Source organism: Cyrtonyx montezumae, unplaced genomic scaffold (assembly GCF_038088225.1).
Source record: "Cyrtonyx montezumae isolate F1298 unplaced genomic scaffold, pur_monq_1.0 scaffold_24, whole genome shotgun sequence".
In the NCBI taxonomy this organism is placed as follows: domain Eukaryota; kingdom Metazoa; phylum Chordata; class Aves; order Galliformes; family Odontophoridae; genus Cyrtonyx; species Cyrtonyx montezumae.
The window spans coordinates 9,502,196-9,646,374 of record NW_027071981.1 but is presented as its reverse complement, the minus strand read 5'-3'; the positions used below and the strand labels follow the sequence as shown (position 1 = coordinate 9,646,374).

At 39.4% G+C, this 144,179-nt stretch overlaps 1 protein-coding gene across 1 annotated transcript; it reads left to right on the top strand.

Moving 5' to 3' along the window:
* The first annotated feature begins 41,597 nt into the window (after positions 1-41,597).
* FSHR (follicle stimulating hormone receptor) lies at positions 41,598-116,251 on the top strand. The gene is made up of 10 exons (XM_065739411.1): positions 41,598-41,782; positions 69,884-69,955; positions 91,534-91,608; positions 92,002-92,076; positions 98,388-98,459; positions 100,593-100,670; positions 103,464-103,532; positions 103,646-103,720; positions 108,441-108,626; positions 115,024-116,251. The coding sequence occupies exons 1-10, from the start codon at positions 41,598-41,600 to the stop codon at positions 116,249-116,251; spliced, it is 2,115 nt and encodes a 704-aa protein (XP_065595483.1).
* The last annotated feature ends 27,928 nt before the right edge of the window (positions 116,252-144,179 follow it).

Here is a 144,179-nt window from a genome sequence, read left to right as displayed (position 1 = left end):
AAGTTGCCATCCATACCTTAATAAAGCATAACTCACCAAACATACAGGATGTTTATGGCTCATGTGATCATATATCTGTAGAAGAATTTTACTTATCTACAGAAAAGCACAAGATTAAAGTGAAAGGTATATTAGATGGCTTCTATTCCACTTCTTCTCTAAATTGTCTTGTTTATCACTTGGCCAAATTAGAGTTGTCCTGACTTCCATCACATTCCACCAAGTGAGGATCTGGCATGTTATACATAATTCTCAGTGAATTTCTTGAAGAAATTAATTTTCTATAAAACTAAAATGCAAAAAACATCATGAGGAAAATGTGTGAAATCAGGCAAATTCATCTCACCAAAATGAGAGACTCATTTGGAACTCAGCGGTGACAAGAAACATGGATAATAATTTGTTCTTGTTGTTTTATACTTGGACCTGAAGAAATGTTATAGTGGAGAAAAATTGCCTGTTCTGAAGATCAGGAAATAGCTGCATTACTGTGAAATGCTAAGCAAGGTAAATATTTAGGAACTTGAGCGCCTCTGTTGGTCTTAATATTCTGTCCTTTTTTTTTTTTTTTTGGTGCATGATAGGAAATCCTTGTTGACCTCGTAGTGGACTTCAAAGTGGTCACTTGTGACTAAAGTTTGTCTAAGTCAAATTGGATGGTGATAGGAGGATGGTTGGACTGATCTTGTAGGTCATTTCCAACCTAATGTACCTATGAACCTATGGATTCTGTTCACTTTTGGCTGTGGGCTCTGGCTGCCAGCCAGGCTGCTTTGCCTAATTTGAGGTTTCAGAACAAAGTTCTTACCAACTAGTTCAGTCTAATTAGCACTTCCTAAAAGCCTAATTGAGACACGGCAGGTTTATAGATTCATAGATTCATAGATGCATTAGGTTGGAAAGGACCTACAAGATCATCTAGTCCAACCATCCTCCTATCACTATCCCTACCCAGCTACTAAATCAAATCCCTTAGCACCTCATCTAAACGCTTCTTGAACAGCGCTAGGGATGGTGCCTCAACCACCTCCCTAGGCAGGCCATTCCAGTGCCTGACCACTCTTTCAGAAAAGAAATGTTTCCTCAGGTCTAATCTAAATCTTCCCCGGCGCAACTTGTGGCCATTCCCTCTCGTCCTGTCATTATTTATCAGGGAGAAGAAGCCCACCCCCTCCTCACCACAACCCCCCTTCAGGAAGTGGTAGAGTGCAATAAGGTCTCCTCTGAGCCTCCTTTTCTCCAGACTAAACAATCCCAGCTCCCTCAGCCGCTCCTCATAAGACTTGTGCTCCAGACCCCTCACCAGTTTTGTTGCCCTTCTCTGAACACGCTCCAGGGCCTCAATGTCCTTCTTGTAGTGAGGGGCCCAAAACTGAACACAGTACTCGAGGTGCGGCCGTACCAGAGCTGAGTACAGGGGGATGATCACCTCCCTGCTCCTGCTGGCTACACTATTTCTAATACAGGCCAGGATGCTGTTGGCCTTCTTTGCCCCCTGGGCACACTGCCGGCTCATGTTGAGCCGAGCATCAACCAACACTCCCAGGTCCTTTTCCTCTCTACATTCTTCAAGCCATTCTGCCCCAAGCCTATAGCATTGCATGGGGTTATTGTGGCCAAAGTGCAGGACCCGGCACTTGGTCTTATTGAACCTCATCCCATTGAGCTCAGCCCAGCTGTTCAGCCTATCCAGATCCCTCTGAAGGGCCTCCCTACCCTCAGGCAGTTTGACACATCCTCCCAACTTGGTGTCATCTGCAAACTTACTGAGAGTACACTCAATTCCCTCATCTAGGTCATCAATAAAGATATTAAACAAGATGGGCCCCAGTACTGACCTTTGGGGGACACCACTCGTAACAGGACGCCAGCTGGACATTAATCACTACCCTCTGGGCACGGCCCTCTAGCCAATTCTTCACCCAGAGAAGAGTGAACCTGTCCTTTGAGTATGTGTCAAACTAGGTGATTTAAATCCTTCTAAGGACAATATAGTCATCATCAACCAACTCTTCTACATGGTAAAATTATACATTTTCCTTAGTGAAAGCAAAACTTTCTAGTAGAGATCCATGCTAACATCTCTCTTCAGGTCATCTTTGCTGCCTGGACTGTGATTATTTTAGGGTGTGGGAAAAGTGATGTAGCTGATGTCTTTCCTTATCCACTGCCAACTTATGGAGAGAACTAGTCACTGCTGTTTTTACTAGGAAACATCTTGATGAGACACCTCGTACACTTCATCTTTCAGCCCCGGATATGACCCACAAGGTATTCCATTACCACCGAGATGTCACAGAGGTTGAGCTAAGAAGTGCATATGCTGGGAAGAGTAAGCTCTCTCTCTTCAAGTAAAACCTAAGACATCACTGTGCCTCTTTGCTGAGGAAGGATTACATGCAGCTTAGCCCTGCCCCTCAGACCTGGTCTCTCATATCCAAGAGCTGCTCCCTTTTTCCAAGTAAGGTAGTGCTGCTGGCCTGAAATGCCATCATGGAGGGGTATGAAGCTGCTTATGTTTTACGCAGTTATGTGCTTCTCCCAAGGGGAAGGAGAAGCAGCACAGTGCTCGTACTTCTGCATGGTCTCTCAGTTCTCAGGTTCTTTGCCTTCATAGTATTTGAGTCCCGCTCTGCCTCTGACAGCAAGCTGAGACTCAAAGGAAAGGTATGTCTGATACACTGGTTGCAACTTAAACTGCTATGCATGTTCCTCTGTAGGAGCAAGACAGAGTTATTGAAATGATTACAGACCTCTGTCTGGAGTTGTTCATCTTTCTCTTCAAGAGCATCTGACTCATTCTGAGAACAGGTTGGACTGAATTTGCAGTAGAGAAGAGTTGCCCATGGATCAAGTTTGTTCCTGTTTCTTCTGTTTCTCAGCTACTTCACTGAATTTCCTTTCAGGATTAGCACACTACCTGTGGTCTGTGCATGTCCATCTTTTGAAATATCTATAATTCTTTTTAAGCAATTCAGCCTAACCTTTTCTGACATTTCCTCAGTTCCTTGCTGAGTTGGTATTTTTTAAAAGATCTTCTAGCCCCACCAACATGCTGGCTGATTCAGCCACCATATTAAGCAAGCTACCAACTTCCAGCCACTTCCACCTGCTGGGCCCTCCAGAGAGCCAGAGCTCTTCTGAAGATATAGCAAGACACAGATTTTCTTTGTTCTTTTGACTGGCAGCCTCCTCTCACTGTGTTTGCTAAAACTCAGGAATGGTGATACCTAATATAGGAGGATGGGTTTGTACTGTGAGTGTAAAGATATGTGTATGCTGTTGTACAGTTAGGGAAACAATTTACACCAATATTGTTGAAATGTTTCACATGTGGATAGAAAGCAATAATATGTTTTCTACAACAGGTCTCCCCAAGAGCACATCAGTGCTCGTCCAAAAGGTGAATCTGATCCCTCAAAACAAAGTCCAGGGAAGGATGCTTCTTCTGCTAGGTTTTGTGACAATACTACAGTATGTCCACCAAATGAACGACAATTTTCCATACATGATACTATTCTGATGCCTTGAACCAGTATGAGTATTGATTCCTATGCACCCGTATTCTTTGGCCAAAGGCTCCTGCACAGTTGTACTACATCAACTCAATATGTTTTCAAAAGTTTTGGCTTTTTCTGCTGAGGTCTCTATCAAGTGGTACAGATCAGCTATGCACTGTTTCTCCTACCAAGCAAAGCTGAATAAATGTGAAAATATTTGCATCCTAAATAAGTAGCCCGTTTTAATTTTTTCCTTTAGGGCATAATCTTCTTCGTGCCCGACAGGTTCTCTCACTCCATCAGGATCAACCTGGCCTACTTTATATGTAAACTTTCATTTGTCTATCTAGTTGCAAATATATTTTTATTTTGAAGCAAAATTAGAAAACTGTGAATGTCTAGGCAGACTGCATATAGCAGAGTCTGATTCTCCTCTTCCCTTCTATGTGCTTACTTGATCCTGTATGAAGCACACACAATGAGCAGATTAACAGCCAGAAATGCAATAGATCACACAACTGTAGGCAATTCAAGCTGTCTTTTTGCAAAGAAATTACCACTGTGCTTTAATTCCCATAGTGTTCCCTTTTCCCCCAAGTGTGACTAGTGCTTAGCAAATCCACACTCTCTTAATTACAAGTGCAGGTATTATTGTGCTCTGCATCGTGTATATATATTTACTTTTTGGTTGCTTGTACTTGTGAAAATAAACTGGGTCCCACGCAGTTGCTCCTGGTTTAGTTGTGAATTCCTATCATCTTTGCCTCTCCTGTCTATGGAAGGAGTAGCTCAAAAAACAAAGACCCAACAAAAAATCTGTACTTTTTTTTTTTTTTATATAACCAAATTTCACATTTTAGGTACTATTCTTCTGTAAAATGATATTATAAAAAGTGATCAAAGAAGTGGTGCAATATTCTTTCATTGACTCAAGGATTAACCTAGCAGAGCTTTAGTGAGCCACTGCAGTGGCTACGTGTATATCACTTTTATTGTAAGCAGTTTAGTGATTACCAATTACTATTCAATCAGAGATATTTATGAGAAATATCCCACAAACCTTAAAACGGTTGCTGAATTGAAATGAACACTAATAGGATATCATCTGATTATTTTCATTGGGTTCATTGATAAAAGGGTGGAAAGAGGAAACAAGATCAACTGATGGCGTAATCTCAGAATGGGAATTTAGATTTACAGTGAAGATGATCAGGTGCAGGTGGGATGAGATGTATTCTGCAATTCTTCAGCACTAGAAGGAATTAGAAAAGAAAGTCTCCTTTGAGAAAAATGCACCGTTATTTGTTCAAAGTGACCTTGCAATCCATCAGCCATTAATTTGATAGTAAAGAACATGATCGCCACCCTGTGGTTGCAGGTAGAATTAGGCTAATGTAATGTCACTAATTAAAAAGTAATTAATCCTTCCTGCTGTCTTCAGTAAAGGTTCTTGGTTGTGCTTTTTGGATGCAGCTGGGGAGTTCATAGAGGATGCATAAATACTTGGGAATGGAGGAGGTAGGACTGGGGGCTGAGGCTCCAGTATGACTAGGGAAAGAGGATTTATTTGGGAGACATTTAGCTTCCAGAAATGAAACCTTTATCTCCACGTATAAGCCGTATTTTACAGATTCCTGAGTTGTCCGAAGTTGACTTGGTTTTCACAGGATGATGACAGACAGATTCCAGACAAAAGTGATATGGAAGAAACACTCTGTGCAATAATTAGTCCAAACATTTTTCTTGAAATTTCCCATTAAGAAAGGAAGCCACAAAAAAGAATGCCTAGAGGGGACTACTGATAACATTGCAGAATTTATGAATCACAGAATTTTAGGGGTTGGAAGGGACCACTGGAGATAATTGACTCCAAGCCCCTGCTACAGTCGCTCCTATAGCAGGTTGTGCAGGTAGGAGTCCAGGCGGGTTTTTAATATCTCCATAAAAGGGGACTCCACAACCTCTCTGGGCATCTTGTTCCAATGCTCCATCATGTCTACAGTGAAGAAGATTTTTCTCATGTTCAGATGGAACTTCCATATTCTATCTATGACATCTGTCCTCGTTCAGTAAGAAAATAGGCTTACACTTCTTAGCATTTTTCTGAGGGAAAGTCCTGACTCCCGAGGACGATTTTCTTTATTAAGTCTGTCTGTATGTAGGCTGCCTTGGCTGAGAAGTCACTGTCCTTTTCCAGGGAAGACTGGGAAGATTAAGCCATTCTATGTGAGCATCTTCTTAGCTTAAAACTACCAGTGCAAGATGATGTTTTTAAGAAGCATGGTGCTAATACTATCTTTATTTTTTGTGAATGCTCAGTGTTCATGAAAGGTGACCAAACACACACCTTCCCCAGCACAGCAGTGCTTTGTTTTTGGCACAAGTAGCAGAGTTCCTTCTGGGATGGTTGGGCTGTCTGAGAATGAGGACTTTCTCCATATCTTGCAGCCCTTAAGAGCAGATAATGTAGATGTCTTCTGCAGCATGGAGCACATCTTCCATGAGGCAGAAGATTTTGCAGAGCATATAGCAACATCTTGATGTCTTTCATTTGGTTTTCCTGTATCTTTGTAGTGGACAATTCATCCCTCTTTGAAGAGAGGATCTTGAGCTGATCTGCTTTCAGTATCATACTGTTTCTAGGCATTCAGAGAAGAGATCCAAGGGTGACTTGTGGAAATTTTAGTCACCTGTAATTTAATTTCATTTAAAACTTAAAGCCCTGAAAAATTAAGTGACTGCATTTAACCCAAAGCATACTTAACCTTTAACACAAACTGACTACTATGGATTGTCCACCTTACGGTGGGAACTTAGGCTAACATTTTTCTTCTACCAAGTACTTTTCCATCACACTGAGATCCTGTAAAGGTGGGGAATAAATATAACCAGTCACCTCAAAATTGAGATTGGAGGTGAAGAAATATAACTGCAGTGCAGTGTTACCATAGTAACAAAAGCTCTAAAGTGATCTAATCTACTGTTAAATTCCAGCTCAGAGATGAACGAAATCAACATAACAGAATAAATGTTACATTAAAAGGAGTAAAATGATATTTTGAAAGTGCTATTATGTTTGTGCCCACAAATAGAGCATAAAAGCCACATTTGAAAGGAGAGGGAATTGGAATTGCACATTTATCATATTTGTTTCTAGTTTGGTCTCTAATTAATATCCTGTGAGAATAGCTGTCAGGTGACTGTTTAATGTATAGCCTGAGTTTACTCACACAGATGTACGGCTTTTCATAATATTCCCCTCCTATTGTTCTGTTTGTGCAGATGGAGAATGGTGGACCATCCTCTGTGCATCCCAGATTTTTCAAACCATTAAAGCCTCACACCTCTCACTGTTGCTGGATCTAAAGGAGTCAGAATGGTGAATCCCTTCTAAAAACTGTGTTGGACCATGAGGGGCCTACAATGGGACTTGCACTGGTAGGCAAAGTTGTCTTCAATTTTTTTATTGTCTTAGTGAAAGTTGAAATGTCAATGACTATTTTCGTTCTATTTCAAAAGAGCAAGCAAGTCTGAAAAGCTTCCCATGAAATTAATTAAAAAATATATGTAGTTTTGAGAAAGATTAGTGAAAGTCCTTGAAAAGGAAGTTTTATCACATCACGTCATGGCATAACATTCTCAAGTATTAACCACACTGATTACATGAACAGGCAGAGAGTAACAGGTTTGGGGTTTTTTTGGTTTTATTCTATTACCATTAAGATTGTTGGAGTTTCAGCTATCACTGAAGATTAGCTGTGATTTTGGTTTGTGGGACTGGAGGTTGGGTTATTTTTACTTTAAGCAGTCAGTGCTTGTGCTGTAAGTTTGAAATTTTAATAGCTGTTATTTGAGCACATCTAAACTGCCTACAATAGGAATTTCATTTTAGCAGTCTAGGTGAGTTCCATATAATTTTGACATATGCATAATAATGTAAAAATAAAAAGCAAATAGCTAAACTAACAGCAGTACATTTTAAATAATTTCCCCCCCAAAATTGACTAAGCATTATAAAGTGTTCAATATAAAGAAAACTTATTTCAGGACAGAGTTTGACCAAAAACAAACAAAAAAACCAAAAAAAAACAGTCTCTCTTAATCTAAGCAACTGACAAATATTTCACAATAGGATATGCCTTCATGATCAAAGACACTCAAGAATTTCTCTCTGGCTCATACCAAGGAATAAATTAGGTTTGTGTTTTAAAAGTAGGTCTTCAGCTGTATTTCATCAGCAAGGAACAGGTGAAAATAGAATTTACAGAGCATGTCTTCTGGTTTGTCTTAATAGCCCATAAACAGCTTGTGAACAGCATGCTTTAGAGTTACATTTTCCTTTTCCAATGGGAGAAGATGAGCTCTTTGAAAATGACAACTCATCTGCATGCAATTTACACACCACATTTTTGTAGGAATACATCTGATGTTTTTTGCACTTTTTTTTTCTGGTAGTAGCATTTCATTTTCTCAGTGCAGCATAGAAGTTCTAAGTTCAGGTTTTGAAAGGTAGATCCTACATTCTTTGCAGATGTAGACTTACGAGTGATATTTGGAAAAATAACAGGACGGCCCTCTTTCTAGTTCTTTCTTGGGCAATATGTAAAATCTAACATTTTTTATTTTTATTTTTTCTGATATCAAATCATGCCTGAGTGTCTTTGTCCTTTATATCATGCTGATCACTCTGCAAAGTTCTTGCTTCATTATTGAAAGGCAAGGAAAGCAAGCTATTTCTGAGGCAATAATCTTTGCTTTTATAGTCTATTCTCGTTCACATTGATTGCTTGAATTTAAAACCCTCATGACATTCTGAAGGTAATAAAAAACTGGAAGAATTTGTTTCTTTTTTGTCAACGTGTTCCTATAAAGTCAAGCAGAGCTGCTTACAAGCATGGTGCAGTTGCTGTTGACAAATTCAGGTAAAAGAGGAACGAGACTAATTCCATGAAGGTTGAAGCTGGAGCTTCCTTTGGCTGTTCTACAGGTATTCTGTTCTTTTCCAACTCAGTCTTCATTCCATTTGAGACTTCACTGAACTTGAATGGATGAAGTTCTCTGGGGAGGAAAGAAATACCATCATTTTCTTCTCTCAAACTATGCACTCAAAAAAATATTCTGAAGTGCAGTGTAGTTTCCAAAGAGGCTGGGCTAACTCAAAAGTCTCTACCCCTATATACATTAAAATGTACTATACTGGAACAGACTCTCTCATCTGCTCTATTTTTGAGTTCGATGCGATTCCTTACTTCAGTTTAGCAAATTAAAAAGTGCAAGATGTCAGGTATTGATATAGAGTAACGAAGTCTTATCACTGAATTTTCAAGTGCACCTACTCTATAGGGTAAGATATTTTTTCTAGTGTGTGCAAGTATGTTAACAAGTGTTTATTCCTATTCTTTTCATACTTTATATAGATATTTATATGCAACTCCAGGTAAACACAGTAACATGCAGATAATCCTGTAAGTGAATATCACTTCTAAATTTTCTTTTTGCCAGACCTGAATTAATATTTTAGTTACATTTTAGAGAATCCATTTTGAGCTTCAATCCCTGTACATATGACACTGTGCAAACATTTTAAATCTAACTTTTAATGTAGTCTTCGATAATGGAGAAAGTGAAGGTCTAGTTGAGAGTCATTGATTTAGGTTTGAAAAAGCAGGTAGAATATGGTGACATGATAGAATGGGAGTATGAGTGGCAGTGATTCATGTAGACTTCTGAGCAGATATCTATGAAAATAATGTATAATTGGAGCAAGTACACGGTTAGACTTTTCCCAGCATTTTACCTAATTCTGGTAGTCTGTGGCTATTGACATACTGACCAAGTTTGTTGTATTGGCCACATTTTTCTGGCATTTATTGGTTGTTTTTCCACAGATTTTGACATTTTAGTTATAAACTGTGGTCAAAGAGAGAAACCTCCTTACTTTTCCTAGTCTTAAACCTGCTGCCTGATAATACAGAAATGGAGAAGTATCAAATCAAATTCAGGCATAATGAATAAGCACTTGGTTGCCTTTACAAACTTTCATCTGCTGCTGTATCCATTTACAGGTGGCTTGCCTAAAAAGGCATGCAGCATTCAAGTTGCGGGAACACCATGAGTTTATAAGGTGGCATAATGCTGATTTTGCTTTTGTTTTTCATCTCTTCTTAATGATTCCTACCAGTCTATTTTCCCTTCTTGATGCCTCTGAGCCATAAGCTGACATTTTCAAAGAACTATCCTTAATGACTCCAAGATCTTCCCTGAATCTTGAGAGATAATTTAGAGTATACTAATATATACATATTTAGACTAGTTTTTCCCCAAATGCTTTACTTTAAAATTCATCTGACATTGATTGATTGTCTCGTCACACAGTATTGTGAGATCATTCTGCTACTTGTCACAGTTTTCATTTTTAGTACTCTGAATAATTTTGAATCATGAAGAAACTTTGCCATCTTACTATTCATTTCTTTCTTGAGCTTTTAATATGTTGAAGAAGACTCATACAGGCCCACTGTTTTGACGTGTTATGAAAAATGACTATTCTTATGCTTCACATTCTACCTTTTAATAAGTCATTAATCCTGTAAAGGACAGTGCTTGTAGTTCTATACAATTCAATTTTTTTGTCAAAATCTTATTGGAAATCTAAGTAGAGCAGATCAATCAAAATGGTCTCATTCCCATTTATCAACTCTTTCAGTGAACCTGAATACCCTTACGAGACATGACTTTGTGTCATGGTTCTTCTATGTTGCATTTATTTGTGTATCTGCTACTTCTTCCTTTATTATAGTTTTTATCAATTCACTTGATATAAAATTCAGATTTACTGATCTGAACTTTACTGAGTTTTCCATTAATCTTTTAAAGTAAAGCTTGGCTCACAAATCTGTGTATCTATACTCAAGCTTGTTTAAGCAAGGAGTGCTTTCATATGTGATTTGTTTTCAGGCTCTTACAGGAATATTAGTATCTATTCTTTCCTAATCTTAAACCTTCCTATGTTACACTTTAGTTTGAGGCAGTCACTCTGACTTTTCCCCTGGAAAGAAATGATCCAGTGTGCCATTTCTCTTGCTTCCTATCAAACACTGAAATAATGGGTTTCAGAGCTCTGATAAATAGTGACCATTTGCAGCTTCTAGAAACTGTTTGGCAGACATGCTACTACTGATACATTCTTTTGGAAAACTATCTTTCCTTTTTGCAATTTGACTCTTAAAATTCTCTTCTGTCTGTATATACAATGATTTTTAGTTTTGATTGCCTAATATGTGCTTTTCCATTTTCTTCATCTGGATGCAGTTTCCCATGCTTGATATCTTGGGTTTGTTGGAAGTGTGAATGTAGTTTCCAATGTGATTTGTTGTCTGCAATCCCTTCCTTCACAAGTAAAATTAAATGGTTAACAATATTGATGAGTGAATTATCTCTGCAAGGCACTCAAATCAATCCTGTGCTGAGGGATTTTGACTCTCCCCTGTCTGTGGAAACTCAGTGAAGCCTACCAGCACAACACTCAGTATGTTTCTAATGCACTGCAGCTGGAAGTCAACACTGCTGTATCTTCAGAGCTAGTACTACATGAGCTGCATAGGTTGAACCTCAATACAGTGTATTTTGCAGTCTCCTGTTCTACCAAGTGTCCAAGAGATTCTGTGTCAGATGGGCATTCGTTTCCAAGCCAAACGTGGTACTAATAGTTCATTTCATGTGTGTGTTGCAGCCTTCACATTTCCTTTGAGATGCTCCTGGATATTCTGAAATCAGTGTGACATAAAAGCATGTTCACAAAAACACTTGTTATTAAAGTGCCTCATTTATTTTGCTATTAACATGCCCAGTGCTGCTACTGACATCAGTAAAACATCTTCTAAACGAAATGTCTGTTCCAAAGTTGACTTTGCATGTTAGCTCAGTAGCTTGGAAATAATGGGAAGGAGAGTTGCAGGGCACATGCTGTCTGACTGCATAGGTGGCTTCTTAAATTTTGAGAAGGTGAGACTTTAAGAAAATCTTTTTCAGGGAGTACAAGCATAATGATTGATGGCTGAAGGGGGGAAAGGCATTGTTTTTATAACAGAAGGTTTGCCTGGCAGGAGGCAAACTTGAGACTGGACCAACAGCCAGCTAATTAAAAGAAATTTAAATAAAAAACCCACACCAAACCAGGTTTCATTAACAAAATACTTAAAGATAGACTAAATATTGAGCTTCTTTGAATGGGATACTCTCAGTGCATTTTTTTAAGGATTGCTTTGTTCGTCATTGGTGCTAGCAGCTACCTCTTAGATAGGATGCTCTGCAAGGTGTCCTAACACTGTTCTGATGGGGTACCCTGGTGCCTGCTAAGTCTGTGCAAGCCTGGACCATCTGAGGCAGGTTCTGATCTTACACCGTTTTAGACACTCAAAGCATTTAATCTCCAGATTTGTCTATTAGACACAGGTAATATATCCACATAGTTAAACAGTGTTCAGGGTCAATAACCATAGGCCTTATTTAATTGGTTAGAAACACATAGATATAGAAAGTTGTTCTTGAAAACTACATTGTGGAAATAAAAAGATATGTGGCATTATAATATTGCAAGATTGAACTAGGTATTTAGGAGAAGCTCCATCTAGCACTCATATCAATTGCTTTTTAACTCTTTTAACAATCTTTACTGCTTAAGTATGGTTTCCATGGTCTTGGTTTCGCTTGACATTGATGTCTTTCCATTTTATAGTAATGACGTTTGTTAGGCTATGTATCAGTCTTTATTATTTCTGTCTATTCATTTCAGTTTCACCTTTACGAGTGAAAGACTATTAGGGTTGGAAGAAATCTCTAATATATTATTTAGCCTCCTTTTAACTGCAATAAAAGTAATTTCTCTACTGTAGATGATCTCTAATCCATGGATAGCCCCATCAAGGATATTGCCTGGATATTACTAATGTGCTCGATACCTTATTCCTAGTACTGTACATGGCTGCCATTATTTCTCTATATCTTCTCTGAGATTTGATAACAAAAATTGTATGGATGTTTATAGATCTAGAAGTACATTTGCTCCTGAGCAAGGAGAAGAATATTGCCTGTTTTCTATAGTTTTAAACACTATTTCTGTCCTACATCAGTCATTTCCACTCTAGACTTCCAACTTGAATGCTGGTTTGTGGTTGAAATGGAACTCCCAAGATAACATTTTTTTCTTTATAAGCTACTTGTTCCTCTTTGTTTCTTCCATGTTTGTTTCACCTACTTACAAAATGTATTCATTTTTGGTAGTTAAGGATTTTGAGGCCGAATATTAAGTATGAATTAAAGAGTGGGAATAATTCTTGCTTTGGTTGGATATTCTTTTTAAATTTCATTCATTTAAACTCTTTTTCTGCATGTCTCTTGCATATTTAATACAATGATCAAAATTTTTTTGAAATGTAAAGGAATCTCAGAAAACTTTGAAATGGTTTCCTTCAACATTAAGGTATGTGGAACAGCCATCGCTTGTATTTGATTCAGCCAGTGTCTTTCTCAGGTCTGAAAGGTAGAACTTTGATACTCTTCTTTTGCTACATCTGGAGTATCTCTCTGTTCATGCATCAGTGGCAGAATATCAATGTTGAGATCTGAATGCAAAAGTCAGAGAAAAAGATGCACTAAAAGTTAGTAAAAAGCTACCAGCTGTAGAAAGTTTCCATCAATTTATATTAATAAGATAACTCTGTGGGGAATTAAGCTGTTCACCCATCAGCTTTATATGAAGCATTTTCAGCAATTTGAGTCCTGTCCTTTCCCTTTAAAAGACATAATACGAGTAACTGAGTTAAGGGCCTTTATTAAGATGGTACCACCACAATGTTTCTAGTACTACATACTCTTTCCCATAAAGTTACTAGGAACTTTTTTGAGTCAGGAGTTCTTCACACTTACTTTCATCATAATACAGGTAAGTGCAGAATAGGGATTCAGAGAAAATGAGACAGGTTCCTCTTATGGGAATACAGAACAGGTTGATTATACTTTTATTTTCTAAAATACACCAAAATTTCTGTTTTTGATTGAATTCAAGACCTGCCTGGAGGATTTCCACAAAACAGAACAAGCACTGTGAATTTCAGAATGCTGTAAATCCTCATGCTGATCTGATGAGCAGCCCATGTGATTGCAGACTTGGCTGGCAGCACCTCTTCTTGGAGAGAGGCAGTGAGCAACTTCCAACATTTCTGCTCTGGCTGTAGTCTGTGGGGTTAGTTAGTATGCTGCAGCTGTGCAGATTTTCATTTCTGATAAAACTTAGCCTGAGAGGTATTTGCTGATGATTGTCAACAATCAAATGAATTATAGATGATGTTGGTAAACAAAATGCTGCCTTGATGAATGATGAGTTGGCTATACTATGACATGACTGCTAAGTCATTCAAAGCACTGATTAAACCCATTACAGTAAAATAATCACCATCCATTACCTTTAATGTCGTGAACTGACAACCTAGTTAAGGCAGCTGATGGTGTCAGCAAAATGATTTGTTGGTCTTCATGTCCAATGACAATAAATCACTTCGATAAATCAATGAACAGTAGCAATAAAACAATATATTTTCATTTTTCTTGACATTCAATTACAGAGTGTGTATATGGACTTATTCTTAAACACTCAGTGATATGGCAGGATTCAGCATCCACCAGTAACTAATATGCACAGTTGCTGAAATCTTGTTTTGTCCAATCATCTTTTTCCCTAACTGTTTTTTTTTCTGCTATGTCTCCTGTTGTGATACACCACTTATTTTACACAGCTATATTTTCTCAGGTCTAAAAGGCAGAACTTCTATTCTTTTTACTGTATTCAAAGAAGTTTAATCTTCTAAAGAAAGTTGTAGAGAACTTCCAGAACTTTTTTTCAGAACCTGAAGGATAATAGTGATGTTCTTCATTTTTCTTCTGGCTAGTAATGCCTCCAGGCAAATAAAGTCCATAATTTGGTTTATAGATTAGGTGAAAATTGAACTTGAAATGCATTTGGTCACCCAGAAGTGAATCTTATGTGTTGCTTGTTGATGAAACTATAAAACCTAACTTAGGTGGCAGCCAAAGTCTTCACTATTCTGTCATCACTGGGGCAATGCCAATCAAGGATTTGCAAGGATGGCAAGTAGGCAAAGAGCACTGGGAGTGCTGGATTTTAGTGTAGAAGTGTATATCAGTATCTACCTATTTCTCTGTCACTTCACAGATATGTTTGTGTGTGTGGTATTAAAGTTTTGGATATGAGCTGAATTTTGATCAGAGTACCAATTTCCCTGGAAAGATGATCTCTAGAGGTACCTTCCAACCCCTACAATTCTGTGATTCTGTGATATGCTCCTTGGAAATTACGAAGGGCAAGACATCTTCTGAAGACTGAAATTATAAAGTACTTTTGTTAGAAAGCCTTGTGCATTTTAACTAAATATTGAGAAGGCTAAAATCCTTATTTATTTATTTCGGATAAAGAAAAAGATTGGAGTACTAAAATGACTATTTCTGAATTCCTTCCTCTGCCCTGCTCATGTACGCGCACACACACACACACACAAGGAATTCAGAGGATATACATTTTTACTGTAATTAAAAGCAATGCTAGGAGGGTAATAATAAGACACAAAACAAGAAGACACAAAACAAAGTGGCTATGGATCTTCTATCCTGAGTCTTCTTATCATTTATGTGCCTTGAGTCCCTTCTTGGTCAGACTTAACTTTTTGTGTTATGCTTGCACTGTGCCAGCAGAAACAGATCTCTTTCACATATGTGTAAAGATAAAGAGGAACAGGTCTATCTTTTCCTTGTACAAGAGCAGAGCTTGAAAGGAAGAACACAATCTGAGGAAGTAGGTAACATATTGCATCTGCATTGACTAATGGTTAGAAGTACACTAAAAGTTTTTTAGCATACTGTGCCCTGTCCTTAGTGGTTATATAAAGTAAACGAGGAAGATCTCAAGATACACATCAACTCTTAGACTGCTAACCTCTCTTTTACTGATGAAAGTATGAAAGCTGTGGCTAATATGCCTTTCTGTGCTGCTAACCTGGAAAGTTCACCCAAATTATTACATGTTCCCACTATCAGATCCTGTGCAGCCCATCAAATAGCTGAAAATAAGGTTGAGTTTTCATTTGTTTCTGGTCCTGACTCAGTTCAAGGTAATGATTTTACGTGGGATCCATTTCTTTTAGCACTTGCCTGCAGAAAACAGAAAGATCATAGTCGAGATGAAACTTTTTCAATGTGGCAATATAGCATATGAAAGATTTTCTCATTTCTTTCTAAAAATGGATCTGTCAGTAGAGAATGATTGGTCTCACTGGACATATGGGCAGTTAGAACAAGAGAAGCTGAATGTCACTAAGGGATAGTAAAAATGAACTGTTTGACTATAAATTATTTTTATGTCATATTTAGATTTGAGTATAGAAAATGCAAGTACTTGATATGAGTTATGTAGCAGATGCCAGAATGTGTCATGAAACATTCCATTTTTTGATGAGAATGAACATAGTGGGGACCCAGCAGTGACTTTGGAGAAGATATAAGTTGTTGGTACTTATTCCAGTAGTATTATCTGCAGCAAACTGTTCTGAAATTACAACTTTCAGAACACCACGGGGTATTTTCTGTGTAAGTTTTATTAAAAGATCATTTGAGATAACCATCTTCAATTTGGTTCTGGAAAGTCTCAGCAATTGCTCAGAAAACAGGCAGTAAAGCAGACTGCTGTCCTGTATTGAACTGCCTGTCTGTGAGATCTGGAAGAACAGTTAAAAAGACTCTGTAGGAGAGAAATAAAGGTAGAAATAGGGAATTTTGTTGGGAAATAAAAAGCCTTTTTTTCCAGATATCCTGGTCTCCCAACTCAACAGATGCATGTATGTTAAACCTCGTGATCTTTTCTACGATCTACTTGGCACACCGTTGTCTTTCCTGACAAAGCAGTGTTTAGATGTGGCTTTTTTTGCCACATATGTTCTCACCTAGAAGCTCACTTCTTTGGGCCTTATTGGAGCTGGCTCGTACTTTGTCACATTTCCTCAAGTGAGCTTCAGAACTGCCAGGACAGGGTTCAGAGCACTGCCTTGAGACTCCTTCCTTGCCAATGCCACAAGGAGTTGCCTTCTTCAAAAGGAGGAATTTACACATCAGCTAGGGAGAAGACAAGGGTGGTATTTTTACAATTTGACCGGTTTGCAGTGTGCACCCACTAGGCTCCTCTGTCTTCAGCCTCGTTTGGTGTGCCTTGTGGAGTTCACACTGTGAAGCAGTCAGTGCCCACTTATGTATCACAATGCTGTCAATCCTGTTCCTGAATGTAGAGGAGGGAAACAGGTTCTCCAGTAACCCTCTATACTGCTGCTGAAAGCCTGGACAAAAAGCTGCAGGAGGGCAGGCTCAGGTGTTCCTTTATTCCAGCTGCACCTAATCTGCAAGGCCGTTGGCCTCCAGCAAGGTAGCATAGCTTTGAGTCAAAGCAGTGCATAGATGTGAACACGGTATTTTAGAGTCACACTAGAGATGTTTCATACTGTCATAACCAATTTGATTTCCTCAGCTCCAGATCAAAGATAAGGTGGAATTTCTTTTTAATCTGAATCAGTATGGCCATCTGTATGAGAAGTGTTAGGCCACAGTCTGAACCAGTGATTGAGCACCTGGTGAAAGGGCGTAACCAGCCTTGGGAGCACAGGTGCAAGCAATTCCCTGGGTCCACCCCTCCCTAACCTCATTTAAGGGCTGGTAGTCACAAGGGAAGGTTCTGTACTTGGAGGCTGTTGATTTTGAAGTGTTTGGTTAGCCCTGATCCTCAGAAAGGGGTAAGAGTTTTCTTCTTTATTACTTAATTGTAACTGCTACCTTTCTTGGCTGACCTGAAACTGGTTTAAAGAATTGTCTGCTGCCTCTTGTCCTTACACCATCTCATAGTTTTACTAGGCTATGCAGTATTTCAGGTGGTATACAACCTAATTAATAGGCAGTCTTCCCATAGAGAGCATCTGTGGAGGGTTTTTTGAGCAAGTGCTCTCTGTGCCTTGCTAAGACTACAAAGCCCAACAAGAAAATGGGAGATGTGCAGTGGATAAACTTCAGCATTCAGTTGCTAATTCCTTATATGTTCCCCTGTCTGAAAAGTTATGTATTGTTTTATTTTTTTTAACTGAAGCAACAACTTTCTGTACTTTTGATAGCTAAATTCTGAGATACGTGTGCTACAGTGGTACTTATACACTGTATCTTTGGAAAGCATTTATCACTGTGTACTGTGAATGCCTGAGAAAATCTGCTTGAAAGGGTTGCTTGAATGATTCAAAGAAGCCAATTGTTATGATAGTTCTTTTAATATTTCTAGAGATCGCGCTTCAATATTTCTGTTGTTACCCTAGTGTTAGGAATACACCATGTATTGATTTAAATGTGTACTTTTACTTAGATATTAGCATTTCAAGCTGTTTAAAGGTTGTCTATCTGAATGGCTTTCATTCTGAACATGTGAGGAAACCCTGTTAAATGATACTTTTGGGTTTTCCTTTGCTCAGGAAAAGATGACTACATTAACCTTTTTAAAACCTCTTTTATAATGTCTTTGTCATTAAGTAGTTAAGTAGACGTGCTCCATCCCAGTCAATGGTGACTTATTTGTAAACCTGGCTCTGCAACATCTCATTGCCATCTCTATAAACACTTATGTAGAAACCTTAACAACTGCTGGCTTTCTTCCAAAGCTGCTGTAGAGTTTTAGAAGTCTTGATTTACAAATATTGAAAGTTTCCCCCCATATACACTCCATTTGTATGTTGGCTGAGTTTGTTTGAATTAGGAGCCTTAATGTAGCTTCCCTGAGTACACCTGGTCTTCCTTGTGGCTGTGGGAAATGGAAAATGAAATACTGAGGCTGTGCAGTTCCTATCATCCAGCTCAAAAGGTTTAACAAACTCTGGTTGTTTCCTCCAATGCATGACATGTTCCTGCCTGTGGCTCAGAGAAAACTCGATGTTTTTTGTTACATGTAATTTGAAGGCGTGCTCCAATACTGAGAATACTGTGGGGAAAGGAGAGGGGAAAAGAAGGTGGGAAAGGAGGAGAACAAGCACATCTAATTTTAATAGCTCTCAGAAGAGTTTTCCTTTGTCTTTGACACCTGCCCAAGCGTAAATGCAGCACACTGCTAAATAACATCTTGTCACAGAGACCAAAGCGATGATTACACTATGATGAGGTTAGTAAGGCAATTTTATTTCATGGTTGTCTATTAAGGTACAGGCAAGAATGATTTTGTAGGAAGAGAATGAGAGGTTCTTTAAACTGCCTTCTATTTTTTTTTTAATATTTTGCTGTTGAAACCACCATCAGAGTGTTTTACTGTGGTCACATAGTAATATTGTGATTTTTAAACAAATAAAAGGCTTTCTCTTTGTTAAGAATGCCCTCTCTGTTCCTGCTCACAGCAGCTTATCACAAATTGTCCGCTTTTTGTCTGCTCAGCATATGGTATTTGAAAACTGATGTTTATTCCTCTTTGTAGAGGCTGGGGCTGTTGCTATTAATAGCATTCTTCCCATGATTTGCTGCTCAAAAAAAAAAGTGAAATTTACACTTCATCAGTTCACTTTTTTTGATTTAAAAGTAAAAGTTGTTCACTTTATTTCTTTGTGAGGCTCCCTCACTTGGCAGTAATTTTAATTCATGCCTTCATTTCTCCTGTGAGAATGTATTTAGGGCTGGGAATTTAGTATATATTGGAAATCCCACAGGAAAATTCATACTCAAATCTTGATAAAATGGAAAGATTCAACAAAATATTGTTGAGACTCAGAACAAATTAATGAAAAGGAAAATACAGGGATAACCAGTGAAATATACCTAAGAATGTGTGTACGTACAACCTTTCCAAATGTTCTCCAGCACAGCTTTTCTATTAGGTCAGTGTTGGAGTGTCTCTGTCAGTGTACTTTAGGACTGTGCTTACCTTTCCTATGGAAATACCCATACTCTGCAAAGTGCATCACGTTCATGTTACCTGTAATAGTCCTGGGAGCCAGACGCTATTTACTGTAAGTGGAGAACAAGGAAGGAGAAGAGTAGTTTCAGAATACAGAGTAAGCTATTTGAAAAACAATCTCCAGTGAATCTAGCTGTATCTGTGTCAGTTGATCCTGACATCACCTGTTGCTTGTAGCTGTGCTGCTAGAGTACTGTGACCTGAACACCTCAGACTAGCACTTCTTGTGCCAGTGGATAGCATAGTGGATGGAAGTTAGTTGACATCAGTCTGCAAACCAGAGCAGCTGGGGCATAGGCACAATGTCCTGCTGTGCTAGTCAAGTAACTTCCAGTAGGAGGGCACTCATGTGACATCTTGGACTACTGGTATTCATTTGTCAGAGCCTGGAGCCCATCTTCTCTTTGTTTTAGCTCTTGGAACAATTATATCTGTGACAGAGCCCGATGAACAGCTGTTATCAGAGTGGGCACACCACGAGGCTCTGCTTACAACAAGAAAGCATTTCACTGACATGAAATGAATTGCCAGAAGAAACAGACTGAAAGAATAGCCCATCTTTTTATTTTACCTGGGGGAAGAATTTCATACAGCAAGGCTTTCAATCGGTGGGATAGATAATAGTTCTGTGGCTCTGTGTTGCCTTGTTATGTAGCTCCGTGGGACACAGTGCCCCTTCAGTTGAAAGAACACTGCTTTCTGCAGCCTAATGAACAAACTCCTTCACAATGTGTTCCCCCAGCACTTGGGGAACAAAGTCTCAAATTGAATATATTGTTAGTGTTCCCAAAGTGAAAGGGAATAAAATATTTTGTTCCTGAGATATAAGACTTTAATTTTTTATCTCCTATTTTGTTGTCCCCAGAAAAGGATCTGATTTCTTTTGTAGGAAAACAGGTTGTGATCAGTAGAATGTTATTGCCACTTAAAGAAATGCATCAATGTATTCCCTATCCCCCCATTAACCAGCAAACAAAAATATTTTTTCTCTTGACATTCTTCAGTGTATTTTTCCTAAATAATTGGTGTGGTATGTAATATTTGTTATGTTATTTTTTTGCGTAGTCTGAATTCATTTTCAAACACTCTATGAAACACAGGGGATCTTGCTCCAGATGTTGATTTACACTGGCAGCCACGCTGTCTGACTCAGTTCACCCAGGTTATGTTTTCTTTTTCATGGTGGTCATTCTGTCATACCTCACCAATAGCAACAAGAATCAAACAGTCAAAGCAAAAGGCTTCCAGAACAATCACAAACCTTCTTCCAATTTAATTAGGAAGAATTTCTGCTCCAGAAGAGTGGTGATGCATTGGCACAGGATGCCCAGGGAGGTGGTGGAGTTATCATCCCTGGAGGTGCTCAAGAAACTTGGAGATGTGGTGCTGAGGGATGTGATTGGTGGGTGTGGTGGTTGGGCATGATGATATCAGATCTTTTCCACCCTTCATGATTCTATGACTCTGTGATTCTAATATATTTTCTTCAAGGTATTTGTCAAATATTTGCAAATGCTCTCAAGGAAAATCAAGCTTGGTTAGGAAAGCCTGTCATGTCCATACTGATACACAGTGGCTAGAGAAAATTGAATACAGATGGGGATGAGATAGCCATGAGGCTTCTGTGGTGATCCAAACTTTTTGTACTTTTTATGATCATGAATTGCATCAGCACAATGGAGAGCTAATTGTACCCCACTTTCACTATGTAGAGTGGCTTGGGTTGGAAGGGACCCTAACGATCATCAAGTTCCAACCCCCTGCCACAGGCAGGGTCAGGGATCTCCAGATCTGGAACTAGACCAGGTTACCCAGGGCCCCATCCAACCTCCAGAGATGGAGCATCTGTGACCTCTTTGGGCAAATATCCTCCCCTGTTACTACTAGTGTAATAGGAATAAAATTCAAATAACTAATTGAATGCACTTGTAGCAGAGAAGAAACATGATGGTTGAAGATAGACAAAGAATTTGATTTTTTTTCTTACTTTTCTTTAAACTAGATAACATGGATTATTCTTTACCTGCTTTGCTTTGGTTAAATGAGACATACTGAGCTCCAAGAAACAGCACAAGTGTTAAGGGGACTCCATCTCTCCAGATTTCCATGCGGAACATCTCAACAGGTAACAGAACATTGTTGTTTTGTATGTACTATTTCCTATTGCTGTTTCATGTGTGTTTGAACTTTGCATTCTGTAAATGCTCAATTATTTGGGTTACAGTGTTGACTAGAAAGGATAGCTCTTGGGAACTGTGTTTAAGAGATGTTTTCAGTAATTACAAAAACAAGTTACTCTGTGGTAAAAAGAATTGCGTGTTCCTCCATGAGGAGGAGTTCAGTCAGTGCAGAGAGAAGCAGATTTGTGTGACACTCAGCTCCACATGTTCTCTGAAACCTCTCATGTCATACCAAAGAGCTGGCATGTGGCCCATCCAGCAGTGCTTTGTTGTGATGCTGTACTGATTAAGTACAAGAGGATGCAATTTGGTAAACTTGTTAAAAGCAAACCTGGAGCGTGCAAACAAAATGTGAAACTAAAGTTTAAAGCATTTTAATTCCAACATATTCATGAAGAAATATTGAGTATTTTGATTTAAAGTGTCGTTCTGGCTGTCTTGAAGGATAACTGCAAGTTTAAGAACTATCCTAGCAATGAGACCGGAATGAGGTTAATTCTGCTTCAGAAATTGTAAGAATCTTATAGTAAATTGGCACAGTCATTTATACTTGTACTTACTAGGTTATGGTTACATACACTGCCTATATACACTATATAATATATATATTAAATTTTGCAGCCTCTTTAATTGAAGTAAATTGGTAAAGTACTCATCATCCTTCTAAAACACCATACCAGATCCCACTGCTATTTTGATTTGTTTCCTTTAATCACTCTATGAAAGGCCTGCAATTTGTGTTTTTCTAGCATGTGCATTCCCTGGAGTTAAGAAATAAAAATACAAAAAGAATAAATGAAAGAAAAAAATTAATCTGCAATTACAGTATGAAAGTGGTGCGGTCAAAAAGCCAGTGAGTGCTAGAAGATGTTTTACTGTGTATTGTTACTAACTATAACAGTAACACTTTTAAATCTCTGCAATTTTAAGATTGCATCCTCTTCTGTCATAAAGGGAATTTAGTACCAGTGAAAGATGTACCACAAAATGATGCTGGCTTTATGCGAGATGGATGTGTGGTATCAGCAGTGAGCACTCCCACACTATTTAGGTGTCAAATGGTCTGTAGGCTTGTAAAACTAAATCAGTTGTTTGGGAAGGTATCTGTACAGGTGCCACAGTTGTAATAAGTCAGCCTAGGAACTGCTGTGATGCCTTTGCTGGTTTCTCAAGTAACTTGTGCAGCAAATGGTTGCAGCTCCTTCTTTACTGTGCTACATCTTTGCTGATGAAAAACCTCAGGAATTTTAGGAGGTTGTTCCCTATCTTTTTCCAAATTGCTGAGATTGAGTTTGCTAGTTCCTAGGCCTCGCTATGGACACAGATTTTCCTGGCATGTGACCACAATGCAGTATTTCTTAGGCATGTGATGGCTGTAAGTAAATCTCTTTCAAGTCCCTCGGCAATGTCTCACTTTGTTCATATCCTTTTTTAGTAAATACTATATCCAAGCCAGTGTTCTTCTGTTTTCTGCCACTGATGATGTTTGCTTATATGCTTTAGCAAACAGTGTCTTGAGGCTTCAAGTTTCCACTGCTGCTGAGCCTGTAGCTGCCTGGTGTAGACCACTCCTATTTCAGTTTACCTTTAGCCATTGCTGTGAGCTGCTGTTTAGACCCAGACCTGAAATCTATGCAGCGTCTCCCAGTCACTGATGCCTCTGTAGCATGCTGTTGCCTTTACAGGCTACTTCTATAAGCTAATGAGAACTCTAAAGAGGACCCTGTTTTATTTTGTGAGGTTTTTAGCAGCAACCTGCTCTTGCCAGCTGGCCCCAGAAAGCTCATTTTCCATCACCTGCAGCTGGTAACACTTGCCCAGCCTAAGATTGCAGCTTATCACTGTTGTTCTAATGATACTGTGTCTGGTTGCACAAACCAGCTGGAATGAAAGCAGCCATTCATTGAATGGTATAGCTGCAAATATGGCAGCTGAATGATAGGTGGTTGGCTTCTGCCGTGCATACACTTTAGGAATCCTGACTTTCATGGCAATCGTATCGCAGACATCTTCCTTCCAAACTGAAGCCCTCTGTATTTTGATGTGTGTATGCATTACTCACCGCTTTCCTCCTGAACTAGATGCAGAGCTGGGGATTACAAGTGGCTCTGTTTCACATTTTCCTCACACCTGTCCCTGACGACTTCTTCATGGAAATCTTTAGCTTAAGCCTCCTTGTGTTTTGTTGGGTTTTTTTTCTTTTCCTAAACTGTAGTGATGCTGTTTTCTCTAATCCCTTGGGTGGCTCCAGTGGGGTAGCAATATCTGGAGGTGCCTCCCTGGAGGAAGAACCTCTCACTCCGTTGCGTCTAGAATCACACGTTGTAAGGGAGTCTATAAGTCTCCATAACTACAGACGACAGGTGAGAAAGGTTTCAGTTCTGAAGCTTAAACTTCTTGCTACCTAGTGTGATTTAGTTTGTTTGGGATGGCAATAGTTACTCAGTGCTTTTCTTGGATGCCTGTTGTTTTAGATAGTGTTCTTGGCAATGGTGTTTAGCTCGCTTTGCTTTTTTTTCTTTCCCAATGAGATAGCTGACCTTCCCCTAACCCCTTTACAGTCCTTTATCTTTTAGCAGCCATCTCTAGTTCTTTGTACAGACTTTGTTCTCCCTGAATTTGTTTGTGCCAGATTCTTTGTTAGAAATTCAGTGTGGCCAATGATCTGAGTCACTCTGTGCTAATCATATTTTCTTCCTTGATGTGTGTCTCACTAGAAGGCCTCCGCTGCATTTCACATACCACATGTTGGCTCATAAAGAAAGAGGGCTTCATGCTGGTAAATATAAGTTGCTCCTTATTTAGAGGATTACTTTAGAAGCACTGCAAATGTACCATAGACTGCTTCTATAATATGAAGTCATGATTCTTCCTTCAAACTCTCCCTTTTGCATTTTATGTGTTTCAGATTTTGATAGGGACAATGTCTCTGGAACAGAAGCAGTAGCTTTACCTCTATTTCCTTTAGTATTTAGTACTTCTTGAAACAGCATGCTTACTCATTTTTAAGGCTGTTCCCTATGTATGTGAACAACAGTTGCAGCTTATACCAGAGAAACATCCTGCTCAATGCCACATCAGTTCAAAAGTGCTCCAAGAGCTGTATGACTGTCATGTCTCATTTTCTGATGTCTATCTTTCTATTCTGGGGAAGTTTCCTCTCTCTTTTCCCATTCATCTGCTTCTTTGCAACACCAAGTGTTCTCAAGTGATTCTTCCCATTTTAGTGAACGATAACACCTTTTTAACAGGAACAGGCTTTTAAATATGTATGGTGGTAGGGGATCTGGGATGCCTGAAGTGCTGGCTGAGCTCTGCAGCATGAGAACAATGCCTTGGGCTGGATTGGGCAGGAATTTAGTATGGGGGGTGATGGAAAAATGATAAATGAAATGAAAGGTGGTAGTAGTAGGTGGACGGTTGGACAGGATGATTTTGGAGATCTCTTCCAACCATAATGATTCTATGATTCCATGCTGGATTGGGATGTAGCAAGCAAATTCAGTTCCTGACTCTGTTGCAGACCTTCAGTGACTTGACAAAAATATTTTACTCGGTGCATATTTGATCTTTAAAGTGACTTCTGGGCACCCTTGTCTGATTTAACCTATTACAGGTTAGTTGGAATAGGTACTGTTACCTGGCATCAGAAAAAAGGTGGTTGTCTTCTAAACTGGCGTAGGGAAGTCTCAATATTGGCTAATCTAGTTTTATATAAGCTGTGTCAGACTAGAAATTACCAGCCAGATTAAAGAGGGTGAAGATGATTTTTTTTCAGATAGAGTTGGAGCCTAATGGAACTCTTGAATGAACTTGTCCCAAGAGGAGATTTCATTCTGCAGAAAATGACTGCTAATTGGACCTTGCTTCTTTTATGCACATCAATGTGGTTGTCCGCAGTTTCAAAGCTAAATGTTGCAAGTCTGAAATAGTATTTTTAAAATGTAGTTGTGATATATCAGTAAACATAACCAAGCTAGTGAGTTTAATAAGCCCATGTTTGAAGAACTTTAATGCAATGACCTTTTAAGTCAAAAGTTTCAAGGAAGCAGCTAATACACCTAACTGCAGTATTTACATTAGCCATGCAATGCAGTATTTACTGATCTTGGAGCCTCAGTAAATGAGCACCAGGCAAACAAAAAAAATCTTTTTTACACTAATCTTGTAAATGTGAAATTTTCTCCCCAAGTTAAGGCCTAAAAGTTAAGAGGCATGTGAATATAGGAGGTTATGCAGAAGATCTGTGATAATGTGTTATTCTGCTATTATTTATCAGAAACAGAAGCCAAATGGGATTGGAAAGGAAAAACAAACACAGAGTAGTGGCTGGAGCACAAGAATTTTTTTCTTGACTAAATGCAAATTTGGCAATACTGCGTGTGTGTTTTTCCTTGGTTGTTGTGGAGTTTATATCTATCATACAATGTGCCCTTTTAAAAGAGGGTCTACCAGAAGGGCAAAGTAGACATAACTTTTTGACTGTATTTCTGTACGTTTTGTGAGGAGTTGCGAATGTGACTAAATATTGGCAACTTCTTGTTTGCCTGTGAATTTCTTATCCCCTATTCAACCTTTTACTGTTTTGCTGCTGTTTTGACTATTAAAGATGTTTTGAGGGTGCTGAAATAGAAACGGATCTAATATTGCAATATATAGAAATGTAAGCTGCTGTATCTAAGTAGCACAGTCAGACTTGTTTCCATGCCTGACAAAGAACATGGAGGTGACCGTGGTCACATGTAGAGAGGTGCTTGGGAATCATCACTCTGAACAATTCAAATTGTTATTTTTAATTTTGGATAATCAACAAAGAGAAGAATTAAGTATGCGGTTTTATTTAACAGGATGCTTTGAAGAGGTATGGGATTCTTTGTGATTTATTCATGCTCTTTAAGATCAGAAGTGCTGAACCAAAAAAAAAAAAAAAAAGGTGGGGAATTCTGCTGGGAGGTGCCTGTTGAGAAACAAAGCAATATTGCTGCTATATGTAAATGCAGCTGAAGCAGGATATCTGTAACATCAGGGAAAAAGTCGTTGCTCAAATGTCTGTAGCGATATAGTTGATCTCTTCTTCAGAAATTAAATTATTCATTTTGTCCTTGATCAATTCCAGTTAACACATTTGTGGCTCACAACTATTCCTCTAAAACATAAAAGCAATTCACAGGGAAAAAATGTCACGCTTGGGGAAAAAGCATCAAGAAAATCCTGCTATGATGTCACCTTCTCCATCTTATTGTCCCTGCCGGGCATCTCTGAGATAACCCTTTCAACAACTTCAGCACAACAAGTTATTTAAGTTATCACTGCCTATCTCAGTACTTTTCTGCCGTATTAGGCATAAAATTTAAATAAGATAGGGAAAGAGGTATTGCAATGTGCTTTTGATTTGACTTGGTTAGTTGAACAGCAGTGGCCACAGTGCAGACTGTCAGGTGAAGCCTTAGGAGGGAGAGGTAGCAGCTCTGTCACCATATTCTAACATTCATATACTCCCTGATACACTCCCTGCTGTGAGTCTGCATCAAGAAGGTGAAGTTAGTAATAAAAAATTGCTGTATCTGCAAATGGAGTCAATTATTCTTGTAGTCCACACTGAAAGCAATTAGAATCTATTTGTGCTTAAAACTCTTCTTGTTTGAAGATCTGTGACTTTGTGACATGAGCCAATGTCACCAGCGTATGTACTGTGGCAAATGCTGAGCAGCGTGTCATTACCAAAGAGAAGCTTAGGCAGTGGGCAGCTTTCTAGTTCTGTTATTTTGGTAATATTTGCTTTTCTCTCTTTGATGGAGAGTACATGAAGAAAAGTGCTCTCTGGAACTTAATTTTCTGGTTTTTGTGGCACTTTGGTCACTTTTCAACCATCTGCAGCAACTTTTCATCTGGTATTTTTCATTCCCCTGACAGTTTCATGCAAATTCTTTGTTTTCAACATGTAGAAGCTGGTATATTTCTGCAGATGTTCCTACACAGAAACAAAGTCTTACTTTCTGTATGTGTGCTGGATACCAGCATATCTCCTATCGCCCCTGGGGCTGAACAGGACATCTCTTGTCTTGAGAGATGCTTCATAGGTACAGTATGGAAACATGCTATGTTCACTTACACATTAGTGCAAGGATATTTTCACAGTCTAGGGTTATAAAAGTCTGCTTGTCTGGGAAAACTAAACAGAAAATAAGTGTTTGTCTTAAATTACTGGTTAAACACTTGCTACTTTCCAAAAAATATATTTGAAAGCATAGCTTAAGATCCATACAGATGAAACTGAATGCTAAGCCATTTTTGGAGACACCCCAGTGTGTCCTGTACCAGTTCTTCTTCCATTCTATATTCATGCAGAGAAGGTCAAGCAGTGAATTAGCAAACAGCTTTTATGGTGCCAAAGACAACAACCTGCTTCAATACATTATCAAATAATAGACTATAAATTATGTAAGCACTAAAATGCCAAGCAGCGAACAGCATTTCCACTGCTAAATAGAATCACTGAATTCATTAGAAACTGCTAACCCTGATGTATTTATTTTGAGGAGAATGAGCATTAACTGTTTGTCACCTGACTTCTTTTTCTTTCTGCCTCTCTGTCAAATGTGCTTTTATTTTTTTTTTATCACATTCCCTCATTATGATATTATCTGTCAAGCCCTGTCTCTAGCATACAGGAGCTGCATTTTGATTAGTGCTTAAACCAGCTCCATAAGGTGGCAGACATCAAGACACCAGCTGAGGCAGCTCTACTGGGGCACCACTTGCTGCTGCAGCCTTTCCACTCTGGGCAGTGCACCTTTGCTGCTGTACCCTATGTGGTCACAGACACCTCTTGCAGAGCATATCTAGATCTTTCCCAAGGAGCACGCCATCTCTTTTCCTTTCAGAAGGTTTTCTTAAGTCTCCTTACAGAAGTACAGAACATAAATGAAAACACCAAGATGGATGTTCACCATTCAATGCACTGTATGGTCTGCACAAGAGTTTTTCTGATCTCTCCCACCAGAATGTCTCTTGCACTATCTGGAACATAAGTAAGCCAATGTGTGGCACAGGGCATTACGGTATTAGGGAAGTATATATAATCCTTTGCAAAACATTTTATATGGACTTTGGAGGAAGGTGTGTACAAATGCACTGAAGTGGAACTTATTATCTGTGAAAAGTTTTAAGCACTTGGGTTTCAGGGTGTCAAATCACCTTGTTGGTAATGTTCTGTATCCAAGTCAAGGGATGCTTTGAAAAGCTGAAACAGCTTTAAAAGGAGTGGTTTTTATATTCAAATGGTATTTAACAGAAGTTCCCAGAAGCTGTAGCCAGACAGTATTATGCTAATACAGTTGTTAGACATACAAGGACAAGTAGGTGTGACATATGCAAAATACCATTACGATTTATTGACAAAATGCTTCATAGGCTCAATGAGCTCAGTATAAATTAGGCTAAAAATAAACAAAAAACAAAGTCAATGTTTATGGATAAAATCTAAGGTCTAGCACAGCAGTTAGCCCCTGTGTAAGCTTGGCAGTAAGTAACAAAACAAGTAGTTTGAATATCAGGTACGTGGAAGGACTCAGAGGTGATTGCAGGAAAATTTGGTGGTTTGTATACTGTATGGATTGCTATCAGTATGTTATTTTACAGAGCCACTGAAATTCAGTAAAGTTTTTATCTAACGATAAAAAGAGTAAAGTTAAGGGTCTCATACCCAGTAATTGGGATGTATTTTGCCTCTGAACATTTTACTTGCTAAGCTTTATTCTTTCAGGGAATTCTGCTGTTTCTAAAAGTGTTTCTTTTCATGACCACCTACAGCTTTTAAGATAAACTAATTCTTCCAAACAAGAACGCTTTTTTTTTTTGCATTGTTATCTGGTTATTTCACTAAATACAGTAATTTTGTTAACGGCTTCAGAGCGAAGACAATTTTCAGATTAATTCCTCTTCCAGCCTGGAGAGGAAAAAAACAAATCTTTGTGTAAGAGAATGTAGGGCAGGGGACATTCACAGTGATGTTTCATTGCTGAAGTTTGCTCTGAGTCTTTGTACGCTCGTTATAATCTGCCAGTAATGTTGTTTAAGGCGTTGGTGGGTCAGTGTCTTAATTCTGCTTTCTTTGGTGAGGAAACTTGAGACAACAGAGAACCAAGGGACTGAAAGCTGACCTCAAATTATAGATGTTTGAAATTATTTTTCTCATCCTTTATTTAAGCTAAAGGAAAATACTTTGTAGGACTTCCTTCAAAACCAGAGGTGCCATCCTTTGCTAGTTGAAGCCAACCCTAACTAAGGGCTATTCTCAATCAAGTATCCAAGTTTAAGCATGAGTTTTCATTGTGATATGCTTGAAACAATTCAGATGCATAAACAGGTACTTATGTGGCAAGCAATAATTTCAGTTCTTTTTAATGAACCACTGTCCTTGTGTGATTCTGGAGGCAGTATAAATACCTAACTCAAGATCTAACTACTAGAAAGTTTCTTCAATTTCCAGAATTATCAGTATTGGCATGTTTCAGTATCCTTCTATCTAGCTTATATACATGATGGTATATGTATGAGAAAGATCTTTGGAGATGAGTGTGAAATAGCATCCAATCTACGTAGCAGAAGGCCCTCAGCTACTGAGAAAAGCTTATACTATTTCTTCTTTCTTGTCTGCTTAGCAACCTCAAATCTTCAGTCTTCCAAGTAGTTGTTCAATCCTTCCTTGAGTAGGTATCCACCCTTGTATCTGCTGTGAAATTTAAGGAGGGAATATGTCAGTCCTGTGTTTTGACTTAAAACAACAACAACAAAAAAAAACCTGCTTGGTTTAACTCTTTCTGGCACTAAGGTGCCACTTAACTCTTTGAGTGGAAAAGGTGGTTAAAACGAAGTTGACTTGCATCCATCATTTCTAAACTAATCCTTATTTTTTAGACTCAGACTAAATTTTTCTATATTTGTTTTTTTCTTGTTATAGCCTCTTTACTTTGGCTCCTGTGTTTCAGCTAGTTTATTTTTCCAGGTCAGCATTATCTTCTTTTTCCCATAACCCTTTGGTTTCCTTAAAAGACTTTGATGGGGAACTCAGTCAAAAGCCTTTTGGAAATTTAAAGAGGCTGTGTTATCTAGATATTTTCTGCACAACTGTTGACCATTTCAGAGCATTCCAGAGGCTCTGAAGGACATTTTTCCATATTCTGTACCTGCGTTCTTCAGTTTGGTTTCCTGTAATTTGCTCAGGGATGCCGTCGTGATCAAAGTCATGTTTGATTTCTTCAAGGTCTCTCTGGGTCCTTTTCATTATAATTTACATCAGACCCACCTCCAGACTGGAGAATTCTTTAAGTGGATACTTCTAAATAGCTATTAGTAACTCAACTATTTGATTCTGGAGTTCACTTAGCCTGCAGCTGCTGTTTAGTTCTCCCAGTTGGTTACCACTCACCTGGAGCTTAGGATAACCAGTGCAATTTTCTGTTCTTTCAGCCTACCTGATTAGCCACAAAGCAGTCACTGAGTTCATTGGGAAGCTAGTTAGAGGTGCAACCTATAGAGATCCTTACTGCTAGATGGGCCATGAATGTAGCCCAGTGTGGCCAGTTCCCCCTCTGTGAACATCTAATTGTCAGATATACCCAGAAATTCGAATTAAGTTTCTTGAGCCAGACATATTCTACAAGTTTCTCCCCAGTCCTCTTCTTTGTCCTGCTGCTGGGAATATGCTGTGTTGTCCTCTGTTGAATCACTTGGAGGCAAAGAAAAAAAAGGATAAACCAGAAGTTATTTACAGATGTGAGGCTTAACTTTGGTGCTGTCACCTTCTTATGTGGTAGAAATGTCACCTCCTACGCACACTGGAGAAAACACCCCACAACAGCTGTGGTTTGTCAGTGAGGAAAGTCAGAGTTTGCAGTAGGATGTGCAAGTGTGAATCTTGGCCATGATCAGACCTGGGGACTGGAGCTGGCATACTTCCTGTCCATAGGCTGCATGACTTCACAGTGCTTTGTCAGCTGATGCCAGCACTAGATTTGGCCAACTCTCTTGTTTGAAGGGTAAATTTGAACTGAGTTTTTGTTTCTTCCCAAACCATCATCTTGTAAAATGTGGTGGCTCATGTAGATTGGTTGTTGCTCATCCGTTTTTAGTCACTGTGTTTAGTGTTATGCTAGTATGGCGGAGTGGCATAACCACCGTGCAGAGGCTAAAGGTTTTATTTACTTTGAGTTGCTTTTTCCCCTAAAGTGTCTTTTTTTTTCAGTCATTTTCTGTCTCACTCAAAGCTCAGTCCTCTTCTCACACTTCAGTGTCGCTATGAGCATTTGTTAAAATGGTAAAATCACTTCTATAATCCGCTTGAATTAAGATATATCAGCATGATTGGTGGCTTAATGGTTCAACTAAAAGTACCCTAATCAGCTCTTGGGTAACACACAAGGTAAGAATATTTCCCTGTCTGCTGTAGTACCTGAGGTCCCTGCTGGCAGTTATTATTGAAGTTTACTTCCATACTTCATTTGCCAGATAATGCCATGCAATTAGGCCTTATGAGTAAGCAATGAGAGAACCATTGGTGGTAGGTGGACAGTTGGACAGGATGATCTTGTAGTTCTTTTCCAAACTTGATGATTCTACGGTTCAACTGAAAGCTCTCTATAAAAGCTGAGATCTTAGAGCCCAGCAGCATAGCCTTACAGCACCCTCTTAGATATGTTGCATTTTAACTTCTCTGTTGCTGCTCTGATCCAGAGACAAGCTGTTTATCCAGTCTGCTGCAGTCCAAACCTTCAATACTTGTGCACTGTGGTCAGGGGAAATACAACTTGGCTCCTTCTTACTTTTATTCCTTCACACCCTATAACATTAGTTATATCTCATTGGTATTTTTCAATTTCTTTTATTGTCACATTCATCTTCAACTGGTATAAATAATGTGTCATCATGAACTCAATGGATCTGTTATTAGAATCAGGGCTGCTTCATGGTTTTTGCACAGAGAATGAAATGTTCATAGGACTGTGGAGGATAGCACAGAAATAGAAAACCCTGCAAGTCTGGTGAATGTCAGTACATTTTGAGAAGAAATCTTCACTGTCCCATATGGCTTCACTGCTGTGCATAGAAGGGTGGATGGCATAAAACAGTCTCCAACAGTAGCCCCAAAGCTGAGCAGATGGAAACTGCTTTGGTCGCACAGAGTAGACAACAAGCATAGTTGGCTTCCAAGGGCAGAACTGCAAGCCCTGGTTTAATGTGTTATGCTGGAGTGGGGTGGGGTATCTCTAACAATTCAAGAAGAATTATTATTTTCAGCTGTCTTGCACTTGGTAAGAGAGCATTCATACATTGCCAGGAGTATTTTCTAACTTTCCAACTCCCAAAGCTGTTGTGGTCTGTGAGGGTGCAAAGCAATTTTCTCCTGTTTTGTTTTCAAACAAGCAATAAAAGTCTTCCTGAGGCTGTGAACACAGTGCTTTCTCTTGAAGGACACACCACACATTGTTTTGCAAACAGACACAAAGTCACTTTGCCCACATACCAGGCTAAGTTATGTGAGCAAGTTGATCTTTAGGGTCCCTTGCAACCTAAGCCATTCTAAGATTGGTTCATTGGACTGTTGTGCCCAACCTGTTGTCAGTTTAGTCCAAAAGGTGCTATTTTTTTCCTCTTGGCCAGATGTAACACAATAGGATATGTCATTAGTTGATAAATTATATCATACTAAACAATTTTGTGTGAGTCAAAAGGATAAGGAAAATTGCAGCAGAGGTATGAAAAATGAAATGTGTTGGTGGAGCATGGCTTTAATTTCTGCTTTGAATTTACAGTGTTCAATGGATTTTAACTTTAGTGGAAATATGTAATGCTTTTCTCCTTTGACCCTTCAGTGTTATCACAAGGGTGGCAGAAACCTGGAGATTCTTTTTGAGTTGAAAACATGCAATCTATTAAGAAGAGTAATACAAATCTATTAGCAACTTTTATTTTTCCCATACAGGTGAGGATGTTCTGGTGCACTGGTCAGGTTTAATTTGCATAGTATCATGTGCTATGTAAACATCAGGTGTAGTAAAAACAAACAAAGGAAAATTGAGGAGTTACCTGGGATGTGAGTAGGAACCTTAGCAGATCTCTGACCTTCCCCAGGCTTCCCAACAGATACCAGTGAGTTTCCACATGCACAAGTAACCAAGTTTCAGCTGGATGTGCAGGAAAGCACAGGGTACATCTCAAAAGCTTTCCTGACCCTAAACTAGCCAAGTGCTAGAGGTCTTTCTACGCACAGAAGCGTGAACAAAAATGCATATTAGAATAGTGAGGAGCTTTGAAAACATGGTAATGAAGGCTATAAAAGTATCTGAGCTAGATGGAGAAGATTTTTTTCTGTCACTTGTAAAATCTCATTAGTCTACCTTCATTCTTTTCATTAAGAGCAACAGCAGGACCTCATTCTCCTCCTCCTTTCACAGAGCTGTGCCTGATCTCCTTGGCATGTGCTGAGAGCACTTACAGGCAGATAAAGAATGAGGGGCTCCTCTCTGCCACTTTCTATACAATAATCTGCTTTGTGGCAGAAGTCTTGGATTTTTTTCTTTTTTTTTTTTCCTTTCTATTTGAATAGAGGGAGAAACTATTCCAATTAAGCATGTTGCGTTGGTTATTCTTATAGTACTAATCCAAGCTGCTTCCCATTTAAACATGCCCAGCTTTCTTTTCAATTTGCTTGCACTTAATATTTTAGTGATGACTGGCAAACCTTCACTCCAAAAATCACCCTTTTAATATCAGTGAGCCTGTTTGTGGGTGAGGGGGAAAAAGTACTGCTCAACAGCAGCTGAAGAATCCTTGCAGGAAGAGTGAAAAAGGAAAATGGCTGCAAGAGGTCCAAACAGTGTTGAGAGCTCTACATCAGTCAGTTACTGGAGTAAGGTTTGGGAGGGGATCCTGCTGTAAAAGGATCAGTATTAAAACCCTTGGTTGCCTTTCTAGAGAGGCTTAAAACAAAGGTGTAATATTTGTTCTCATTATGTAGTGTTTAAAAAAAAAAAGAACCAACAAAACATAAAAAAAAAACTGTGATTCTTTGGCTCCTAATTAACACCTCAGGCAGCTTATTTAGCATACCTGTTGTGAAGGTAAGAAGCAGCACTGCACTGTAACACTTGCAGCATAATTGTGTCACATCTTTGCCTTCCGCTATCAATATTAATAACCTACACTAATTGCACAATGCTTTCTTTTTTTTCCCTCTTTTTCCAAACCCGCGATGGGGATTAGTTATTTGCATCTTCTTCAGAGGCCTTAACAGATGTTAATTTGTATTCTTGACTGTGTTTTTTCCTATTGTATCAAGTGTCAGAGTAAGATGTATTTCCTAGAATATCTAGTGTCTTTCATGTATCAATCAGGGCTGAGCTCTTCCTTTTCTCATGCAGAGTTGGTTTCTCCTAAGATTTATGAGGTCAGCAACAGAGAAGGTAACTTTTATACCTTGTGGCATGGCTTGGAAACAAAGACATCAGTAGAAGGTTAAGTGACCTGTGGTATACTGTCAAGATTTTCTATTTCAGACTTCTTTAATGTATTTTGGTGCCTGAGATGCTCATCCAGTTTGGGAGAGCTTCAGGTTGCCCTAGCCAAACAAGAGGCTGTCAATGATGTCTGTGGGCAGACTGCAGATATTAGGGGATTAAGCAAGTTTTCTCTTTATGCATGGTTCAGTGTGTCAGTCTCCAAAGTCCCTTGCATGTGCTCCACCAGGCAGCTCTCTTTCCTTCATAGGGGATGCTAGCTGTGTGACAAACTGTGGAGGCATCATTAGGTTAAAGTTGCTTTATTTTATTTCATGACACATTGCACTTGAAAGTATTAATGACCTATTGACTTCTGATGAATAAGACATCCTGGTTTGCTGTTAAAATGCATGGTTTTCTGGATGTCAGGCTCATTAACTTGGAAACAGTGGATAAGAAGCATTGTCAGCCTATTTTTTCAGGGTAATCAAAAAAATGAGTTAATGAAAAATTAGGAATTAAAGACAAATAACTGAGTAGTAGATCATAACCATGCTCAAAAATAACTGACAATGTAGATTACAGGAAACACGTGAGTAATCCGTCTGTACTTTAATCATCTTAGGAAGATTGTGTTCTGAATTGTAAGTAGGATTGCAAAAGAAAGGGACTTCAGGAAGGGTTTACTCCTACCTTCTGCTCAAAGCAAGGTCAGCTATGAGGTCAGACCAGGTTGCTCAGGTGTTAGGCAGTGTTGGGTCTGTATCCCTGCAGGAAGGGGTTTGTGTGTCTCAGATATAGGATTTTGCATTCATCACCACTGAATTTCACCACAGCTTCTTGTCGGGCTTGTTATCTAATGTTTCTAGGTGTTTTGGAAACTGGAAACTAGCTCCTTAATTCCAGAGAGTTCCTATAGGGAATTAGGTGTACAGGTGTTCTGGTGTCTTCCGTTTTAATGGTTTCACTATAGGTGTGTGAACATGGGATGGTTGTTATTATGGGCAGGTTTATCTTACACTACGTTTAGGCAAGGCTTTTCTTGCCTCATGCCTATGCCCTCCACTTGCTGACAGAGAAAGGCTTAAGAGAAGAATATGTGATGTAAAGTGAGATTCAAGGCAGGCTTTGGCACTTGTGTCATTTTGATCCAGCCAAACCTATGCAGAAGGGAAATTACTTCGTAACTGTTAATTCTGTAGACATGCAATAAAACCTAGCCAGAGGGCTGTGTCTCTTATTACTAACTGGGGATGAACAGACGAAAGCCTAGGGAGCAGTAACAGGTGGAGGTGGTAAGGACTATTCTCTGGGTTCTGTCTTGTCTCTTGCAAAAGTCTTCTGTAGTTCTGAGATACACGAGGGTACTTGTAACTTTAGGCTGCCTCTGAAAAATCTTGTACATAAAGAGCTGGGTGGGAACTTCATCACCAGTGCCACGAAAGTAATGGTCAGATTAAAATAAAGTCATAATTCCCCGCCCCCTAGATAATAATAGAAGCAAGTTTTCAGCAGAGAATGTTAGAAGGGACTGCTGTCCTTCATGATGAGCAGCACCTGCCTCTAGTTTAAGCTGGTAGGCAGGGCTGTTTGCATCAGATGCTAATTAAGTTTCAGAGCTGGGATGGGGGGGAATAACAGGAGAGAAGCAGGAGGCAAAATGCAGTTATTGCTGCATTAAATGTAATACTATACAGCAAGCAGCTCTGTGGTCTGCAGAGATGCTATTTAATAAGAGAACTAATCACAGTCAAATTTTGAAGTCAAAGGGCATTCAGTCACAGGAAAGCTGTGTGAGAGTAATTTCATCAAATTTTTAATCCTTTCCTCATACCAGTGTTTTTTCTTGAGTGAATGTACTCCCTCTGGTGGCTCATTTACTGTCCCAGTTTCATCCCTTTTTCAGTTCAGGCTGCATGCAAGCAGCTGTCTGAAAATTGGGAAAGCAATAAGGTACTGCTTTTATTAGGCTAGCTTAATGTTTTATGCTCTCAGCAGTGTAGGCAAAGATAAAGTCTAGCTATTCAGATGTGTTTTAAAATAATCTCAATTCATGAAAAAATAAAGCTTAGAAGGAAAAGGAAAGGAACTGCTTACAAGATAATTTCTGAGGAGAGAATGTTATCTTTTTTTATCCGGTTAAAAAACCCCAATTGATCACTTTCAAGAAGTAAGCAAATGTTATGTCAAACTTTCTTAACAATTTCCTCTTATGTGTCCATCTATTATGTCTCACGCTGTAAGTTTTTTCAGCACAGAAAGCGCATTTTTCTGATCATAGCTTGATAGGAAAATAAATGCTGTTGTTTGTAAGCCCACAGGAAGAACCTGTGGGCTGGAAATCATCAAGGGTGAGAAATCTCCGCTCAGAAGGATAAACTTCTTTTGGATATGATTTGCTTGTTACGTGTTCATACAGGTAATTTATTTACCTGCACATTTTACAAAACAATTCTGGTTAAGAAAATCCAATCTTACAGTGGAATTTGGTAATTAAACTCTGACACTGGGAAACGTCAATAGAAAGTTCGTTAACTTAATTAGGTGTCATATTGTGTTTCAAAACAAAAGCACAATCCAGAACTGCTGCAAACCACAAACTTGCTTGCTGGCAGACTGAGGTATTCCAGTACATGGTGAACTTTGTCATATGAGGACCTGTTCTTGAAGAGTTGAAGTTGTGAGCTGACAGTGTCTATGCACTGCAGTGAAAAGATTTTGGGTCATTTCAATGTATTTGGAGCAAGTTTGGTTAGGACAAAAGAAAAAGAGCTGAGATTATTCCTTTTACTTATCTTTGTATCTCCAACAATTTGGGTGACAGACACTTTGGTTAGATGATAGGATCTACAAAACATCACAATTCCTCTTGCTCAGAGCTTGTGGACTTAGATCAATGCATATTAGAGGCCAATCCTATTAATTAGACTCATTTACTTCAGTGTTTAAAGAGTTCTCTGTGACCATGTAACATTGAACTAACTGTCTATCCCAGAAGTCATTTAATTACATAATCCATAATGTTGTTTCTGTCACGATTCACTTAATTGCATGTCTGTTGCTACAGCGCATCAATTTGGGGAAATTTTTGTTTCCTTACTCAAGAAAACAGTTTATGCTCTCAAGACCAATTTGCCAGCTGGAGCACAGATTTCCTACAGAGGAATGCAAAGATAAGGCTCTTATAAATATATGAAAACATCATCATCTCTGCAGTGATACTTTCGCTAGTAGGAATGTCAGTGATGGTGCATCACAGACAGCCAACTCCATAAGGGAGACCTTTTTCCTGGCACCTAATCCTCAGCGGTAGCAGAGTATCTGTCTAGCTGGGACGTGCCTGTGGAAGCACTAGTTTGCCCTTTGTGTTGCTTTGAACAACCTGCTGAGAAGAAGGTATGAAACACTGTGGTGTTATGAAGATGCGGGATGTGTTTAGGACTAGCTTTAAGGAGCTGTCATGGATCTCCTGCAACTGGTTTTCAAGCATGTTGGCAGATCTTGGTGATCTGGAAGCTGCCTGTGAATCCAGACACTCCAGGAAAAGACCTGGAGGTATTTTGGCTTTTTATTTTTCTTTTTGTTCTTTCAGTATTTTTTTCCTGTAGGGAAGGCAGTGGTGTCTGTGAACTGGTAACACAGCTGTTAAGGGATGATCATAATCAGATTAATTCATCCAGGGAGCTGTAGTACTGAGGCTGTATGCTAATGACAACGATGGACAGAAGTCAGGAAAGATAACTGGTTCACAAAATTGACACTTGAGTCAGTTCTTCAAGACCTTGGATCGTATGTGTATAACAAGTTGGAAATTATTCTAAGCCTTCATTTATCCCTGGGTATTTTGAGCATGACCCTGCATCCTTTCACTAATATGCATGAAATCACATTTCTATTTTGCATGCTAGTGTGATTTTATTGAATTCAGTGATAACTGGATACTTTCCTCAGTTTCATCTCACTGGTGGTTCAAGAGAATCTTGTGTTTGGGCATTTTTGTATTGTTTAACGGCATCTCACTCTCATCTGCTGTGTAAATGAAAGTAGAGAAGCGTGTACCATTCTGATAAAAATGCCTCACTAAACAAAATCAGGAAGGAGCCAACCTCCTTCCACTTCTTTATTAAACTCATAATTTGTTGTTGGCCCTGACCCAATGTTTTAAAATGTCTGTTTCACCAGTTGTGTTGAAATGAAGCACGCTTGGCATAGTTTTGAAAGTTATTAATAATTGAAAATATTCCTTCTGTCTCCAGTGACACTTTTTAATCTTCCAACTTCTGCATATGGAATTGTTACTAAGACAAGAAACAAATTTTGTAGTTCAGTATATGAAACGTGGAGTTAATCAAATTGCTATGTCTTCATCTTGGTGTTATTTGTTTTGACATTCAGAGAATGTTATCACTTTTTCAACTTTGTCATAAAAACTACTATCCATTTCATCAGTACACCACGACTGTTTATACTGATGTACTCCAGGTTGAAGGTAAGGCTTACACTTGTCTGCTCCCTGTGAGGAGCTGTTGGCTGCCATGAGATCTTCCTTCAGCCTACTCTGCTCTGGGCTGAACAAACACAGAGGCCTCAGTGCTCCTCATACATCCAATTCTCTGGGCCCTTCTCCATCTTTGTAGCCTTTCTTTTGATGATCTCTAACACCTTTATGTTCTTTGTGTTGTGGTACCCAGACCCACACGCAGTGCTGGAGGTGAGGTTGCACAATGCAGAGCAGAGGGAAGATAGATTCCTTCCTGGTCTTTTTTTGTTTATTCCATATTTCATATACATATATGTTGAAAGAATGAGTCACTCTTTCCTCTAGCAGTCGCTCCTGTTCTTATGATGCTCATAAAGAAGCCTTAACAAAATGGACTTGGCATTCCATCAACATAGCTAATTTAATCCTTTTACAATTTGTTACGAACTTGCCATGTTAGAAAGAGATTGTCATGATTTTTTATTTTGTTTTTACATTTTCTATGTAAATATTACTTTTATCATCTGGAGGATGTTTAAATGACTGGGGAAAAATAACAAATATTTGGTGATATTAGGGTTACTGTGAGGTTTATTAAAGATTTAATTGAATAATTTAAAAAACCTTAATCATCTCCTCTCAAACATCTACATATCAGTACTTATTTTAAAGGTGTGAGTGGTGGAATCTTTTCAGAGGAAAGATGCCAGTTTGTCTCATTAACTTAGCTTGTAGTTGTTATTATGAGGGAATAAAACAAAACAAACAACAGAGAAACAGGCAACCCAGCAACCTGATAGCTGCTTTTACCAAGGTTATTCTTCAGCTGTTCCAACTAGTGAGCTCTCATACTGTGCAAATGACTTACAAGATCTGAATATCTGAAACAACCATTTACCAATTACAACAAAAAAAAAAAACCAGGCATGTACCACTAAGGTGTCATTTCAAGAGTCTCGTAGTCAAACCCTGATCCCTGGTGCAAAATGACTCAGTGACAAGAATGTGTTAGCAAGGTCCCTTCCACAAGAATTAATATTTGCAACAAGGAAGATAATCTTGCTCAGCCAGAGAGTGAATAAGAAAGGACTCAAAGATGCGAAGACCTTATGATCGTGGTATCATTCTTGAAGCTGTTCCATTTGTTGTGTGACAAATATTTATTCTGTTTATTTTCCAATGATGAAATTAGCTTACAAGTCTTCAGATATCATTTGGGTTGTGGCATTTTCTCCTTTGGGTTCCTTTAAAGGTGTCAGGGAGAAAGGGAGACAAATGAATAAGTGCATAAAGAAAAATAACAGTTAAAAATAAAGGTGTGTTATTCGGCTTTGGCTTCAGGGTTGTATAGCCTTAGCCTTTAACACATGAAATAGATTATATACCCTATAAAATACTATATACCCAAACATATATATATATATATATATATATATTGCCTAGGAGTAACATAAAAGCAGGGATTCTTGGGTCTGTGAAGGGGAACATAAATAGTACCTTTCCTTCAGTGGTAATAATGCCTGGGCTGTAGGATATAAAAATACTTACTTGTCCCTTAGTCTTATCAAACAAAATGTGCAAAATATCATAGCTCAGATGGAAGGCTCCCTTTCTATTGTGGGTACACATTGCATCAAAAGCATTCTGGTTTGTTCAACTGGGGCCTGTGATTTCAGCGACACTTAAAAAGGAAAATCATAAATATTCTAAAACAGTTTTGTCATGAAAAATCAGGACTGCTTCCCTCGATCCTACTGAAAGCCCACGAAGGATCTTTGACCATGAACTGAAACTTGCTGAGAAAGCATCTCCCAGAAGTCACGTGCTCCATCTCAGCTTTTAGGGCGGACCTTCAAGGAAGGGCGTCTCCGAGTTGCACCGTGAGGTCTTCGCACTCCTTCCTTCTAGATGGAGGAGAAGGAGACAAATGTGGAGAGAGAGATGTGCTTGGGTCTCACCTGCTTGCTGATTATCCTGGTCAGCTGCTCTGGCTGCCAGCACCACACGTGCCACTGTGCAGGCAGGATATTCATCTGCCAGGAGAGCAAGGTGGTCCAGCTGCCCCGGGACATTCCTACCAATGCCACAGAACTGTAAGTAGGGAGAGGGAAGGGTGCTAGCAGCCTTCTTGCTGGCTTTCAGCATAGCTGATGCTTGGTATGCCAAGGGCTGCATTTGTAGGGGGACACTGGGGAACTTCACACCCAGATGTGGAAAAGCACGGTGCATCCTTTGGCACTTGGTTACAGTGGGAAGCTCCTCTCCCTTACTCTTATAATGCTTCCTTTCAAGTCTCTGTTAAGAGAAGTCGTAGTGTAGTGTAATACAAAGTACAGACTAGATTTTAAATGGGATTCCTTGGTGCTGTGACAGCAACTTGATGCTTTGTAAGGTTTCTTTACAGCTTGCTCTTGTACTACAACAACCTAGTGAGTTCTTCTGTCTGTGCTGCAGGGCCTTCCCAAAGGTTCAGGCTTATTTGCCAAGAAGCAGCTTATTGTTTTCTGTTTTGAAATCACAAAGGCAGTAAAGAAAGGACTGAGATAAGCTTTGGAGAGTGATTCTCCCATATCAGAAGCAGCGTGACTGACTTGGAGGGAGCTGACTGTGTAAAGATACAGTATTGCATTACTTGAGGAAGAGTTTTATTTATCTTAAAACTTCTTATTTTCATGACCAATACTGTATGGCAGCTGTTTTCTGTGTCACTAGCACAGGCGAGCAAAAGAAGTCATGCAATGTCAGACGCCTGCACAAGCAATTGTTTCCCTTTTAATTTCTTTTAAAGCAGATTATATTGCCCCTTGCTTCACCCACAGCTGTCTGGCATCATTAGTTTCTAAAGCAAAAGTGAAAGGAGTGATCCTGGATAAACCCTTCTATTTATAACTGGAGCGGTAAGTTCAGTGGGAGGATATGAAGAAGAATGATACACTGTCAGTTGAAAAATACATCCATATCTTGACCTTACAGACCACACTATACCCCCACTTACTGCCCCACAGTTTTCCTAGCCTGGAAGTTTTGTTTTATTCAGAAGGAGCAGTTGTTATGCTCAGTGAATCACTGGACTCTATAAATTGGGAAAAAATGCCTGAATTAACCACAGGTCAGTAAAAGTTTAAATCATTCTCACAACTAGAGGGAAAAATAATCCATCTGTGAATTAGGTCATCTAGGATCTGAGCGAACTGTGCTCCAGGCATACACTGCTAATTTTGTTTAATTTTGCTTTGATTGTTTCTTCAGATTACACAGTTAAGGTCTGCCTTCTAGGGATTTAAAAAAAGCAGTTTATAATTATTTCTGCAAATAAATAGAGTTTTATATTGCCAAAGAGCACCTGCTTGCAAAATTGGATTCATTTCCAGCAAATCCTTGTTAACTTCTCTAGGGTTAGTTAAGGTTGTTAATTGCTGGTGCCCCGGCACAACCATGCTCCTGAGATGGGCTGACTACAACATCAGTGTGACTACAAGCATCAGCTGGGTCCTCTCTTCTTACAGTGTTGTGGAAATACTGTACTTGAATCTCTTGACTTGACTCTTCCCACTTACACCAACTTTTGTCTCCTCAGGAGGTAATTCTGCTCCTTGTAAATCAGTGTAGCCCGGGATAATGTCAGCATAGTTCAAGAATTTGTACACAAATACTCTGTAATGTATGGTGCTCATGCAATTAAAACCAAACGCATTAGCTGAGGAGTTAAGTCACAGGGAAGCCTTAGATCTTCGTTCTAAGTGAGATAGGAACTCTAGAGAGGTGCTGAGTACCCAGTGGGGCTGTTTCAGCTGACTGGAATAGACCTCACCACTCCAGGTGCTGTTGCAAATGCACTGCTGGTAAGAGAAGATGGTCTCTTCGTATTTCTTCAAAACACATCTAGGATTCAAAAGGGCTGTTGGACCAGCATGGCATCTGAAGCGTAGTTGGCAACAGTCTACTCTGCAGGACATGAGCACTGACTTCTCCCTGCCAAGTACAGTTCCTACAAAGTGCTTTGTTTCTCTTAAGAACTTGTTCTGAAAGTGCTGGATGTGGCTTATGGCTTGACATGAAGGAAGGGTCTTCTTTGGTATATTTTGATCCTTAAACCTTCTCTTATGTGGTCTTGATGGGTTTCCTCATCTATCTTGGTGTCTTTCCTAGTTTTAGATATTGAAAAACATACACATGAAAGCACTGGAGAGAGAACAGAAGCTCGGTAAAATTCAAGCACTTTTGCTTCTGTGTGTTTCTGTTTCACTACAGCTATTTCTTAAGTTGGGACAGAGGCAAGCAGATACGTTACATGGTAGAAAATGACAGATCAGGATGAAAATAAAAATCTTGTCCTTACAGATCAATTGGCTATTACGCTGATCTTTACTGTGGCTGATTTTTGTCTGATTGCTTTGGGTTGTTGGTTTTTTTTTTGTTTTTTTTTTTGTGGTGGTGAGAGGTTTATAAGGTTTTTGACCTATTGGCCACTGGTACATGCTGTTGTGATGTTTTCTCAGTTATTTCCTGACAGTGAGAGCTTATGCTCAGCAGGGAGTGTGAGCTTTGCTGCATGGTATGAGAGCAGAGGCTCTGCTCCCGGCTCAGCACCTGCTTTAGCAAGGGCAGCAGAGAGAGAAGGTTTGCAGCCTCTTAAGAGTAAACCGTTGCCATACAGTGGCATACAGAGCAGGGCTTGGAAACCACAGGTTTCCAGTTCTGCAGTGCCTACTTTTTGTGAAAGCTCTGGGGAAGATTGCTGCACCTCTGCATGTGTGCTGAAGCTTGTTCATTTGAGATTCCTCTGCAGCTGGACTCCCCCATGACTTTGCAGGAGCAGATGGTGGTTATTAGCTGTTTTATTTTACAACCTTTGCTTGGTAGAGGAGTTATACAGGAATAAATATATATATGTACATAGGTGGTGAAATGCTTGTGATAAATACATAAGGCTGTGACTTACTGTACTGAAGGCAATCCACGAGAAAAGAGACAGGAAGTTCAGATGATAATTTAGGTTCGTTTGTGTCAGTGTATTAACTATGATTCAGCTCCCCTCAGAAGGAGGGAAACGACTGATCAATTACCTGTGATTGTTCACGCCTTGAAGACTTAAAGCAGTTTTAAGATGCTGTGTCAAGCTTTGTAGTCCATCCTTATTATTTACTAAGATTTTGTTTAGTCCTCAGAAATCTTGCTTTGAGAAAGTTATACAAACAAAAATAGTTTGTTATCAAATAGAAGGGATCCTTCCAGGAATTTATCAAACTACTTTAAACAGAATTGTATGCATAGCAAATGGGAATACAACTAGAGATGCAGGGAAAGCTTACTCATCTCTTTCTGTATCCTTCCATGCTTTTGAGATTCTTATCTGAGAAATGCCTTAAATCACACTTACAATACTTCAGGGAAGTAGAGAGCAGTAGCCTAGTATTTAGGTGCACCCATTTGAGCAGTACCATATCTCCAACAATATAAAGCAACAGTACCTGGCAGCTTTGTGAGAGAAATGGAGAAGGGTTGCTTGGTGTAATTCCACTTGCATTCCCACAGGGTTATGTGACAATATTATTATCACTGTTTTATCTGTATCTTATAATTGTTATTATTTTAAAAAAGGTATTATGAAATCAAATTTGTTCATACTGTATTCATTATAAGGAAAAACTGTTTTCAGCTTGGTTAATTTCCTAATTTTCAACTGCTTCTAAACATCACTTGTGATGATTAGCTGTCCTTAGCCCATAGTAGCAGGGAGCTGTGGACCAGCAGGTACCTTCTGCTTGCCTCTTTCTGAGCCACGGAGATGTTATAAGAAACATCTCTGGAGAATGAGAGCTACTTAAAAAAAAAAAAAAACCTCACAAATGTGTCAGTCAACCAATTAAAAGTTCCCCTGTGAGAAGCTGTTTGATGTGTTAGTAAGCCAGAGGCTTCAACAGGAGAATGCTACCAGTTCTAGAAAGGAGCAGCTAAGATGACTGAAATAATTGACAACCATTGACACCTGTCATTTTGCACCCATCTGTCACAGTGTTGCCTGAAAGAGAGGGAAATTGCAGGCAAAATTAATAAGAGTGAGCCTTGATCACGCAGTGTTTTGTACTTAAAAAAATACCTTCTCAACCTTCACTAACCAATTTAGCCATTGGCAGAGCAGTTTAAATATACGTTGAAACTTTTCTCCCAAGTATTCGCAAACTATAAACAGTGGGATTTTATTTTCTTTTTTTTTCTCTCTGCATAGGTGTTTTTGTACCACTGCTCAAGGATATTTATTTTAGACTATCAAGTCAAGGCTGAGTAGATGTCTGCCCACTAGAACAGTGGCTGCCTTGAAATAGAAAATTCTGTGATATAGACCAAATGAGTCAGATGTGTTTCCATTGTTTCCATGAGACACAAGCTATGAACGATGCGAACAGGAGCTGCATTCTCAGTAACTCTGCAATTAGATTTTTTTCTTTCTTTTTCACAGGTAAGGTTGAAATTTTCAAGTAATTACAACTCTTATTCAGGTGTTTATACTGGTGGGCCCGACCTTAATACAGGGTGTGGAGGGAAGAAACCAAGCTAACAAAATCACGAGATCCATAGAGCTTTGAAGTACATTATGTAGTTAAATGATAAATCTACATCTTATCAGAAGGGATGATAATATTTGCACAGCAGAGCATATTCATTTTGTATTCTATGCTATCTGAATCCAAATTTCTTAAAAACGTTTCCTTTTCAACCAGTGTTGCTTCTGTTAGTGTAGAAAAAGTCTGTGGTTACAGTAATGTTCTTCTCTTTTCAAGTTTATGACCAGTTCACACTTTGAAGCTGAATGCACTAGAGCTTGATGTGCAATCACCAGTTGTACAGTGCTGGAGAGGTCCAATGCATATGTTGGGTTCTGTATTTGACACTTCCATTGGGAGAATAAAAAAAATAAGCTAAGCATAAGAAGACAATAAAGAGAAGGCCCAAGGAAGGAAGTGACACTAAAGAAGGACAATAAACTCTGCAGGGCAGATCCTCAGCTAGTATGAATTGCCAAGTATGTATCTCTATAGAAACATCCAGTTTCTGCAGACTGAGAAGCATTTCAAGGTGAGGAAGTGCACTGTGTGCAATATGAGGGGCTTCAAGCTGCACCACGCTTTGCTGGCCTGTTTGTGGTACTGTGGCAATGAATACACGTGCATGATTTCCTCCTGACTTGTAATAACTGAAATGCACGCTCTAGTCTGAAGATGCATACGTGTGTAAACGTGTATCTAGTTCATCTTTGAAATGAAAATACTTTCACTTAAAATGCAGTGACAGTATACGACTTGTTAAATCACTAAGTTTTGTCCAGAGAAACAGTGTAAGATAAAACTTGCTTTTTTTTTTTGTTTGCATATGACATTGAGACTTTATGAAGGTTTATGAAGGTGTTAGCCACTGGGGTCAGCTGCAGGGACTCGTGCTTGATTCTTGGCTTTTCTAGAAGCTTCTGTCCTGCATGTGGACACAGATAACAGAAGGGTTTCATGTGAGGTGTAAAATTGGCATCCAACTCTGTCTCGAGCGGCTTTACTTCCGTTGCATTTTTGGAGATCCTTTGCCTATGCAAACAGGTATCCCTAGGACAGAAGGTGTTTCTGTTCACCAACTGAACTGACAGTTTGTTTTCACTGTCTTAGGCAGTATTCTGAAGCATTTAAGTCATGCAATGTGACTGTCAGATGGAAGTGCTCATTGTAGGAGGTTTAAAAATATTCCAGTTTAGAAAACAAAACTTAGAGAAGCACTGGTATGTGACCTCTGAAATCCATGATTTGTAAAAAGGCAAGTAATTCTTAGGAACAACAAAACCAAGGAGAGAAATATTGGTTAGGGACTTCATCGATGAGGAAGTTTCTTACTCTTTCTGCTTTTCTTAGTGTGGATTAGAAAAACACTTACAGTAAAAATGATGCTCAGAATCAAAGATTTGTGTGAAGATAGATAGTGAAGCACATGTTTACTTTTACATTATCTGAAACGCTGTTCAAACCCAAAAAGATCCAGGCTCATGTCACTTCCCATAACTGCTAACAGATGAATGGGATTCCTGGGTCTTTTCAGCATCGTGTCTCAAAATAAGGTCTCCTAGTTTGACATTTTAAATATGATCTGTTTTACATCTACGTATAAAAAAATGATAGCTTGTTTATTGAATGAAATTAATATCAGGGTTTTTTTTTCCTAAAGTATTTGGAAGATTAAACTTGTCATTTGTGGCTGTTGAGCTTCCTTCTTCTGTCTCAAACAGAATGTCTTCATCTTGGGTGTGTCCCCATTCAAATTTTGTCTCGTTTGGTTATGAAGTTATCTATGAAATGTGAGCTGATAAGAGCTTGGCGAACTTTCTTGATACCAAGGTTGAGCAAAAGAGGAAAGTTCTGATAAGGTCAGAAACAGGGAGCTCTCAAATTAAAATGTGGTTTAAAGAGAGAAGTTGTTAAGTTTATTGGACATAACAATGGGGGGATATGGATCAATCTTCTATTCCTCTGATAAAAATGGGGATTAAAAAAAACAGACATGAGAAATTCTGAATTCACCAGTATCCTGTAGCAGCCTGCCTTCCTTTGCTCTTAATGGCATCTCACTAAACTCAGTGGGGTATAAGCTGCTGTTAGCATCATGAAGCCACAACAGCTCCTCAGTTTCCCCTCTTTCTGTCTTCGTGCATGCACTACACTTTCAGCTCCTCGCTCTGGTTTATAAACGACATTTGGGGAATTTCAGTTAATCATTTTCTGGATCTGGCCTTTAGCAGTCGTAGCAGCACTACAGTACAGAAGAGTAAATCTTATTAACACCCCCGAAACCCAGGCAGTGTCTCTTAAAACTTTGCCAGCAGTATTTTGTGATGTATGCTGAAGATTTCTAGTGGAAGATGATTCCAAAAGTTCCCTGCTTAATTATGCAATTATTCACGCGCAAAATGTGTCACCTGATAAGTCTGCAGGAGAAAGTCAGCTGTGCAGCTGGAGGGTTTTCTTCCCACATGCCAAGGAGGGTCTCACCGAGCTGGGAACATCACTGAAAACATTAGATATGTGAAGAGCTAAGATTAAGGAGATTAAAAAAAAAAAAAAGTAGATGAAGAATGCTAAAACAACAGACAGTGTGGTCATATCAAAGAAGATCTCCAGTGAATATACTGTCCTGAAGTGAATAACTGCTCTAAGTGCCTGCAATTTATATATAGAAGAGGCTTCAGTGACACTGAACCAGATTATCTAGCATAGCAAAGGAAAACAAACTCAATCACCTAACCAAGGAATGGAAGAAACACATGCAAAGTTCCCTGTGCTTTAGACAGTCTCCTCTAGCTTGACAGCTTTTTATTTAGTTCTCTTAACTTTCCTGAGTGTCCTTGCGCAAGCAAGCTAAAAGATAATTGGGATAGGTTCACAGCTAATTTAAATTGTCATAGCTTCATTAACTTCAGTGGAAAGAGCTGAGTTCATTTTCACTGTATGGCAGCGGGGACCTCTGCCAACAATGTGTTTGTTGCGGTGGCAGTGGATTGGCAATCTATTTGTGTGTGCATTTGTTAAACAAGATTCTTTGGGCACAAAATACAGGTATTGTTTTTCATAATGGTATATTAGTTTTACACTACGAGAGGCAAAACTGTGGTAGGAAAAGTCACTTTTCTTTGTTTGAGATACTGACCTTTCCAGACAGAGCCTGAAAATTATTTCTCAGTCTCTACCTATGGTTTGATTAGACTGCTCTTATTAGCAGTGAAATCTTTAAAATGAAGCTTATTGCAAATTATAGGTCAGAGTCAAGCCTGGATTTCATATAAAAGTGCAGAAAATTATTTCTTCTAATTGTCTTGCATAACTCATAATAAGAAGCCCAACTTCTGCCTTCCTTCTGCTGCAGCTCCTTTGATTTTTAGCATCTAGGATCAGGAAAGTTTGCGATTTGTTCTCTTTATTTTATATTTTCTTCCAAACGTCCTCACGCGCTTTGGGAGCTCAGTCTGAAATATATGGATGCTTCTTATCTTTCATTACCTTATCAGGCCACTTTGATGCATTTGTTCCTGGGTAGCCAGAAAAGAATTTACAGTTTTATTACATGCAAAGGGAGATACGTTCCTGCATGAAATGAAACCTGCCTTCAATCTAACCATGCACAAACTAGTCCTTGTTTTTCGTTAGCATATTTCCATAACTTTCAGGCTTTCTGAACTCATGTTTTTGCTTGGACTGGCTAAATAATACTCTATCTTTGACTGTAGCACATTCAAAATTTGATAAGGTCAGGGCAGCCTGGACTTTGAACGTGCGGTTGCTGGGTGAACTGCGAGCTGAAGCTTTCCACTCTGTGCACCATCTTATCTGCACAAGAATGCTGTTGCTAGTCAGCACGTTCACATATTTTGCCTAGAATTCCTGTTCAGTGAAAGCCTATGCAAGACTGTCTTGGTAACTTTCTTACTGATGTGAAGTTTCCATATAGCACATACAATGATGTGATTTCTGATGCGATGCTTTGCTCAAATACAATTAATAAGAACTGATTTGAAAATATTTGTTCGTATGCAATCTGTGAATCTTCAGGGGTTTTCTAAAAAAACTCTATGTACATAAATATGGGATGGGGAAAAAAATCCAAGTTTTCTGTTTAATTTATCATTTTTTTTGAGTGGAATAAGGAGGGCATGTATGTTAAAGTGATGCTCAGCAAACGCTTTTGGTTTTGAAATAGTAATTAGTAATGTTTAATAGGATGTGGTGTTAGTCTGTGAAGACTGGAAGAGGAAGAGAGAGTGGAGAAAGTGATATGTATTTCTTTGGTTTGATTTCCTTCATTAAGGGGGATTGTCACACAAGTAGATTAGGGAATTCAGCAGTTTCTGTATCAAACTGGAAAGCCTTTTATTGGTTTTGTATTCTATGCTATATCTCTTAGAAATGATTATACCACTTAGAAATGATCCCTGGAATAACTTGCTTGCTTGCCTTGGCTTTGAGAACTATGGATTTCTGTGCTTTGATTCACTTTGATTTCTTTTTTCACCTATGCAATTACATGCTGCAAATATTTTGGGCTGTTGCATTTCAAAGCCCAGTAAGCATATTGGAGGACAGAGCCCGTGTCAAAAGACTCAGAAACATTTGAGCCTAAGAGAGCCATGGACACTCATCTATGCAAGAAAGCAAACTTAACTCCAGCAGTGGAAGTTACTACCCATGCTGTACTCTCTGGCATTTCCATCCTTGCAGCTGAAGAAAATGAGCACTGATCAGCCTAACCCTTTTTTTCCTTGCTAACTACTGGGAAATAATCAGTGCTGAACTCTTTTCTTGGAGTCTGGTCTTACAGCTGGAATATTTATGGATATACAGAAATTACTGAGCAAGCAAGGTATAAGTAGAGAGTCTGTAAATCTCCTCACCTTGCAGCCACAGCACTGTTAGGAGGCATAGGCTTGATGCTGAAATACTTGCCTCATCCCTGGAGTTTTCTTTGGCCACCAAAGATACTGTGGAAATCTTTGCTTTTCTTTTTCTGTTTTGGCAAGTGGAGAGTCGTAAAAGAAGTGCAGATTGTGTAAGAAAATGACAGCAGAACAAGAAATCTCCCCAACAGAACAACAACTCTCTCTAGGCTGAAGTGCTGGTTTTAAAAAATACCCGCTCTATCTGAATACCAGGAGCTATAAATCTCCTATTTGCAGTATATTGCTGCCATGGTGGATGAAGCCCAGGCCATGTTCTTCAGCACTTTCAAATCCATGTTAGTGACCCCTGAGACAGAATACCCTACAAGAAAATGTAGAATTTTGTTTTACATATTTGTACACATCCTGGTTGCTTGCCCAAGCAGCTCAGTTGTGTTCCAGTGGGACAAATCATAGGTGTGGGAGTCCCCATCTGTGTGCATTTGCAGATTCAGGACTTCATACTATTTCACTGCACAGAAAACAACACCAAGGAAAAATAAAAAGGCTTTTGAAAGCACAAACAAAATACAGACCTGTTAAAATTTGTTTAAAGGTATGAGTTGGGATTTTAATTGTTTTAATAAGATGTATGGAAATGCTGAGGTATTCTTAGTGTTTGCAAAGATTTCTATATATACTAACAGATTTTACAGTGTGCCTTTATGTAGCTGAATACAATTTTAACTATTTCAGAAACAGTAAAGCTATACGATGTAAATGATGTCATTTCCCCAGAGTACAGGATAACAAATCAGAGTGGTAGCTGGGAATACAGCCCTTTCAGGATCTTATTCACCAGGACAAAAAAATATCTTCCACATTCATATTGCTTTCTCGTAACTTTCATACAATGAAAAGGCTTTATGCTCAGCAAAAAGAGGAGGCTGTTGTCTTGAATCTAAATAACGAGTCATAACTCTACTATTTTGTATTGTTCAAGCAATGCATATACAGTTTCATGGTGTTTTCTCCTCAATTATTACTATGATAGTACTGCTGCATCATCTTGTGTCCATATGTGCCCAGCCAGGTTTTCACGCCGTGACCTATATGTCTGTCCAAGCCATGAGCTGGAACTTTCTTCAGCAGAATGCTGTGGGAGACAGCATTTTGTTTTTACTAAAATTGAGGTAAACAACATCCACAGCCTCTCCCAGATCTCAGTAGGATTGCATGTGGATTTTTAATTGAAGGGCTTCTGCTCCTTTATAAGTTTGGCTCCTAACTTAATGTTGGTCCTTAGATAGATCTCTTTCATAAAATATGAGTACATTTATGGGATGTTTGTTTTATATAGATAGTACTCATGTGAGAAATAAGCTTACTTTGGCTTTCTTGATTTTTTTTCTGTGTGTGTCATTGCCGTGTTATATTTTTATGGCTCAGACTGTAGAATTCAGAGCATGATCATCTAGGACTTTACAGAAAGACTGTACAGGCTGGACATGGAGCTGTGCCTCCACAAAGTGCCCTTTGAGGAATACTTCCCCTTTTGGTCAGTGGATTTGCAGCAGCTGCTGCTTGCCATTTTGTTTGTCTGGCAGAGGCATCCATGCTGTCTAGCAGTATGCTATTGCACTGGAAAATGGGGAGTCTGACTCTTGGTCAAGGCTTTGACAGATCTGTTTTTAATTTTTTTTTCTCTGTCGGGCTGCCAAAAGGTGGCCTTGGTTCTAGGTGTAGATTCATCTGTTTGGTGTCCTCCGGGCTGAAGGGACGTAGTTGTTGTTATCAGCTAAAATAGGGAATGAGGCAGGGGTGCTTCAGAAGTTCTTGCTCACATCTCCCTGAAGATTTTTTGCATTCCACAGAAACCTCACTAACCTCTGCTTTGGAGGGAAAAGCAGGCTGCTCTATTTATTAGCAGTGCGTACCTTGATAGCTAGAACATGTCTCTATGGTGTTCATGGTACAAAGGAATGCATACATCTCTGTAATGCATTAACATGCTTGTATCCTACTTTTATTGAACAGCTTTAGGCTTTAACTTGTATTTTTTAGACCGATTCCATGTCTCAGTTGTTCAGGCTCTGTGGGTTCATGTGGGCTTTTGGTCCTAAAAGCCCACAAGATCCAGAAGCCCTAATCACCATTATGTCGTAAACTACTTTCCCAAAAACACTCCAAAGGTTGAAAACAGTGCACCTAGACTATATAGAGGCCTAAAGTTCACCTTTGATATTAAGACTAACATCACTGTGGGAGTTTCTATGGTATTGAGCCCTTTCAGGGGGGTATCTGTGTTTCAGTAGCTGCTGTCACAGAACCCAGTGGCTGTGCTTCTGTGTTAGCATGCCTAACAACGTGCTTCCAAATGATTCTTGGCTTGCACGTTCACACGATGTTTATCCCACTTGACTATTTAAAAAGAAAACTCCATGAATCTTATTGAGGAGGTGCTGGCTGAAAATACTTTTTTTTGGCGGGAGGGAGGTAAGGTATCAAATCAATGACTAACCATTCCCTATCATCCTAATGCTGAAATAGCCATATTCTTTATGTTAGAGGCTACTTGTGGCAGATGATACATCTCTGAATTTCAGGGGAGTATCCTTGAATGAAGAAGGCATGAAAATCAAGAAGCAATATATCAGTTTTTTTATATATCATCACAGACAATATATCAATTGTTTCCTTCTGCATTTTCATTGCATATTTACTTTGTTTTGTAATTTAGGGACCCTAAATATTTGTTTGATGAATGATAATAGCAGCAGCACTTTTTCCAAAAGCAGCATATAGTAATTTTTAGACTCTGCAGTCTAATAAGCAAAGCCCTAGGAAATAAACATCCTTTACAACTGTGAAGCCCAGGAGCGAATGTCCATTTTCTCATCACCACATAGAGTGCCTTAATCTGAGAAAGTAGGAGAGAATGGGCAGGATCACACCTACTATTTTCACAAGTTATCTGTGGATATAAATATTAGAAAAAAGGGGAAGAGAAGGGGGAAAAAAAGTGATTGGGTAGCAGGATGAAATATTCAGAAATGCTGAAATACTGAGCATTATGTGCAACCCAGCAGCTTAAGAGAGAGAAATCAGAGGCATGTTTTATCAACAAAGTCATCGATGACAAAATTCATTTGTTCTTTCACTTTTTGTAAGACCAGATCATCTTTAAAATTAAGAGACCTTTCACTATGTAAGATGGATTAAAAAAAATAAAAAGAAAAATGTGCAAAGAAGCCATAATTAGAGATCTTAAAATGATGATACAGACCTTTGAAATGGTTCTGAATATACATAATGATTCTGGAAGGGTGAGTGTGAGACTTAGTAATGACGTTTCAGGTTTGGTGGTGACACTGACAGTCATTTCTACTAGCCCAAAGGCAAAACCAAACATAGTTAACCAAGTCTCTTGCAGTGGATTCCATCAGCTTGATAAGGTGTGCAGCACTTAATGTACAGTACATTTGCTGATTGTGGATGTCACTGGAGAAGAATGTGAGGCCAACTCATTCTTTCATTATGAACTCTGATCAGAATGATTCCATCTTTGCACAGAAAGATTATCATTATGTTGCTGATTAGTTAGCCTCTGTTCCAATTATTCAAGCTAATGCATTCAGTAAAAAGTCTCTCCAATACACAATGAAAAATCAGTGAAAGAACTCCTATTGATTTCTATTGGATTGTGCAGTGTTATTGGGCCTGTCTTTTACTGCGTTGCTTTAATGCTTGGTCATCAGTACTGAAGTGTCAACTAATGAAAGCCAAGGAGCCTTAGTGACATACTACTTATGAATAAATGTGTATTTAAAAAGAGAGTATTAGACAAAATGAAGTTACTATACAATTTATACACCTTTAATTGTCTTCTGTCACAGCAAGTTATCATTACTTTTAATTAAGCAAATGTCTTTGGAGTGGTGAGATCTGCTGCCTCAGATCCTGCTGCCTGCAGGAAATGTTTATTTCTGTTCTGAAACTTTAATGTGAAGTGTTGGGGAGATAGAGAGCAGAGGTTTCAAATAACAAATATATGCAAAAATATTTGTCAGGCTTGCTGTTAACCACTGTCTTCTTTTGCCAAGGAAGTTCCCTGTCTTCTGCAATGGTAGTAATGCTTGCTATAAAACATTATGAAACCCACTTCTGATGGAAATGTAATAAAAACTACTTATACTGAATTTTCTGTCAGGTATTCAATATTATATCCTTGAAGATTAAAACCTCTTTGAATATTTATTTGCAAAGTGTACGGCTATTCTAGTTCAGCTTTGAACTATCACTAGAGTGCGTGAATGATGCTCAGTAGTACATTTGTCACAGATTCTCTTATAATAAGGTTATTATTCCCCTTTTGCTGTTTATCTATAGTTCAGCTACAGCAATGAAAAAGACTCTTATGTGCTATATGTGGGCACAAAGCCCGTGTAATCAATGCAAGCTTTTCAGCCAGGGGATGAAAGGGAGTTAGTGAAGGTTATCAGTGCCAGGCATTGTTATCACACCTCTAGGGTGTCATGCGATGTGCCAAAAACCTCATCAGTTCCGCAGTTGTTGATTAAATAAATTCAGGGCTCGTAGTATGGACTTGGCTTACTTTTATTAAGAAGGCTATATTGGGTTGGTTTTTATTTGTTTGGTTGTTGTTGTTAAGTGTTTTAGTTTCCTGTGCCACTCTCTTGATAAGGGTTGGGAGTTTGAGTTAAAAGCCTTATAATGAATGAGTAGCTCATTGTGATGTCCTTGTGCTGAACAGTGTCAGCACTCACATCCAGACCCAGGGTTGGTGACCTGGAGTCCAACTGAGACTTGATAAGCTGTTCGGAGCTGCAATGTGCTTTTCCTCAGCTTCAGTATGGAAGAAGAGGGCACTATTAATCAAAATAAGCTTATGTGAGATAGGGTCATCGCCCTGTTACCCAGAGAAAGAAGGCAGCTGGGATTCTTCATTTTTTCTATCCTTCTAGGGGAGGTCAGAGCATGCTGTGTAGCAGCAGGATATCTGGGCTGTGCCCCTGCCTTGCTTTGATGGAACTGGAGACCAGCCCTTGTGAGCAGCAGTGTGTCCAGGTGAATATGTTCAGCATAGAGTAGGAACCGTTTGCTGATGTGCTCCTTGGTTGCCTGGCCTTGGAGCTTGTATGCTCAGATTGATCTAAACATTCCCTGTGTAAAGCAAAACTCCTATGCAAGAAAACACAGGAAAGAAGAAAGCAAACTATTCAGGTGCAAATGCCTCCTGTTTATCAAATTTAATTTCTCCTTACTCCCTTCCAGTGGATAAACCTTGGTCAGCTCTTTGGGTAAGAGGAGACTCACCCCAACAACCTTTCCCAACCTAACATACAAAAGGCCACTTTACTAGAGAGTTGAACAAAAATCTCTTCACTTGAGCATTTAATTCCATATGTAATGTGCCCCTTTGTCCATTTAGTTCCCCCATAGATTTCTGCATTTACTTCCAGGGCAAAGAATTCATGTTATACTTATTTATTTTCACTGCAGAAGAAAGGAAAAAGAAAGGGAGATTATCTTTGTGTTTGGATACCTAGAAACATTTATAGCTCTGCACCCAACTCAGCATACAGCTGTTCCGAGAGAGATACTAAAAAGATGCAAGAGGATTCTTGCACCACCTTATCTTCTTCAGACAAGAGATAATACCCCCTGGCTTATAATGATAAGCTACAGCCTTGATCAGTTTGATCTGTGCTTTTGTCCTTCATCATAATTTGAGCTATTGATTCTATTTATTAAAACTAATTCAACAAACATAAATCCTGAGTGCTACGCAGTTCCTGATCAGACTGCTCTGGGCAGTCTGATCTGAAGCTAATCCATTCACTGCTGATCTATTTTCACTCTATTTTCAAGCTGAGGTCTGTTCTGCATTTCTTTATTTTTTCCCCCTTCTCTCTTAGCAATAATAATAATAAAAGCATTTAATTTCACGCCTCCAATGGGAGCACTGTGGTCTGGATTCCTTTTGCTGATATGCAAAGTGAGCTCAGGGAGTTTTTCCTGACTCATACCTGTGTAGGTTTTTACATGGAAAAAGGTGAGGAAAAATTAGAGCAAATGGGTCACACAAAGCCTTTAAGCATAGGGAGTATTATGAGGCCAAGTCTATTCTAGATGTTGCTGTCTCTTCTCCCTGCTACAAAATTCAGGGCTTTGTATGTGTTTTGGGACAGGACAATGCACAGTGTCCACGACTGGTGAGCTGAGGCATAGATATTGCCCATTGGTCAGTAGCTTGCTTCTTAAAGCATCTGATGTATGAGAAAAAAACTCTATTTTGCAGCAGATCATGTACTGCAGTCTAATATAATGAATGGGAAGCAGAACACTTCAAAGAGAAATGGTTTTGTGGAAACTTTTGGTGAGGAGAAAAAAAACTAGAGATTGAAGGGACTGTAAGAACTTGCAATTTCACATTGGCAGTATATTTCCCCTGGTTTTAAAAGGATTAGCAAAATGACCTGAGAAGACTTTGTGGAGATCTGAAGTGTTCTTTTAATATTTTCATTATTTAAGAATGCTGAAGTATTCTGATGGAATTTATTTTTAGAAATGTGTTGTAAAGCCGGTTCTTTGGATTGAAATAAGAGTCCGAATGAGATGCTGAAAGCATTAACCCTGGTTCGGTTTTACCTTTTGATCTGCTGGCAGAGGGAGGGCACTAATCTTTTAATTTTTTTAACCTAAGAAGTAACTTCTGTGAGGTACAAACACTTCCTCTAGCTGCAAATATCAACACTTCAATCTAGACAGAGATCACCTTCTCCCAGTAGTGCTACAACAAGTGGTGTTTGCTTGTGCTTGTATAGGCATGTCAGATGGTGAGTCCCATTTTAGCAGATCTGTCCCAGGTTGATTGTGGTGTGGTTTTCTTTGCTTTTCTGATGTGCATCTCAGTGGAGAGATGTGTTTCTCCAACTCTGTCTGGCTCAGGCACAGATTATGTGGTCTCATGGCTCTTCTTGTCCAACTCTTTTGTCTTACTGTTCTGATAATCACAGACAATTGTCACCTTGCTCCTCACTCCATTCCCAGACTAATTTTTGTTTATGGTTTTCAGGCCTCTGAAGACCTCTGCAGGACACCATTCATTATCTTCCTTCACTTGAATGACTGTTGCATCTGTAATCATTTTGTCCAGTTAGGTTTTATCCAATTTTACATAAGTTATCAATCATTCTGATGGTGTGTAGGAAGAGAACAAAAGTATAGGTTTCATCCACTAAGGTTACATGTTGGCGTGACTGCTAATGTCTTTCTAAGGGAATCTTTCATAACCTGCAGCTGTGACATGAGGAGGTCAAGTTTCTCCCATCTCTGTCACCATCTTTAATAGGACCGCATGTGTTTAAAGTGCTCTACAGTTATGGGATCTCATGTTTGAGCAGCACGCTGAAGGCAAAAAGGAGAATATGTCTTTATCCTGAATATATAATTTGTGGTCACGCTGACATCTTTCTGAAACAGTAATAAATACTTTCAAACTTATTAAAGATCTCGTCTTGACCCTAGAGCACAATTTTTCACTGTGTGTTACTGGGAAGAGTCCTGACAATCTTAAATGAGATAATATAGTCAGTATTTACAAGGCTGGTGGTTGTATCTGTTCAGGATCGCCATTATAACATCTAAAGGCAAATCCATATCTACTAGAAATTTGATAGATAAACTCAGCATTTGCAGTGGTGAGCTACTCTCTGCTATAATAATGAAAAATATATTTTATATTATTTGATTACAAGAAGTAATAAGATTCCTGGCTTCATCGTTTGTTTCTGTATATAAAATTGGTGATATCTATGGAGAAGACATCTCAATAACTGAGACTGTGTGTGGGAAAAGAAACTGTCAGGGGAGTGGAGAATTAAATTGGAAAGAGCCCATCCACCTGCAATTCATATCCCTGTGAATGTTTCCCTCAGCAATAGCTAATAGATGAGCTGAGAAAAGTTCTTGTCATGGAAACTGGGCAGCCAGAAAGAGTACCAGTGTCCTGAAAATATGGTGTGAGCAATGAAAGTAAGCAGAAATGTTTACTGGACATAAATAAATTGTGCAAAGTATGTCAGTCTAGTAGAAAGCCTCATCTTGGCAGTTGTTTTTCCAGTGCAAGGACTATACAAGCTCTCTTATGCACACAGGAACACACTGCTCATACTAATCTTGCTGGTACTCCCATGTTTGATGTGCTGTGTCCTTAATTTTCTTGCACAGGCAGCAGCAAAATCAGGAGCCAGCTGCTGCCTCCTGGCAATAGTCAACTGGGACATTCAGATCAGAGGAAGGCCCGACCAGAGGGCATGAACAGTAGGTTTTGATTCTTTGTATGGTGCCAGAGCAAATGAAAGATGGGATTTTTCAACTTTTTTACTTTTGGTGTTGAGTATTTCAAAACATGCCTAAAATGCAGATGTACATTTTGTTATGTGAAAGGATGGAAATGCCCCACTCACCAGAGAGAGATGTGGGATTGTATGGCATTAGACCGGCATATTTCTGTATGGACTGTGCAAGACAAGTCTAGTTGGTGCTCTAAGAATGGTTGATGACAGACTGTTCATATGCTGGACCCCTCCTATGGGAGTTGCTGTTTCCTCAAAACTGCTCTTCAGAAAATATTAGCATATATTGGATGGCAGAAATAATATTTGCCTTTACAAAGCTCGCACTCAGATTCAGAAGAAAAAGATAAAACTAGGATCAATTTTTCAGGTGCTATTTCTTATATGTTTTCTATCTGCTCAGGTACTTGGGAGAATCAAGTATTTCATTGCATCTTCAGATAAGCCTTCGTGATCCAAATGAATGTAAATATTTGGTGGATATTCTGTTTCTTATTAGGCTATGTGTGCTAGTTGAGTGAAGTAACAGTGAGTATCTTTTCTCTGTATTTTATTATTTTATGAGATTTCAGCTGTGTCCTACTAAACAAAGAAAGTCTCTGTCAGAGTGTTTGGACAGTGCTCTCAGACATACAGTTTGGGTTTTTGGAAGAGATGTGAATCATATCCTATGATTTCATGATCTTTCTAATGAATTAATCAAACAAGATAAAGAGACGGTGGCAAGTTTATTTTTTGCTGACCAGTGAGGAATTAGCAATACTTTTTGCAGAAAAACTTTCAGTTTGGAGAGGGTTTTACCTGTATTAAGTCATTTGACCCAGAACTTAGAGAATTTTGTCCTTGGACAATTTATTTCAGTCAATAAAAATAGCATCATGTATGAAAAGCATGCAGACATTGCCAGTCCTGAGGTCTTCAAGGTGGAAACACTGCACACAAAGGATACCTATCACCTTCCTGGTATCACCTGTACTGATGAACAAACTGTTGTTCCTCTCCCTGCTGAGGAGTATGATCTGTTTTAACTCCTTGCTGGGACAGGAATAGGGCTGTGTGAGCAAGATGTCTATTCTTGTTCCAAATAAAAAATGGGAAGGAAGTTTTGAAGAATACCTACAGAGCTCCCCACCCCCCATCAGCTTGGACTGTAGACATTTTTCATAACCCTGTTTGCTTTGACAAGTTGCCTTCAGAAAAGAACACCAAGTAGAACACTCTGTGGAAGAACAAAATACCCAGGTCTTGTTTTTATGCTGGGTGAACGTATGTGGAGATTTTAATATGAACAGACACAACGGAGAGAGTTTGCTCAGAGTGAATGAATTTTTAATGGCTCCTCACCATAAAGATGGTTGTAGATATTAAGGTCACTTTTCAAGGAAGTAGCATTTATATCACATGCTATGCGTTTCTCAGTGTGAGTAAGCAGAGGGAAACAAGTGTGTGCTCTTCCAAATGTAGTGTAGCATCTCTCAGGATAATCAATACTAATAAAGTACAGCTATTTGTAAATATAAAGCAAACACTGTTTTCTGGTTTTCTATAACAGAGATAGGCTAACTTCATTCAATTATGTTGTTTATCTTACACAAAACTGTTTTCACTGCATGCCATTGGAATTAATAGAAGCAATTTTGACTGAGTTCTCAAGCATACTGTTGGCATTCTTTGTGGGCAGCTCATTCTTAGCAGTTCAGCTCTTTTTGGATGTGAGTATGCTAGCTGTGATTCTGTTCTTTGAATGTGAAGAGTTTGTTTTTGCAATTCGTACTTGGTGACACATCTTTTTTCTCTCTGTGTATGCACTGTGGGAAACAATGTCCCTGTGTCAGAGGGTGTTCTGCAGTCATTTTACTCAGAGTATGTCATTTGTGTTTGTTGCATCTGCTGCACGTTTCTGCTTTGCATCTGAATCTTCACAATAGCATTTGTCAGACGCTTTGCAAAGAGAATTGATGTATCCAGGCAACTAGCCTGGATACTCACAACTCTTTTGAACTCAGTTCCTCTCCAGTTTTATCTCAGTGTAAAGCATCTCAACCTAATGAGATGAAGAATTTGCACCAAGTGAGGATGGCATGGAACATCTCAGGCTGAGCAACAATATGATGTTTTATCTCTTTTCCTGACTGTGATTCTTGTGATTTACTTTTTTCTCCATCTTCATTTTGTTTTTGGTTTTTTACGTTCCCGGAGTCCGCATTCGTACAGCTCCATTCAAGCAGAGGTATTTAAAGTCATTTTGGAGGTTTACTTTTAACTGCCTGAATGTGTGACCTCAGAAAGAAGTTATCTGCAGCACAGTAGGGGTATGTTACTGAGGACAGTGGATGCTTTGTCCAGAAATGAAAAGTGTATCAGTGCTGAGACTAAACATATCATGTTTTTTTGGAAAACTAAGAAGTAGAGGAGAAGAGCAAACTTACAAGTGTGTTTCTTGATCATTTTTGCAGTCATGTAGATTAACTGATGCTTTTTTTTATTCCCACTATAATTCTGTGCCCTTCCTGATCTCTCGTTATTCCCTACTTACTGCTGAGGAGCACAGCATGCAACTTATTACCTGACCTAAGTGTTAGTATGGGAGAAAAGTGAACCCTGTGAACAGCACATACAATTCTGTCTGGGAAACAGGACACCAGCAAGCAGGCAGAGATGTGCCTTGTTATTTCTCTTATGACATGGTGGGTGCCTCACAAGTGAAATGCCAGTGGGACATCAGCTGTGGGATCTTAAAATGCGTTCCTTCAGCTTTTTGTAGGTGGATGGAATTATTTTGCCTAGCAAATATTCACCACGATCACCATTTTGAATAGAAATGCCGTAACTACCATTCACTGTACTTCTGATTCAAAATAGAGAAGGAAATTGATTTTAAGGGACACCATTAGTAAAGATTAAGGAGTGATTTTTCACGAGCGACTCCTTTTAAATTCAGACCTTCAAAGCAGAAAGGCATTACTAATAACCGTATCATTGCAGCTCTAATTGTATTTACTTTGTCTGTATATTTCATTGTTTAATAGTGCATAAATGAAAATATCCTTTTTCTCAGAGGTGGCCCCTCACATTGCTGTCAGGCCTGGAGAGATTCCCTGTTACATACCTGGAAGGCCAACATGATCTCCCCCAGATTCATTGTGTATTTTTCATTGAAATGTAAGAATGACTCTGCTGTCTTCAGAAAGTACACAGGTTTGCATGCAGCAATAATGCCTTACGCTTTCTAAGTTTCACCCTAATATCTTCCTGTAAAATGTTAATATTTCATCAATTTGCTTAATGCTGTTTGTGGTTACTGGCTGGAAAAAGATTGCTTCAATTTCTTCCGTTTTGGTGGAGTTAGAAAGACAAAGAAAAAAGAAAGAATGACATTTTGTTTACAATGCTGAAACTCAGGAGCTCTGGCCACAAGCCCCGACCCTCTGAAAAATTTTCTTTGTGGTCTAAGGAAATATCTTTGTTTCATTTGAATAGCAAAGGCAGATGTAATCAGTTTTCTTGGGAATTAAGTGGGAAATGTGCCAAGATACTTGTAAGAACTTCTTGTACCCAATTTACTTCAAGTTTTAAACTGACTTAAATTTTTATCAGGCCTGGTATCTCCTGTGAAGATAATATTCACTAGACTATTCTCTTGTCCATTGTTTCCGTTAGGAGGTCTCATCGAGGCAGTGTTTTTTTCTGTCTTTTCTACAAAGTGCGTAACGCCTGATTTTAATTTGGAATACTCTCCTTTACCTGCTCTTCTTATTCCATGTCTGTTAACTAGCTGCACAGCCTAGATAATTTCTCTTTTCACAAGCATTTGAATTGGTTGAGTAGCTATGGGCAGATCACAGTAGGGGTGTGCTGTGATTAGATGCCTCCAGATGGATTGTGCACATAAGCAAGGGATTAAGGTCTCTCTCTCATAAATCAGTTTAACTGTGTGTAAAGTAGGGCTTCTTAGACTCTGAAATGCATGGATTGGGTCTCAGATGGAAAAATGATCTTTAAATTGTAAAAATTGTAAAATGAGTGAATTGTAAATTGAAAAATTAATTGCAAATTGTAAAGCTTTTCCTCATTCAAGCATATCTGTCTGTGCCATCCAGGACCCTCTTTTGAAACAAGTCTGTAAATTAATTATATGAATAGCAATTATTGAAAAATATTCTGCTAGCTGTTCATTCCTTTGGATGTACACCTGTTGGCAGTTGAAAATAGCTTTAAAGCATGTTATGAATGCATTCTAAGGGCTATAAAACCAGAAAGAAAATAAAAACAGTCTTTGCATGTTTGGGTTGATGATTTTTGAAGTCTGTTTCATGATAGTTTTGGATCTGATTTATGCATTTTGGACTCTTGTCTGTCTGTTGATAGGAAGGGAGGATGATAGCTATGTTCAAAAGCAGCTGCAAACTGTTTTTTTTATTTCAGAGATCTTCTACTTAAGACAGCTTTAAAAGGTTAAAATATGAAATGTTTAGGTTTGATTACACTTCAAGAAAGGAATTCAGGATTTTAGCCCACTGTGCACTCGCCTGTAGATGAACAGACTGTGATGTAACTCATGCTTCAAGATCCACAGAGTCTGAAGCCAGTCTACACTCTTTGTGCATGCTGAGAATAGCATTTCTGCACAGTCAGAGGTTTCTGCCTGCCTTGAGTTGGATCATCTAGCCACTGTGTCACAAAGCATGAAGCAGCTGCCATAAAATAAATTTTTTAAGAAAAACAAAAAGCTGAACATGAGGCTTAGAGGTTGCATTTGAGCTCTGCTTAAGAACTGATGGGAAGCAGTTAAATACTCACTGACTTCTGCTAGGATTATTTGGCTTATTGTGTGAATTTCTAGTCCAAAATCAAAAATCATATTTTTTTGCCATAAGCAAATAAGGGTTTGAACTTTTATGTTAGCAATTATTTTTTCTCCAAATGATCCATTTGTATATTTCAGAATATTAAACTACGTATTTATTTTATGACTAGTTTTAGGAAAAATGCTGTTGTTCCCATATGTCTGCACATTCTCCTTCTGTGGAGATGTTTATTAGACCCAAACCCTGGTCACAAAGAAGTCATTTCAGTTCGCTGGGAACTGAGATGTTCTGAGATGTTCTTTACAACTTCAAATCAAACCACGTTTGAGCTCAAAGGAATTTCGTGATTCATTCCAGTGAGAAATAGGACAAAAAATCAGGGCCAAGCTGACGCAGCCAGGTTGTTTAACATTATCTAAGACACAGTATGCCATATCTATTTTTTTCTCAATTACAGTATGAAAAGAAAAATAATCCTTCAGTGTTGCACTGACTCATCAAGCAAAACCACGAATAAACACAGGGCAGGATTTTGTTGATTCTTGTGTTGTGTCAAGAGCATGCTAAATAGGTCACAGCATCATTTCATTTTGTCTTCTAATATAAAGCGGACTCATCTGCTGGGATCTCCAGCAAAAATCCAAAGCAAGATGCAAAAAAAAAAGACAAACCAATAATAAAAATTGAAACAACCAATAGCTTACAAAAGATCAAATTAAAATATCATTGTGAATCTTTTGGTCTGACAAAACTCATGGTACTGCAGAAAATTAAATGGTGATAATGTCAGTCTGTTGGTTTGATGACTGAAATCAAATGGTTTTCAACATCCTTTTGTATTTATTTACTTGGAACAGAATTTAGTGGTTTAGCATTATGGTCATGGAATATTTTTGCGTTTTTTGTTTCGTTTTCCTTTGGTTCCTATGACCTAAAGCTTATACTGTCTTCTTGACATAGTTCATTTTAACATCATGAATTTGCAGTTTACAGGGAAGGTAATTCTACAAGACACGCACTTTCTGATGAACTGTGTAGATCAGAGAAAAGAGTTTTAGAATGTTTTGTAAGAACTGAATTCAGACATGTTTAATGAAGTAGAAATTAATGGATTTTTTTTTGCAAGTCTAATTTCTGATAATTGTTGCAGTTGTTTGTTGTGCAAGGTTACAGCTGGTGATGAGGGGCATTTGCCAGGGAAGGGAGCTGGGAAGAGGGGGTACTAGCACAATGGGAGCGAATTCTGGTGGAGCATTTTGCCAAGGGGTCTCTTTCATAATTGTGAAAAAACTAATGAATATGGAAAATACAGTGTTTCACACCTAAGTGACTAACCTCACAAGCACAGCATATTTATGTTGATTTTCTCACTGCATCCACTTTACACATTTTCTGTGCACCTCTGTTTTTAGAGACAATTTGCAGAAATGACCCATATTTATCCAGTTTTTTAATCTTATTTACTAAGTCTTTTTAGTCACCCATACCTTAGGCACCAGATATTGAATAATTATATCCAGTCCTCTATCTCTTTGTGTTGAGGTTAACCTACTTTTTTTCACCCTCTTCATAGAGGCCGAGATGGAAGAATGTTAGTTTTTTTCTGGAAAATTCTTCTCCATTTCGTGTCTTTTATCCTGTCTGTCTGAACTACTTCAGCTGCTTTAGACTTGTATTTTAGGGAAAAGTTCCATACTTCTCTTTCTAGCTGAAAGTTAGTTATTCAGGACCATTTCACTATTACCTGCTAATTTCTGTTCCTTGCGTCATCTTCTACACCATTAGAGATAAACTTGGCACTACGTTATTTCTTTTATACTAGACACAACCATATAGGAATGAGATACATTTGGGTTGTATGCCCTTCACTCTGATATAATGTGCAAGTCGTCTGTGACAGCAGCTTCATATCAGTGGAGACCTTGCCCTCTTAAGTAGCCAGGCATAGATGTCTCTCTATAAGTAAATAAAACAGGATTTGATAGCTCTGCTGTAGTTCTGACAGATTTAGCTTTAATTAACAACGTTTTAGTAATTTTGTAATAGAAAAATTTACTCATGGTCTTTCATGACATAAACTAAAAGTGATAAAAGGCATATAGATGCATAAAAGTTAGAGGTAGAACATGGGAAAAGCTGTGGGAATTGGGCATGTTCAGCACAGAGAAATGTCACCTGACTTTATATGAGACTAATTCCCTCTCCAGATGCAAAAATATTTTACCACACTACAGAAAACAATTATTCTCTATCAGAAAATCTGAAGTGGGAAAAATCGGTTAAACAGTATGCATTACAATATATGTAAATGCCAATGTGTGCACTAATTTGTTTCTATGTGAATGTAGTGCATAACTGGCTTTGCAAGACAGTAGAACTAACTTCAGTTTCTATCAATAAAGTCCCAAAGAATGATCTTCAACAAAAAAATATTTAAATTAAGATTTAAAATCCTCTCTGGATATCAGAGGTTCCACAGGAGAAATGGGCCAGATTAAAACCTAGCTTATACTTCTGAACATAGGCAATAACCATTTTTAGTGGTATTATACTGTTATACAATCTAGTTATTATACCATTCTTCTATTTCCAGCCAGATAAGATGAAAGGTAATCACGTTTCCTTTACTGCCTTTCTCATTGTGCATTAAGTTTGTGGTGGTTGCAGCTCTGGAAACCATGCAAGGACTTCTAGGATGAATTGTAGCATAAATAATGTTAACAGTAACATCAATGAACTTTGAACTTATATCTATCTACCTATCTATTTATGTATTTTTTTAACCTGTTCAAGAGAAATCAAATCTAACAGTAATCACTCTGAAGGAATGCTAGGGTTGAGCTCACTCTTGTTCTGCTTGGTGGCACAATGAGTTTCACAGCCCTGTAATTGCACAATGCTTCACCTGCAGTAGGGAACAGGGAGAGGTTCCTGGCTGCTGAGCACCATTTGGGATGAGGGAGGGTCTTGATGCTGTGGCTCCCATCCCCTGTGCCTGTCCTGCTACTGGGGTAACATCAAGGGGGCACGAAGCCCACTTCCATCCCGGTAAAGATGGTGCAAGTAGGACTCTCTGGATTCTTGTTGATTATTTATTTATTTTGTACTTGTTGAGGGTATGCAATCCTTAGTCTAACCTTTCTCATGCTCTGTGCCAGGCACCTGGCTCTGGGTTTTTAATTCCACACCATATGCTGAACTTTTATGATTTTCTGTGATTTCTGTGTGGGTAGCTAAGTTACAGTGTTATTTGTAAGGACCAAACAGTGTGTTTCTCCATTAAGTACGTGTTTTTAAAGGACAGCTTTGTTAGTTTGGCATGAAACATGCTTAAACAAAGATGGGCTGTATTTATTTATTTGACCTTAAACAATTGCAGTCACAAAACCAAGGAAATGCTTTTCAGTTATTTTCTCCACGCGCCCCAGGAAAAATTGTTACTGAATAACCAGTATCTCAAGCAGAGTGTAGATTGATTCTTGGAGTCTAATTGATGAGATTTATTGATAATACAGCATTCCAGTAGTTGTAATGGACTCCTATTCATTGCACAGTTGATAATTCAACAAGTAACTGATTCTAATTTTCAATATTAGTTATAACGTTAAAGCTGACTTTATTAGCCTACTTGGGGATGTTTAAAAACAATTAACCTTAATTTAATGAAGTGGAATGTAAAACTTCAGCTATTAAACTTCTACCTTAACTGCTTCAGGGCACTAGGCATGTAGATCCCGAATTCTGGCACCTTATTAGCACAGGATTGCAGACTATTCAACAAAGAAACCCAAGGTTTGACTCTTTCATGCACTTGTAGCATTACTTATGTGAGTAACCTTATATATGAATGAAGCTCCCTTCTTTTAATTAGTTTCAGGATCAGGATGTAAATTCTTTGTGTTGTAAAGAATGGTATAGGCTAGTGTTTGGTTAAAGAACTGCCAATCTATTGATGATCTACAGAGAGAGGATTCATTTCAGATTATTCCTATAAAAATACGTAAGTGGCTTTTCAGACTGAGACCACTTTCTAGGGTGCCAAAATTAGGCATGCTTCTACAAAGGAGAGGTTAGGAAAGGTTTCAAAGTAGATCAAAGTTAAACAGTTGCCTGATGGTTCAGCTTTGCAGCACTAAGCCTGCTGAGTGTTCTTCACAGTCCCAATATCTGAATTCTGAAAGTACAGACATAGCTTTGCATGCATTATACTGAGAGTGCTTTTAGTAGGGCTTTACAAATTGCTTGATCCAGGTTAGGCCTTTTCTGGAAGCCCTTTAATCCTTCAAACATTTGCATAATGATCTCAGTGCTGTAATATTTGTGTGACAGTATGTAGAAGCTCTTTCTAACTTACATTAATAATAGTACAAGAATAATGGAATACCAAACTTTTATCTTTCAGGACTGAGAATGCCACACATTTCAATTCTTAAAATAGGATGGGGCAAAACACTGCTGGTATAATCCTAGTGACATCTCTCGAACTAAATGAGATGTGCACTGACTTTGTCTTTTATAAGTAAATGTTAACTTGAAATTTGAAATCTATCAAATAGAAACCTATCACAATGGTACTCTATCAGAAATAATATGCACTTTTTTCCCGAAGTTTTGATTAAAACATGATGCTCTCCTATGAAGATTCTAAACGTATCAGCTGAAATAAAAAATAGATAAGGATTCTATGGGTAGTTCACGTGAACAATAAGGAATTATGACTCCAGTTTTATGTATCATGTTAAAATGTGCAAGACTACACAGCAGGCAGTACCAGGTTGAGTTCCCATTTCTCTAAGGGGTAGTAGATACTCTACTGTTCTTTTGTTGTGGTGGTGGTGGTGGCTTTTCTTAATGTTTTGTAGTCCTCTTTGTTTACTGTGATAAAAGAAGATGAGTTCAGGTTAACAACAAGGTTTATCTGATATTTCAAACGTTTATTCTTCATAAAGCATCTTCTGTGACCTTTAAAAAATTATTGAAGTATTATCTTGGTCCCTGTGTAATAGAGTTGTGTATTCCAAAGTTCCAATTTTATGGCATATTATGAGCTAATTAGAAGAGAGACAGTGTGAAGCAATAAAGAGTATTAAAGTGGCACTGATGGGAGATATGAGCTGACTCCTTAAATTATCTGTGAAGCTTAAGGCTTATCTTGCATGAGCATGCATGTAGCACCTTACAGCCTTGTGTAAGCAACTTATTCCAATCCAGACTCTACAGGGCTGCTTTGTCCTGTGCTTGAGTATTTCTCAAAAGAAAGGACAAGATGAAAAAGTGCAGCTCACTCCAAGTGTGCAGCAAAGCTGCAGTGTTAAGGTGTCCATTTCTTACTGAAAGCCAGCAGGGAACTTGCAACTCACTGATCAATAATCTTTCACCAGCAGCACCAGAGGCAGCCCAACACAGCAGTATAATTTTTGTCCATGCAGACAGCTGGAGACCCATGAAGCCTGCAAACTTTATAGCTGTATTTAGGTTGTGAAGCCTTCAGACTGGATTCTCTTCTTGTACAAGGGATAAAGGTATCTCCTGTGTTGGCAAGGCCGCCACACAGTCCTGCGTTGTGAAGAATGAATGTCACCCTATTTTCTCTATTTTCAGGAGATTTTTCCTCACCAAGATGAGAGTCATTCCAAAGGGAGCCTTCACAGGACTTCGTGACCTAGAGAAAATGTATGTATTTTGTCAATATTTGTCCAGAAACAACCATTTTACTTTAAACAATTTTTAGTTGCAACTCCTTTTAATGCCTGTGAGTCAATCCTGTTTCTGAGCTCCACCAGTTTCATCTTTCTTATTAAAAAGAAAAAAAATCACAGAATTTTTCCATTTTTTAGAGCAGGTTTCAAGGCATTATTGCTGCAAATACATTCTTATATCAAGCAGGTGGGCTGTCCTTGATCAACGGATTGGTTCAGCAGGGAGTGACATTGCAATTGCAAAGAGTTGCAGTCAATGGATGGGAGGATGTGAAAAGTTTCTTGCAGATGTTAGTTCTGAAATTCTTAAAACGTAAGGAGAGCAAGCACCTAATTTCTGTAAATTTTACTGATAAACTTGGAGTTATAGTTATGAGTGCTTTCAATATACAGAGGTATCAGATACCCATTAGTCTGCTGTGATGAATGTATGGGAGCCCTGCACCACCAGGAAGAAAATGCTTGATTGTATCTTTACTAGAACTCTTTAGCTACCATAAATCTATAGGTTAAGTGATGCTAGCACCAAGAAAGATAAAATTCACTGTAAAATATGAACTACTGTGAGGCATGTATAGTTTTTCTGAATTATTTCACATATAAGTAGATTTCATTTTGTGACAAACATTCGGTGTTTGTACCCTCACTGGAAAGGGTCACAAATAGACCCTTCTTGGACAGAGAGTGTGAGTAGCAGTGGGGAAATGCACTTCAATGTCAGTGCCATTTTCCGTTCTGTGTTTATAAGGGCAAAACTGGAAAGGAATCAATTGCTTATGTTTCTCTGCATCGTATTCTCGTTTTATCACCTCATAATCCTGTTTAAAGATCTAGAGGAAGGTAAGCACACCAGAAAGCATAGGGAGTGACGGTGCTAGAGAGTTTCAGGAGGTTTTGGTTGGTAGCAAATAGAACTTCTGAAAACAGTCTTTTGTGGTGGTTGTTGTTTTAATGGGAAAAAAAAGAAAAAAGGAGAAAAAAAGTCTTGTTCAGGAATCACTTGTTAAGAAAAAGATCAGTGCTGTGTCACCAGCTATTTTAGAACTTGGTTCATGCTGAATTCTTTTAAATGCAGTTTTTATGGAAACACATTCAGCTCCCTAGGCTGTAAAGTGGGCTGCATAAGTGCATTATAAATTGCTCCCGTTGTCTTTAATTACTCAGAAACCATATGCCAGATATCTATGAAATTAACCATCACACTGAATTGGATGTCTCTAAGTGGCGATTTATTGTTAACCAAAATAATTACTAATGAAAATGAGCACAATTTGAAAGTATATCTATATACTATTAGAACATGGAGAAGAAATGGGGACATTCTATAGCAAAATACCCTTGAAAGTAAATGTGTGATAAATATGTAAATGAGACCAATCAACACCAACAAAGAATGCAGTATTTGCAAATGGTGTGGCAAACAGACAGAATTTGAAAAAGCTCACAAATCCTAAACCTAATCCATAAAACATTGGTCAGAAATATTCATGATAACGTGGAGATCAAATAAAGTGTGCAATCAAATGATATATTTACATACAAAAAGAGAGCCTTTGTGTGAAAGCCTCTTTTCTCTTGCAAGATCATCCTCAAAAAGGACAATTAAAGCAAACTCCAGTTTGTCCCGGCAGAAGACCTCATAATAGTGTGATGTCTCCCTGTGATAAAATGTAGATAGCCTGTTGTATACAGATGACATACTTCAGTGTAGTACGTGTATGTATTCATGTAGAATTAAGTAGACTAAAAATGAAGAGATTGACAATATCACCTGAGCGTATTACTGACTCAAAGTAGTATCTCAAAAAGCAAAACAAAACAAAAAACCTGTAATATTTCCACCAGTTATCATTTCTAGGTGATTTCCAACGGTGTTTCTGAGACCAAGGTAGATTTGAAGACACACCAATTGCAAGGAGCAATCATCTTTGGAATCATTCATTGAGGATGAGCTGGTTGAGCACAAGTTAAATCAGAAATTAATCCTCTATAATAATCTTAACTCTATTGAGTTTACATCCAAAGTGAACAAAGGCCTTTGAATACCATGATCAATAATGCTAGATTTTCAAACAAAAACAATTCAATATTTTTTCAGTGTTTCTACTTTCTGTGCACAGTTTAGTTTCATCCTATGCACTCAAACAGCTGAGAGCTTTGAACAAGTGTATTTTGCCACAGTACGTTGAGTATTTCTCATCAGATACTTCTAGTCAGACTTCTGTCACAGTATCTAGGGAATAGCTTGTTTTCTTTCCATTTGTATTGACCAAGAAATCTTAAGTATGGACACTAGTGATTGTAACTCCTTATGGAAAAAATTAAAGTGATCTTGAAATGTCAGCATTGAGCACATGATCTCCATTTTTGGTTAGAAATCAAAATCTTTGCTTTTGTCTGTTGCCAAACACAGATATTGGAAAACAAAGAAAATGGTCACTGGGATATTCTTACTGTTTTGTGATTTTTGAAAGAATGAATGTCTATTTGAAACACTTCTAGTTTGTTTTTTTCTTCTTGTCTATCTGGATTCCTTCAGTTACTGAAAACCCATGAAGTGTCCATTCTGCATGTCTTATAAGACAAAGAGTTTCCCCCCAAGTGTGGGGAAAATATATTTTGTAAAATAAAACGTTTCAAGTTATTGAAATATTGTAAGCATTTGAGATTTCTCTTTGTAGTGATGTAACTGAATTTTCTTATTGAAAAATATTTCAGAGCCTCACAGGTCTGGGGAACAGCATAACCAGCTTTCTGCTACCAGCTGTGCAACTTATGCATAGCTGTGACTTCGTGTTAATTTAGCAGGAAGGGAAGCAGATTAGTCATTCTTGTTATATTGATATTTAGTTTGTTCCTAAGAAGTCTTAGCCAATCAGAACATGGCAACTCTTCTAGACTCGTGCTTAACTAACTTGTTTACACTACCAGAAACGATTAATTCTCCAGTTACTAAACTGAAAAGCAGCACCATGCAGGCACATACTGGCAAAATCGATTCAACGTGCTCTGCAGCTCCTATGTCATCTTCAACCTGCACTGAAAGTACTTCATTTGGAAATAAAACCTAAAGCAATATTGAAATCTCTTTTTTTTATCTTGTGAAGTTTCCTTCTGATTCTACAGTGTAGCAGATTAAATGTTTGAGTGGTGGTCTACCAGGACCTGACAATGCACCATTTTTATAGGAAGTTTGGTCTAATCCTCAGTAGCTAAACTAATCTAATGAGGGGGAGAATTAGGATATATTACTACTGTGGGGAGAAGTGAGTGTTTTAGTCCCCCTTGGAAAAAATCAAACAAATTCCTGGCACCAACTCCAAGATTTTATTTCAAACCCCAGGATGAGTGGCCAGTTTAACTTAATTTCAGCTTCAAATCACTATCTGGATGATAGAAGGAGACTGAGGATGCTGTTCTCCCTTGGCTTTTGAAATACCCATATAATGATTTTTGGAGGACAAAAGAAGTCTGGCTTTGGACTTTTGTCATGCTCTTGACCTGTGTCATTAAGGAAAGATGCACTGTGGAATGTGTTTTCTCTGAACAGTGATACTGTAGGAAAGCAATAGTATTTCCTCACCCTTTGTAAGCCAAATAACCGTTACTTTTGTACCCCGAGGCACAATTCCTTTGAAAATTGATTTCAGTTATTTCTTCTTTTAAAAGATTCAGATTGAAAAAATAATGCTTTATTTCATGATTTGCTCCCAAAATCTACAGTTTGTGGCAAAGGCAAATTTTAAGAGTACAAACCATTCTGTGTTCAGCAGAGCTTGATGAAACAGATCCCTTAAGAGCTCTGAAAATACTGGAAAGTGTCAAACTTTTAGGGCTGAGGGAATCTGCTGGAGTTGACATATCTGTAAACTGTAAAGTCTCCTTTCCATGGAAGACATGAGGATATAAGCACCAGCTATCTTACAGCATCCTCGTGACTTTGCAGTGAAAAGAGCTTTGGATCACGTATTTATGTCATCACTCAGGTCATTCAAGCTATTATGTTTTTTAGTTGGCACTGCTGACTTTGTGAGTGCTCAAACAGATTATACTAGTTAGCTGAGACTGAAAAACATGGGCACCACAATATTTTGTATATAACCAAGGTGATGTACGATTCTAAAATCTTTCCCACTTGCCCCTGTATGCTCAAAGACAAGTTGTGCTTTCCTATTCAAAATGAGTTAACATTAACATTTAATCTAAACCAAAGTGAGGAATTTGAAAACAGTGAAGACCACTCAGGATATTTTGAAACATGCTGAGGTTACCAAATCAAGGTGTAACTTGCTTCCCATGAGTGGGGGGAGGAGCAAAGTTCTTGGCTTGATTTTAAAAGTCTCATCAGAAGATCGGCATAGTAGAAACTGTCACTGACTGTATGTCTGTTTTACTTAGCAAATTTGAACAAGCTGGCAAATCAGTGGTTTTACAGTCCAGACTTTCTCAGCAGTATCCATCAAAACTGCCAGGGTTAGCAGTTGTCTGAGGGGGATGTCCATCATTCTCTCTTTTCCTGAAATCCATTTCAATCAGCCCAAACCCGATTCTGTAACACTCGGCATACAGCCCAATAAGAGGAAGGAGAGGGGAAGACAGAGACTGCACAGTCACCTAAGAATAAGCAGGCTATGTCTTTTGTTCATAAGAAAGTTGGCTGGCATATTGCAATTTCTCCAGGTGTTTTAGCATAATGTATTGTATTCTGCATCATTCAGTATGCAAAGGGGCTGTGATTAAATGCGACCATGAAAGCTGCTTTGAGAAATAGATTTAGTGTAACTAAGACACATGGAACTTGTCTGTAGGTAGGAGCTCCATTCCTATTGGAAAGTTTTCCTTTTGGAAAGTTTTCCTATCAGAAAACTCTACCAATTTTTTTCTGGAAGTAAAATATGGATTTGAATGAGCTACTGTGATGTTCAAGTTAAATAGTGCATGTTTACAAAAATATTTATTTACATCCCTAAGGTGAAAGGGAGATGCAGTGCTTTCTGTGTATCAGTATATGTACCAAATCAGCTAAGGATCATGCTTTGATGACAAATACTCCAGGGTAAATTCTCGAGGTGTAACTTAATGGATATTGAATTCTAATTTATATTAGAGGAAATTATGTGTAACAGTATGCACCTGAAGGGTAGGGCACAAAAATAAGTATGCTGTTGAATGCATTTAAATGAGTCTAAGTATCTATTTTCTCTGAGGGAATAGAGGACTACCATTTAAAAACCTTAAGATCAGTAACTGGCAGAAGCAAAGAAATTGTAAGTTCAGGCTGATATTCAAAAGAATAACTCTTTCATTGGGACCACTTTATGATAAAGGACTTTGCCTTTCATCTCCATGGTTTAACCCTGTGTAAACAGTAGCAACTAAAATCTGCCCAGCCACCACACACAGGTATGAGGGCTGTGAGCAATCACAGGAATTCTCCAGGCTCCAGAGGGGAGATTCACAAGTCTCAGATGCTCCTGTCACAGTTGACTGCCTGTATTTAATGGTGATCAGTGATTTTGAACCATCTCTTGTCTGTACTGGAGGGGTTGCTTGCACTTCAGGTCACTGGTTCAGCAGCAAAACTGTGTAAAGGAGCTCATCTTGCACTGTATGCATTCTTTAACCCATCAACACCCAAGGTGTCAGTCTTCATTTGCACATTGCTGTGCTCTGCCCTTTGAAATGGGTTCCCATAAATGGGATTTGATGGGGAGCAGCCATGCGAGCTTCTCCCAGGGCACCAGTAACATCATCAGTGGAGAAGCTGGGCAAAGCACTGAGTTTTGCAGCTGTTTCTCAGCATGGCACTGAGTGGCTTAGGCACGTTTCCTTCTAGAATGAATGCTATTACTACAAATGACCACTTTCTAACCTTTGCAAATATCAACCAAGGATAGCAAATTTTAGCATTAGGTACAAAAACATATGAGATCTGGTGTGTTCTTAATTAAATTTATTTTCTGAAAGTAGTAGCTGTGCTTTGTATTCTAAATACAATGTAATGAACCAAGGCTAGTTGTTGTTTTCTTTTGTTTTGGTTTTTAATATAATTTATAAATGTTTTGCTGCATCCTCATCTGGCATTCTAATTTTCCCTGCCAAAGCTTATCTGTGGAAGAGGTCTTCCATTTGCTGTTATTATTGTCATCCCTTGCACAGTTACAAAACAAATAAAGTAGATGTTTAATATTCCTGTCAGTAAGTCACTTCTGATGTCAAAGAGCAAAGATTTTAATTACAGCTTTGCAATACTTCAGTGAATGTGTAGCTTGATCTAAAAGTTTTACTAATACTTTGGTGGAAAAAAAAAAAGACAAAATAAAAGCACTTGAAAGAAGAAGCTAAGAATTTAAAATCAATTCATTAAGTCCATATCAGCATTTTCTAACTCTCCTATTTAAAAAGTCCTAGAAAATAATACTAATATTTGCATAATTTAATGGAAACATATTAGAGTGCAAAAAACAGAGTATTCCATAACTCTTCCTGTGTGGTTTGGTATCTCGATACTTTCTTTCTTTGATAAAACATATTTAGAAAGGAAAAAAAGAAAATGCATTTTGTCATTACTTCCTTTGCTTGAGCAAGAATGGAATTTATGAGAATGGTTAGCAATTTTTATTTGTTAACAGTGTTAGTATAAAGCCGACATTAGAAACTGAAACTTGAATGGAAGAATCATCTTGGATATCATTTCTCATTCGTGTTTTATGGTTGCTTTGACAAAGAGACAGTTAAAGCAAAAAGCAAAAAAGGGAAATTTTCCTGAACTTATGCCAAATTTTGTAATGCTTCTCCCCATTTTGCCATGTTCACATTACCTGAATTCATGAAAGGCAAAACATGGGAAAATGCTTGTGTAAATTCCCAGTCTGCTTTAAGAGGGAATTTAACTCCAGCACCCTTTTGCCTTCCTGGAAAGAGGCAAATCAGGTAAACTAGGTAAAATGAAGATAGAGCAGATTTGTCATCCTGAGTGCTATCACAGAACACATAAGGGACAGCCAGGTGATCAGACCCATTCTGCAGGGGTCTGTGAAAGGCAGGTCCTGCCTGTCTAACCTGACCTCCTTCTAAGAAGAGTGCTCTTGCTCAGTAGATGAGGGAGAGGATGTGGGGTTTTTTTACTTGGAATTCAGCAAAGCGTTCAATACTGTTTTCCAAACTCTTCTGGAGAAATTTGATGCTCATATTTTGGACAGATGTAATATTTTCTGGGCAAACTGGCTGGGTGGCTGGGCCCAGAAGGTTGCTGTGGATGGAGTTAAGTCTGGCTGGCAGCCAGTTGCAAGAGGTGTTTCTATGGGCTCAGTATTGGAGCCAGGTGACAAATGATAAGAAGGGAAGGAATGGTCTCAGGTTGTGCCAGTAGACTGGATGTTAGGAAGAATTTCTTCATAGAGAGTATAGTCAAGCACTGGAATGGGTTGCCCAGTGAAATGGTTCAGTTCCCATCCCTGGAGGTATTTAAGATATGTGAGCACGTGACACTAAAGGACATGGTTTAGTGATGGGACTCTGCAAGTTGGGTTGATTGTTGGACTTGATGATCTTGAAGGTTGTTTCCAGATGAAACTAGCTGATTCTAGACTTGTACAAGTCTAAGGCAATATGCATGTGGGAAAAACAAATGCTTTTTTAAATATGGGTTCTGAATAAACCATATTCACTCAAAATGAGGTTTAAAGATTATAATATATATTTCTAAATAGAAGTTGTAAGCCTAGTGGTCCAAAGTCACACTGAATGGAAGTGATAAGTCCTGAAAGTATAGGGATCACAGAAAATATTCACTAAGATGAACACAGTCATGGGTACTTTCCAACTGAGAAAGAATGAGGTAGGCCAGGACTTTGGATGAAGATGTTTGACAGAGGATGTTGGAGTGGTCTGTACAGTCTGGATTATGGGGAAGGTGAACAGGAGTGATTTTCTTGCCCGTTCTAATGCTATAACTGGAGGACAGGATTTGAAATAAAACCATTAAGCAGCAAAGAAGAAAGATCTGCAAGAAGGAATTCACACATTGCATGATTTGGCTGTGGAAATAAGCATCAAGACTGCTGATCAAAAGAATCTTCGTGATAAAAAAAAAGGGAAGGAACTGTAAAGGAGTTGCAAGAGAATTATTTGGCCTCTTTCTACAAAAAAAAAGGAAAAATCCGCAATCTCGTGGGAAAAGGAATATCAAAACCATTCTAAGAGATCTCTAATGCATGCATTTAGAAGCACAGATGTTTCAGTTGCTCATTTGGCTGTGAAGCACCTCCAACTGTGGCAGACCTGCTGGTGTGAGGGCCTGTGGTTCCTGGTGCACCACAGTGCTGTGTTGAAGGAAGTCTGTTGGAATTCGGGTTAAGACATATCCCAAGAGGCATGTGCTGTGTAATTGCAGGTGCATTCAGTTTCTGGATTTGTTAGAAAAATTACTGCTGTTGGGGAAAAAAAAAAAAGGGATTCTTATGGAAAAGTTTAGGGTTTTTTCATAATAAAGCAGATTTTTTATTTTTTCTATTAATCTTATGTGCATTTCCAACTATGACAGTGTGCAAGTGCAAAGGGTGTGACCTTGTTCCTGGCATACTGGGATTTTCTTCAATACTTATTCTTACTTACTGTTATTGTTAAATGTTGTTGTTGTTTTTTTTTTTTTGTCAAAGGGAGGAAGGTTGGCACCAGTTCAGAAATGGTAATTCAGTTCCAGGAGGACCTCAGAAACACAGTCTCCTATTGATTTTATCTAGCCTTTCTTTTTATTTTAGAAATAATGCTGGTGGAATTGGCATGCTGCAATGGAGAATTGCTTCCCATAGCTTTACAAATGCTGAAAGAAACCTCAGCGTTTATGGAAAACAAACAGTGAGATGAAGTCAAGACATTTATTTTCTAAGCAGGAGATGCTGTCTGACAAATTATATTGCACAGCCTTTATTTCTATAATGCCAAATGATTGATGTGGATTTAATCATTAGTTTGATGGGTGTTTTGCTCAGTGGAGAGGAAGTTGGACATTTCATCATTGTTAGTGAGCTGCATTTTTATTTTTCTATAAAAGATGCTGCTAGCCACTATTCATCCCAGGTGTAAATCCAAAGACTCATTGTGCACACTGTTTGCTTTGTGACCAAACCAAGAACAATTTGCTTACAAAATACTGTGAATATGTGTTTGTATTTCTTGAGCAGAAATGTGTTTTTGATGAAGACCTCCACATATGTGCTTGACTTTTTTTTTTTAATGAAATAATGCATACCATTTGTGTATATCACTTGTGAGTAAACTACACATGAATGAATATATACAGACAACTGAGAATTAGGAGCTGGGCATAACAATGTGCTGTTGATTTTCTTAGTTCAGAATCCTGTCCCTGAAAACTACTAATGCTGATTGGTGAAGAAGGACATTAGAGAGAATGTTTCTGGAACAATTGTGGAATAGATTCTCCAGAAGGAGAAAAAAATATTTTGTTCATCTTATTCTGAGGAGAAGAAATGCGTATAATGCATAGTGGTGAATACCTGCCCAGCGCTGATGCTCAGTACAGATTCCTTGAATGGTTTCTCTGCATTACCTGTGAGGTGTGAATTTTGTCTGCTAAAAGAAGGAGCAATGCAGAATTTCATCTGTGGACTAAAGTGAGACAGTTCTTTATTATTTGGAAATATTGTTTACATCTGCCTTTCTCATCTATTCAAGAGTATAAAGAATTATATCTTTATCTGGCAATGTTTATCCTTTCTAGTGTAATAATGACATGAAGGTGCTCATTATAACATATTTAATCCTTTTGTCAATCTCATCAGTCATTTTGAAAGGGATTTTATGATTATACATTTTTCATTTTTTGTTTTCTGCAATTTTAAGACTTCTTGTGCTGGATTCTTAAACTTTGGTTTTTCCCACCTGGGCTGTGGGAAGGGAGGAGCATTACCCACAGAAACGGATTTGTTTTATTATTTACTACTTCTGCTCCCAATTAGATGATGCGCCTTAGGAAAAGTGACAGCAGAAGAACTCCTTGGAGGCAGTGGGGTAGGACGTTTCTTTTGCAGGCTAATGAGCACGTTCAATGCATAGCAGCTTTGAGCTGCTAAAAGTAGCAGGAGTTGTGCAGTCAGGTATTGAAATATGCCACTCAGGGATTGCACTGAAGTAACAGCTCCAAGAGATACTGAATGTGGTTTCAAGGTCTGGGCAGGGTTTGCTGCCACTTGGAATAAGTCACTGATGAACTCTAAACATTTTCCAAAGGTGTTGGATATAAGGGGAGAGAAGTGTATAAGCTCTTTTCCATTCTCTTCCACCTAGCCGATTTCCTTTGAGGTTTTTCTGCTTTAAAATTAATTATCCTAGTCTATATTTTAATAAAACCTGTCTTTTTTGAACGTTTTTTTTCTTCCTTGGGTCGTTCTGTACAGAGGAAGGTTGAGACAGATTGCCTCAAAGTTTGCTTGAAGTGTTGTCATACAGCACTATCCAGACTTCCTTTCCATAATGATTTCATTGTGTGCAGCCTTTGCTCTTCCTCTCTCTGAGCCCAGATCTCTGTGCAGGGCTGAGCTTCAGAGGAGTGGTTACCTCCAGAAGAACATAGGGCAGAGCTAAGTGGCAACACGTTTTTACAAAGAGGCAAGTAAATAGATCACAGTCCATCTGTGACAGCCAGCCTCATGCCTCAGCACAACTGTTGACGCACACCATTTATTTAAAAATAAGATTCTTTTTTTTTTTTTGCCTGTGTTTCTTGGTAGCAGATTTAAAAGTGCTAACAAGTGGAGTGGCTTTTCATGAGCCTTCATCTGTCAGTGTCGAAGAACCTCTGAATAGCACACCATGTTTTCATCCAACTGTGCTGCCAGGCACAGTGCTTTCAGGGTAAGCGACAGCATGTTAACAGACGGGACGAGGGACAAATCGTGTCAGAGATTGTCACTCAGGTCACTAGAGGGAGAATTTTCTAATGGGATCCCAGCACGTGTTTAAATCCCGTTCCCATGAACTGTTGAGCCTCGCCTTATTCCAGGTTTCATGTAGCATTTCCATACAGAATTGTTGATCTCTGATGTATGGACACTGACAAAGATATGCAACATATCTATTCTTGCTTTATGATGGCGTGAAGTCGACCTCATTCCCAACAATGTGATCACAAGACATCTTTTTGTCTGCAAATCTAGGGATGCTTCCATTCTTCATAATTAGTGAACTTGCTGATGGGTTAAAAGGTTTCTGTAGTCAGGTAAATGGCAGGAGTATCCTTTGTCATGGCTCCTTTTGTTCACTGAAAGGTGAGCAGTAGCAACCATTCTTTGGAGAAGATCGTCCAGGATCTAACTCATCCTCTTCTAGCCACTAAATGACTAGCAGTAGCCTTTTAAAAAATCTACAGAGCTTACTCCAGCAATGACCTTGTCTAATCATATTGATTGTTACTAACTGAAGGCTAATTAGGAAGCAAGTTGCTATGGTAATACTTGAGTCATACATATGAAGAGATAATACTGCTAAAACCACTAGTGCATAGTGACTATTATCATAGTTAAACAAATTAAAAAATATAATTCATTCAGATTAATTCTGCAATTCAAATGAAGATACAGTATGCAACGAGATTTTTTTTTTTCCTTGCTACTACACTTTCACAGTCATTTTGTTCTTTCATTTGTCTTTTTTCTGAGTTATGCATAATTTTAGGGCAAAATTGAGTTCAAGTTGTTTGTCCCCATCCCCAAACCTTTCTCCCACACAAAATATGTCACAACAAGCTTCTTGGGACAGAAGGATGACTCAAGGGCAGAGGATAATAGGACTCAAAACTCCTAGATTTCTAGGACATATTCTCATACCCGGTCCACATATGTGTGATGGCTTATTTTCACATAGGCAGGTTGGTGGCTAGCGTACCATGAGATGATGATCTCAGCCTGTAACCTCAGAAGATGATAATTCACTACAAGGTATGACTCCTGCAGCTTGGTTGAAATCAGAAGTCTCTTTTGGTCACACTTTGAAATGGCTCTGTGACAGGGCTGGTGTTTCAGTGGGTGTCTGAGCTCTACTGTGGGGCACTGTGGGAAGGCTGGATTGGTTTGGCTGTGCTGTGGCTTCTTTATGATACATGGAGGATTTCACTAACGTGAAATAACGTCTTTCCTCCTTATTATTAAATGTGAACTAAAGGAAAATCAAAGGCTTTCTTTCCTGTGTAATGGGGCTCGTTCACCCCCTCATCTGACACCTTGCTAAGCAGTCATGTCAAACACCAAATTTAACTTTCCTGGTAGTCTCCATTCACAGGTCTTTAACTTCAAGGGGAGAGATTTTTCAGAGAGAAATACAGTAATGTTCCATAATACCTGCTATATTTGTTTTCTCATTTCCCTACGAAAATGAGATACTCCAGATTCAAAATACGTTATTTGGCTTTAGAGTGATGCTAGAAGCAATATAGAATTTACCTTGTAGTTTTTAATTTGGTACTTAACGTGTACAAAGCATTCATTTAAATCTGAAAATTAAATTGCTCTCACAGGATTGCTTTTGAACGTATGTCTTTCTGTGCCCCTTTGTGTTTTGAGCTGTATGGCTTTTACAGACAGCACTTATGTAGAGATAAATACAGGAAAAAAAAATCTGTACATTTTTTTCTAAAATATAGAGTGCTAATGTAAATACAAGTCCAATATATTAAAGTTAATGGGCTTCCATGCCTTCTGCTTGGGGTGTTAAACCTCTTTCAGTCTCAACTAGAGCAATGATTGTAATCAGAAATTAAGAATTTCAATTTCCTTTTTTAAGTGTATTTCATCAACACAGCTTTTCCAAATAGTAATTGTTGAGGCCTGGTAACTCATCAGGTGTTGTTTGTTTTTTTTTCCACTCCCCTATCTAATATTTTTTTCAATGCTTTGGTGGAAACAAAAATGGTTTTACATGATATGGAAACACACTGCTCCAGTTTGCTTACATCAATACAGGAGACAGTATCCTAAGTGTGTACTGCTGTTGCACTACAACGGAAAAGACATTACTGCTTTTAAGGACAGCATCATTTCCTCATTCTTTTTCTCTCCTACTTTAAGCTGTGTGGCAAGGCAGGAGGAAACCTCACTTTTCCCTTGATGAAGAAGGAATATCTAGTTCAGATAAGGTTCTCTGCATCATCTCTATCACCAGCTTCTTCCTCTGCCTGCAGCTAGAAATAACCCAGGATAGTGTTTGATTTTTTTCTCTTTCCAGGGAGACAAAAAACAGTCACTCCACAGCACCAAGAGTGCCTTTGGATTCTCAGGGGTTACACCTTATTTCTCTGGCAACTTCATCGGAGGAATCAGTAGTAAAGACTTCTCAGAGGGCTGAGTCCAGTTTGAGGACCTTCTTGTCAAAGTCCCATAGCAAGCAGAATATTCTGTATGTACACAAACAAACTTTGAAATACATTAATGTACCGGATTTTCACGAGTTTTATGACATATCCTCTTTACAGTATTAAGTCTTTCTTACCTGTGTACAGTCTTGTAGTGTTTGCAAGGGTTATTTATGTCAGGGAAATCCAAATGGAAGCATGTAATATTCCCAGGTGGGAAGGTTTAATGGTACAGATCTGATCAGTTATTTGTCAAATAATACTTCAGATTTATTGAATCAGGTTCCTCTTTGCTGATGTTAACTGCTTTAAAGAAAGGAAAAAAAAGATTAGTGTCTGAATGTAATTCCTGTTCTTGTATATTGTGTCATCTCTACCATCTTTCAATAAAATCTGCAGATATGGGATTAGTGATGATTTTTTCCCCTCTTTTACGGAACAGTGTCACAATCAGCTAAGTCATTCTCACTGTTCTCCTGTTTTGTAAAGCTTTTAACTCAGTAGCTGCTTGCTGGTGTTTGCATTCTCTGTTGCATTCTGTTAAAAAGAGAAGTTTTGATTTAACTTTGGAAGCATAAAAGATCCCTTTCCCAAGTAGGTTATATCTGAGTGCCTCAATCGAGTACATATTTATGCAGTAGAGTCTTGGCTGAGTCTGGAGCTAAAGTTCAGGAATAAGAGATTGTAGGGTCAAGGCCTCCCTTAGAAAAAAAGCATAAGAATAGTAAGTAGTTTTTTTTATGAAAGGAACAAATGAATGCAAACAGAAAAGGAGGCAGAAGGAAATCTCTGTGCTGGAAAAAGATATTTTACAGGGATTCTGTAATATTGACTAAGGGACAACTAAATCCCTTCAGGAAGACATTTGAAAGATGCAGGAGATGATGTTAGCAGTTGGAAGATAATGTCTGTATTCATAATTGAATTTCACATTAGGCAATGCAAACGCCTTTCTCATGATGGATCAAGTCAGGAGGATTTACTTTCATTGAAGAGAGTGTGACGTACTGTGTGATGTGCTCTGGTGGATATTCAGAGTCGTCTCAAAAGGCTTGAGAACATTTTTAACTGAGAAGTTAAGAGTGTTTCTTTTTACAGTTTTTCCCTCCTATCTAACAAGTTTGTTTGTACATATATTGTGAATTCCCCTGTTCCTGTAATGCACTGGAGTTAATAATGAACAGTCCTTCAGAGGCATCTCTTCTTGTGTGTATGCGCTTACATAAAACACTTCAGAACTTTCTGTTGAAGAGTCTGGGAATATCTTCTTCAAGATGGTATCTTCGGAAAGGCCGTCACTTGACTTAGGGTCCTGGAAGCCAAAGTCCACGACAATCTGCCTATTGATATTTGCTCAAAATGAGTTTGAGGTCAGGTACAAGTCAGTGTTCTCAGGAACAGGGTTCCCAGATTCCTCATTCAGGCACTGTCCTAAGTGATTTTCCCTGGTGCAGCTCTCTCATCTGCCCAGGTCATTCTCAGTAAAACTATTCATCATTAACTGACTACCAAAGCCAGGAAAGAAGCAGTAAAAGATAAGTGGCAATAAACTCTGCCAGTCCATTTCCATGAAAGGAGTTACAAGGCGGACATAATCCTTGTGTCAGCATTTCTGAACAAGGAGGACACTTTCTCAGCTGAGCAACCACCTTCTTTACCACCTCTGAAGCTCATTGTATTTGAGAAAGACATACTACTGCTGCTACAGGGGTGCTTTTAATTTAGATGAGTCTTTCTGCCTTCCCTACATCTTTCATAGTTAGAGGGAAAATTTAGTGATTTCACCACTATCCTCAAAGCAGTTGTGTCAGTCAGCAGGTACGCATGTCCCAGTGTCTGTGCAGCACCAGGATGGAAACCTCTTTCTCTGTGCATCCTGTGTTGGTAGGGAGGACAGAGAGCTTGTGGCTTATTCCCTCCAGAAGAGGTCCAGGTTGGGTCCCTGTCTCTTTTTAACTGTTTCAAATATATATACTGAAGATCTCATATGAAACTTAAATCTCAACACCTTAGTGAATATTGTTCATTAGGTTCTTTTGCTTTATAGCTGCTATTCAGGCATTTTCCCTCTTGTTCACACCTTCCAAAACTGCACGTGTGGACACTATAACTCCCGGTCCTCAGCAAGCAGAGTCACATCAGCATTTCTCTATTGAGAGAATCTGGAACTGCTTACTCAAAAGAGAAGTGGAGATCCGGAATTTGGTTTTAGACCAATAAAGCAGCCACAGGATTGCAAATATCCATCCCAGATGTGAAGTGGAGAGATAGTGGTACAAGGTCAGCACGTGTACTCCTGGCTTCAGACTCTGGAGCCTGCTTTCCTGCTGAAAGTTGCCGTTTCTTTCCTCCAAAGAGGCGGTCATGATTTGTTTGACTTATAAGGCTCCGTGCGTTTTCAGTGTTACTGACAATAAGCCAAAATTAGTACAAGACATCCCCCCAGTTCTATAGTATGAGGAGATAACCATCTCCTCAAACTGTACTCATTATAAAATCAATTCTTACAACAGTGTGGCTTCTGTAGCTGTGTTTGGTCATTATCAGCTGCAATTCCTCAGACTAAAAGCATGTTTTTTTTTCAGATTAGAGAAACTGGTGTCATACTGTTACATGGACAATTAATTTAATACAACCCAACTCTCAACAAACTTTCATCTGGATTGTTGGCATAGTGCTGAAGTACTGATAGAAATAAAAAGCCCTTTGCTTCAGTCTGCTGCGGAGAAATTTGCATTGTATTTCCCATGCCTGAATTGATTTATTTGAGAATATGATGCCATGCTCTTCGGAGAAGGCAGGAAGACACAGTATTGGTGCCTCCTGATAACCTCCTTCAAATGCTCAGGTATACACTATTTTGTTCCAAGTATTAAATCAGTATTAATGCTCAGCTAGTGAAATGGGCATCCCACTTATTTAGGTCAGTACAATGTGCATGTGTATCTTCCGAGAAACACGGAGATGATGATGAGAGTCAGTGTTTGAATCCATTCTTGAAATGCCAATAACTTTTAAGATATATTAGCCTGTAACTGCCTGGTGTTCAATGAATCATAGTAGGGAGACAAGTTTTTCATGCTCAGAAGGAAAGTGGTGTGAGAAAGTATCAAGCATCTACTTTTAAAAGGTCAAAAGCCTACAATATTTTTAAGAAAAATAGCTTTTCTTTTGTAACCTGTTTAAATCAATGCAGTAGCATTTTGCTGTCACTGTAGTGAGAAATTTTCCAACAGATATTCCAGACTAGCCTGTTTCTGACCAGACCAAAATAAATAAGAGCTCCTCAGTCTTCTGCATCAAGACTGGCATACCAGTGCTGCGTGCTTAACTTTTTGGTTCAGACTTAGCACGGGCTGTTCCCAGCAGGTTCACCCAATGGATCCTGGGTGGGATCCACTGTTGTAGTACAGAGTACTCAGGGAGGCCTCCAGCACTGAAAGTAGTACCTGATTCCTTCAGTGTCACTGGTCATGAAAGACATCAGTAGGGTGAATAAAATTCTGAAGAATTCACAGCACATTAGAAAATTTACTCTTGAAGATCAACATGCACGTCTGTGATGTATCACAGGAAGCATAAGGTGCATGTACCTGCTCTGGATCAGAATTTAAGAAAAACTGCAGTTGTTTGCAGGGAGTGGGTCGCACTCAGCACTGCTGAGCAGGGTGATGTGTCTGGAGATTGGGGAAATTCATCTTTAACACTGTGTGCCATGACTGTGTGAGCAAACAAGCACTCGGAAAACCTTGATCTGTAGGGCTGCCCCCTCTGCTAGTCTGTCAACAGGGAGGTGAAATGCAGATATCTATAAATCCTCCTGCAACCACAAGCATCCTACAGCTGAGCTCATCAGTCAGGTTACCCTGTCACTGACCGCTCTGCTGTTGATATTGTGAGGTTATTGTGCTTGAGAGCAGCGGATGTCACCACGCACTGTGTAAGGGGCTCCTGCTGTCATCTGCTTCTAAGTTGGTACTCTGCCATGAGTGCACTTAGACCAGTTTCTATGTCATGATCTGTGTTAAACCTCTTCCTCTCTAGAATCACTGAGTCACAGAGCAGCCCAGGTTGGAATGAATCTCGGAAGATCATCAAGTCAAATCTTTTGTGGGAAAGGGGAGCCCAGATGAGGTCATCTATTACTTGCTCAGTTTCAGTGATCAGTTGTTTTCACTTTAAACATTTCTTCCTTATATAAAAGTGAAACCCAATTAGTACCCATTGCCCCTTAGCTTCTCCATGTCGCTCCTTATGAAGAGAGAGCCTCTGCTCTCTCTATAGGCACTGTTTCAATGCTACAATACTCTGATGAGATTTCTTTAGAGCCTTCTCTTCTGCAGGGTAAAAAGACCCAACTCCATCAGTCTTTCCTCAGAGGGCATTTTTTCCAGTCCCATGAACACCTCTGTGGCCCTCTCCAGTCTGTCTGCATCATTTTTGAATTGTGGGGAACCAGAGTGGACACAGTACTCTCAGTGTGACCTAACAAGTCCTGAAACTAAGCTTGAGCAGATGCTTCAGCACTGTGCTGTGCTGAGGTCTCAGTGGGAGGTTTGGGGAGTGCTTGATTTTATTTTTTTTAAGAAATTGCTTCTGATTGTCTTATGTAGCATCTATTTGAAGGTTTCATGTATTAGAAATTATGCTCAAATTGCTGTCTAGATTTGCTGTGATAGCTAGCACTAGAGCTAATAGTATCGTTCATTATGGACAAACAATGTAATAACAGTCCCATCTTCTCTCATGATGACATATAATGAGACGTGTTATGAGCAATCCTCTACTGATGTGTATTTATACTGTAAGACAAATCTCATGCACAAATACTGTCCAGCAGTCTCCTTTTTCTGTTTATAGTTCCCACTGCAGGTATTATTTGCTCTCCTTTAGAGAGGGTCTGACTATGCTGGGTTGGCTATTTGGTATTCTTTGGGCTTTTGATGAGCAGAGTATGCCTTTATCATTCTTTACCAAGGAATAAATTGTTCTCAGAAATCATGCAGACAAAACACAGAGTAGTGCTGCTCCTTGCTTGCAGTGTGTAACTGCTTTTCTAAACTAAGTCATTCTCTGTTTCTTCTTCTTACCTGAGTGACAGCTTGTAACAGGTACATGGAGACCAAAAGGCCAAGAATAGCAATGGTCTTCTGTTAGAAAACAGCACTTCTATGCTGGGAAAAGGCCCAGAAGCCTGATTCCTTTCTGAAGAACTTAAACTATAGGGAACAATGATGAGTAATCGATCACCAATAGGGTTCCTGCAGGGACTTCAGCAGAAGATGCAGGATTCATCAGGAGTTTCTTGTCATTTTCTCTCATCCCTGAAGTCCCATGAGCAGAGATAACAAAGCCAGGCACTAGGAGGGTTGCCAGTGTCTACCAATGAGATGGGTGACCCCCTTGCTCCCTTTCAGAGGATCATAACTGCAATGGCTGCAGCAGTGGTTTGCCTGAGCTGCAACACAGCAAAATCATTCTGATTGGATATATTTCATCTTTAAAATAATAATAACTCTTGTGCTCATAAAGAGAGATATTCATATGAATATTAAGTCGTTTCCCTAATTATCTGAACCCTTCCCATACTGGTAATACTGAGTTCTTTTATAAACCCAACCTTTTAAAAATGGTTTAGAGATTCCTGTATTCCTACCTCTCTTTCACTTCTTTCTTAACCATGTATTCTCCAACCCTCCCACTGTGTCACGGCCTGCTCACGCACTACTTCAGTCAGTTATAGATCCCCCATTTTCTAATCAAAACAAAGCACAGAACCCATCTCACAGTCCTAGAAAGCTAAAACACTGTCCTGACACAGAAACATTCTGTTCTAAGCACTTGAATCATTCCTTAAAAAAGGCTACATTATCCAAGTTGTTCCAATGTTAGCTAGCAGATTGGATCATAAAAAATTATTACCCAAGAGCCCTGTCTTTCATGAGAGGTCACTACTATACTGTGGTTTCTAAATAAGCTTTTTTTTTTTTTTTTTTTGCCTGTATAAAGTCAACAGATTTGCAGCATTTAGTCCTGAGCTGCTTTGTGGTGTGAAATCTCCTCTGACTAAATGGAATTTTTGGTACTTAACGTTTTTAGGTTTTTTTCCTATGATTCTTTTTCCTAGAAACCTTATTTTAGGCTGTGGAAATGATAAATATAAGGCTAGTGGACCAAAAAAGAACAGAAGAAAAACCAAATCTTAGAAGCTTGATACCTTTTGTGTCATTAAATCTTAGAAACTGTAGTCTAGCAAGTGAACTGTAATGTCAAATAAATACAGCATAGCGGGTAGTAGCTTCCACTCTGTACCTTCTAACAAGTTATTTTGAAAGAAAGCAGGAAAAGAGCAAAAAGTCTTTACAAAATGTTTTGGGGGAGTTGATTCACCGTGGTGCAGCACACCAAAAGCAGCCCCAGATCCCTCCCCAGTGAGTGAGAATCTTGGGATCCTGCATTCTTATCCTAGCTCCCCCAGGGACATGGGACCAGAATGAAGCACTGCTTAGTGCGTTTCCACTCCTTCCCTTTGTCTGCTTCAGTGGGAAGTTTTCCAGCACTGCATTGCTTACAATGGCTGTGTAATTTACATAGAGTGGGGGAAACTAGTTGAAGGGTTTTGTGATTGCTTGTAGAGGTATGTTCATGTGTCAGCAGGCACTTCAGCACTGTTGGACAAAACCATCATGGTGTGCTACAAGTCATTCCCCTACCTCTTCTACTTTTATTTTCTTATTCTCCAGTTACCAGAGCAGAGATCAGGACTTCTCTAAAAGCCCTGAGATACAGAGGGGGAACTACTCGTTAAAATAAAAACTGCCAGACCACTGAGTTGTTTTTTTAAAGCAGAAAAGGTCAGATGAACAACATTCAATTTTTTTTTTTTTTTTTTTGCAAGGTTGCCATTATCCTGAATGGGCAGATGATGTGCCAGGTACAGTTCAGTTGTTACTCAAGAGAAAATGGAATACTTTTTATATTACTTGCAATAATCTTTGTGATTATTTTTTAAATATTGACTGTGTACCCAGATGATTATAATATCATCCATTATTTTACCTTAGGCCTGTTTGAATCTGTTTGGAGCTATCATAATTTCTAAAGAACAAGATACCCAAGAGCAAGTGATAACTACTTTACAATCTATTTATCCAAGGTTTCATTCCAAAGATGTCCACAGTTATATTAACAGAATAAACCAATAGGCCATCACAGAATCATCAGGTTATACCTGCATTCCAGTATTTACTTCCCATAGCTGATCTCAGGCTGGGAAGTAGCATTTTTCACACTATTTCAACAAATGGCCATGGTGAATCTTTTGGCATAATCATTTTTTACTCCATTCTTCCTGATCTCTGCCAGCATAAGGTGTGTAATCAGGATGGGTTTCGCGGCAACAATTCCCTCTCGACTTACCAGAATTCTTGAACTCTGAATCAGACTAAAGATCTACTTCTTTGCCACTGCACAGATTAAGGAAGAAAAGATATATGCCTCCGGACTATCAGGAGATGCATATGGTATGTTGATCATAGAAAACTGGACGTTTTTGTTCCACGATTCTATATCTACAAGTGGACATTCATTGTATGTAGAAGAGATCAAAAGGGGTTCTCCAAGGTATGGAAGAGTTCTTGATGTCTGTGTTCCTTTCCATTTGGATCTGTCTGTTGTTGACTTAATTTTAATCACTGGAGTATTCGTCAGGTCAATACTGCAGCACATCCTATAGCTTGAGGGTGTGTCATTTTTCTTGGGAACTTCTTAGACTTCTCTTTTCCAGTCAACTTTCACCTCCTGTTTTCTACACCAAGCTAAAATCTGGCATTAAATTTCAGTTGGTATTCAGTGACATAAGATATACAGTAGCCAGTGGTGGCTTAGCACTGCCTTCCAACACATGCAGGGAGTGGTGACAGAAGGAGGTGCAGAAATGCTGCTTTTAGATACAGGCTTCAGCTTCAGGAGGTGTACCATTCTGGACTGCCTTAGTTTCCCTTTGGTGGCAGCTCCTAGGCATTTCTGAGGACTCTTTTGTTATCTGAAGTCCAACTCATTTCTAAATCTGATCTGTAATCTGGGAACAAGTTCATTCTGAAATTTTCACTTTTCTGTTCTCTGCGTCACATTTTTATGGAAAACGTGGCTTGAAATATCTTGACTTGTCAATTATTTTTCAGAGAGATCTCACAGAATGATGCCTTGGAGATCATAGAAGCAAATGTGTTTTCCAACCTTCCCAAACTACATGAAATGTAAGTAATGAGCAATCTAAATTCAAAGGAGCCTATTATAGGCAAGTGTCAAAGACTTAGTAGTTTGATTTGGCTGAGTTCTGAAGAATACATAGTGATATAGGAACACTGGAAATCTCGCTTTGTCTTTCCCATCATCTTAGCCAATTCTCACAGTCTTTCCCTTGTCAGTTTGGATCTTGTCTTCGAACCACTGCCAATATCATGAGGCAGTGGGGTTTGTTAATCTGTGGTAGGCTGCTATTTGGAAAAGTTCTGCTCTTAGAAAAAAAAAATCTGTGTACAGTACCACTACATCCCTGGCCAACTACACATTTTCTAGGATGCAACCACAGATATTTTAAGATTTTAATACTGCCATATTTCCTCTGATGTTTCATTTTCCCATTGCAGAAGAATTGAGAAGGCCAACAACCTCATGAAGATTGATCAAGATGCTTTTCAACACCTTCCAAGCCTCAGATATTTGTAAGAGTTTTTGTTCTTTGAAAACCCTATAATAATTTTAAGTTATATGTATGTGTTTCTATTCAAGTTCTGCTGAGCACTTCACTGTTAAGACAGGATAATGCTCACTCTTCCCTCACTGGTTGCCTACTGATGATTCACGTTTTCATACTCAAGTCTGTATATTCAGAAAAGCTGAAGGTAATATTCTCTATGGAGAATGAATGGAGATTCTAAATTGATCTCCAAACACAAAATCTTCGAGCTTTTCTAAGCAACATGATGAAATTGAGTGATGAGAAAAGGATCGATGCCTTTATTTTTTCACTATAAAAGCAGGTCTTGGTTGAAATTCCTCCTGAGAGCTTTAGGACAAAATCTCATCTGTCTTTGCTCTGACTGTCTTCTGTTAAATTTTGAGTGCATGATCTTAAGCATTCAAATTTTTTTTTTCTTTAGCAATTACAGTGATATAACAATAGTTTTCATTAACATTGGATGTGAGAAGATTAAAACTTTAGAATGCAAATGCATTGGTGTATGCTATAAATTTATTTTATTAGCGAGCTTCATCAAGAATGCAATTTGCACAACTGTGGTTGCCATATCAGATCCCATGGGGTTGCCGTTACAATTCAGTGATACTGAGACCATCCTTAAAATACACTGCTTCTCAAAAACATTTTCACAGCTCTTAGTGTGTAATCTTAACGTGACTAATGGTAGATCCTCTGCTATGTATCAAAACCCAAATGAAGTCCAATGAAGTCTGTTTAGCAGTAATTGTTTTTAATGACCTTAGCTCCCACTGTGCATTTTGCTGAAAAATGGCAGATATACCAAGTAGGATATTTTCTTGATTTCTCTGATGTCTATCCTGCTGAGCACATATACCCAGCTTTCTTCTCCTTGCTCATGCAATAAGCTTCACTGATCACAGTTTATACATTTGAATACCTAAGTGCATCGTTTTCTGACTAGTTGCATCTTAAAGATGGGATGAAATCAGATTGGTGATCCAGCACGTGGTTCTAAACTCCAAAAATCATTCATGCCTGGCAGGTTCTGGGTTCAGAAATGCTAAAAGAGGCATTGGTTTGAATTTGAACTTTAAGATTCAAGATTTAATATTTGGACTTTAAGATATACACAGTTTATTTAATGATATATATGCTAGAATTTAAACCATCTGCAAACCTGAATATGTGACTAGATTTGCATGATTGTCTCTCTAAACAGTGTTTGGACCAGTATCTGCTTCACCAAATTCATGAAGCACTTTAACAAACTTTAACTTTTGTATGCATATAACTGCAACACAGATTTTCTCTTAGTAGTAGAGAAATAGAGCTTTTAAGTCCGCTTTTTCACAAGAAGAAACCTAGTGCCTTTTTCCTTTGATTTTAAGTATACTGACCACAATTTGATGTGAATGATTCTATCTCCTCAGCTCATTGAAATTACAATCACCAGTGTGAATTTTCTCCAGCTGAGGATCTAGTTTGCCACTCGTGATGATTTATAGCACAGTTTCGAGTTCCTTATCCCTACGATATTCCTTCAGATTTTATATTTTGCAATAGGTTGTCATAAAGTTTAGACATATGGGATTTTTTATCCTCATCAGAGATGAAATGTTGTTTATTGCTGTTGATTAGTGTAAAATGGCACTATGAGCATTTTTACAAAAACCACTCAAGTCAGAAACATGCTCCCTCTTTTGACCATTTATCATTCCATACTCCTCTGCATTGACTCAAAAGTTTAGAGATATTTTTTTGTATAAAAAATCATCTGCAGTAGCTCTACTATGACCTCTAGAAGCAACAGATTAAAAAGATAGAGGATTTCTTGTCTAAGTAGCCATTGCCCTCACCTACCCTTTAGCCAGTTTTACTCACACTTTTCCAGCACAGGCTATTCCAGAAAGGCAGTGATTTGGTGACTAGAAACTTTCTTCTGGTTTTATTCACAGCCTCTTCATTCAAGTTTGTTTTAATTCCAAACCTTCCCTCCAATCTAAATTGATAAAATCTGTCTTCAATGTTTACTTGATTAACAGATTTCTGTTGTATCCCCTTTGTGTCCTTATTTTACAAGGTAAAAAAAGACTCTTTTAAGACTGTAAATAGTACAAAAAATTCAGACATTGTGATCCCTAGAGTATGAGCTGCTGAATGTACCTTTCATGTTAACTACAAGATTGGAGGTAGCTCCATTGTGGGTATAAATGGGTGTCACATCACTTGTCCTGGTGAAGCTTCATCAATTAACATCACAGGAATCTGGTCAAAGCAGTTTTATTGAAACAAATTTTCAGCAGTTTCTGAGCTGTGTTCCCCACCAGAGAAGGACAGATGTGGCTGAGTTAGTAGGGTATGAATTTTCTGGACTTGCAGTTCACTCTCAGATGCCTTGGCCAGGGAGGACAGTCCCTGGACACACAGGAACTCCTATCCTGTGCCGCATTATACACATCAGCCATGCAGATGGGTCTTGACAGAGTTATACCACTTGTTTGATGCTCTAAGGAACAGCAGCCTGGACTTGCTTACAGCCAGATCTGTGAATGATAACAGATTGAATGCTGAGAAGTAATTTCTGAAGAAGTGATTCCTGCATTCCTTTGCCTGCCCCGAGGTACCAGAAATGTTCCCTTTTTTCCTAATCCTGCCTGTGTTACTGGAGCAGAACTTGAAGTCCCCGTAGGAGTCTCTAGGTGAACTGAGTGTGATGCTGGGTTATGTTGTACTCACATCACTCTCAATGTACAGTCACTAATGCAGCGGTCCATGCCTACTGCTGAGCTTGTTGTTGTTCTCTCTGAAGTTTCCAACCTCAGTGGCAGCCTGGCTGTATGAGATGTGTAGTTTCATTCCTCGTGACAGTGCCACAACTGTGATGGAACTGCTAAAATGCAGTTCAGAAAATACTGCAGAAGGAAATAAATATTTCCCAGCAGTTTTCAGGAAAAAAAAAAAAGACAAAAGGAACCAGGATACAAATTAATCAGTGTTAATGCCTGAGATGGAGGCTAGACATCATAGCCCATGAGTTTAATGACCTTTGATGTTGTTGCTTGCACGACTTTCTCAGTGCTGCTTCAAAAATGCTTGCATAGCCACTAGATCTTATTTATGTGCAGGCAAGAAGCTCTGGCTAACGTTGTTAGTCCTCTCATCAGCTTTATGGTCTTGTTATAGCCACTGACTGTTAATATGCTTTTATCTGTGCCAACTTGAGTACAAATAACATTTTCCACTCACCCCACTCCCTGTGCCTCTTGCATCATAGATACTGCTATGGCAAAAATGCTAAGGAGAGAAAAATACTTCACGAAGACCATTCTGGGATTTCTTAAGCCTTTTAGAAAAATGCAACCTTAAACTTCCCTGCCAGTCATTTGGAAGCTGTGAAGAGGGTTGTTAATTGGTCTTCTTGGATACATGCCTAAGAGACAGACTGCTTCAAAATGGTAACTTGCTGACCTTTTCATCGGTGCAAGATTATTTGTCTGGCTCTCACTAGGGAGAGCTGTGGCATTGTCTCTTTAATAATGCAGTGATGACTTTTCAAACCTATTTTCTTGCCAAAATTAGTGTCGTACGTAATTTATGTCTTTTTGGTTCTTTTTTACAGTGAATATATCAATGTCCCGCATTAAGTGATCTCATCTTAAAATAGAAAGATTTAAATGTAACCTTTTTTTCAGACAAATTTTTGGGGCATATGGCTCAATTGCTGGTGGGAAGCAAAATGTAGGCCATGAAAAGCTGTTTGATCTGCAAAATATTTTGTACTGTGGAGGGTGCATGACAGCTCCAAAGGCTTCTAGCTGCCGTTTCCTGCTGCCCGGTTTGCTGGAGGTCTTTGGCACACATATACCTGGCATGCTTCCTAAATTCAAACTATACTTGACTTAGGTAGGCATGCCTTGCAGAGATGTCCACGTTGTCTGCAGTCATCCACAAAACCTCTGCTTGGAGGTGGATTTTCAATAAAAAGGAGTGATGATCCACTACTTCCTTTCACATGAGTGCCTTCTGGTTGAAGACCCTTCCCCAGCAGTGTGTGCTGTAGATTACAGACTCGACTTCATGGATTATCGAACCAGTTTAGCCTACAAGACCCATTCCCATGAGTCAGAGGGCTCTCTTGCTGTAGTCAGGCCTGTGTGCAGCATAAAGTCACTAGCATAATTAAGAGGCACATAAATAATGCTTCCTGAGTGAGGCAGTGTTTAATTGCCTACCTTGTGTTTGCAATTTAAGAAACATCCACAATAAGTCAGTAAACTGAACTGTGCCACTTTTTGTCAGCGTAGGTCCTACCAGCTTGGTTTTGAAAAGAGCAGGGAAGTTGCTATAGCTGGAAATAAGCAGCCAGAATCTTCCAGGAATTCACTTCTGAAAGACTTTTTGTTCTCTGGTGATCACAGTGCAATGTTTTTTTTAAGTGCTGACTCCACTAAGCCTTCTCAGAAAGACAATTAATGCTTTGGAAAGCAGCCATCAGCGATTCGAAACACATGTTCTTACCAAGCTGTTTAGATATAGCGAGGGGGAACTCAGTGAAAACTCATATTAAAGAGGACATTTGTTTAAAGCAAGGCTACCAAGGATGTGTACGTTATATGATAAAGATATTGACAAAACCGTGCTGCAGTAGTTATTCAGTAAATTGGATTATCTACATTCTAACAAGATTATCCACTTGAAGGCCTCTGTAGATTTGCTGGTCGAATAAAAAGAGAAGAGAGATCTAGGCCATGGACTAGCTGCATGGTTTTTTTTCAGTTCTTTTTCTGCAGTTAATTAAAGGAACACCCTCTCCTGCTCCTAACCACTGTTCTGTGCCTCTGTGCACTCGCTACCTCGCACCCATAGATTTATTTCAGTACAGAATCATCTACGACTCTATGATTTGTCAAAATGTCTTGCTCTTCATCCCACATTGCTCGTTGGACACCAGTGTAAACCAAACCCCAAGCACCTTGGGATTACTGGAAAGATAGGACTATGGCATCACCTAACATGTTTATTCACACATATAAGGCAAAAGCCCTGCTGACCAGTGTAACATTTTGTGATGTTTGGAATAAATCACCACTGGGAGCACTGTCTGAACAGAACATGTTTAAGTGCCATCATCTTTCATTACAGGAACAAGAGGATCAAGATTTTCTCAGGAAAGTATAATAGATATGAAAACTTTTCTTATCTTCTCCTGGTCCTGCAAAAGCCACGCACGATTTGACAGCTGTTTTTTGTCTTAATTTTCCTATTGAAGGAAAGGCATGCCAAAATTTGTATTTAACTAGTAGCTCTCAAAAAGAATTGCATGAATTTTGGCATATGACTCATTTAATATGAAAGGCAGCTTTCTAACAGAGCCCAGTACTTGTCCAACAATTTAGAGAGTATACTTTACAATTCTGTAAGTGTGGATTTGCAGGTTCTCCTATTCGTTCGAACTTTTTTGGCTAACTCCTTTCACAAGTGCAGAAGTACTTTAAATAATTATGGCCTTTGTGAAATCTACCTGTTTCATTAATCATGCTTTCTATTTAACTATATGTAATGGTTTTCCAAAGGCATTTTTTAGAGCTTTCTTGGTCAAACGTGGCAGCTGTGATTTTTAAGCTAATGCAATGTCAGACCACTCTGACTCCCGGGATAAAACAGTCACTGACATTTCAGCAACGTTTCCAAATTGGCTTCATGAATATTCACTACACTGCTTTATTTTTTTTTTTTCCTATATATAATGCAGTGCTTTTTGTTACAAGGCAGATAACCAGTTGGCTTTTCAGTGTGAACCTCTGAGGACATCCAGATACCACCTCAGAGAGCTCAGATGAGTGCTTATGCAAGGGAATGAGTATTTTATGGACCTTTTTGGTCCTTCTGGATTTGATTGTCATATTTGTCTGTTTCATTTCAGTTCATAAAACCTGAAAGTTTGAAGCTCTTCCGAAATAATCTAGGTTAATATTAAACATAAAATGAATGCTGTTACTTTTTTTTTTGCAGTCCCAGGCAGAGCTTTTTATCATCATTCAGCACTATCAGCTGTGCTCCCCTAACATATAATTATCCCAGATATGGTTTCTCCCTTGACTTGTGTAGGGGATAACTCAGCTTGTGCTTCTAACAGAAACCTTTTTACATCAGGAGGCCAAGTTTCCTCTGTGCAAACACCATGCATATGGCTAATGTCAGCTTTTTTTCAGCTTCCATTTTAAGGTCAGTGTGCTTTTGAGTTTATAAGTTTACGTTATTAGTCATAGCTGGAACAGATCTAATCATCTTAATTTCTCCTTTTCTCCTTAGGTTAATATCAAACACAGGCCTTAGGTTTTTACCTGTCGTCCATAAGGTGCACTCCTTCCAGAAAGTTTTACTGTAAGTTTTAATGATTTTATAAGCTCCTTATTAATGCCTTGCTGTTCTAACTAAACCTTTCAAGATACAATTCCCTTTGTGCTTGCTTATTAGCTTTGTGATAGCATTTTGGGTTGGAGTTTTGTAGTCATTTGACGATAATGTAGCCTAAAGGGTCTCTGTATTCTCTGGAACTCCTTTCTACAAAGCACTGTAGTTTGCACTCTGCCAACTACTCTTCCATTAACGATGCTCTGAGTTCACAGCTATGTGTCCCCGAGGACCGATAACAGCCTTTTAGTTCTGTTTTACCAGCTGAAATTCAAGCCTGACTGGTGGAAGTGGGAATTTGTTGCCACCTGGTGACAGTTCTCTGGTCTGCTTGGGAAGAGTTGCTGATCTTGGTGCTATTTTCAATGGACAGCAAAGAAAACAAAAGCCAGTGGAAATTCTACCACACTCAGTTGTTCACTGGTGGTGAAAAACACCCAGGGAAAGAAATAGATTCTTCTATGAAAAATTCCAGTGCCAATAGGAAGAAAAATATGTAAAATTTTGTGGGAAAGCTGAAACCTTTGTTTTTTCTCAGGAATATAACTTTTTTATTTCCTTGAAAAAAATGCACATTGAAAAAAAAAATTGTGGAAAAGATCTTGACAAATATTTTTTTTTCAATCAGTTACTACTGATTGAAAAAGTATAACTGTATGAAAAGCAAAAGCAAAACTAAAAACAGGAATTAAGCAGCTGTTTCCTCCCTTCTTGTTGGCAAGATATATTAATGGCATCCAGAAAGTTATGAATCTTCTAATCTCTGAATATAAGATTTCAGTCTGTTAAAACATTAATCCTGCCATTGTCTTAATTATATTGTATACATGCATAATATACAAAATACATTTCTGTTATACGCTTGACAAATAATTTTGAGATCTACTCTTCAAGGCTCCATGAAACCATCAAGTGAATGGCTGAGAAGCTACAGAACCTTCCCCCTGCTTACCATTATCATCAGTCTCAACTAGACTTGAATTACTGTGTCCAACTGAAGAATGGATTTTCTTAGGTTAAATTCCTTGCTTTTTGTAAGAATAAATAGGCCCTGATACAAAATAGAGCTTGTTTGAAAGCCTGGCCATGCTGAAACTCAGTAAGAAAATGCTTGCTGACTTCAGTTGTCCCACAGTTTAAATCCCAAAGACAGATCCTGGAGGGTTGGTGAGGTTTATAAGGACCTGGTTGTTTCACTTTTGCAGTGGGAAACTTTCAGTTCTATGGGTGCCACACTCCCTCCCTATTCTTCCTTGTACTGATCTCAGTGTGAAGAAGGGTGGACATGTTAGTTAATACAGTGCTGTGGCCATATTTAACTCTCAGTATGAGATAATTTTGGAACCTCATTTAACTTCAAGCTTTGCAGATAATTCATTTTGTTCCATGCTTTCCAACAGAAACAGCATGAAAACAACCATATCCCCAGACTAAATTATGAGTAATGCTGTTTAACTTCTTTGAGGTCTATTTTGAGCAAGCAACAGAATGTATATCTGCTGTTCTTTTTGTGTAGCAGTCCAAACTGCTGAAAGACTGAAATGTATACTCGTGACTTCAACAAACTGAACTGACAGGAGTCCTGTGTCGCAAGTTCTGAAGCACATACAAAGCTTATAAGCAACCCCATTGACATCAGGGGATTCTTTTTTTCATGGGTTTTTAGGTCCCTTGCTGAATCAGACCAAAAAAGACCAATGGCTCTTCATCTTCTGGCTGGAAGGCTGAAAGAAGCGGTCGCCTCCCAGCCACACAACTTGCATTTTCTGGATCACAGATTTTCTGGGTGATAGATTTCATCCACATCAGGTTTCTAAGTTCCAAGCTTGTGTGCATTTTAATGGCTTAAACCAGTCTGGGAGGCAGGCATGTTGGGAGTGGAGAACAAGAGTGTGGCAGTGTTTTGCTCCTACCTCTTTTTACCAGGAAAGTTTGCTGTCTGCAGGTGGTCAAATGTCTTAAAATCTTACATTGTCAACCTTTGCATTAAAGAGTCCCTCAGGTTGAATACAACAAAAAGCACCCTGTTTGAAATATCATAACATATTGAAAGTCTCACAGAAGTGCAAAAAGGTGATGTTTCTATTCTGTTTTATTTTCCAGAGATATTCAAGACAATATCCATATACGTACAATTGAAAGAAACTCATTCACGGGCCTGAGTTCTGAAAGTGTGGTTCTGTGAGTAAGGCATAGCAAGTTCATTCTTCTCACCAGCTCATTCCTTCTCCAGACCTGAGTTGAGGGTACTGTGGGATGGTTTAGGCTTCCAAATTCATTAGGAAGTTTTAGACTTCACCCTTACTCCTTCAATCTCTGCATTCTGTTTCACTGCCATGAAAAATAATGTATTTGTGTTGTGTTTTCTGTTCTTGTTGTATTCTAACTCTGCTTCTGATTTTAGAACCACCGGGGAGAGTAAATTTTGTAATTACTAGTGCCAAGGTTAAATGTATTCCACCTACAGCAACGGTTCATGTGATGCAAACTGTATTCAAAGGGATAGTGTGACTCATAAATATTTACAGTCAGACACATCATTCAGAAGCGTTTGTTATTCTGGCAAAATAGATGTAGATGTTTTGAAAATACAGCATATTTGTAGACAATGTTAATACAGGCCAGTTTACAATGCAGTTCCATGCTGTGTGGTTAGATGACTCCTCGTTTGACTCCAAGAGTCATGTTTTTTAATAAACTACCTGGCTTCTTCTGTTGGCATATCAAACCATACCGTGTGCTTACTAACAGGCTGCCTTCACTCCACCTAGCTAGTGGCCAGTCTGGAAGAACCTCCCACTGTGTGTGCAGTTAACCTCTCGTGCCACAAGAGACAATTATAGACTGTTTGATTTTTGTGATTTGGTTCACTGATAGATTTTTGTCGAAGCAGATTCAAACCATCCATACTCGAAGAGAGAACAGTAACAAGCCACCCAGCTGTTATCTCTACTTTTTCTCCTCAAATTATCCACAACCTGTCTATGCCAAGTTCCCTGAAGTTTTTAAACATATACGCGCACGTACATGAGATATTCATGAAGCTATCTCAAATGTATTCAAGTAATGATACCCCAAATGTACTTATTTATCTTTCCTCCTATAATTGTAGTATTCGCTGCCCAGATGGGACGTGGTTTTGTCAGAGCACTGCACAGCACAAACCTTATTTATTTCCATAGTACCACTAAGGGATGAGCAGTGTATGCCAGGTTTTTAGTGTGATTTGCCCTCCTTATAGCAGTTGAGCATTCAAAACTTCCAAGGCTAACTGAACCCCCACAGTTTGAGGAGAGCCAATTTTAGCAGGCTTACTGTGACAGGCTCCCAGCGTGTGTAAGCCAGTAATTTGGATGGCATCTAAGATTGCTCTATGCGTGGATCAACACCGAGGAGGTGAATTTTAAGTGGGTCTTAAACATACCAGTACAGCCAGGGAATAGTGAGTAAAAACCCTTATGTCCAGGCTCTGATTTGTGCCTCTGTGTCACTTGTTGCTATCGTAAGACTTCCAGTTTATTCAAGGGAGCCAGTAAGGATGGGGAGAATGTGTCTCAGTAGAGTCTTCTCCATGCAGCAGTTGAGAAGGAGGTATAACAAAGCCTTGGGATTTAGGCAAAATGTTGTTTGCTCTCTTTGCTAACTGAATGCAACTTACCAGGTGACATGAGTGTACAGTCCACACTGTATGACAACAGTAACTAGGATTGTATGACATTAGTATCTCGTTGAATTTGCATCATGTTCAGTGAGAGAAAGCAGTACAAGCTAATACTGTGATTTAAAGCACATACGTCAGCCTGGTAACTTTGCATGGATAAGATCAATTTAATATAATAAATATTTTGAATGCTATAAGCAGGGACATAGCTCTCCCATGTGCCTGCTCACTCATGTCTAATAGTGCTATTGCAAGCAAAGGGGATGATGGCAGTTTTCCTGTTGTGACCTAACACACACTGAAGACATGGAATTATGCACATCTGCCTTCCATGGTCAAAAGGGTAATCCTTTCATCTCGACCTGTGACTGATTTCCACAATGACCTGAGCTCACCACCTCAGACCTCAGATAAGTGGGTCACTTGCACGCTCAGCTTTCAGTGTGATTTAGGACTGCAGTGTCTGTGTTTACTGACAGTGTCACTAAATCAAGCCAGTTTTGCTACCAGTCAGACTTGTCGTGCCCTTTTTCTAGACAGCGTGAGTTGCAGCACAATGAGATGAAAGATTACACCGTAAAGATGATAAACATAACTGACCCAAATGTAAATTTTCACAACCACCAAGGGAAGTGATGGAATGGCATTAAACACTCATTAGTTGATGCACTACAGTAAGAACTTGGCAGGAAGCCCTGCAACTCGCTACCTGTGCCTCCTCTCAGAGGAAGGAGCCTGGGGAGATGTGGAGCAGGGCTGATGTAATCGGAAGAGGCAGCAGGTGCAGGGAGAACTGTCTGCTTCCCAGGTGGTTTGGCAAACCAGTTTCATCCTTTTTTATTTCTTGGGATTATTTTATTTTATTTATTTTATTTTATTTTATTTTATTTTATTTTATTTTATTTTATTTGGCAAAGGTTAAGCTCTCTGCAAGCATCTTGGGAAAAAAGTGAAAGTAGATATAAGGAACAGCAACAGCAGGAAAGGTCTAGAGGTCTCACTCGTGCTGGGGGTAACCTGGGCCAGTTTTGCTGGCTCCCCTTGAGCTTCCCAGTGTGGCTGAGCAGCACTGACTTCATCAGTTCCACCCTTGCTTCAAAACTAACTCATCTCTGATGGTAATGCCGGTCTGCCCTCTTCATATCTGTGCTCTGCAAGTCCTTCCTCTAACTACTGGGACCTTATCAGCTGAGATTCATAGAAATTTGATGATTTAAATACACATTTAATAATTTCTTGCTTGAGATCCTTTTCAGTGGTTTTAATTGCACCTGAAGCTGTATAAAAGCACTTTTTTTTTTTCTCCATTGCAGATGGCTAAATAAAAATGGGATTCAGGAGATCAAGAATCATGCATTTAATGGAACCTGCCTGGATGAGCTGTAACTATTTTTGTTATTTACTATTCTGAAAAGCAATTATTAAAAGGTAGCAACTTTTGCAAGGCATTTTTTAAATCTCTGATTGCTTTAGAAATCAATATTGTGTTTTCCAGAAACCTAAGTGACAATCACAACTTAGAAAATTTACCAGATGAAGTCTTCCAAGGAGCCATCGGGCCTGTTGTCTTGTAAGTAATATTCAGATTTGTCTTTTCTCATTATCAAGCCTAAAGAAAAGATCAAAGAACATGTGAATGCCAGTCTGGACTTCAGCATCTCCCAAATCTTGCAATTCAGAATTGGAAGTGTAGAAACGTGGAAGCCATACCAGAAATATCTTGATACATGTGTTCACTTTGTCCTCAGGGTTTTTAGATTATTTACATTCCGGGATTTAGACCCACATTTCTCTCCAGAGTTTATTAAGCTCTGTAAGAGAGTAGCTCTGCTTTTTGTTTGTTTGTTTTTTTGCAGAGAAAATACAGTTTTTTGCTTGGGGCAAAATCAGGAATAAGTAGGTGGGTTCTCAGTGTTTAAATCTAAACAGCTCACCCTTGAACTGTTTCCAAACATTGAAGATCTGCCCTGCATCTCTGAAGCTTAGTTCCAAAGAGAAAATCCTTACCCTGCAGGGATGGGGCTCCCTGTGTATATCACACAGTTGCAGCAGGCTCTCATGTTGGATGGCAAGCAGGCTGCTCGTGGTTCTCAGTCACCAGCACTTTGTGCTACACTTTGCCATGCTGTAAAACACGTGAGAGTGCACAGTTGTTTGTGTTCCTGACCACAGGCCGCTAAATGTAAGAGCTGCAACAAAGACAAGGGTGTCTTTTTCTTGTGTCACAAATTTATCACATCCTGTCTTTCTTCCCATCTGTCCTAGATGTCCAGAGAGTCGATCAGAAAGGGTAAAAAGGGCTAAATGGGAGCTGCTGTAAGATCTTACACGGAGATTAAAGTAGTTAGAAATTTAGAAGTCAGTTAACCTTGAGTTCACTCGAGCTCTTCTGAAGGCCTTTTTCTGAGTAGTGATGGTCAGTGTATCTATAACACAAAGATGTGTTACTGTATTCTATTCTTCTTCCATCATTCCCTCAGTGTCTTTCTCCTTCAGAAAAGACTGCCATTGGAACATCTTTTCAGCAGTAACATTGCTGATGTTTCTTTGGAAAAGCATTGTTTCCCATAGCAAAAAAGTGAATGCGTTTTCTTTGCAAGATACAGTTACTCAAATGGTTTATAAAGCTGATATGACTGTAGCTCAGATTCATTTGATGGTTCAACTTCTAACATTACTTATGTAAAAAGTTTTCTATTCCATTGCCACTGCATCCACTGTTCAGTGGATGGGAAATTACCTTTTCATCCTGACTGAGATCAAGAAAGCCTTCTCACTCATCTGTCACTGTAGCTTACACCTGGAATGCTGAGGAAATGATTGAGCCATACTCATATCTTCACTTGGAAAATAGTGTAGCTGAAATCAAATTTGTGCTGCAGATTGCCATGTCTTATTAGGCTGAACATCAGGATGTTTTAACTCTTCCTCTTCCTGAACTAGTGGACAATTAATGGCAACTCCTATTTTATATTTCAGAATATTTAAACATCATGAAAGGATGACAGATGCAAATAGTAATGCTGGAAAGCGCCAAACTTAGTCAGCTTTATGAAGGATGCACAGTTTCAGCAATCAGTTCCTCTCTCTGGCTTACAACTTTTGGCTAAATTAGAATCTCTCCTTTGGAAAGACATCAAGTTTCGAGTTAAAGGATTTCTGTGCTGACAGTAAGCAAGGAAATCAAATGGCTAATTACTCCTACACATATACACATTCCTTCTATACAGAAATACGCTTGATTTCCAGCTTTTGTATCTTCAATTTCCATTCACATCATTTCGTTTAATCATCTCCTGGGGCTCCCATAGCTGTGGCAGCTTACATGAACTTTTACGGGAGTCCCTAGGAACCTCTGCCTTCTGTATGCACTCAGAGGAACCAGCAAATTGCAGAAGCTACAGAGAGACTCTCAGTGTCCCCCTCTCTACAAATATAGTTCATCTGTTTGATGATGATCCATTCTGGGCTGAGCATGTCATTTCTGAGGCTGCATCCTGCCTCAGGAGCAGGGCAAGGTAAGGCCATGGTCTTTTCTGTCCCTGCAGTTTGACTTCAATAGGAATATCATGAATGTGGACCACAATAAACTCCTAGAGGATCCTCAAGAGGACAGCTCAGTCCCTGAGATAGAGCCAGAGGGCACTTCAGACACAGCTCCCCTCTTTGACTTCTGCTCTGCCAGCCATGTCTTGCTATCTCACTGAGTTCCTTTCAAACCTAAAATGGACTACCATCCGGTCAGTGTTTTGACTAATTCAAAAGAGGTTCCCAGAAGGAAAAGGAAGGGTTTGGAAGAGAAGTCAGGTTCATTTTGCAGTTCCCACACCACCTTCTGTCAAGTCTGATGACTAGCAGCCAAGCATTAATAATACAGCGTGTATTCCCATCACCAATGCTTTCTGGTTTGATTTCCCACTGCTATTTTATCTTCTTGTTCATCTTCCCTATTTAATTTACCAGTCCTGTAACTAGGAAGGAACGTCCCAAAGAATCTCTGCACTGAATTCTGCTCCACAATGTCTCGGTGGATAAAACTACTAAACCACCTGCACAATGTCTGCATTTTCTGTCTAGGGGGAGTCTCTTGATGGTATATCAATAATTTTCCCTAGTAGATATCCCAGCAAACTCTGCAGTAGTCTACAAAACCCTCTCCCCAACTCACTTTGGTTTATATGCAATGATGAGCACACACAAAGAAATTTTAAGAAAGGACGACTTTATTTTCATGGGCAAATATTCAATACTTGTGGAACTGCTTAAAGGTGCACAAAAATGCAAACCCAGAAGTACTTTTTTAAGTCCAGATGTACTCTTATGTATTTGTTACTTCCACCCTGTGTACTGACCATGTGGGGGCACTGAAGATTTCTAGCTAGCGAGACAAAGAAAACATTTCTCATGCTCTTGGTTGGAATATGCACCCTTGTGAAGTTCTATAGACTCTTAATGTTTCCATGAGTGATGTTGATTTTGTCTGTGAATGTAGGTGGAACGTTGCTGCTCAGCTGATGAGTCAGTAAGCTGTACTCTGATAGTTTTCAGGGCAGGCAACTAATGGCAATAGTCGGCCCTTGAAACAGCTGTGGTTGCTCACTGCAACCTCATTACTACTTTAGGTGTCAAAGTTGGAAATCAGAAGTCCAAAATTTCTGTTCAGCTTCTCCTGTGAGACACAGGTCAGTCCCAGAAGAACCCCAGGACCAAACCTTGGCTTCTCTCAGCCTGAGCAGCTGAAGTTCAAAGCATTTCTGCCTACACCAGTCCATTTTATACTTCTAGTTGAAGTTATGTCCCTGGGGTAGGGCAGCAGTGTGGGATCCATCTCAGAAACTTTCAGCTGTGAGCACAGTGTGGACACAAAGACCCTCCTTACCCACAGTCAGTAACTGCTGTATTAGCTGAGTATGAGTTTGTTAGCTGGGGCCACCCTACAGTGCAGACCCTGCATTCCTGTATTAATTTTGTTTTCAAGAAAGGAGAATGGAGGAGCACATATGAGTATTCAGCATGGCAAGTGTCTGAGCTTCATAGTGTGTGGCTGAAATCTGATTTCTCTTTCACATGGCACCACTCTACTCCATTAATATGATAATAAAACCAATTTGTGCCTGTTGTGATGTTGTGTAATAGAGATAAAATAACACGTTGCCCTGACATCGCACTGTTAAAGATGGATGTATCTTGATGGGGGGCATGGAGATAACCACAAACGTTGTCAGTTCCTTTATTAGGATAAATTCTTTTCTTTTGTAAGAGAATGAAGACCAGAGCAACCTGAGCAAACACTGCATCCTACATCACTCGTACTGTAAGAGCCTGGGAGCTAAGGGAGGACAGGGTGATTTTGTGCAGTACAGTCTACTTCAGTCTAGAAGAAAGGTGTACCCCCCTGCTGTCACAAGCTGAGGGACACAGTTCATCCCTAACCAAGGGAACGTGGGGATGTTTTGCCCCAGATGTTATGCCATGGGGACAGGCTCCTTGGGGATGGAGCACCATTGGTCCTTTTTCCCTTTCCCTACATGTGTGACACAAGTCTCAGTTCAGGGTTTGCACAATGTTTCTCCTCCTGTAAGCTTCACTAATGCTCTCTGTAAAACATCTGTGGCTGCCTTTGATAGCCTGTCTCACAAAGTAATTGCCTTCCACATAAATACATCCCTCCTAACCTCCTGTAATCTTACCCTTTCCTCTGTTTCAGTCGATACTCTGTTTTTTAAACCTCTGGAAATGTTTCGATGTTTTTGTTCCTCACAGTTTGAACTGTATCACCTTTGTCTCTCTTTAATCTCTTTTCCTTCCTAATGAGTACAAAATCTGAAATCCCCAACCTCTCCTCGTGTCTGTTACCCTCCACAGGGTTCTCTTTGTGTTTATTGCCTCTTCCATGGTGGCCTTTGCATGATGTGATCTCGTGAGGGAAACCACAAATTCCTCTTGTGACTTCATCAGCCTACTCTTTTCTCCTGTAACAGTGTTCTCAAATGAGTTTTGCATTTATTTCAGTATTTACTAAACTCAGAATCGTGTGGAGCTAGTGGTTTATGTCACTGGTAATCCTTACCCAGAGGGTTGTGTGGGATCTTTTTTTTTCCCCCAAATCAAAATGACATCACTTAATTCTTGTTTACAGTTTCCTTGAGGAACCCTTATTCATTTGTGGATTCTCTTTTCAGCATGAATTTCGAGTTGATCACTACTCTGTTACTGAGTAGGACAATCTGTCCACTACGCAGCTGAAGTAACTTTGCTTTCTACCAGGATTTTCATATGTTTTCTTCAAGGGATATTTCAAGGACAAGAATCAGCCTCCTGCCAAGTCATGGATTAGAATTCATTAAGAAGCTAAGAGCGAGGTCTACATACAAGTTAAAAAAACTTCCTGATTTAAGCAAATTTAGATCTTTGATTGAGGCAAACTTCACCTATCCTAGCCATTGCTGTGCATTTACAAATTGGAAAAGACAAAAGTAAGTGATTTCATTTGTTTTGATTTTGGTGTTTCTCAGCAGTTTATAGTGAACAAACTGGATATGAAAGTACATGAATAGAAATTAATAAACATGCAATACATTATTCATGCTTATGCATGCTGCACAGTGCGCTGCTTCTCCATTCCAGGTGGGTAATAAATGTTGGTAGCTGCATTAGTGTATTTTCTCCAGCTGAAACTCCAGCATGCACATATCATTGGGTCGTCTCTCAGTGGGACTGTTGTCTTGCATCAGCCTGGAGCCACCACACTGAAGACATCCAGCAGAAAAATGTCGGTTACTTCTCAGAAGGTAACTGGAAGGAGATCTGTGTTTCTAGAGAAGCTAGTCAGTACTTGGCCATCAATTTGTGTCATTCCCTCCTGCCCTGCTTTTCCAGGAGCAGAGACTGACACCATGCTCTGGGCTGCAGGGAGCAGAGAGGTCACCTCTCCTCTTCTCCAGACATGACACCCAAGTGTCCTCAGCCTCTCACAGTATGTGCCTTCAGCTTTGCTTTGCTGTCCTCTGGATGTGCTAAAGCTAAATACAGCAGGAGAATCACCTCTTCCACTGTTACTTTAGCATCTATGTACACGCAAGTTTTGGCCATCATTTCTGAAATGGTTGATATAGAGCAAACCCTTTCAGTCCAAATCAACTGGGATAGGGAGGGCTTTCTGGATTCCCAAAGTAATTTCCAGGGCTTGTTTTAATTTGCTATCAGCAAAGATGTGATGAGACATCAGGTATTAATGATTTCCTTTGTGTATTTTCAACTTTTCAGATAGACTTTAAATATACATATTAACTAGTTAATGAACTTCGGTGATCTCCAGAGGTCCCTTCCAACTAGAATTCTGTGAACCTCCTTGATTTGTGCCACTGGAAAACTTGAGGCACTGTATCTATGGAAACCCGTGTTACAATCTGAAGTTCTTTTACAGAATATCTTTGGAATTTGCCATAGCAGAAAAAAAACATATTGCAGATCGGTATTATAGCTCAAGACATTCCTTGCAGAAACTGCCTAAAACTTCAAAGAAAAGTAAAGCTGTGTAGAGAAAGTATATTCTAGTAGCAAGCTTCATTTAAATATTTAAGATAGCCATTCATTTTACTTTTAGCAGTGCATAGTCACCAGGTTTGATCCCACTTGTGCTGATAGGTACTTTATCGACTACATATGGATATGGAACAAAAAACTATATGGAAAAAGTGCAAATCTAAGGTTGGACACTACAGTGGTAAGGAAATATTTTTGCAGAATCCATTTTATTGCCAGTTTTTGATCCACAGTTCTGAACTTCTTACTGCAGGAGTTTACCACCAGCTGATATTTCCACATACATATTTCTACAGGCCTGTTCAGGCACAGGCCTTGGTTACCTGCCCATCCCTCCAGCACTGACAGCAAAGTGGTAGTCATTTGCCAGTGAGTTCAGGTTGGTGAAATCCAGGAGGCTGTCATTACAAGCTGCTAATAAATGAATGAAATAAAATAATAATAATAATAAAAATGTAAAGCAACCGATCTCTTAAGAGAGTTAGGAAATGTGGATATCAACTCTCATTTGTTCCCCATAGAGAAAAACACGCCTTCTTAAAATATATCTTCCTTTTCTTAATTGCTCACACATTTTCTGGTCTTCACTGAATGTATTTTTTCTACAGGAGGACAGCTGAGCTTCAGAGTACCCCCAGTAAATTATCTCAAAAAAAGAGTATCCTAAATGACTGATTTTTTTTTTAATAGTGAAAAAAATATATTCATATCTACTTTTGTGGAATTAATAAAACTGAATCTGTGAAGGAATTGAAACACCTTTTTGTTTTTCTGAAGTAGCTATTCATAGAACTATCGAAAAGCATGTTAATTTTGGATTTTAAAAAGCTAAAAATACTCCTGACAGAATAGCTACACTCCAGAAATGGAGTCAATTCCTTTTTTCAATGTCAATTTATTCTAGTAATTTAATTCAAATAGTATTTCATTTAATTGCAGCTGACAAGGCAGGAAGGCTTTTGATTATTAAAAAAAAAAATATGAAGCCAGCAACAAATTGTGATTTTTGGCTAATGCTATGATATTTTGTGTTAGATAAACACATTTGGGGGAACCATATTCTGTATATAGACAGCACATTCCAGGTAGATGTGATCACACTGTGAAAACAACTCAACACTACTTTCCTACAGTTTGATAAGCTTTTTCATCCAGCCAGACTATGGAATTAGGACAATATTATTCTCTGTCTTGTAAAAGAAGTGCATCACTACTTCATAACAAAAAAAGGTATAAAAATTCAAATCAAATCCATAGGTGCTCTGTTATATGGTTACATGAATAAATGTGTAGACGTAAGCTATATCTCCCTGATCAACAGAACAAAGTTGAATGCATTTATCTGTTTTCAACACTTACCAGACTTATCTTTTAAAAATATGCTTTTACACATAATTAAAAATGATCATTACATCTGTACAGTTGTGCCAGGTACTGAACTTGGTAGGTGACCAATATGGTCTGGTATTCCCATGCACTCCAGCAGAGATTAGCTGCACACACTGCAGCTCTGCCCACTCCCACTTCAAAGAAGCATTCTTGACGAACTGTGTGTATTCAAGGCTGCTCATGTTTTTGAAGAGCTATTAGTAGTTTGCAGTGTTTGCTCACACAGCATCCAGTATTTCTCCGACAAGGGTTGCACGTGGTTTAGTGCAGTAGACATTGCTTATTCTGCTGGGAAAAGCGATGTGGGCTGACTTACTGTGCCTATTCACCAGAGCCTGTCAATCCCCTATAGAAGTTCTGTAGCAGAAATGCTAAGTCGTGGCCTGAAGCAGTGATTGAGCATCAGGTGGGAAGGCAGGGCCAACCCAGGGGAGCACAGGTGCATTCAATGTACCTGAGTGACCAGAAGGGCTAGAGCCAGGATCCACCCCTTCCCAGACCTCATTTAAGGGTTGGCAGTAGAGGCAAAGGGATCTCTCTGGAGATCCTTGCCTGCTAGAAGCCTTCCAAAGGTAAGTAGTTTTCCTTCCTTTGTTTTTCCATCCGTGACTGCTGCAACTGGACTTGTTCTTATTTGCTGCAACCTAAGAATGTGTCACTCAGCTATTATTGTTGTACTTTCCATCACATTGCAGCATTATGGGTTCAGATCTCAGAATTTTTCCTGGTAGTCCGAAGGATGCTTCGTGATCCCTGGAAGTGCATTTCTAAGAATCACTGCAGCATTTGTTGCTCATGTGCAAAATCTCAGAAGGAATTAAGACAGGGGTACATGACTCCATTCTGGCTGTTCCATTTGTATAAGATTTCCTATTTTTTAAGCACTGGAGAACCTTAGATAAAATAAGTGAATTGCCATAATGTATCACTTCTCCCATCTGCACCAGTTCTGTCATATTAATGGAAATATTAAATCTATGAAACAATTAAAACGTTGGCAGTTTTGATTCTTTGTTTTTCTTATTCTCAGAAGGATTTTATGATAAATATTGGTCTGCAGATTTGTCATACTGGAATATCGTGGTGTTCTAACAGACTGCTTTTTAGGATAGGTCTAGTGAGGTGTCTAGAGAGGTATGTTGAGCTCCTCACACGTCCCCCCGTGACTGGAAAATAATATCTTTCAAGCTCAGATAGGGCAGAGATTGGATGTTAAAACCCTCAGCTTGACACAGACCATTATGAACTTCAGCAAGCTTTTGGCTTTCTTTGACATAAAGATCAACTTCTGCCTGAAAGAATGGTGCTGTTATGACTCTGTCCTTGCACTTGGTCATTATTCTTTGGAGGAGGTATTGCTCGAAAAGCTATTTTTACAGAACGTGGCTGCATCAGGGGTCGTGTTTGGGCCTCGTTTCACAAGAACACAACATCAGTTGCTCACTACTCACTCAATGTCATCTCTTGGTAAGGATGGTTGGTTTGAGGTAGGGCCCAGTGCAGAACCGACACCTGGACTATTTATCCTGCTGAGCACATTTCTCAGCACACAAGATCCTGCTGTCACCAGATCCAGAGGGAGCGCATGAAATAACTGCTTGCACAAACATCGTTATTTTTGTTGGGGTGTCATGCCAATTTTAATACTACTCTTTAAGTTATCCTTTCTCTGGTTTATTTTCAGGGTGTTTACTTGAGACAAACAAGTTAAGCAGCAGCAGAGGCTTACAGATAGCCCAAATAAATGAACTGTGTTACGATACGTGCCCTGTCCCTTGCCAAAAGTGTTTTGAATTATTGTTCTGAGAGTAAAAAGGGCAAACATCTCAGGGCAGTCAGCACTAGATGATGGCTTTTCTTTCCCCTGAGAGTTTGCAGCTGCCCATCATAGTGCTCACAGTGCAAGGAAGCAGCCAGGAGATTCCTTGCTTGCCCATCCTCAAAGTAAACAGAGCAGTGAACTCTGTGGGAGCCTGATTCTGCTTGAGACCTCTGAGTGTTAAATAATTCAGGAATGAATAAATAATAATAATCAGAAATATTTCACTGGCCTTACATAGCTGTCTTATCTGTGGGATAGAGTTAGCTCTAGGCAGTCTCCATAATTTAGGAAATGACTTATTTTTAACTCATAGCTGAGAAATGATTGGATGAAAACGCTTCCTTCAATTCATTTACTAAAACCAGGAACTGCAATAGCTTTCATGCCCTCGAGTGCTTGTTACACTCAAAAGCAAGGGACTTTCTCCCCCATTATTTCTCCTCAGAAGCATATACTCCCTTTCAGCTAGAGAACGTTGCTACATCGATTGACACACTGAGCCCCTCACTCATCCTTACGTGAACAGAACACAGGGGAACAGAATGTAATGCCTTGTTATTGCAGCTGTGACCTCCTCAGTGCATATTTGACCTCCCAGGAAATCGGCTTTCTGCCTCAGTTGACAGGCAAGATAAAAAATATTAGTAACAGTAGACGATGCTCAGAACCTCGTAGGAAGTGTTTCTCACCTTCTGGTGCTGGACCTCCGTTCTTTCTTCCTTTGAAACTCTATTTTTTTTATTTTTATTTTTTAAGACAGAGAGAGTGCACAAGTCAAAAGGTAAAATTAGATTACCAAAGAGAATCCTCACTTTTAATTTACTGCCCATTGTTTAACCATTTCAGTGCAGCCTAAAAGCTGTCCAGTCAAGGTGAGAGATAAGCTGTGGTCCTGTCCTGCAAGACAGACACCAAATTTACTGTCTAACCAGTAGATGACTGTAGGCAGAGCAGAACTGTGTTGACTTTGCAACACATTGTTGACTGTTTTATTTAATAATTCAAAGTAAGTTTGGGTCCACCTTTATGCAGGCCTATGGATGTAAGTTTCTGGAGCAGAAAAACTTTAATGTTCAATGAGAAACAGTTATTTAAGACCTTTATTTCCTACTAACACACTTGTATATTTCTTACCTTGATGGATCTGATCTTCTCAGACAGACCATTTGTTTCTTCCCATGGTCTGCACAAAGAGAAGAGGGGTTCAAGGTTAATCCTCTAGAAAATAAAACCAAACAAAAAAAAACGATTAAGAAATAATTACATTCTTTTTTATTTTTTCTTGAAACTGTTTTCCTTTTTTTTCCTACTGAAAATTCTCAAAACATAAAAAAAAATCTAACAGTGTTGGTTGTGGAAGTAAAGGCTTCCCTTCACTCCTTCCTTAGGCTTCACTTTCTTTGAAAAATGTGGTTGAAGCAAAATATCCTGCCAAGTCCAGTGGTTTTTATCTGTGATGGTATCTGACTTTCAGAGATTATCTGGAAACCCTGCTTGATTCATGCTATTTATTTGCCTTAATGGACAGTGACAAATACGATATTAGATACTTAAAATGAATGGCACATACTGCAGATGCTCTGTGCCCTGAAGGAATTTTGTTATTGAGCATGACACACTAACTGCCAAAAGCTTTAGGAAAAAGGGAATTCAAGAGTAATACTGATGAACAGGGGAGTGAATCTGGTTATACAGACTCTGTATGAGCACCACTGAATTGATTCATTCTTCAGAGTCCAGTCTTATGTAGGACTTCATCGTCATGTGTTTTTCCCATGCAGAATCACCTCCTCAGTGAGAGGTTATGCGAGAAATTGAGTTGCAATAATGGAGGCTTCTTACCCTGTCCAGGTGGATAACTGCATCAAGATTGTTAGTAAGGCAAACATCAGGATTTCATTCCCAAGCAGTTTGTTTTAAATTAATTTACAGTCTCGTGTAATATAATATAAATAAGGACCAATCAGTCTATTACATTCCAGTTCCAGGCAAACATTTCTAGTTAGCTAACCAGAATAACTGAACTGCTGTGTTTGTCGTGTGCCTCTTAGTTTCCAACTTTGCTTCTTTTTTTAATTTTTTTTTTTTTTTTTTTTTTTTTTTTTTTACGATTTCAGCACTGAATTATATCCAATATGTAGCGTATCTCAGGGTAAGCAAGACTTCAGTGAGCAGCCTGGCAGAAAGAAACACAGACGATCTGCAGGTGAAGACTATATTTCCCATTATGGCACAAATTTTGGCCCTCCAGAGAACGAATTTGACTACGGTTTGTGCAATGAAGTCATTAATGTGGCTTGCTCACCAAAGCCTGATGCTTTCAATCCGTGTGAAGATATCATGGGATACAATGTTCTGAGAGTTCTGATATGGTTTATCAACATTTTAGCTATCACTGGGAACACCGTTGTCCTCCTTATTTTAATAAGCAGTCAATACAAACTCACTGTACCTCGTTTTCTGATGTGCAATCTTGCGTTTGCAGATCTCTGCATAGGGATCTACCTGTTGTTTATTGCATCAGTAGATATCCAGACCAAAAGCCAGTACTACAACTACGCCATAGACTGGCAAACTGGTGCAGGATGCAACGCTGCAGGATTTTTTACTGTGTTTGCAAGTGAACTCTCGGTCTACACGCTGACTGTGATAACTCTGGAAAGGTGGCATACCATTACCTATGCCATGCAACTCGACCGCAAGGTTCGGCTTCGGCATGCTGTGATCATCATGATTTTTGGCTGGATGTTTGCTTTCACGGTGGCACTTCTCCCCATATTTGGCATCAGCAGCTACATGAAGGTCAGCATCTGTTTGCCCATGCACATAGAAACGCCATATTCTCAGGCTTACGTTATATTTCTTTTAGTGTTGAACGTACTTGCCTTTGTGATCATCTGCATCTGCTACATCTGCATCTACTTTACTGTGAGAAACCCTAACGTCATCTCTTCAAACAGCGACACCAAAATTGCCAAGCGCATGGCTATTTTGATCTTCACGGACTTCCTCTGCATGGCACCAATATCTTTTTTTGCAATATCAGCTTCACTCAGGGTTCCCCTCATTACGGTGTCCAAATCCAAGATCCTTCTGGTTTTGTTTTACCCTATTAATTCCTGTGCCAACCCTTTCCTCTATGCCATCTTCACAAAGACTTTTCGCAGGGACTTCTTCATTCTGCTGAGCAAGTTTGGTTGCTGTGAAATGCAAGCCCAGATTTACAGAACAGAGACTTCTTCGTCTGCTCATAATTTCCACACAAGAAATGTCCATTACCCTACTGCATCAAAAAACAGTGGTGGGACTATTTATTCACTGGTTCCACTGAATCACTTGAACTGAAATGCTTGCATGAATTTGTGTCTGAGGCAGTGTGATAATCGCTTTCAACTATTTGAATAATGATTTCAACGTAGCATGCAAACTTATTTTTTATGAGAAAATATTTCTATTTCCACTTTGCTTTTTTGTTCAATGAGCAGCCATCAGAAATGACATATCGTCTTCATTAGTTCCTGAAGGACAATGAAGAAAACTGCAGTATATGTCAAAGAGTCCTTGTAGAACTGTGTCCAGAAATAAACAGGCTTATAAATACATATCTCCTGCTGTAAAGGCAGAGATTCCCCTCCTTCTAGGAAGGCGGCAGCTGATTATTGAGACTGAAGTAATGGTTATATGTGGTCAAACAAAAAAAAAAAAAGTAGAATTATTTTTGTTTTTGTGAAATGTGTTGGAACAACGACAAATAACTAGCTCTTTTCATTAACCATACCTCCTGAAATTACAGGAGACAGAAGCCCAGTTTAGGGATTTGATTTAGTAGTTCCAGTGGGTAGGGATAGTGATAGGAGGATGGTTGGACTAGATGATCTTGTAGGTCCTTTCCGACCTAATGAACCTATGAAACTATGAGTTCAATGCCCTCCTAGGATTAGGTTGATCTAGATAGGTGGGCCCAGAGGATCAGATTTCATATCAATTTTTAACAGAATTTAGTTTGCCTTAAGTTTTGTTTCCATGATGAGAGAGGAAAAACAAGAGCAGGAAGAATCTTTCATAATAATAATTTCTCAATCTGGTTTGATAATGCTGGGTTAAAATTGCTTTTGCAGGGCTGGATCCCCTGAGTATGATGAGGTGATCTATGGGTTACTCTTAGAGAATGTAAGAGGCACTGTAGGCCTGTACCCTCCCCCTTCACGGGACACCAGTCCTTTTATAGCTGCTTTCAAGGCAGCTGTTTGTGGTTGGGTTTCTTTTAATTGAAAAAAGCAGCATAAAAAAAAAAATGCAAGATGCGTTTTATTCATGCCTGCAATGCCAAAAAAGCCTGCTGATTTCTTCTCAGCACTGAACAATGTGTTTTATGTGTGTAATCTTTAAACTATTTTGCATTTTCCATTCTGAAATCCATTTTAATAAAACCAATATGAAAACAAAGTGCCTTGAGAACAACTGTACGGTCAGAGATATGCTGATGAAGTAAGCAATTAATGTTACTGCTTATCTGGAGAGTTCCATTTATGCAGTGCAGCCTCCACAATTGGGTCACTGTGACCGATGAATGAGGCTTGCCTGATGAAAGCCTCCACAATAAAGAAAACCTGCAGTTCCTCAGAGTTCAGGAAACACGGAAAGGTAGGTATGTCTGAAACTTCTTAAACTTGTACCTTTGCAGCATTGACATGTCTTTGTTTTAACAAATCCTTTCTATTCATTCTTATTTCTTATGTAATAGGACATGAACTAGTGATAGAACTTGAGTTTTGGTCCTTTTTAATATATACATATATAAACTATTTAATAGCTAGAAATTACTCTTCTCAGATGAGACAATCTTATGTTTCCCTTCCTGACAGCCCAGGCTTGGAATCTCTGATAAAGAGATTCATGTAGCTCTGTTTTCTCTGGCTCAAAGGAAAGCTTTGTAATTATTCTTACCTGGAGCCCGCTGCCAGCTTGCTCCACACACCATCTCACAATTGACAATATTGTAATGTCTTCTGATTTTCCTCTTTTTAAGGATTTGGGATGGTGCAGTCCACCCAGAAAGAGCAGCTACATTTGGGCAGTCATCCAGTAGCAGAATTCCAGTGTGTGAAGCAGCTTATGTCACTGCACTGTGTAAGTAGACCAAAGTCCCACCAAGACAGGCTGAGACCTGATGATCTCACCTAGCCCCATCAACCTCCAGTGACACGTAGACTCACACCGTGAAAGATAAAGAGAAAAAGGAATGCAAGTGCTAAACAAACAGAGGAACAATAACATGCCAGAGACCACTTGGATAATGAGATGAGCATGAGCTCATTACAAACACCAGGATAACATTTAACTGGTTTGAATGGACTGAGCACAGGGTCCAAGATGGCAAGTGTGTCAGCTGGAGTGTAGAGAGGGTGTTACAGAGAAAACTGAAGAACTACATAAACATTTTATTTCTTTTCTATTAAACTTTTTTTTTTCCTTCTCTCTGTTTTTACTAGATTTACATTTCCTGTCGCTGATTGCATGATTAGTCCTAGACATCTGGGATTGCTTTCAGATTCACTCTGCTGGCACATCTTTGCCTTACATGACCCTTATATTTCAGTGTCCACCAACTCCAGACAATGTCCAGTTAAAGAAGTATGTCTGCCTTTGCTCTTGCAGTACCACTATCACAATGATATAGATTGTGCTGAAAGTGAATTTGCTGCCTTTAGGGGACACCATAAACTTCTTCCTGATCTGCCAGATAGAATCATCACTCCTTCAGGCATGTACTTTGAGAGGAGCTGACCTTCCCAGGAACCACATACTGGGAGTTGTGAGGGGTAGCAAGAAATGGGGTCGCTACCTTGATAGACTAAAAGTCACAGCATGAACATTGCCACCACAGGTAAAAGTAATGGGAGCAGCTGGTCAAAAGCATCAATAAAAGCAAAAATCTGACTCAGTAGAGAAAATGAACTGTGAGCCATTTTCTTTACAACATTTGCTCTGGGGGTTGCACAGATATGCCAAGCAGGGTTTGCTCATTAGAAGGCAGGTCTATGTTTGAGCTTGTTAGGAATGCGAGATGAGGCTTTGCATCCCATTTAGCAAGCCTGCAAATCATCTGACCACATTTCTTTCCTGTAGATTCCCTCCTAATCATTCCGCTGAGGACACAGTGGATAATCTTACATTTAATTTATGCAGCTTTGTTGTTGAGAAGAGTTAATAATGCAAAATGATTTATCCTCGAGGAATAATCTAACTACCCCTCCCCCTCCTTGAAAGAAAGAACAGAAAAAGAAGGTGCATCCAGTTCAAATGGCTGGGTAACCACATGCAAACCTCCTCACGTGTCTGCATTCTTAATTTGAGCATGGGTAATCTCCCATTACATATGGAAAATGTGAATTGCATGCAAATTCTTCTTCAGCAGAGTGAGATTTTTGTCAAAGTTAGCTTATTTCTTTAAAATATTCATGCACAGGAGCAGGATTTTTCAGCTGTCGTCTGGATAATTAAACTCTTCACGAACAGTTGTTCTCAAACCAGTAGGTGACCTTTAATTAGGGATGAAAGTACTCAGGAACGGATTTCAAGCATTAAAAAATGCAAAGAACTCCCTCTCTTCCCTCATCCGATGAAAACCTTTTGTAAAGCATCAGTTTTCCAAGAGTAATAACATTGGGTGAGACAAACGCGTTTCCAAGTCTAATACAGCAGATGAATGCTTCACTTAGCTTTAACTGTAACTAAAATTTGTAATTATTTCTCTGTCTTGTGCATCTTTTGCCATGTGCCACCTGGATCTTTGTTACCCCAACCTAGACACCAGAAGACAGAGGCATCCACACCAAGAAAAGAGCCAGAAAAATTAGGAAGGACACAATGAGAGCAGAATACAGATAGGAATGTACCGTATTAGTGGGTGGGTGAAAGACTGAAGGCCATTATGGAGCAAGATAGACTTTTCTATTGGGTCATCCTAACATCCATTGCTAAAGTTCTGCGCAAAAGAGGCCATTTTGGATGAATGCAGCTCCCAGGCAACAAACAACAGAGGGGGTTTGTCACCCAACACTACAGACATTCCTTAGAGATCCTAGGCAGAATGATGGGAGATTCTAATTAACTCTTCCAGCTGCTTTTCTTGCCCAAGCTGTATGGCTAGGCATGTGGCTCTGAACATCTGCCTCAGCTTTTCCCCATCTTGGCTCTTCCTAGGATGGTGATTCATTCTGCCTGTGCCCACAATTGCTCTGCTTTTACCTGCCATCCTGTATTAGCAGAATACCTGTCCCTCAGAAATAGTGCTTCAGAAATCAGCAGCGAGGAGTTCAAAAGTCTGCTCATTGTTCACTGTGTATGGAGTGAACTTGTCTTTTTGTGTTGCTTTCCAGTTTCTCTTTACAATTTTTACTATTTTTTTGAGTTATTGCTGGGAGGATAACTAACCCTTACCCAAGCTTCAAATATTCTGCTTTGAAAGAGTCTCTGTTTGAGCCAGCCAACATCAATAAAACAGGGTGAAACACAGAATCCCCTCCCTGCCTGCTGCAGATTCCCTGCACTTTGTTGGGAAAAAAATCCAATTTTTACATGGGTGATTCAGTTTTCTTTCTCTCATGCCACAGACATCGTGGCAGAAGGAAATATTCCCTAGAGAAAAGCTAGAGAAAGTGGGGCTATCAAAAATCAGAAAAGTAAAGCCAAACTAGGGCAACTTTCAAAGGGTCTCCCTATTCTCCAAGGTCTCTCTGACACCACTTCAAAAGAAGGTCCAAAGCCTTTCTTTTTTTTTTTTTAACTCTCCTGCACCAAAATTGTCAACTAAAACAGGATTCACCATACCTTGGTGCCTCTATATACATCTAATTGCTTAATGCTGAAATTTCAATCTACCACAGGTACCAGAAACAGTATATGTATTATCTGCACTAGCATCCTGTGTTCCTCAGCTGAGCCAACTTGCCTAGACTTGGCAGAAATTTACTTGAACTAGATGCTTTTTCCCCCACAGATAATGTGGCCATATCTCCATGGCACTGCATTTTTTTGCCTCACTGACTCAACCAAGATTTGTTTTATTTCCAGCGACTTCAATTTCTCCTATTATCCAACACTGCCTTTCACAGGGGGTACATGTTCTCTCCTTTCAGCAACTGCTGCTACCCACACCACCACTTTTAGCATCAATTTTCCTTCCTCCCATGTACAGTGTTTGTTATCTTTTCATGTATTTACACTGGAATCACAACACTCATTAATCACTAAATAAAAAAAAAACATCCAAGGCATTGGTATTACATTTTTTTCACATAAATGTGTTGCTTACCTCCTGGAAAAGCTCTGTCCTTCCATTCATCTATCACCATTGTGACCAGCAGTCAGCTTCAGTTTCCATGCTTCTGCATGCAATTCCTGATGGCCCCAGCTCAGTGGTGGTTTTGGACTTGGTTCCAGTGTTGCTTGTGCACCTGTGCCAATTAGACAAGGACCATCACTCTTGGCTCTTCAAAAACTATTTTTGACTGCCCCTGCAGGTGCTAGTTCTGCTACAGCGTTCAGCAGTGCAAGAAAAGAGATCTGCTTTTATCCAGGAGAAAAGTCATTCATGATGTTAAGTTGAACAGGGGAGAAAGCAGGCAACCTGTGTTCACAACAGCCTCATCATGACTCAAAGACCTCAGACAGCAATGGAAGGACTGCCAAATTATAAATTAAGTAATTACAATTTGGCAGAGTTCTACTTGTTGCTGTAGGTGAAACATTTTTTTCCTGTGGATACCCCTGCTGCATATATCACATAGCATCACAGGGCAGTTTTCACCACTGCTAAGTTGTGTGTCAGAATTCATGCTGCCTTCCTTTTAGCACAGGTAGAACATCTTGCGTGAAACTAGCATGCACTTCTGACCATGAAGTTAAGTAAGGAGTTAACAGTCATGCAACTAACTCGGTAACTAGATAGGTCTGACTTAATTTCTCAAAAATAACTTTCCAGGAATCATTTGGCTAGCTCTCTCTTTAGGACTAATTCATTAAGAATCGTCTTCTTTTTCTTCTCTCAAAGTTCCCACAAAAGTCATAGCTTAACTGGCTACCTAGTTACCTTCTTCATAATTAAAGATCCCATAGCATTTTTCACTAGGTGGCCGACAACATCAGTGCTCTACCTGGTGTTCTCTTACCTAGCAGACACTCATGATACCTTAGCTGTGAGTGAGCTGAGGCTGTTTGCACAACACACCCTTCCTCTGCTCATATTGTTATTGCAGCCTCCACACTTCCCTAACTCCTGTAGAGCTCCACTTAACCATTGCGTGTAGGCAATAACTATGAAGCAAGTAGAGATCTTCAAAGAACCCTAAGTAACAAGTAATGCCTAGGTAAAGCACTCATGGATATGGAGACCTCTTTTGAAGATGAGTCTTTATCACCCCTTTAGTCCCAGTAAGCTGTTTGGGGGAATGGGTTATGGTTTATTATGAGCTAAAATGATGATCTGTCCTATTTTATATAATATTTATGCAAAGGCTGTGCCCAGTTCCCTTTTTACCCTCATAGTTTCTCCTCACAACCAACCCGAAAGATCACAAAAATAGCAAAGCGTCACACTGGTGAACCCAGAGACTTGCCACAAAAAGAACAACAAACAGGACAGACAGACATCACTGAGGAAGAAAAGGTGTGGCAAAGCACTTAGGAGAAGCAGAACGAGCATCTTAATTCTAAGGCTGCACCCAGAAATCAAGATGGCACTGTGGCAAAAATCTTTCACATCCTGTGCTCTTCAGTAAGAAGACTGCAGTCAGAGGAGAGAGTCCCAGGAGGATTTCAAAGGCTTTTTCCCTTCTAGAATGTCAGCAAAATGAAGAAAAGATATTGAGGGAGGAGGGAGGCGGAGTTGGGGAAAACGAAATTTCTCTCACTTAAAATAAGACTACACAAATAATTCTTATGAGGCAGTGAAAAGAATTGCACTGAAGAGGCTCATAAAAACATAATGTCTAATTTTTCTAAGCTGGGTGTCCTGCAAGCAATGGTCTGCACTGAGAATAATATTCATCCCTGTTCAGAGTACCAGCACAAGAGCCATTTCCACAATAAATGACCTTTAAGCAGGGCTGACATGATGTGTAAGCCCTGTGCTGGCCCTCTGCACTGCAGCAAATTGCACATCAAGAAGGTAACGCTTGCCTTTCGTCTATGAAAAATTGCTCCCATCCTCCGCCACCACCCCTAGCCATTCCTATCACACATTTGTTTGCAAGTAATTTTGACTAGGAGATACAGGAAGGAGGCATCCAGGCTGTGGGAACACCTGAGCTCCTCTCTGCTTCAACTGCATATAAAATAACAGAAAGAAGAAAGCCTGGGCAAAGGGATAATTTTACAGGTCTAAGCCTTTCCAGACAAGCACCCTCTCCTCTGTAGACAGTGGCTCAAGACCACAGAAGCAGCTGTCCTCCCAACAGCCAAGCAGTCAGGGTGATCATTGCTTCTGAAAATGGATTTGTTTGTGTCCTTTACCAATAAGCAAACCCTAGTGAGCTCTTCTGAACTACAGTTGCACACACACACACACACACAAAGAAGTTGTTTCATCACCGAACACCACTTTTACCACCACTGAACACAAGCCTCTCATTGTCTCATCATCTCCTTACAAGTTCTATCTTCATCTGTTCCTTCACTTTTCATGAAGATGATCCATCCTTAACCAAGTCCCTCCAGCCAACAAAAAGTCTGTCTGGAACAAGCAGCCCTGCCCCGCGTGGCAGCAGACGTGCTGGAGTCCCATCCATTTTTGCTCCCTGGGCAATAAAGTCCATATCAGCAAACACAGCTGTGTTTGCAGACAGACTTGAGCCACTCTTTCCCCAGGCAGCATGTTAGACGGCAAAACGAGATCAAGTCCTCCATACTTTTGCAAAATTGTTTTTGATCATATGCCATGCAAGTAACTTGCCCGACTGACTATGCAGGCAAGAAAAGAGGTGGCAGGGGCTACTTGGAAGAGAGCTGACTGCATCCTGGGTAGTCTCTGCCCTCCCCTGCACCCCACAGAGCCTCCTTCATTAGACTGCAATATTTCCCAGCAGGTTTGATGCAAATATATATGATAAGCAAGGGAGCAAGAGGGAAGCTGGGGAAATCAACGTGTTCAGCAGCTTGTGCTTTTGACACTGCATTCTTTGTGCTACTTATTAACAAACAGGACACAGAAATAAGACTGTTCTTGAACAGTATCAACTATTCACGTTGAGTGATAGCCAGGCGTGAGTCGAGCGAGTTGAGTGCTTTTCTGCTTGTGCTATTTCCTACTTTTTTGCATCTCTTTGAACCAATGCTTTCAGATCTCCCTCTTGCCTCTGCACTTATCCCTGCCTGTTGCAAACACCTGTCATGGAGTTGTGAGCAATGTCTGAAATAGAAAAATACTGCAATCAAGAAAACTCCCTTTAAAAACTAGAAATATATTTTTTTCCTTTGATTTTTTGTGTCTTTTTTTCCTTCAAAATGTCCTTTGTAATCCTAAACATCACTGTGAAATGGATGTTGACAGTTCTCATTTACTTCAGAGGGGACTCTTCATCAAAGGAAATGTTGCAGTGTTCTTCCCCTCCCCTCTACACATACACTTCTCTCCCCACTCCTCCTGCACACACCAACACTCTCTGGTTTTCTCTCCCATTCCCTTTTCTGTTCTGTGCCTACAAGCACAGACAAGGAGTGCAGCTCTTGGATGGGAATGAGCTATGCTCCTCAAACACACCAACAGTTTGTGCAGAGGTCTGGGGGCTCAGGGATTGGACGCTGTACCCTAAGGTAAGGAAGAAGCTGAAAGGTGAGATGATTTGTTTGAGAAAATTCAGAGGCACAGATGGAGAATCCTGGATGGATCCGTGTCCTGACTGGGGCTGAACTTGCACAGCCAAAGAATTCACCCTTCAGAAGAGCCAGGTTTTGATGGCTTGGGATGGTTTGTGAAGGAGAAAGGTAACAAGTGATGCTAGCAATTCTAAGAATGGATCATCATGTTATTTATGTGACGTCCGCTGGCATTTACCAGTTAATAAGAGCACATTAAGGACTTGTCGTGTTTAAAGCCCTCCCAAAAAAGAAAAGAAACGTAAAACACTGCTAGGCAGTCCCTGATAATAAAGTCAGGCTGGATGGGAAGGCATACACCTCCCTCAGTACACCATGCCCCAAGGGAATCTGGGTGCCCTGGCTGTCCCTGCTGCCTCCCACAGCCACCAGCAGGGCCTGGTGGGAAGGGGGGTGGGGTGGCCTTGTGCAAGACACTTGTCTCGCCCAGCTCCAATGTTTTATGACCACCTGCTATTTTTGTATTCATAAGCCTTCATTGTGGTTTCCTGACCATTTCCTTAATTGCATTAATTTACAGTTGCATAGAATATCCAATCTCAACCCATCTGTATCAATAATTCAGAAGCTTCCCTTTCCTCTTCAAGTAGCAAGCAGCTGTCCTGGATTCCTACTGCATCCAGTGCTTAGAATATGAATGTGGTGGCATCAGTTACTGCTGCAGTTCAGTAGCAGTTTCTGTCATATTTTTCAGCATTATTTATAACTTGATTGCTATGCTTTCTAACCTCAGCCCATGCATCTTCCAGGAATGGAAACCATCAGGTTTACTAGTTAAAGAGGCTCCAAAGACAGAAGTGAGTATTGCTTTCTTCCTTCTCACACCCATCAAGTATGTTGGTTTTTTTTCCTCCTCTGGACAGTTTGATTAACCCTTTGCGTTGCTATGAGAAGGCTGAAGGAGCTGTTACCCACTTTATCTGCATCAGGAGCACCCACTCACCACTGCACTCAATGAATGTCCCTGAACAGGCTCAGGCCATCACATCTCAGACAAATGCATTGTGATTTGTGTTCATGGCAGTCGCTTTATACTAGCAAAACAATAAAAACACTAATGAATTCTGGGCTCGTTTTGAGACAACAGAATAGACTTTCATGTTGGAGGCTCAGAGAAGCCTGTGCAGCAAGACTGCAGCTTCTGAGTGCCTGAAAATTTTTGAAACCAGACTTTTTGCCAATGGGAATACAACAAAGCTCATGACCAGGAGGGCTGGAGTACAAGTGATGGGCATGCCCCAAGGCTGCATCAGACTTCCAAGACAATCTATGCATGAACAGAGGTGCACAGTCCTTCTATTGGGATACCTGAAGAGGTGGAGAAGCAGCACCCCAAAGGGCAATCCCATGTTCCTGGAAGCATCAAGGTGCACAGGCAGCCCACCAGGCCTTCATCTATGAGAAACTTGCCAGTGACAGCAATCAAAGTGTTTCAAGTTGCTGAGAATCAAGAGAAATTTTGCCTTGTGAGCCCTGCCTGTTGTCCAGAGGGATGAAAGACATTTTCAGCCCAAGTCTCATGCACTCATATCATCACAGAAAGGACCCAAAGTCCAAAACTCCCCAGAGAAGTGGATGCAGGCGAATAAAGCTCCTTTCTCTTTTCTCTATTGATGTGATTACTTATTTGTTCTTCACCCTGTATTAGTAAGTTTAGCACTGAATTTCCTTCTCCATTGTTGTTTGTATTTATAAGGTTTGGCAGTCATGGGGATCATCCTAATGATTAAGTTATTCAACACCAGTCTGTAAGCAATATCTTGGGTTTGTAGCTTAGAATTGGGAGAATATTGAACAACTGGAAGACAAGTTCATTTCATCTTGAGATCATGGTGAAATATTTTGGATATGTAAATTCCTTAAGCTATTGTAACCATGCTTTATGGCTCAGAAGAGACACAGACTGAGGTGGTTTCACACCTGGATCAGCCCCCAAGGAGTGGGCATGCTGCCTTAGGCACTGCGCTGCCTTTGGCTGCTTCCCCAACCCAAGGTCACCCCTGAGGTTAGCTCTCCTCTCCTCCCTGGAGCTGCCCTGTCTGAAAAATGAGTCCTCCAAGAGCAGTATGGCAGAGCACTCCCACACACAGCTGCAGAGGGAGTTATTTAACGGCACGAATGTTACTGAAGTGCAGACTGTAGAGCCTGTTCTCTTCCTGCAGCATACAAGGCAGCATTACATCATGCCTGTGCTGAGAAACACTCCTCCCTTAAGGACAACGTGGAGAGGTTATCTCAGAAAACATGACAAAAATGCAAGGGTGCTGGCAGGTGGGCACAGGCAAGGCCAGATCCTTCCACATCTGCGTTGGTGACCTTGCTTGTGTTGTTCCTCTGCTCCCTGCCTGCAAGATGTAACTCCATGGGGAGAGGAGAGGATAGGGTTTGTGGTTCCCCATTTCTTCTACTGACCGTGAAGCAATGACAGAAACACCCAAAAGAGTTCAGCACGATGGAACTGTTGTATCTCACCTGAGATGTTAAAGCTCTGAGGTGCCAAATGTCTCCTGGGAGCCTAAGAAGAGCTGAAGACTGCAAGGCATGTCAACAGCATCTGAAAGGCACACAGAAAACAGGAACTATAATCAGGCTGAGCCAGATCACCACCCACAGCCAAGATTGCAGCTTCTCCCATGCTGTGTGAATGATCCTCAGATTTCATTTCTTCTCTCTCTGCTGTTGATGCTGACAAGAGTTGGGATACATTTAATACCATGTGAAAAGTTTAAGACAGTGCTGCACACATGAGTGAACCCTTACGGGAGTCTGACAAAGATTTGCTTGCAGCAAAAAGGCAGACATTCATCTTGGTATATTTACTGTCACCTACTGCTGCAAATACATCACTTTGTTGCTCTCTCTCCTCTTCCTCAAATGAATACTTCACCTAGGAAAAAAAAAAACAAAAACAGACAAATAAGTTTGTTTATTGCCAGATCTACAATGGGTGCATGTCTTTTACTTCAGGATTGATCTCTTTGTGAGTTGCTCTACTTTCAGTATTTTTGTCACACATTTCCACCTTTTCCCATTTATTGGACAAATTCAATAAAAATCCAACTTACTCTGCTATATTTAGGGAACAGCTTCTGTATGAGAGCTGGCTCTCTGAGGTTCTCAGTTTCTCCTAAAATGCTCTACAGCTTAACATCCTCTTCAGGAAGAAGATCCTAAGGGTTGCCTGGGGAAGGATCAAGAATAAAGCATTTTCCACATAGCTTCAGACAAAAATTGATGCCCCATTAAATGCAATAAGTTTAGAAGGGCAGCAGTAGCAGTACTCAATGAAGATCTACTTTTGATCTATTTAATGATATCAGATACTGTCTGATGATTATATTGAGCAACTAGTGTTAAATCTTTAAGAAGAAAATAACTTTGCATTTTGAAAAAAATAATATAACATCTAAATCATTAGCTGTAGTGCTGTCATCTAGTAAAATATCCAGAATTTATGTGTCACACATTGGCCTAGCACAGTCACTTTTTCTTAGAAATTATAAGGGTAAAAATGGTGATGTATTTGGAAAAAAAAAAAAAAAGAGAGAGAGAATGGCTGAAAAATTAAAACAGCAGCAAAACCATCACCAAATAAAACTTTAAACTCTGTTTCTGGAGCTGTTATCAGAAAGGTTGCTGTATTTGTGTGAAATCACACAGAGGAAACATATGCAAACATTCTGCTCAGTGCAATCCTCAAACACCCACCACAGTGCTAGATTAACTACAGCAACATGTTCCAAAAGGTACTGCAAAGGAAACTGCACAACCCTTCAGTGTGTTTTGACACACAGGAGAAGGTACCCATTGGAGTGCTTTTTTCCCACCAAATATACCAAGTCTACAACAATGAATCACAAGGCTGCAAGAAAAGAATATAACCAGGCTGCCAGCAACAGTCAGATATTGCCACAGAAGGGAAAAGTCAGTCTCTGAGGAACAATAGGCTTTGTATGGGCTGGTTGCTTTCAAAAGAGTTGGAAATATTTCTAGAAAAAGCAGACTGTAAGCAGGGGCTTTGCCCTGGAAAGTACTTACTTCTCTGAAGCAGAGTTATTAAGCCCTCATGAAGAATTAATTTTTATTTTCTTTTTGGAAATTGGGAAGTGCAAAATGAAATGGAGTTCCCTACCTTTCCCACAGTAGATCAGAGAGCCGTTCCAACAGGAGTGCCTCAGTTTCATGAAATAAAGAACAAAGGAAAACCTGCACCATGAAGTGTGCTTCTTTTCATAAGCTCGTAGTGTATATCCTTTACTCTTTAATATTTCCTTTCTCTGACATTTATTTTGTAAAAGTAATAAAGTCTTGAAAATAAAGGACATCCTACCTCACATCCTCTATGACTCAAGCTTTCACGATAGATATGATTTATCATCGGAACATATGGAGGATTATGCTAGCAACATGGTCAGAGCATGGGGTCCATCCAGTCTCCACAACGGAATGAAACTACGCAACTCATTGCCTAAATCTTGGTATAGACCTGGGCAAACCAATCCAGTTCTCTGCTGGGGATGGACATGGCACTTTTCAGGTTGCTAGAGGACTATATTTCCCTCAGGGATAGCCCATGGCTCCTCAGCTGTTTTGCTGCCTCAAAATGAGGACAAAATCACTAAAAGTAGCACAATGCAGTGAGTGCCATCCAGCTCCTGCCAGCACTGTCCCCCCTGACTAATCCAAGCCCGATTGATTTGTGAAAATCTTCTTTTCTATCATCAGCTTGGTTGGAGGTATAAAGGAAAAATCAGACTTGTTTCTTTGTTTTAAATATTGTAACACATCAAATTATTATGCTTGTGTTGGATTTTTTTTTTTGTTAGGATCTGAAGTGACCTGCCTATCCTTAGTGAAACAAGTGTACTGTGGCCTCACAGTTTGTATCGACTGATTGTCCCTCTCTGCTTAATCTCCTGTCCATTCCTAAAGGCAAGCTAAGGAATTGTGGTTTACAGATCTAAGTAGTATTTTACATTTAGCTCATTGGAAGTCAAATAACTGTAAGGAAATAAAGAATCTGATCCATAAAATATACATGAATAAAAAAAGCAATTCAGATTATTTCTCCTAACACCTGCACATGAGTTCAGACAAATAGAGACCCAGAATACTCGCCATTTGACTCCTATTAATGATTGTGAAACAAATCAATGGCATTTTGTGTTTTCTGGGGGCAGCTAAATTACTCCATTTGCAGTTTGTGCTGAAGGTTTTCAATGCTCAAAGCAAACCCCGCTGCAGCCAGTCGGGAATCGGCAGCCAGGTGAGTTTCACATGACTTTCAAGTTTGATGGAAAATATTTCTCGCTGCTGGGTAAAAGAAAGTTACTGAATTTAATTATTTCAACCCAAAACCATTTAAAACTTATAATAATAAAAAGCAGAAATAATTTGTCTTTGCTTCACAACAGAAAAAGAAAAAACCCACACAGTTGCAAACTATGGCCAAAGTGTGCTAAAAGAGCTCACGAGCCTAACTCAGTGTAAAGAAGAATGCACTACATGTGTGAATACATTCATCAATATATTCAATACAGCTACATACAGCTGTTTATGGTGAGTACCTGGAAAGGACAAATACTCACCCAATCCAGGATTGCAGCAAACCCTTTCTCCCCAAAGCATAACCATCTTGTATTCTCAGGAAGAGATGTTCTACCATTATTGCAGAGGCAAAAGAAGAGCATTAATGATGTATTTGCATGCTGGGGACTGTTCAAGGATTCAGAGCTGAGCTCCAGTGATATTGTGTAACCACAGGAGGCTTGTGCTGAATATTGCAGTTACGTAAGGATTTTTCTTTTAAAAGTGATCTCGCTCTCAATTCATTTTGCTAATTCTCTGAGGAGTTTATTTATTTATTTATTTGATAGCTTGGGATTCTTTTTTCTTCTCAATTTCACAACTGATCCAAAAAATCTTGAAGAAACTTGTTAATAAATTTATTTCTGGTAAAATCAGAATATGGAAAGTTTTACCTAAAAAAAAAAAAAAACACAAAACTTATTAGCTAGACAAAGGAAAAAATGTCATAAATCTGTCATAAAATGGATCTAGCTCTATGCTATATAAATCAGGCCTTACATTTTAGAACAAAATGCGTGCTAGTTTTAAAGGAAAAATAGTACGTCTTGTGGAAATTTTAAGGAAAGGTAAATATTAAAAGTATAAAAATATAAAATAACTGACCAGAAACTTTCATTTCAGAAATGGATAATAAACTCAAACATTGACTTGATTTTAGTTCTTCAAAACCATGTTTTTTCAGCATACTTATTGTCAGCACATTCTTCCCCTGCTCAGCTTGCTGCTAATTACCACTGACGGGAAATTTCTGAAGCCTCAAAAAAGGAAGAAAGTAAAAAAAACTGCTGTCATCACTGTTATAAGTGCACAGAACCAATCACTAATAGTTCCAATGATCTCAAGAAAGAAATATGAATTATTTCTGTCTTCCAGATGGCAAACATGGGCACAGATCCTTGAGTCACTTGATGCTGTCATGCAGAACACCTGAGGCTCTGCTTAGCTTATCAAGCAGCACAGCTTTCTGGAAGAGTGGAGCTGCAGAGAGGACCACTTGAAGACCAGAGGTCTATAATATGTTGCGTGGTTTACAATAATCATACAGGTAGCCCTTCTTATTTATTTACTTCAAGTTTGGATCCATGGAGATGAACCCACATAGCAGATAGAGTGCATTATGTGCACATCTTCAGCTCCAAAAAGTTCATGGGGTCCAAGACTACTCCAGAAGGGGAATAAAAATTCCAGTGAAGAGGGATGGTAAGAAAATTGATATCGAAATGCACTCTGGCTGTGCTCTAAAACGTAGGCTACGTTGTGTGTACTGAGATAGCCCAGGTCTCTGAAATGCTAATTTTGGTCCTATTTATATCATCTTCTCACTTCAAACTAGATAGAGGTGCAGTGTGAGATGATTCGAGTGTTTCTGAACCAAACCAGAAGTAGTCACTCACTCAGTCAACTGTTACTACTGATTGCCAGAAGATGGGGGTTGTCCAAGCTCCATTCTTCACAAGTACATTTTTCTTCATGCCATAACCACAATCAGAACCATTACTGAAGACAAATTCAATGAGTACCGACTACAGCTAGTATCAGTGTTATGGTGACTGTGCAAAAGGGGCCCCTCTTTTCCTTTAACTCCACCCAGATCCTGCCAGTATCAAAGAATTGCCAAGTGCTTTGTGCACATGCATTATTCAAGACATGCACTTTTTAATGAGAAATTTTACACAGAGAAAGCAGGCACTGGTAAGATGTACAATGTAAACAGTATGTGGAGAAGTTATCAGTATGTACACGGTGGTAATATTAGGCAATAAAGGTGCTACCACAATTGATTGATATGCCTTAATAACGCCTTTCAATTTTCCTAAGGGAGGAAAAACAAAATGGAACTGAGACTTCCCTGTGTTAAGGATGATATTTTGTAAGTTCATATTTCTTTACAGTCACTTTCTAGGAAAGGATTTTGCAATGAGTGTAATCTTCTCCTAAAGAATCCTCCCAGTGTGCTTCCCTTTATGAAGTGGCATTAGCTGTTATTAAAATACATATTTATTTACATGGAATCAAAAACATTCTTATTTCATTAGGCTTCTGCAAGTATATGGTAATAGTAAATGTATCGGGTCACTGCACTGCCTGCATCATATTTATCTCCTTTTAGATTCTGTTTGCAAGCGCAGGAATAGATTAGAGCAAAATATATTTTAATACAACGCAAAACACAAAGCACTTCAAAATAAAATCATTCTTTTCCATCTGCTTTCTTTATGAGTTTTGCCTAAGGGTTTGATGTCATAAAAGCTAGACAGGAGTTCTGCAGCTTGTGCTATCCAGAGACTTTTTTTGAGGGGATGGAGACTATAAAGGTGGTTTGAGATTTCCAAGCTGAACATTTGTGTTCATCAGAAAGAAACAATTGCCCATAATAATAAATTTGTACAGAATCTATACAGGAAAAAAAAAACAAAAAAAACCTATCTATTCTATCAGCAAAAACAGCAGTATAATGAACTGCTTTGTCAGAAGAGCCCAGTCCTTCACTGTACAGACACTCCCCAACCACCCTTAGACCTGAGCCTTCTTGCAGATTCCCAGGAGTTTCCTGAGCTTACTCACCTCTTTGGCCTGAAGCTACTGCTCATTTAAACCAGTGTCACTTTACTGACTTAAGATACTTTAAGTCCACAGAGGGCAATGAATGGTATAAGCCAAAAAACATCACTATCTGCAGCTACATCTTCTGGAATGGTAACTGAGCATGGTGTGAACTTAAGGGGCATAGTGACCCCAACATAAGCTGGGTTAAGAAGCCAACATGGGTGATTTAAGTGCATTAATGTATTTATGTCCATCCTGAATCTCTCTCCCATCTCTGTTCTTACTCCTTTTTTCACACTGTGTCACAAAGCTGGCTATTTTCAAAATTTACTTCACCACTAAGCAGAAATATACAATTAACAGCCTGCTTCTCAACCTTGCATAAACAAGACCATAAAACAAGCCATAGCAGATCTTAAGCCTTATTGCACTGGAAGCTACATGCCAGCTAATGAGACAGATTGTGCTTCATCCCTTGATCATGCATTACACACTCCTGGCAGTCTTTCCTCCAACATTACTGACCACTAAACCACTTTCTCCACTACTGTAAGCTTTGCAGAATTTTATTATTTCGACTCCTTATAGCAAATAACAATTGCTAAATATCACTTAATTGGTAGTTACTAAACTGTTAAACTAGTGCTGAAATACAATATTGAATGCAACGGGCATACCCTCTTTTGAATCACAATTTTCCATTCACAGATGCATTCCGTAATTTAGCAGCTTAATTGGTATACAAACCACCTAATAAGGGTTTGCCATGGTATTTGCAGACTGCTAATCTTTTCATCAAGATTTCAGATTTCAATTGTTTTGCAGAAATCAAAATATATAGTGTTGACATTATTAAACAGAGCGAAGTGATGCTTCATAAACCTACAGCGATGCTTCTGTTATTACTTTAATTCCTTACTTATGGATCCTTCCTTTTACATCATTTATCCTCCAGAGAGCCACGAGATTAATTGGTCTATAATTTGCTGGGTCATTCAATTTACCCTATTAAATAGTGGCACAATATTAGCTCTGGCATTCCTTGGCCCTCATGCTACAAGACTTGTTAGAAATCAGTGCAAGCAGGTCATACATCTCCTCAGGCAATCCTTTCCATACTTGAAGACGCAGGCACTGGAGTCCTGAGATTTAAAATGCTTAACTTCAGTAGTTATTTAACGCCTTCACCAATTAAGAACAGAAGACAAAGTGTTGCCATGCTGAGACACAAAGCCAACATTCTGCTTCTTTTTCACCACAGAATACAACACACATTATTGGCCAGTCCTGAGGCAAAACTTCAGGGGATAGGCAATATTAGGCTGATAGCAATGATCATAGAGATAGCAGGTCTAATAAAAAGACTTTATTGCTCCCTGCGTAGTTTGCCTTACCTAAATTGTTAAGCCATCATGGCTCCAAATAGCATTATGGGAAGAATTCTAGCTCTTTAGCGTTGAGGCTGATATTTTCATCATTCTTGTCTGTGACTTTCCATGTGCCAAGGCTGTGGTCTCATCTGTTTCTCATGTATTTGTGGAATTACATAATTGCAGGGGTTGGAAAGGACCTCAAAAGATTATCAAGTCCAACCCCTTGCTAAAGAAAGACCACAACCTCTATGGACAACCTGTTCCAGTGCTCCATCACCCTTACTGCAAAGAAGACCCTCCACGTGATTGTATGGAACATTCTACATTCAAGTTTTAGGCTGCTGCTTCTTGTCCTATCACTACACACGACCAAGAAAAGCCTGGCCTCATCCATGTGCCTCCCACCTCCTTATAGATATTTATAAGCATTCATCAGATCCCCCCTCAGTCATCTTTTCCCCAGGTTGAACAGACCTGGGTTATTCAGGCATTCCTCACACAGGAGATGCTCCAGGCCCTTTAACATCTTCATGGCCCTCTACTGCACTCCTACAACAAAGAAGTTTACATCGTTCAGCACTGTTTTCAGCCTCCTTTACCTATTTTCTGAATTTACTGTCAGATTTAAGAGCTTGACATTCCCATTTGCTCTGTGTTAACATGAATGTGTAAACATATCTGGTATCTCATATAATTGCTGCTCTCAACTCTAATCTGCAGCTGTCTGTAACTTTTTTTTTTCCCACGATTGCCAAATTTCGGGGGCTTGAAATTTGAAGAGTTTGCTATTATCATGTGTACTCCGATGTTTCAATTTTTCTCATTATCAGTTGGTCTTTTGAGAATTATCACTTTTCACAGGGCAGAGAAAGTGAGAGAGACATTGCTGAGCATATCTGTCTTCCAGTTAGGATCAGCAAATGTAATTGGGTTTGATCATTCACGTTTCATCAGTGCATTTTACCTTCTCATGTAGTAATCAAGTTGCCTTGTATAACAGAATAAGACCTAATACTGGTTTTTGCTAATATCTAATATTTATTTTTTGTTTCTGCTTAGAAAACCACCTAACATTTTAAAAAACTCTTAGGAAAGCAGTTTTAGCAACTGTTTATTCCCTCTTCTTATCTCACTCAAATTATAAGGGGATGCTCTTTGTATCCTACTAACATCTTCGTGCTTCACTTTATCCTTCACTTAACCACTACCTCCCGGTCCTCCTGTATGGAGATCTATGAACTTCAGCATGTAACAGCTCTTAGTTTTGAGAAGTAAATCACTCTAGGAGACAACACCTTTCTTGCAGAGTGCTCCTCCCAGGCTACCACAAGCAACCAAAGTACATACACACCAGCTATCCAATTTACTATTCCCGCAGAGGCCATAGACATTATTTGGGCACTCTGGCTATCCTTGTCTTGCTACCAGCTCTCAATAATACTAAAAATATACAATTTCTTTTCACAAATGGGAACGTGTAATTCCTCTTATTTATATAGCCCAAGCTTCTTGTGTTCGTAGAAAGGCTATTAAGGAACTGCTCTTCTTTAAACCCCTCAGTGCCTTGGTTCTTTGCATCACCGTAACCTTGAGTTTAAGCAACGTGACTTGAGGCAACTTACTGTGTTAGTGTCTGTTAATTCACCATCTTTGTATGCTGGTTTTAAATCCTTTGGGTCATTTTAAGAGGTAACTCCCCAGAAGATGGACAGAAGACATAGAACCAAGGCAATTCATATACCCACAGCCCTCCTTTGCTACCTCGAATGTGCTGACACCTGCAGTCCCACAGTGCCAACTCATTAGAGGTGTAAAACACTCCCTCTCTGTTAGAAGTGGTGGTGTGGAGAATCATGTCCAAAGCTTTTCTTAGATGTGCTTTCCTCTCTCATATAATATTTAAGTCCAGAGGTCACCTCCTCCTCCCAAGCACCAAAGTAAGCTCCTCTATACACTCGTACAGCATAGTTATGTATACCTATTACATCAAAATTATTAACAGCACTGGTTTTGGTGACCACAGATTGTGCAATCCACTGCTGTAGCACATATAATATTCCTCCAGTTCCATGAGTAACATCATTTCTCTAGGATGTAAAGATTGCATCCAGCTTTCACTCCACTAATGCACTTTATCGTGATTCCAACTTGCAGCACCAACAGAGGCCTGGAAGACCAAATATTCACTCTCTAAAACACATACCCTGATAGACAGCTCAACCCTCCTCCAAGCAGGGTTAATCCAGGGCTCGTACTGAAATAAACAAGCTTCATGTTTGGCTATTTTGCTTCCACTGATGGTTATTCCTCAGGCAGCTCTGCACAGCCTTGGGATGAGCTACAGGGATTAGCTCTGAGCAGCCCTCGGGGATATATTGTCAACTGCTCTCAATTTTGGTGTGCAGAGGCAGTCTGACAAGTGCAGCTAGGCCTGATAACAAAGATCATGCCAGAGAGGTGCCAGATACAGTGCTGTATCCCCCTCGGTTCCCTCAGCAGACTATTTAAATTCTTTCTCCTATCCATAGACAAACTACGGGACACGTCATACTCTCATAAAAACAGCCTCCCAGTTTTCACAGGGTAAGTCATGAGCAAGTCCTTGCAAAGTACTATGTGAGCTGGAGAGTCCAGCTCTCTATCTTTGGAGAATGACATCCTGCATGTTTTTGCACAACCACCAAGAAAAAGTATTTGCACTTTAAGGTAGCAGAAGAATAAATCCCCCCTTGGCTCTCTAAAGTAAGCAAACATTATCTTCAGCGGGAGAGATCTGCAGGTAATCAGTTCAATGTGAGCTCACAGTACAGCACTGTGGCCCTGGACGAATTTAATCATTAGGTACATAATTAAAGAGTATGGATGGAAGTAGGGAGCTTAGATTTTCTCTGCACATGAAACTTATCCATCTGCAATGGAAATACCATGTCTGTTCCTCAAAAAAGCTCTGAAAATGCAGAAAAAAAAATCAGTATATATCCCCGAGAATGATTAGGGATATGATAATACATTTAAGAACAACTGAATCCAGATGCTTTAGATATTTATCCTATCTAGTCCAAGGGTTACTTGGTTAGGTTCCAAACATTTCTATCTGTGGAAAAAGACTGAGAAGAATTCATGCTCTTAACTAGCAGTCAAATACATCAAAGAGCAGATGGCTAGAACCTGAGGCTGGGAAAAATGAGAGTGGAAAACCAGTGCAGTTTTAAACAACATTTATACTTAATCACAGGTAAATTGGATTCTCCATGACAGGAACACTTTGCAGTAAAGGGATAGGGTTTAGTTTCATTAAAAATGTTAGCTCAGGGCAGCCCTGTGCCCTTGATTATTGCTATGGGAATCCCACGCTGAAGAAACTCTCTGCCATGCTCCCCTTCTCATTCACCCCAGGAGGGCAGGCATACTGGGGCACACTGAAGCCAATCCACAAGGGAATGCACATCTGCAAGAAGATGCTAAGATGGATTCAGGGTCCTGCCCTGCAAAATTTAGCTGGAACAACAGTGGACACCGCCTTTCCCATCTGCATGCCCTCTCTGCTTATCCCTATCATCAAAGAAAGAGCTCAAGGGACTGGGAAGGTCTATTCCCAGCTCCACAGCTCATTGATTCAAGAGCTAATGCAAACCACAATTGATTGTGCAAGTAATTAATAAGTCAGAGTGATAAGTGCAGCACCGCAGAGACTGAAGGCAGGTCAAGCTGTGACCCTGATGGAAGTCTCCAACTAAAGGAGGGAAGTCTTCCCCATATGAATCACCTGAGTTTGTGTAGTAGAGTCTTTAATTCACTATAATTTAATTCTCTGAGGCACAAACTAGAGATCTACAGCCACTTAAAACACCTGAGTGAGAGCATCCAGGCACTCTATGAATTTTGCTCACTGTCTTCACAGCTACACTTCAATTTCTTCTTCTCATGCAGACGTAGACGCAGAGTCAAATAACTGCCTTTTGAACTCATCCTCACACAAACTCCCAAGGACAGGTTTGACTTCACACTGCCTAAAGGATTCGATCAAAAAGTGGGCTCCTGAGCAGCTGTATGTGCAGCTCCCTCCTGTGTCACTGATGGCATCTTTTACCAGTCCTGCATGTTCCCCAAAATACTGTTTTTGTGAGTCGATGCAAAGTGCTTGCAGGTCTCACTTGGACCTAATGCTGCCTTATGAAGGGAATCATGTAGTTGCTGTAGGTGAGTAGCAGAGTTCTAGCTGAAATAAAAGCTCCAGTTCCCCGCAGCCAAGTAGTGTATTAACTTTGAATGCACCAGGTTTTAAAAATTGAATGTCTTCAATGAGGTCATAAGTGCTTATGCTCTTTTTCCATACTACTAAATACTACCATGCAGATTAAGGCAGCGAGGTTCAGAAATGTATTTTAATCATCATCTGAGAACCGTGGTAGTAGATACATGCTGCCTAATGCACACCTAAAACCAAGATGGGCTTTAAGATCAGTGTGTCTTTTGTCTTTTATTCAAAGCCAATTAATATTTGTATTTTATAGAAAGTTATAACTGAGCTTTAAGATCAATTAAATCTTTCCGGTTTAGATCTATAACTGCTTAAATTACCCTTATCTTGTCCCACAGTGTTGCTGCTTTCAAACTGTAAGAACAGCACTTCCTTATACACTCAGTTATAGAGTGATGGTAATGGCATTTTTTTATTCCAGTAGAATTTCACTGAGCTCATAAATATTATTATGCTTTTACATGTAGTTCAGAGATTTCAGTTGAATATTCACAGATATTTACTTTCAATAAAAATGGTTTCTTTTCCACACAGTTATCACAGCTCAAGAGAGCCTGATCTCCACCAGTCTGGAATTTACCCTCATATGTGCATTAATTTAATTAGAACTTCTGTCTGTTCTAATCTAATCCTTTATACAAGAAAGGATGTTGGAAGTGAACCGGGGATATCTCATTAGAAATTTTAGCTACATCTGGAAGGCAATTTGCAGGCTGGGTTAGGCAACTGTTGCCAGACTCCCTCAGCTGATACCTTTTTTTTTCTTCGGTGGTCTCCAAGAGGAGGCAAACCAATCTGACCCATACTCCCTGCAGCAATGAACGTAGGTAATCCCACCATCTCCAGCCTCTTCCATAGCAGACCTGCAGCTACGGCCAGAGAGCCAGAGATAGGATCTATGCCACATCTACACTTCTGCAGCATGCACCCCTGGGCATGATTTGCCATGCAGCAAAGGGCATGCTGCTCACCTCCCAGGTGCTGGGGACCTGCTGTCTGACATTTCTGAAGGGGCTCCTTGCATTGGTGCAGCAGCTGCCAAGCATAAGTCAGCGTGGCACAGGCTCACCCTGCCTCTCTGCATGATAACCCGTTTATCTCGCCCTGCTGTTAATAAGCCTTTGCAGCTCAAGAAGCAAGCATCTTTGGAAACAACAGTTTAGACTTTGTCCTGATTTCACTCCAGCTCCCTGCTGACAGACAGTGCAAGCAAGCTCTTATATCTTGTCTCAGTTTTCTGATTAAAAGTATTATCTTTACGTGAGGCCAGAATTTAAGCCATCAGATTGGACTCCAGCTGTAGGTAAGTGACAGTGTCTGCCAGATAAGTATCCTGAAAGCTTTGCCGAGGGTTTGGTCTTCTGAAACAAACTGTAATGATACCATAAATAAAAAGTGGCACACAGGAGGGCTCAATCTGACTTTCAGCTTTAGCAGAGTGATAAAGAGGCATTGCCTTTTAACCAGGATACAAGAAACCTTCTAAAGGGTCATACAGAAAATAATCTTATAAACAATTAAAAGAGAGGGGGGAAAAAAAGCAAAAGGCTGTGCAAGGACAGTTTTCCCACGTAAAGCAGAGACAAAAATGCATATGCAAAGTACCCTGTCATCAGAAAGCACACACGAGCTCATCGGTCACTTTAAACCATAATCCTCAAGCAAATACAAATCTTTTTCTTACCTCTAAAAGTTGAGCTGGATCTTTAACCGCATCGGAGGAGTAGATAATAACTATCAAGAACCCATGGAGACTCAGCTACCAGCATGAAGATTTTCCTCTGCTTGAGAAAAAGCACAGATTTAGCTTTCCAAGCATAAATGGGAAACAGCATCAGGGAAATCAGCGTCTACTGAGGGGAATAATTTTTTTCTAGGTGGGGTAATGATAGTCTTCTCTGTCTATATCACATACAAAATTGGTTCTCTTTTTTCATTAATGAATTTCTATCTCTGGCTCACTGAACTAGACCACATGAACAAAGGAGATCCAACAAAAAATAATACTCTTTACATTTTTAAAAATCATTCATTTGTATGCAAATATAGGAGAAGAGAAGCTGGCCTGTGGAAGGAAGGCCTCCTCCTCCCATACCTCCATATAAATGAATGATTTCACTAATGTAAAGAGAGGTCTACTAGCATTAAACCTTGTCAATGAGATCAGAAACAGGGCCCTGCTGTCTGCTCCTTAAAGTACATTATTTTTTGTTAGATCACCTTTGTTCATAACACGGCCACTGAAAATTTAATGTTCTTACATATATCACTGTCAGACTTTATTGCACATTCACGGAGGAAAGTAATTCCATCAAGTGATAGACTATGAGGGCTACTAAATATAGATTTATTGGAAATTCCAATTGAAGATAAGTGAATCCTTTCTGCCAGCTGGAATGGAGAGCTACACTCAAGCTATTTTCTTACCTGTCTATCATTCTTGATATAGAGAAAAAGATGTCTGTTGAGTTCTAAAATCAGATTATCACTGCAGCGCTGACAAGGTTATTTTTAAGTATCCAGTGTTTGTCTTACCTCTGGAACAAAAGTGATTTCAGCCTGCTGACTAACCAATTGCCCACAGTGAACCGATTAAAGCAAGTTGTTAGGAAAATAAAATCTCATTTGCAACAAGGTCCCATCTCATATTCAGAACATGGTTCCCAGGCCAAAACTCAATATCTGGTGATCACCAAGGTGACACAGGGCACATGAAGACAACCACAGATCTGCATCATCAGAGGATCCCTGCAAGTGCGAGCACATGGAATTCCACTTGGGCAGTGGGGGGTATCCAGGGTGCCACGAAGGAAGATACGCACTTGCTGACCAGAATAAAGTCATCAGTAAGCCAAGTTGTTTTTGTCTCAGTTTCTTACTGCAATCCAGAAAGATTACAGTGGGGTGCAAGGAGGCTGCAGCAAACCTGCTGACAGGGGCTTGGTGGTCATGGAAAGGGCTGCTGCCACAGCCTGCTGTACCACTGCCTGCTGCTCCATCTTTTGCCATAGAAGGGCTGAGGCTATAGCCAGATCCTGGCTGTGGGTCAAAGCACCTGCTGCTGGGTGCGTAGCTCAGGTATCCTTTACTCATCATTTCCCTGAAGGCTGCCATGGGCAGGATAGATCTTAGTAGATCTGAACCAAGCCAGATGTAGGAAAAAAACATTCATCCAGCAGCATCACTCACAGATTCTGGTCTCAAGTACATTCAGTCATACGCTTCTCCGTTGATAATCACTTGTATTAGGATCACGAAACTGAGATTATACATCAATTTATATAAATAGAGAATTAATTTAGAGTACTTTAAGCTTTCTCAGAAATATGATACTTTGCCTCCCCCCCCAGTGAGCTGTCTGTCCCATAGTTCTCATTATCTACTATTTTCTAGTCTGAAAATGTTGTAATGTAGGATTTATTTTGTTTAATTTATAGGAGCTAAAATAATTCAGGTTTCTTTTACTACGATTTCATTCAATTTTCATCAGCATTCTGGAATATTGTCTGAGTGAATCTACCTCAGAATTTTTTCTATTTAAGTTAATTGGCCTAATTTGAATTAACTACACATTGGTAAAGGGGTGAGTGTAGTCTTTAAATAAGAATTCCACACCAACTCCAGTAATGCCAGCAGCTTATCCTAAGGATCAGCCTCAGGCAGCAAATGTCCCCACACAAATATACCACTTGAAGAATGAACCGAGTTGCCATCGCAGTGGGCTCCAAAAGTACTTTTATGGGTCATATATACTGAAAGGTAACTTCACTATATTTGTTCTATTTCACATCTCTCCATTTCTTTCAGCTTTATCATGAGCTGCTGCCTTTCTACAGGAATGGTAAATCCATCCCAAACACAGCACCTTTATTTTGAACCACCACCACTAAAGAAAAAGGATCTAATAGCACTCATTTCCTAGCACTGCTCACCGACTAAGCCCAGCTGGTACCTTCCCAGTAACGTTACCAGTTACAAGAGACAGAACGTCGTTTTAGCACAGCTAAGGGCGATGGCCTTTTCTGTTTAAAAGACAGAGTGATTAGTACCCTATTAACGCAGAACTGAGTCTCAAACAGGCTGTAAAAGTGGTCTGGTTATTCAGTGGTACGGAGCCATCCTATAATTGCAGCTCTTTTAGTAGGTCCAAGAATAGTATCTAGCATGCAAGAAAGATAAGAGCGCCAGGAGGGAGCGTTATCTCCCTGCCTGGAGATATTCAAACCTCATCCAGACATGCTTCTTTAGGTAACCTTGCTTGAACAGAGGGGTTGCACCAAATAACCTCCAGACACACCTCTCAATGTCAACTGTTGTGCGATTCTGTGAAGAGACGGTTGCAGATGGCTTAGGTATCATGAAGCCATCAGAGACAGAATCACACAAGAGTCATAGAATGGTTTGGGTTGGAAGGGACCTTAAACATCACCTAGTTTCAGCCCCCTTGCTATAGGCAGGGACACCTCCCACTACATCACAACATATAAGAAGAGTAAGTATCAATTTAGTGTACAAAACACAGTCAGGCTACATCAGTGTAATATTGGTTAGGCTAATTGGAGTCTGGAACCCAGAAATTAATAGAAAATCCAAGCAGAGGTCATCTGGGAGTTTTCTACCAGCAAACAAGAAAAAGGCTGGTTGAATTGATACAAAACTTTTTTTTTTTTGCCTTATTTAGGGTTATTTAAAAGATTACTTCTGCTTACTATAAAACTGAATATATTTTTCTTTAGTTATTAAGAAACAGAAGGAAAGACCAGGGAAGAACACTCAGCTACCCCTGGGCCATGATTTATCACAGGCACCTATTTGCAAATGCCCAGGCTCTTCTATTAGTACTCCTTAGGATAATCTTCTGGGTTTCAAGTTTCCATTCCCCCTTTACATTTATGTTCCTCCTCTTTTTTTCCTCCACAATGACTCACTCCTGACACTCCTCAGCACAGCAACACAGGACCATGCCACTATGCAGTACAGCACTGCTCACTACTTACCTCACGTGCTGCATAATTAGGTGGTTACAAGAAATCTTTCCCATCTGTTACCATGACAGCCCAGCCATCTTGGGAAAGCTTCTATGAATTTTTGCACTTTCACAAAATGGGGTCAATTATTTCAGTTAATGACATCCAGTGTAACACCTGGAGACGGCACCATTTCCAGGAGCACACAGTGAGAGTTAAGCTCAGTGGAGAGATAAAGATAGAGCCTAACGCTCACAGAGCAAACAGATTACACAGCACATGTGTAGGCCATGTAGCTGAAAGGCTGCCTAGGCTGCCAGATTACACATCCACTAGGTAACCGGGGGGATATACAGTAGCCACCAGAACAGACCTACTCTTGGTCAGTGTCAGCTCATATCAGAGAGCTGGCAGGAGTCTGGAAAAGGAAAACAAACACTGTTGCTGCCTGGCTCTGTCAAAAGGGGTTTTTATTATAGTGGTTTTTATCTTGGGAAGATGTGATCTGAGAAAAACAGACAACGCTTAGAAGTAATTTCAAAGAGAAACTGACAGACACATGCAAATGCTTGAAGTGAGGGTAGGGGAAGGGGACAGAGCGTGTGAGAGGCAGAAATGATCACAGAGCTCACATATGGAATGGCAGTGCAGATAAGGAC

Coding starts and splice junctions, on each gene's coding strand:
- FSHR (XM_065739411.1), top strand. CDS start 41,598: ATGGAGGAGAAGGAGACAAATGTGGAGAGAGAGATGTGCTTGGGTCTC. Junction 69,956..91,533: donor CTTCGTGACCTAGAGAAAAT/GTATGTATTTTG, acceptor ATTATTTTTCAG/AGAGATCTCACAGAATGATG. Junction 103,721..108,440: donor GCCATCGGGCCTGTTGTCTT/GTAAGTAATATT, acceptor GTTTTCTTCAAG/GGATATTTCAAGGACAAGAA.